At 40.2% G+C, this 143,763-nt stretch overlaps 4 protein-coding genes and 1 long non-coding RNA gene across 23 annotated transcripts; 2 read left to right on the plus strand and 3 right to left on the minus strand.

Annotated features, from left to right (window-relative positions):
* Positions 1-6,190: 6,190 nt before the first annotated feature.
* Positions 6,191-17,478, minus strand: IMPA1 (inositol monophosphatase 1). 2 transcript variants are annotated; one of them, XM_061994903.1, is made up of 9 exons: positions 17,289-17,478; positions 15,499-15,580; positions 14,187-14,320; positions 12,222-12,326; positions 10,945-10,990; positions 10,695-10,803; positions 9,867-9,975; positions 8,284-8,435; positions 6,191-7,902 (listed from the first exon to the last, which is right to left on the minus strand). In XM_061994903.1, the coding sequence occupies exons 2-9, from the start codon at positions 15,559-15,561 to the stop codon at positions 7,784-7,786; spliced, it is 837 nt and encodes a 278-aa protein (XP_061850887.1). In that variant the 5' UTR covers positions 15,562-15,580; positions 17,289-17,478; the 3' UTR covers positions 6,191-7,783. The 2 variants fall into 2 exon arrangements, with proteins under 2 accessions (XP_061850887.1, XP_010198576.1); XM_010200274.2 differs by having other exon boundaries at positions 15,499-15,583.
* A 5,997-nt stretch (positions 17,479-23,475) lies between these two features.
* ZFAND1 (zinc finger AN1-type containing 1) lies at positions 23,476-33,898 on the minus strand. Of its 9 annotated transcripts, XM_061994441.1 has the most exons (9): positions 33,425-33,513; positions 32,829-33,124; positions 32,148-32,190; positions 30,108-30,147; positions 29,621-29,748; positions 29,446-29,537; positions 28,566-28,690; positions 24,120-24,275; positions 23,476-23,981 (listed from the first exon to the last, which is right to left on the minus strand). In XM_061994441.1, exons 2-9 carry the CDS (start codon positions 32,902-32,904, stop codon positions 23,811-23,813), a joined length of 831 nt encoding a protein of 276 aa, XP_061850425.1. In that variant the 5' UTR covers positions 32,905-33,124; positions 33,425-33,513; the 3' UTR covers positions 23,476-23,810. The 9 variants fall into 9 exon arrangements, 6 of the variants coding, with proteins under 6 accessions (XP_061850425.1, XP_061850426.1, XP_061850423.1 ...); XM_061994442.1 differs by lacking the exon at positions 32,829-33,124 and having other exon boundaries at positions 33,425-33,568; XM_061994439.1 differs by lacking the exons at positions 32,148-32,190; positions 32,829-33,124 and having other exon boundaries at positions 33,425-33,898.
* Positions 33,609-55,158, plus strand: CHMP4C (charged multivesicular body protein 4C). Of its 3 annotated transcripts, XM_061994446.1 has the most exons (6): positions 33,609-34,555; positions 42,706-42,883; positions 43,752-43,866; positions 47,073-47,181; positions 49,342-49,429; positions 52,672-55,158. In XM_061994446.1, the coding sequence occupies exons 1-5, from the start codon at positions 34,360-34,362 to the stop codon at positions 49,404-49,406; spliced, it is 663 nt and encodes a 220-aa protein (XP_061850430.1). In that variant the 5' UTR covers positions 33,609-34,359; the 3' UTR covers positions 49,407-49,429; positions 52,672-55,158. The 3 variants fall into 3 exon arrangements, with proteins under 3 accessions (XP_061850430.1, XP_061850429.1, XP_061850433.1); XM_061994445.1 differs by having other exon boundaries at positions 33,610-34,555; positions 49,342-55,158; XM_061994449.1 differs by lacking the exon at positions 33,609-34,555 and adding an exon at positions 36,211-36,435 and having other exon boundaries at positions 49,342-55,158.
* Positions 55,159-65,274: 10,116 nt separating this feature from the next.
* Positions 65,275-93,193, minus strand: SNX16 (sorting nexin 16). 8 transcript variants are annotated; one of them, XM_061995020.1, is made up of 10 exons: positions 93,034-93,148; positions 92,289-92,372; positions 90,141-90,290; positions 87,872-88,244; positions 84,620-84,706; positions 80,440-80,588; positions 74,280-74,349; positions 69,398-69,534; positions 67,077-67,193; positions 65,275-66,789 (listed from the first exon to the last, which is right to left on the minus strand). In XM_061995020.1, exons 3-10 carry the CDS (start codon positions 90,185-90,187, stop codon positions 66,681-66,683), a joined length of 1,089 nt encoding a protein of 362 aa, XP_061851004.1. In that variant the 5' UTR covers positions 90,188-90,290; positions 92,289-92,372; positions 93,034-93,148; the 3' UTR covers positions 65,275-66,680. The 8 variants fall into 8 exon arrangements, with proteins under 8 accessions (XP_061851004.1, XP_061851005.1, XP_061851007.1 ...); XM_061995021.1 differs by having other exon boundaries at positions 92,273-92,372; XM_061995023.1 differs by lacking the exons at positions 92,289-92,372; positions 93,034-93,148 and adding an exon at positions 93,172-93,193.
* A 662-nt stretch (positions 93,194-93,855) lies between these two features.
* Positions 93,856-100,614, plus strand: LOC133625407 (uncharacterized). The gene is made up of 4 exons (XR_009818715.1): positions 93,856-93,946; positions 96,567-96,651; positions 97,499-97,568; positions 100,574-100,614. It is a non-coding gene; the product is annotated as an uncharacterized LOC133625407 (long non-coding RNA).
* Positions 100,615-143,763: the final 43,149 nt, after the last annotated feature.

Here is a 143,763-nt window from a genome sequence, read left to right on the forward strand (position 1 = left end):
GTGCAACTCTGAACCTGGCCTAGTACTGCCAGTGCTGAACATCTTGGACACGCCAATTTGGCAAATATTTTACCTGAGACCAAAAATCAGGCTAAGTCTCTTGACAGACTCTGTCCAGAAATTCTCCCAGCATATTTGCCTGGCAGCACCAAGACCAGACTCTACAGAAAATGCAGTTGTGGCCACCACATTCTTTTGAAGTTTAAAAGACCAGCATGTACATTCATGGTCTTATTTTTCCCCAATTCTTGAAGTTATGTCCCTCTGAAGGGGAAGAGAGGAGGGTATCCTAGCCTAAAGAAATCAGCACTCCAGTGGAGAAGGAGGCTGTGATTTCTCTCTCTGATTCCCATTGTTTGTACTTTTTGTCTGTAATTATTTCATTTAAAATGCATAGCAGTTCTTGGACCAGGAACTGCATCATGTCCAAGTATGTGGCCTACCAATCAAACTACATCCCTGGTCTTTCTGGCTTGTTCTCTAGTACAACGAGCTTCAAATTCTTCTTTGGTAATTACAAGACTCTCCAAGAACAGAGATCTGAGTCTTCTCAAGCAGTGAAGGAACTACATGTGGACTCCTGTGAGCTGTGGGTGTGCTCTGCCTCCTACACAAGGTAAGTACCTTTGACTCTGGCTATGAGAAAAAATGGTTTCTGCTCCAGTACTACAATAAGAAAAGAAGAACCACAAAAAAACCCTCCCACATTGTGGCCTACTGATTAATTTTCAAAACATTCAGCTAGAGATTGCTTTGTTTTGAGGAGTCCCTAATTCCTTGTGTTTATTATATAGGAAAACTAAGCATTGAGCTCTCTATTCTAGATACCCAAGGAAAAATAATCAACATGGCTCCAGTTGAGATATGTTGAAGATTGCAATGAAAACTTCAAGACAAAAAAAACATACTAGTAACAGAGCCTGCTGAACTGGAGGAGGTAACTTCAGTATAGAATTGGGCTGCCATTTCCTAAAATGTCAAGTGCTAGGCTTACTAGTTGGCAGGTACACAAGGGGCAGAAATAAATACCTCTGTTAGAGTCTACTAGTTATTCATTTCCCATGATATTTAAATAAAGGGAAAATTAACTGAACAGAAGTACACACTAGTGGAAAACATATTTTCTCTCTTAATTGATTCCGTTGACTAAATAGCAGTGCTTTTCTGTGTTAGATGCACAAATGACTGTTGATGGGAATCATTATGTCTGCCTTTGCACTTCCTTTCAGTGGAAACTGCTATTAAGATGTAAGTGCCTACAGAAGTAAAGCTTTTAGCCTCCCCCTGCTATGACAGTTTTATCATTATGCATTCCATTTCAACACAGTGAGCTGAACAAGGCTCACAGAGGAAGTGGGATACAAAGTACTTTTATGTAGCTAATACATTGCTAAGTACACCTGAATAAATATTGAAACAGGAATTTCTAATAACGTTAACCATTACTTTCTTTTAAATGTGTTTTGCTGGAGGATTGTTTGGAACTGTAATCACAATTTCAAGTATAATGAAGCAGAAATAAAGGGAGGTTTTATTATTTTTAGCTTTCAGTAGTGAGGTGAAAAGAGGCTGTTTGTTTACAAGTGGCCAATGCAAACATCCTGTAATGTGGAAGTTTCTGCCATTAATAATACATAAAGTTATTCTGAAGAGACCTGAATAAACTTGAAAAAGAAGATCTGGAAAAGCTGTAGAAAATTAAAAATCTCTCCAGAGGTTTTTCTAAACGATGGTATAGAAAAACTATGTAGATGTCATCTTGCCAGTTCACCATGACAGCTGGAAAAGAACAGCCTTTCTAAAACTAGAAAAAAATAACACAAGCTGGTCCCAAATGAGGATCTCTTGTCCCTTTTGTAGCTACCTGCTGCTGTTGGCCTTCTCTGGCGAGGTCTTCTCTGGCCAGACTTCTCCTGCCTTCCCCAAGATCACACACATCACACATTCCCCATGTCTGCACATCTTCTCAGTTGGGATGCTCTGCATCTTTTTGTCCACAGCCAAGGTCCCCACTGCCAGAAAGAACAAGTGAAGCTTTTCTCTTGTCTAAGGAGGAATTTTTTCAACTGAGAGGATAGCTGGAAGAAAGAGTGCAACACCACAGAAAACTCAGAGTAGATATCATGCTGATCCACGCTAGAGTATCTTGCTCATTCTAAGTCACACCAGTCTGTCCTATAGACATTCCAAGGAGACACTTATCCTTCTGCTACTTGCTATTAAGAAGCAGAGAACCTTGGGCACTGCTTGGCAATGTGCAAAGGCTGAGTGTGTCCTGCATGGCATGCTCTAGTAGGGCAACCCCTGACATATAGGGAAGGCAGGAAAGTCTTCTCCTCAGAGTACCACTGAGGCAATTCTTAACCAGCCACAATGACTTAAATAGTGAACCTTTAGTTAGTAATGCATTGGCACTTAATCTCTAGGCCACTACCTTCATGGGCAATGTCACAAATACAGAGAGAGCTTCAATAGGATGCAGTGTACAGACCTGTAAGATAATGAAACACTGAAATAAGGGAATGAGTTACCTACCAGTGCTTGAACATGTTCTGAAAACACATAGTCTCAATACATTATATGGTATAGGGACAATGCAGACAAAGCTGGTAAGTTCCTTGACAACATCACAACATCTTTGAAGGCAAAATAATGGGCTTGTGTTCTCTTTGGAAAATAAAATAGCTTCATCTCAAAGATCATAAAGAGCTGCTCATTTGCGTCTGGGCTTGCAGTCCCAGGGCTGTTACATCTGCGTACAGATTGATGTGTGATTGCCTAGAAAATTATCTAGTAGGTTTAAGCAAAAGTTTCTGAAAGACACGACAGCAAAAATCCAGAGGAATCCAGAGGAATCTTTCGATGTCCCTTCCAATCCTTAAGATTCTGTGATTCTGTGAAAAGGAGAGAAAGATAATGCTGCTGACACACAAGTCCTGTTTCAAATTTCTTGTTATGTCACAGAAACACAGAGCCCAAGTCCTCAAAAACTTGAGGTATGATTCTTCTGAATAATTCTCAGATATGTTCTTAGTTCTATCCAATAATAATTGGAGAGATGAGGAGGATAGGAGGGAGGAGTGGGAAAGGGAATCTTCATCTATAAAAAAAGCAACCCTGTGCCTTTTAATGTTTTCCTGTCTCCGGCTGCCATCTAGTGCTTTGTCAGGAATGGGGTGGTGCACGGCTCATTTTGAGTGTGTGAATCCTAAGACTGATTTCTGCCTGTATACATAGGCAGAACAAAGAATACAGAACCACCTCTCCAAGAGACGTCAGAGGAAAAACATTCAATGCAGCAAGATGAGGAAGAGCTCCTAGGAAATTAGTTCTTAGGTATTTGAGGTAAGCATCGCTTCCACTGAATTAACTGCATTACGTGGTTCTAAGTGTGGTCTCTAGTGAGCAAACACAATGACACATAAACCTTGATCTTTCACTGCATAAAGAGGGGATAGATTTTTGGTTTTCCCTGCTGCTGTGACATAGTAGTTGCTGGTGTATTTTGAGTTTCTTTTCCTTTCACTTAAATAGGTGTAGAGAAGGCCCTATTCCTAATTAAAGCAACACTGGTGTTGGGAGAATCATCTCAGTGTAACAATCACCATTGCAATTATGCAAACCAAGAGTGTGACACATGATGTAAAATCTTAAGCTAACATAAGAGTCATCAACATCTGCTGTAAGCTTCTGCAACAACGTGTACACACGCCATTGTTTTTAGCATCTTACTAGCTTGAAGTGCACTGGGAAATTATTCCTGTTCTACTGTGGGAGATCTAATCCATCCTCCTCAAACAGACAGATTTATTCAAGAGTCCACTCTTTAGTAGAGTGGCATAACGTGCTGTCAGCTGAGCACTGTCCTCCAGTTTGTTTGTTCCATCCTTGTTTGCTCTGGACATTGCACACGGCTTTGAAGTGTCAGATTTTGTTTGCCCTGTTGTTGTAGCAGGCAGACAGTGGACAGTAGACATAGAGGACATTTCAGAAGCTCCTGCTGATTTTTGGGAAGCTGCGGATCTCTGTGTGAAGATTGTATAAACCCAAGAGTGATGGGACAGACTATGTTCACTGTCTCTTTTGATGCAGGACACTCAGTAATCCAGAGATCAAATGGGTGATGTCCAGGAGATCTGGCTGACTCTGGCACTGGCAGACTCTTGAGGTGTCATATCACTGAGAATACCCTACTGATGCCTGGAGCGTGTGCAACAGAGGAAGCCATGTCAACTGCATTTGACAGCACTTTAAACAGCATGAGACTTGTGAAGCAACTACTTCACTTGAAGGTAATGAACAGAGCTGAAACAGACACTGTCTTTGAGAGGATGGGAAGCAGGGCAAGAGAAGAAAGAGATCTCCCTTACTTAAATTGCTTTGTATTGAGGCCAGAGGTTGATGTTCTAAATACAGTCAGGATGTCTGGTTCACACCTAAGCATTAGACTATGCAAAATAAGACCATAGCTCTGGGACACAGATATTATGAGGAACGGTCTGTATCTCATTGGTGGGGGAGCAGGGCAGGAGGGATTTTCTGCAGGGCTGCTTAATGGGGCTGGAGGAGAGCCTGAAGCTTCATGATTTTGTCTTTGGTAATATTTCACGTTGGAAAAAGCTCTGAAGGATTGATTCTACTGGAACACCTTGCTTTGAAGAAGGCGCAAAGCCTTGCAAGTTGTCACAGAAAACAATCACAGACTCTCAGCAGATCAATAAATGGAGAGGGCTGGTGAACAGAGACGATAGCCAGGATAGGAAACTAAAGCTGCCTTCCCTTTTTCATACATATTCATGCTAAAAATCCACATGACCTATTTTGTAGTACTGATTGTTTTAGTTTTGGGCTAAAAATCAGTACTTCCACTCTGTAGACCTTTGTTAAGAGCAACACTAGAATCATAGAATGGTAGGGGTTGGAAGGGACCTTTAGAGATCATCTAGTCCAACCCCCCGCAGAAGCAGGTCAACCTATATCAGGTTGCATAGGAACATGTAGGCACTGCAGCAACTATGGTGATTGACCATTCAGTCAAATTCCCAAAGCCAAAATTTGGTTAAATTTGTCCCTCTGGTCCTTAAATTTCCAGTGGAATTTCTCAGAATTTTTAACTTTCTCAGGCTGATGAATCTGCCTGCCTGACTTCCTCCTTCTTGCACTTCAGAGTGTCCCTCACTCAGAGTTGAGGTTCAAACGATGGTAGAATTTGCCAGCTGAAGCCCTGGGTTGTTCATTGAAAAGCTGTCAGAAAGCTTTGCATATACTAGATTGTTGAGGCTGTCATGAGGAGTATTTACAACCTAAATTTGACAATGTATCTGTTAAATTTCTGGTAATCTATTTTCCTTTCTGATTGTTTCATTGCCCAGCAAAAACTGTCTTGTAAATATAGCACTACTTAAATTATTTAAAAAAAACCCAAAAATTATAATCTTCGATGCTCCATCATTCAAACCAACAAACCCAGGTATTTACTGTTTTGAATGTTCAGGGACTATACCTCTCACTTATAGTATCTCAAAAGCATTTTGATTACCTAACAATCACAACTCCTCTGTTTTATTGCAAAATTTTATTCCAAAGTTACAGGCTAGCACAGAATCAAAAGGAAACTGCCTTTAAATGTAATAATTGCATTTCATTGTCCTTTCACATTATAAAAGTGGTCACGGATATCTGAGAAGATAATGCTTATCAAATAGCGAACAACAGGGAGTTCTGATCATCCTGAGACTAAAATTAAAAGAGAAAGCAGATAACTGATAAAAGCTGCCATCTATAGAGTAAAAAATTATTAAGTATGGTCTCCAATGCAAGAGAGCCAAAATGGGGAATTCATATGAATTTTTCCAAGAAGAGCACTATTAGGAAACCTGTGAGAAAGCTACATGTTTCAATCAGCTGATGGTCCTTCAAAACAAATCATGAGCAAGTTAATCCGTAAAGTTTGAGCTCTGAGGTTGGAGATGCAATCATCATGATCTCATGGGGAGGTGTTGCTATATTCATTCTAAAAACTTACTGCAGGTAGGTAAGTAATCCAACTTACCTGAACTTTATGTACATCAGAGGCCAAGAAGAGAAAGCGCTCAACTTGGAGAAAGTTTGAAGCCTACAAATCCAGCCTGCTGGGCGCCAGCATTGTACTCTTGACAATTGGTAAGAAAGGAGGCACATCTAAAGCTGCTGCTGCTAAAGCACATTTATTTTGAACATGTTCTCCCATCTCAAGTATTTTTTAGACATGTCTCTTTCACATATGTCTCCATTTAAACAAATCAGTTTAAAAAAGTTATGCAGAAGTTGTTATACAAAAGCCACAGAAATAGTACAGTAGACAGTTTTCAAAAATAATGATGATGCCACATCATTTATACAACAAAGTTACAATGAAATGCTCAAAAGGTTTCTACTCTTGTCAATGGGTATTTCCAGAGTAAAATTACTCTAAGTGTGACTTTTTAACAAGACCTTTAAATAGCAGACTGATCTCAGTAACATTAATCATCTGGCATCAGACACAAGCTGAAATTAACTATTTCTGCAAAACCTGCAAAAATCAACTGCTATAAAAGACTTAATAGGAGATCTGTTGAAATTTTCAAGATACAGAACACCATTTTCCAAAATAAAAACAGTGGGACAGCAGTACAAGTCAGGTTTTCCAAAGCTTTGCTGTGTCTTGACTGGATCACCAATGAGACAACATTCTTTAAGAAACTTCTACAGACATGGAAAAATCAGTCTGAAAACTCACCCCAGTTAAATCTTTTTTTTTTACAGTGCATTCACTGAGTAATAATTGAACAGTACACTGCTTTCATAGCTTACAGAAAACGATGAAGAAAACCTGGACTATGGGTGACACGAGTTACTCTGGGATTTTAAATCATTCCTTAGACTTTGAAACACTCATCCATGGAGAAAACCCAGGCAAAATTAAATAGAATCATAATTGCCAAGATAAATTTGCAAATCACACAAATCTTAATTTAGAGGAAGTGAAATGGGTGACAGAAGGTGTGCTAAGAACATATTTCTGGGAGATACACATGTTTTCTGGCACAATAACTATTGTTTTTGCAACTGTAATGAATTTTCAAGCGTACTGGCCACACAAGAGGCTAAAGGAGAGATTGTGTTCATCTATCATAAGAAAGGTAGAATGATGACTACACAACCAATGACAGTTAAGTAATAAAGGCTTTAAATTAGAGCCAAAACTACAAGTAAATAAAAAATGTTTGGAAATGTGTGAACTATCTCTACAAAAACTGTAACAAGGCAAGGAAATGGATGTACTGATGACACTGAAAGAAACAGCAGATGAGAAAGACTGGATAAATAGTAATGCCTTCATCTTTTGGGATTCAGGATCAGATGTGATGATGTGGTGTTAAGATACGGAATTTTATTTTGTCACTTGAGGAACTACAGATTTTTACTTATCTGTACATCAAAGAGTCTCTTGCTATGCCTTTGAGGATAGTATAAAACTTCAAAATATTAGTTGTATGCATTTGCTTCTTTCTACAGATCTGTATGTAATCATGACATTAAATATAATACTTAAAAGTAAAAGCTTACTTAGAATGTTGGTCCAGTCTCAAAACACTACTTAGCAGTCACACCAGTACTGAAAGACTACAATCTATATATCTGCCTTTTTATCAAATTCAAGGTTATTTATCTACTTCTTTATCAGGTTTAAAGTGTAGAACAACCAGCATGTGTGAGTATGAGACATTATATAATTACATTTAAGGTGTAGTTTTGGAATTCAGTTAGTTGCATCATCCCTTCTCAGAGGAATTATTTGAAGTGCTTTGGCTATTCTCTCTCCTATAGCTTGACTACTTGCTGCAATTATTCTTCGAGACATCAAATCAAACGGCCCACCTAGAAGTAAAAGCAAGCAAAGTAACTACCTTATGTTTCGAGAAATTTAAAAGTTGTTAAGAAAATGAGCATTGAAAAAATCAAGTGTAAATTACACACTACTATTTAGGACCAATTTTTGCCTCTGCACAAAAACGCAACTTGAAAAATTCTCTTCAGTGTACATTTATTGTCTTTTTTTCACTCTTCCAGGTGCTCAGCCAAGGGAGTAAAGGTTATCTCATAGCTTAAGAACATGTTGACCGTCTACAAACTGAAGGGGAACTCTGTTCAGTAGTGGTAATTTGGAAAGAGGATTAGAAAATCTCTATGCCTTTTCATTTCAGCTATGTTTTTCTCCCAGTTAGCTACTTGGAGTATCACACATGCCTGTGTATTTACCTGATACATCGAGCAGTACTCCACCTGCTTCAGTAATAATGATTCCAGCCCCTGCCATATCCCAGCAGTGAATCCCCATTTCATAATAGGCATCAGCTCCACCTGTTGCCACAAGGCACATGTTCACAGCTGCTGTACCAACGGCTCTAATCCTAAAGGGGACAGAATTGTTTTTTTTAACTAAGAACAGTTTGTCAGAAAGTCACAATGGTTGTGTACACCGCAGAGAGAACCCATAAGTATCACGTGCAAGGCAAACTGAGCAAGAGTAAATGCGATGGAATGCTGCAGCAAAACAAATACTAAAATTGGAATGAAGTTTTCCTTAAATAGCTTCAGGAGCTCTCCATATGTGACAGATTTCCAGAAATCACATTTATAAATTTTGTTAATTTTGTTTTAGAGTGAAAACACATCTTATACAGCTTCTTAAAACATATTATATGGAAGGTATCTACCTATGAAACTATCAGATATTCTACTACGCTTTTTGAATACCAGAATTCAAGTAGAGTACAGACTGTTCTCAGCATTGAAAAAACAAGTTACTTTAGTTTCTTTGGTGATCCTCAATAAGAATCACTGACTTGCAAAAAACCCTAACAGTATGAATCACGAGTAAATTACACAGCATAAATTTGGTCTGGATAACTTCATCAAAACCCTTGTGTTACAAACTGCAGTTTCTTTTGAAAATGTTTATGCTCTTAGTAAGTACATGTGACCTGTAAAAATAATCACACTTGTTTAATTATCAGTAAAATGTACATTAAACTGTAACTGATAGCAGCTAAGTTATTGCAAGAAACAAATAATCTCCAGTCTCAATTAATTGTTTACAAATAAAACACAAAAGTTGAACTAATAATACACCTAAAATTTATTCCCTACTTACGATTTAGCACATATTCTTTAATGACATCAGAAGACTGAAAGACAAAGATCTACATGCTAAGTGTTCAAAACAAGAATCCTGAGAACCTTAACACAAAACTACATCCCTCCCTTTGAGATCAGAAACACGAGTAGGGTTGAGTAACAAAAAAACTTCATATGGAAACCACCTTTAGCCATAACAGGGTTTGCAGAAATGTAGGCTGTGGCTTATCTAGAGGAGAAGCAAAGAATGTCACCAAAATAAGAGCAGTTTATGGACAATTTAAACTACCTTGGAAAAATGAAAAAAAGTATGGTGTCGAAAAAGGAAAGAAAGATCTACTTTTGTCTTCTGATATACTTAAAAAAATCCCAATGATTTTCACCACTGTAGGGAAAGGAAACTGAGAAAGGTAACAAAGCTTCAGCTTATACTGTTTTACCCATTGTGTTTCTGAAAAAAAGAAAACAAAATATAAAATTGTATTTCATTTTTTAACTAGTAAATACAATGCTTGTTAGTCCTACAGAACCAAACATGTTTCGCTACACATTTAAGAGTTTCTCTGTTGAAGGTACTAGACAAAAAACACTGAAATAACGTTTCACATTTAAAGTGTCATATGTAATGTATTTAATCCTTCCTAAAAATTATCATATCTACATATTTACAATATTATCACTAATTATAAAAGATAGTGTCTTACCCATGAATAGGAATACTGAGAAGTCTTTCCATGTTAGAAAGTACTATTTTTATAGTCTCTGGATCACGACTTGATCCCAATTCTGTCACCAAAAGTGACTTTGTAATGTCTGGAAAAGAAACAAAACCTCAGTTTTCCAACAGTACAACTTAAGTAGTAATGGAAATTAGCAGAGTTTACTGCATCGCTTTCTTACAAGGTTGAATAGAAGTAAGGTATTTTAATACAAATGTTACATTACTGAATGCATAAACTTGTTCTTACATGGAAAATGGGATGGAAAAATAAAATACAGTAAACAAAGCATGATCTGGTTCAATTGTGCATATACATTAATTGATGTCTATTGCTATAAAAACTAGAATAGTCCTCAGACCTTCAATGGTCCCAATTTAAGTGTAGATTTCACTTGACATATATACTTAGGATAGTAAGTATATAAGCACAATTTACTGATTTACACCATTAGTTTACACCAGGAAAAACTGAATTGGTCGGTAGACTCATTACAGATTTTAAAGAACAACCACAGAGGGATGACAGACATATGGCGAATTAAAACCAAACAAATAAAAAACAAGATATAGATACACCAGGAATAAAATCTTCAATTGTTCAGTCCTGATTTTGCAAAGATCACAGATGCATCAAAGAGAACACAAAAGCTGTTTCTCAAAACTGAACAATCCATAGCCAAAAAAAACGGTCTGCCTTTGCAAAACAAAACTATGATGGAAGAAATGGGAGTATAACCAGGTCTAAAACTGTTGATGCCTCATTTTCAAAATGACTGTAAATACTAGAAGAAAGTTACTCAGTTCAGCTTACCTTTTTGGCCTGATACTTGAAGTTTCTGACCATTGCAAAATGCACCTTTTCCTTTTCTGGCAGTATACATCTTGTCTTCTACACAACTATACACAATTCCAAATTCTATCTGCAAGAAAATGTAAAGATATCTTGAGGTTTTTATTCCCTTATTTCTTATTTACTGTGAAAATATTGATCTTAGTTATAACTAGCAACAAGGAATTAATTTGGTTTTGACTGATTAGATATTAAGTAATAAAAAGTATACCTTTTTGTTTACAACAAAGCCAATTGAAACTGCCACAAATGGAAACCTACAAAACAAAACATTTCACTAATTTATAGTAAGATACTATGCTTCTTTCATTACCACACTTACTCTTAATAAAAACAATGCTCAGTAATATTAATCTCAAAAATAACCTTGAACTATATAGAAAGTATTATTCGGGAAATTCCACAGTTTACCACGAAAATAGACACAACATCACCGATTACCATTTAAAATCCAAATGTTTTCACCCACTGAAACTATATCTGCTACAGCTTTGGGACTGTCAATCCTGTTACAACTGTTAGTAGCTTAGGGACTGTCATTTCATAGCCAAAGGATACAAGCAAGCCTCTATGCTTCTAATCTTCTACAGAAGAAACAAGCTGGCCAAAATAGTTTCATTAAAATAAGCAAGTCACCTCTCCCCCCACCTCTACTTTCTCCATCAATGAGAAAGACAGGTATTGCACTGAGAAGGAGGAATGCAGAGCAAAGACTGAAGGCAGTGGCAGTATATAGGACATGGTGAGCAGCAACTCAGTCTAAGTTTATAAAGATCAAACAATTAGGTTTTTTAATTATTATTATTTTTACTCCTCAAAATTTGCAGTTCCAAAACCTGTAATCCATCAGAATTAGTTCTTATAGCTTTTAAAACATATTATGCAGCAGGATTCAACAGCTGTTTAAAGCTGTGGCACATGTAGCAGCAGTCACTTCAAGCTTGGAATGAAGTATGCTCAGAAAAGCTCATAAGGGCCAAAATCTACCATGTTTAAAAGACAGAAGGAACAGGGAGTCAGCATTATGCTGAAAGTTCTCCTCTCATCCTGGTGCAAAATATCCCAGACAATCCTGGTAATAGTCTGCTTTCTTTTATGATAGTGGACTTTATGTCCCAATTAATTTGAAATTTCTTAGAAATCAGCACTTGGAACAGTTACCACATCTCTGAAGAGGCTGCAACTCCTAATTCTGAGTTCTGTTGCTTTACTGTTAAAATCTGGCCACCTATCTTTGGCAGTCAAGGCAACAACTGCCACAGGTTACAGAGCAAGACTATTAGAATACTTACAGAAATACTAAAATGATTACAGGAACTCCTCAATGGCTCTCAATAAATGCAAACAGCAATTTCTAACTATTAATAAATTCATAGTATCTCTTTTAAAGCAATTTAAAAAGTGAAAAAAAATCTTAGTTTCACAAAATCAGAGAAAGAAAGAAGGTATTTAGTGGAAGTTGCTAAAATAAATAAATTAAAGGTGAACCTGTGTACGAAGTTGGTTGTTCCATCAATGGGATCTATAATCCATGTAGGGTTATCTGTCAAAATGCTGCCCTCGCCAGCTGCAACGGATTCTTCTCCAATGAAGCTAGAGTAGTAAATGCATTTAAAAGATAGAAAGAAATTGTTTAAAATGTCTGAATCACAACACTGCCCTTGAAGTTAAAATTCTTAAAGTGAAAGGCAGGTTTTTGTACCACCAGTGATCTTACATAAAAAGCTGAGAAACACATAATTTATTTGGAAAGCACCAACCACATCTGACCAAGCTTCCATCATGCCAGAAGTATGCACAATATGTGAGGAACACAACTTTATGTTTTAATATCCATTAGTGGAATTTAGCACTCACAACACTGAAGTTTTAATCATCTTCCAGTAATAGTATCATCAAATTTTGGTGAGAACATTTGTAGCTATTGACATATTTCAGCTTATTTGTGCTGAAACCACTATTTTTTAGCTTAAATTTTAATTGAAGAAAGCCTTTGTGGTCACGTGAATCTGGTTAGACCACTGCAGAAACTGCTACATTTGTAGTCTATTTTCAATCCAAATATGACAGAAAGTTGTTAGTCTCAAAACTGTTTAGTTTTATAAGAATTACAAAATGGTAACATGGTAAAGGGATGAAATCCAAACCAGAGCTCCTTCTGAAGATGATATAGAGTATACACTCAACCATAATACTGAATCCTAGGGACACACAAGGCACAGTGCAACAGAAACTGAGATTTCACAGCTTTCACTGCTAATGGAATTGTTTTGAATTGCAAAATTATTGGGATGAGTCTAAGCGGCTAGAATTCCCTTCTATGACTTTGGATGTCGTTAAATTTATCACATATTACTCAACCTATGAAAAGCATGCATCAAACACATGCTTCCTCTACAAACATGTAAAATGCACAGCTCAGATTAAACAAATAATGTCCCTTTAATATTGATCAGGAGTTTTATTATTAACTATGGAAGTGAAGACGATTGCTCAGAAAGGAATAGTATGTTTCCAAAAAGCAGCAGATCTTCACAAAGAAATTCAGTATCAGTATGTCTAATTTGGTATAAATTATCTAACATAAAATGAATGTAAAATGTTCTAAAATGTTTACTGGTGTCAGAGAAACTGTTATTTCAAGGTCATTCCCAAAGTCTGTATGCTTAACAGTAATCTGTTTAGGTTACTGACATTTTGCATCCCTTCCATTGCTCCGATCCTATGCATATCTATTACGTTTCACACATACAGCTACAATATGAAAAATGCCAAAAAAAAATGCAAGGAAAAAAGAGCAAATCATCTTTAAGAGAGTTGTATTAAAATTGAGTCATTATGTCAAAATGGGAAAGAAAGTCCCATACAAGTATAACACATAAAATTCACCCTTCAAGAATACATTTATGTCAGGGGGGAAGAGGGGTAGTCGGAGAGGGGAAAAAAAAAAAAAGCAATAAAAAAATCAGGATTTTGTATGAAAGACTGAGTTACTCAGAATCAGTCTTCTTTTAAGTATGTTTTATGTTCTTAAACTGTATGGTTTACCAAAGTTGCCTCAGTACCATGGGACCCCTCCAGCACAGACACCAAAGGCATGTTAGTTTCAACAGCCAACAGGAGACAAGAATTTTGGGTTCCCTGGGGCTACCTTCAATTCTCCAATACAAATAACCAAGCAGTTATTTACAGCTGGCTCAACTCAAGTTTAGCAACGTTAAACTCATGTTAGCAGACCCTGTGGACACCTTGTTTTGTTACTACAGCCCTAGGCAAAACTTCAACACACTACTGCTCTAAAATACTTCCAATATTGAGGATAAGGGAGAATTCTGTAGCTTCCCAGCACACCAATCATAATGAAATCTTATCAAGCAAAACCATAAACTTCCCATTTTCTTCTTCCAGTCACCTCTCCCCTTCTGTCTAAAGTGTACTCATAGGAAGCCATACCTGTGAGAAGGATACTTTTCTTTTATCGAAGAAATAATGAAGTTTTCTACTTTTTGATCAGTTTCTGTCACGAGATCTACTGGTGAGCTTTTAGTCATAACAGATATTTCTCCTTTGAGTGCTCCACGGATCATCTGTTAACAAAAGAAAAACCACCTTTCTCCATTAATATTTTGGAAAATATTTGTTTTCCCAAAAATTTGAGTATCATTTTTACTGCAGTTTTCAACACTGCACATACGAAACACAAACACAAGCAGTAACAAAACCTGGATTTAACTGCAGGACCTGAGAATTATCCTTGTATCCACCTCCCATCCCTACTCAGCACAGACTTTTACATGACCATAAATCTAAGTACTAAAAGAAGATGCACTGCACACGAAACTGAGATCTGTTTTGTTATGACAAGTTTTAGTTTAGATTTAAGCTATATAAACTATACAAGGCTAAATATTTAAATACTAGAGTACAATGAAATACTTAAGATTGAGCCTATTTTTAGCCAGATCCTGCATTTATGATCTTAAAACTATCAGAATCGGTTTAAGCAAGACTCTGTGCCTCATGAAAGCTCCACAGAATTATCTTACTATTAACTTAGAAAGATTTTCTGAGAGAAGACTTTAATGAGCCCATGGCAGGGACAATGTTCTGCAGACTGCATCTCCAGGGGACAGAATCAGTACATGTGTCATCTTGTCTGGCTGCAACAGCATTCACATGTACCAAGCCCAGCTACCAAGAACTGAACATTTGGTAACGACTCTTATGCTGAGTCTCTGCCAAGATGTGCAAACTCTAAGTCATCTTAGATCACAAATGGGCCAAGTACTGCCACTGCAAAGGATGCTGCTTATTTACAAAAGTAAAGCATTCTTGATGAGGAGAACATAATGTGGTATCTTGGGCCAACAACAAGATACTACATGAAGTTGATTGACGTGTTAGCAAGAAAGACTGCCAACCGTTTTTCAGGTGGTAAAATAATAGACAGATGCAGATTAAGTGGAAAAACAGCAGTGCTCTTTGTATACCAATATTCAGAACTCTTTTTTTTTAAAGAAATTTAATTTAAGGAACAAAGGATACTCCTTAGTCTCTATTTGGGCTTTGGTGCAAAGAAAATGTGAAGCTTTTTACTTAAATTAACCAAGCCATAAATAATCCAACATTGAACTTGAACATTACTGAACAATTCTGTTATGTCGTTGACAAAATATCCAACATCAAACTCCTCCCAAAGCTAGACTCAATAAATATACATACTAGACTCAATAAATAATATTATTTATAAATAGTTTGTACTTACCTCTCCAGCTTTCCTTGCTAAAGAAACTGCATAATCCATACATTCTTGCCAAGGATCTGCCATATTTTCCTAGATATACAGCCTGCTAAAAAGAGAGATTAACACAATTATTATGGCTATTTTTTTTTTTTTTTTTACAACTTCTAATTTTCTCCTCCCCTCGTTCTGGACTGCATTTTTTTTTCCTTACTGGAATATCAAAGTTTGTCTTACCCTTTACTCCGAGAAAACCCCAACTTGAAAAGCAGTCTAAGTTACCAGATTTTTCCCCCATACTTTGTGATTATCAAAAAGGTGTAATATAAGAACATTAACAAGTACAGAGCCTCAGTCTTGAAAGACACATGCATATACAAGATTCCACATTTAGACACTGACCTCAATGTACACAAAGGCTCTGAAAAGCAATACTGTGGTTACACACAAGCACATTCTCAAATACAGCATGCAGCTCAGGGCCTTTTTGCTTAAAAATACTAGAATCTTCACTGTAATTTATTACATAAGACTGCTGACATATAGCTTAGTCATTTTTAAGTATAGCTTAAATGACTTGGAATATCCTAAGTTAGAATATTAGAATCTTAAACCCAAAACCTATCCTTTCTGTATTTTCATCCTTCATACTTTATCTAGGGGTTTATTCCAAATCCAACTATGAAATGATGCTGATTCTGCATGAGAAAGTGACAAGACCCATTTAAAAGTGCCTTCTCAAGTATTATGAAGCAATACAAGACATGTTATCTTTCATACACCTCTACCTTCAGGACCAATGTGAAATGCATTCTTTCTGATATGCTTCCAACTGACCACAAATTTATTCAATGTCATATCATTGAATTTAGAATTGTATTCATAATTTCTGAGGTCCAGTTTATTTTTTGAGCCTTAGCCCTTTCAGAAGCCTTCTGGGTATTTGCTACTTAGGTGGTTCATTCTTAAAGTGATGACTGGGGAAACCATTTTGTGACATTTGCAGATATACAAAGGTCAGATAAATGATCATGGCATTGAAATGGTATTAAAAAAAAAAAAAAAGTGTGATTAGCTCGATCCACAAGCCTCCAATCCAATCATCCTGATGTAATGGTCCTCACCTCTTTCAGCCTTGGTCCTAAGAGGTAGAGATGTCTAGAAAAGCTAGGTGAAATCCAAAGGGCATGATGCTTCAATTATGTTGATAACATTCTTTACTATATCAACGCCTTTAAAGTATAAGCACTGTTACATATTCAAAGAAATGGGGATGTGGAACTGGATGCAACAGCAATAGCTAAAGTTACTCTGTTATCTACAAAAGACCGGTACAACTACTGGAACCTTAAGAACACTGACATCCAGCACAACGGCACGGACTCATGTAACAGAGAGAGGAAAAAAAAAAACTAGTCATTTACATTTAAAGCCTCAAACTCGAGAACACGTATTGTAGTTAAACACCAGCGCCTACACGGACTAGGAGAGACGTGTTTCTTTTTCTCGTGTTTATATTTTTTTAGCCCCAAGCTTAGTTTTGTCCTCTCTGGATGTCCCGTGAGGAGTCTGTCCCACAAAGTCAGGGTACGCATTCAGAGCAGGGGTTTGGGATCCTGGGCTGGAAATGCTAAAAGGGCGGCCAGGGTGAAAGCACCTTCCGCCCCGAGGGCTGTGTGTCCCCGCCACCGCTCGGGCCGGGCACTGCCGGTCTGAGCGATGGCAGGGGCACACAGCCCCAAAGGCATATCGCATCTCCCTCACGGCATCCCGAAATGGCGGCTGAGGGAGAAAGAAAAGAAGGAGAGTCTCACCTCTGCCTGCCTCCCTCGCTGTCACCTCCGCCGTGCTCTCCGCTCCGGCCGCCCCAGTGCGCAGGCGCTAAGGGGGCGACACCGTTCACCCCACCCCGTCCGGCCGGTGCGCATGCGCGGGGCGGGTAACTGCCGTGGCGCGTGCCTCCCTCAGAGCCGCCGCCGTCGCGATTGCCGGTGAGGTAAGGTTCAAATCCGCCTTTAATAGGGGCTTCTCTTTATTTTTTTTTTAAGGGGTAAAGATACTGCAAATGCTCTTCTGTGGAGAACGCCATTGGCGTTTACAGGGGCTTTTAGCTGCTGAAGGTGCCCGGTATTGAAAATGAGACTGCGTTCTTCAGCGTTTGTGAAAAAGATGAACGTATGTGTAATGGACACCTCGAAGTAAAACAGCATTTCATCAATGCAAGCTTTGGTGCTTCTCAGGAGGTTTTCCAAGCCCACCTGGGCATGTTCATGTGTGACCTGATTGAGATGAACCTGCTTCAGCAGAGGGATTGGACTGGATAATCTCTAGAGTTCTCTTCCAACCCCTACCATTCTGTGATTAAAAACAGTAGAATGCGAAAGTTTCTGCATATGTGGTTCTTCTCTTTTACGTCTTGTTTCTTCCTCAAAAATTCTCAGCACCCTTGAAATCGCTTGTATTGCCCTCTCAATCACCCTCCTGCTGTCATTTCTGCTAATTAGAATAATACGAACTCAGTAACCAAGGACACCTGGCAAAAAAACATTCAGTAAACATTTCACGTCAGAAACTCACTGGCTTTCAAAGAGATTTTGGAAAGCAATTTGCACTTCAAATGATGCAATTTCAAGATTGCTATAATTGTACAGCAATAAAAAAGTTTTCCAAGACTCACTGCTACTAGTTTCACTGTTTTTCTGTGGTCTTTTAACCCTATTGTCTTTTGTCAAGTAGAGGTAAAACACTGAGGTCTTTTGCTCACAAACTGCAGCTGATGTGATTGTCTTGGGTAAAATGATGATTGTTGTAAACAAGACAAAGGTTGCAGTTTGCTTTATGACTTAAAATGGTCATAAAATGTCTACCTCACTCAAAGCGGGAGCCTTGCCTTGTTTACCCAGTGACAACCCAACTCACACCTAAGCTAAATGGGGGCAGTTTTTTCCACATTAGTGAAAATATGGTTTCCATTCCCAGCAGTGCTGTTGTATAGGACAAGTCACTGGTTCTTTTTGTGTTTCCTCCTTCCCATTGCATAAACAGAATAGTCATATGATCCTATTTTTTAAAGTATTCATAGTCATTGAAGAACTGTAGAGATAAGGTGTGTTTTTATTAATTATTTTGGAAGTCATTCTTTATAAGATTTTACTAAAAGCATACAGCCAATTAAAATAGGCACAGGCACTTTGGCTCTGATTCAGTTTTTGTAGAGGCAAGGTGCCAAACATGCCTCAGTACAAGCTATATTAGACTGCACCAGTGTTATGAAAAATAGCTTCTTTGCCATCATTTGTAGTATACTTAACATTACAACAAGTGTTTTACAGGCTCTAGAAGGGGATTTCAAATTCTACAGTGATCTTAAAATCAGCAGAAGTAAAACAAACAGACATGCCTGAGATTTTCTCCTCCTAAGAGCTTCCCTAATCCAAATCACCATTTGTCTCCTGTGCAGGGCTCCGGCACCTGGAGGAAGCAGTGCGTGACCTTGTAAGCAGGAATAGCAGAGCTGGTGAGCCACTTCATGCACTGTTGTTCTCTGTGTGTCTTTACAGGCCAGTGTTGCCAATAAGTCGGTTTACAATGATGGTGCATTCCATAAAAATTTCCACTGTTGATCACATGCATCAGACTTTTTCTGGATCTGTGGGTAACTGTTGTCTGGGTTGTAATAAACCATTGATGGCTAATTCCCTCAGGTACTGGATATCTCTCTCCATAGTGGTCCACTTGCCTGGGTGATACATAACATCTTCCTTGAATGGATTACCTTCACATCTGCCAGGAGTCACTTCCAGAGGCTGAGGGCATATGTGCCTTTTCCAGTCACCTTGTTAATGCCCCCTTCCCTAGAAAGGGATCCCAGCTGCTTGGCTTCCCCACCCTCTTAATTCTTGGTAACTGGCCATTTCATCCCAGCATCAGAGCAGCCAGGTGATAATGTGCTCACCTGGATGATGGCTGAAATCTTTCTGCACAGATCACATAAGGATAGGGATCCAGTGATTATCTCTTGTTCTGCCTGTTCCTCCTGTTCTTGTGATGGGTCTGTTTTCTCTTGCTCATCTGTATCACCTGTCACCAGGGTTTGAGTAGCCACAGTACCTGTTGCCAGAGTCTGAGTAGCTGCAGTGCCTGTCACCAGGGTCTGAGTAGTCACAGGGCCTGTTGCTGAGATTTGAATAGCCACAGTGCCTGTCACAGAATCATGGAATAATAAGGGTTGGAAGGGATCATCTAGTCCAACCCCCCTGCTAAAGTAGGTTCACCTTGATCAGGTCACACAGGAAGACAAGCAGTGGGTTTTGAAAACCTCCACAGAAGGAGATTCCACACCCTCCCTGGGCAGCCTGTGCCAGGGCTCCCTTACTCACAGGAGAGGAGTTTTTCCTCATGTGCAAGTGGAACTTCCTGTGTTCCAAACTTGTCCCCGTTACCCCTTGTCCTGTCACTGGGCACCACAGAAAAAACACCCCATCCTTTCAACACCTCCCCTTTAGATATTGATAGGCATGGTTAAGGTCCCCCTCAGTCTTCTCCAGGCTAAATAGTCTCAGGTCTTGCAGCCTTTCCTTGGTGCTTGTTACTGGTTTTGAGTAGCTACAGTGCCTGTCATGGGAGCTGGAGTAGCTGCAGGGCCCGTCACTGGGGTTGGAGTTGCTGCAGTACTTGTGGCAGGGGCTGGAGTAGCTACAAGGCCTGTCATAGGGGCTGGAGTAGCCACAGTGCTTGTCATGGGGGTCAATCTCTGGGTGATGTTCTTAAATAGTTGTTTAATGCTAAAGAAGACCTGAACCACATTCAGAAACATGCTAGTTCTGGGCAATAGGAACATGCTGGTTTGAACACCCCAGGGATATCAGAATTTTCAAAATTCTTAAATGCTATTGTTAGGAGCTTGGTGGAGAAGGGGAAGATGAGGGAAAGTGACTCCTAAGTAGGTTGGGTCCCCGAGAAGGTAGAAAGTGTAACTATTAATAGTCTCCAGTAGATGGCACCCAAAGTACAGAGATAACAGCAATGATGATTACAAATACCCAGTTGGTCTCACTATCAGTGTCACAGCTGAACGATACCTTTGATCCAGCCACCAGAACACACAAACAGCACAAGAAGCAAGTAAGGTGTCCCAACCCACAGCAATAATAGCTATTCTGAGAGCAGATCAGTCAACATTGTGACCAGTGACTGTTACACCAATACGATGAATACTTTCACAAACTTTTAACACACTCTAGTCAGATCTGCCCTTATCTCAACCCTTTGGGCCTCACATTGGGCACCAAAAAGAGCTGTTGTGGTTCAACCTCAGCTGGCAACTGAACTCCAGGCAGCCACTTGCTCACTGCCCCCTACACCCGATGGGATGGGGAGGAGAACCAGAAAAAAAAAAGTAAAACTCGTGGTCTGAGATACAACAGTTTAATAGTTGAAATAAAATATACTAGTAATAATAATAGAAATATTAATAGGAATTGAAAGGAAGGTACAGAGTGTTTGCAAAGCCTTGATCTTGTGGATTCTCTAAAATTAGTTCACCGCTATAAAAACCAAATAGCTTGATATTTACCTATATTTATAGTTCAGTTAAAAGTACTGTTTATTATAAAAGCATTTCTTTTGACAAATTCCTCTTCTAAGTAACTTTGCATGCATTTTCATCTACTAGAAGTGAGTTTAGCATTTTTTAATTAAATAAATGAAAGTGAACACAGTTCAGCAACTTATAAACACAAGCCTGTGAAATTAACAATAGTTTTAAATGTCATTTTTTTTGTGGTGGGTTTTTTCCAAATCCAGTTGTTGCTGTGAAAATGTGCTAAGATACTAAACTTTAGAGAGACAAAAAAAAAAAAAGAGTATGCTGAGTCTAAACAGCTAAAATGTGAGCAATTCTAGCCTAGACAGCATATTGAAGCTCTGGGAAAGTTTCTGCTTTTGTTCCTAAAGTTGGTGAACAGGAGAGTTTTCACCTCTCCTCAATTATTTACCCGTCAGACAAGCTTAATTTGGTTTTGCTTCTCAGTTTCTGAAAACCAAGTGGAATGAGCTTCTAAATACAATCCCAGACGTGTTCCTGGAATAAGATGAAAGTAAATGTGATAACTTGTTGTAGTCTTATCAACTGTGACTTGCCATATTTGTACTGTCGTTTACAGGCTGCTAGTCTTTAGCAATAACTGGCAACTGATTAAAGCAACTTTCCTGGTAAAACCTTTGAGGTCTCCCAAAAGATTTACTTCCTGCATCCCCCATCTATCTTCTCTCTATCCACAACAAAAGTATTTTCATTATTTTGCCTGCAACTGCTAGGGCAGAAAATTCAGGGGCAGCAGGAAGGGGGGTGAGTAGAGAAAGCTGAAAAAAAATGACCCCGTTCTGTAGCAGCATTGTCTACTTGCTTCTCTAGTAACAGCAGGGGAAACAAGTTCAGTCTGGGGCTCTTCCCTGGCTTACTTGTCCCACAGTGGTAGCTGGCCTCTTATTGCATATTCATTCCTTGCCACAGCAGCCAAAGTTGCAAAGAAAGATGAATACAGATTTGTGGAGGAAAGGGAGGAAAAGAAACAATGGCAGGACAATGTCCTTGAAATGCATCATGTTGACATTTTTTAACAACGCAGACATTTAGTCTCCCTGGGGCCCACTTACACCTCTGTGCACTTACACACTACAGAGTGTGTTCAGTCACAATGCACGTCCTTGCAAACATGAGAACAGCTTGTGAAGATAGTTGCCTGGAAGAAGATGCCTCGTGTGAAAAAGAAAGGCAGTTCTTATCATTTCAACCCTGTTGAGAGGTGAGTCACACTGATCTAGCAGCGAGTCAGGCTGAGAGACATTTCTCCTTGTCTGAATACTGCGCAGTAATCACAAGCCAACAGGCCATTTCAGTAGCAATGGATCACACCTTGCATGCTGCAGCTGAGAATCTTGCTAGCCTATCTACTATCTGATGATCCCTTTGCCTCGGTAGCTCAATTCACACTGCACAGCACCATGGAGGGGTAGAAATATACTACAGCTTCACAAACAATTAGGCTTGTGATTTCAACCCCCTCATACGTTGTCCTTTTGGTCACTGTAGGATTGCCTTTCCAGCCCCACCCCACTGGAGAACACTGGTTGAATAATTGTAAACAGATGAAAGCAAATTGGAGGGATCAGGTTTGTAGGGTTCTACTCCCCTAGATTAGAGATAGGCTGGAGGCCTCTGCAGAATGAGTTTAAGTTGTAACAGGCCTGTTCAAGAAAGATGAAGCAAGGCTGCTTGGTGCTTAGTGTTAGGAAAGTGCTGGCCCTAATACTTGTGTGCAACATGACATGGTTTTATGTTTCAGTAATTCAAAACAGCTACAACTGTGATAAAAATAATCTTGTGCTTTTTCCTTGCTATATTTGCTTTGAATTTACAATCCAGCTTTGAAATCCACCACAAGAGATCAAAAAAACAGAATACATCAACTGCTTATATTCTGAACAATCTTCTTAATGAGCACTGACAACTGAGAAAGCCATTAATTCTACATGTCATACTGAGGCACCCACAGGTGCAATATCTTTATGGATAATCACTGTAAACAACTGCTTTAAAAGTAAGTCCATCTTTCAAGCTGCAGAAGAGGAAACAATAGAGATTTACCTAAGGTCAGAAATGCCAGGATGAAAGTGCAAGCTGTTGAATACTGTGTTTCTAGTTGAACTGTATTTCTTCCTCTTTGAAAAGGATAATTTCAAGTTTTCTTTTTATCCCCTACTTAATCACATAATGATGCTGAGATTTACAAACAGAACAAAGACATCTGTGTGAATTTACTTTTGCTTCAGAAAGCTTTCCTTCTAAAAGTCATAACACTGTTATGAGGAGGGAAGAAAATGTGGACCTTGGACTTGGACAGTGCTGGATTCCAAACTCAATGAAATCTGTTCTAAGAATGTAGAAAAGATGCTGCAACAGAGTAATGTCTTTCCTTCAGAGAACTGATACACTGCAAGTTTACACTTTCATTATTTATTGGTTTTCATATGTACTTTTCCCATCATTTACAAAAAAATAAATATAAAATTTAGGGAAACATTATTGACATTATAGAGATAAATAAAACAAGCACTTATTCTAGAGAGTCAATATTTGTAATATTAGTGGTTTGGGTTTTTTTCAGGACATAGTTATTCTGTCAGTCAAGCAGTTGCAAAATTGATGGGAAACTGTGTCTTTCCAATTGAGGACAGATTTTGGCAAATAGTGACTTTAAAATAAAACTGGACTTAGTTTGAATACTACATTTCTAAAAAACATTTGAGTTTTTTTGTTTGTTTGTGACAACTCACTAACTAAAATATGACTCAGTATCTTCTATAAATAGAACATCATTATCAAGATACTCCAAAATTATATTTCCACCATTGTACAATGGACAGTCTTTATCAGATAGCCATGTTTCCAACGTGTGCTCAAATGGCAAGACTTCTCCAGAGGCAGCATGGCATAATCTCAATTTCTGTAAGACAAGCAGCACAAATTAAAATTAAGATTTGCCTATCAGAGATGCTAGAGGTGGGGTGGGGGAGGGACAAAAAGGTAAAAATAAATCAAAACCCAGCAACCTGGAAAATGGTTGTTATTATTATTGATTTACCTGGGATGTCGATTTGTTGTTGTCATTTTTAAGGCTTGCTAAGGAAGCTGCAAAATCTACTACTTTGCCAATACTCCACTTACTGCAAAAGAACATGGGCTTGCTTTTTTCCTTGTTCCCCTTTGGTAAAAATACTTGAAAGTGAATTCTTTCTGTCTAGAAAAATATGAAACATAAAATAAAGTTATTCTCAGAAGAAACACAAAATTCCAGTCACACACATCTAATAAATTTTCAGTACAAAACTGAAACTTCAACCCAAAAATTACCAACTGAAACTTGCTCTATTCCATCAGGATCAAAGCCCCATTTTACTGCAGAACATAAATGACTGAGACAATCAAGTCACATCCCCTCCATCTACAAGCACATATATGATGGATGGCAAGTTCAGAAAGGTGGATTCGACAGTCTCACTTTTATATATATATACACGATAGACATGAAAAGGTGTCTGCTCTGGGTTTACTAGGCAATAATGACTGTTCTGAGGAGAAAAAGGTGAGTTAACAAGTAGTTCTTGCTTTTGGCAGCAGTATAATGTCTCAAATTGGAATGCAAAGGTGTTAGAACAATTCCCTGTACTAGGAATGCCTGCGTCACAAACCATCATTCCAGTCATGGCCAGCTAAACCTTTATCCTGTTTTTCCTCTTTTATGTGCGAAACATTCTTTCTATATCTACTAGACTGAAATATTTGTTTAAGAAATTGCAGAGTAACCTGTGAAGGAGAGATTTTGAATGGGATTGGGACAATCCCTTCTTCCATTTCATTTCTTCTTGACATTCAATAGGAAGCTCAGAGCAAGCATGACTGATGTATTCATCAAGAAAGCCTGCTCTTGTGGAGTCCAAGCCAAACACTATCAAACAAGACAGAAGTCTTCTTTTCACAGGGCTTATTTATGCCTTCTGTAGAAAAAAATACGCAATTACCTTTCCCTTAGATATGTTCATACAGCTGAGTCTGAATTTAAACCTGTGCATTTTCCTCAAAACTTGGAGCACTCTGAGCACACTTTAACATCCAGGTATATTACAAAGAGGAAGGGGAAGCAGGACCTGAATCTTGCTAAAATGTAAATAACCACAACTTGTGAAACAGCTTACACAACAGCCATCCTATTATGAACCCATATTATCAGTGCCCAGCACTTTCCTGCAGTTGTTCCACCAGCTCTAAGAGTGAGACAGTCTCCCACAGTTCACTGGAACTTCATTCACAAAGCAGATCATTCTGCTCTTGCATCCCTAATTACGGGATACAACTCCTGGAACTTCTCCCCCTTATCCAACAAAATATTGGTCAGTCAGGGACACACTAACACTAGTTTGCAGCATGGCTCTCCTGTTTTAAGCTGGTCAATCTCAAGAAGGGTAACTCATATCAGGTCTAACACCAAAAGAAGCAATCACAAGCAGAAAGATAATCTCAACAAAGAGGTCAGAGAAAATATATTTCTAAGAGAGACTAATTTTCCTGATGAGAGAATAAGAAAAGTCAAGAAGGACCTCTGGTGTCATGTAATCCAAAACCATGCTCAAAGCAGGGAGAACTTTAAAGTTGGACCAAACTATAAATGTAGATCAGGTTGCTCCAAGGCAGAATCAATCAAGATTTTAACATCCCAAAGTTATAGATCCCACAGATTTTCAGAGCAACTTGTTCCAAAGTCTGACCACCCTCACTGTCATTTTTTCTTCCTGTTATGCAATTGAAGTGTCATCTGTTGCAGCTTGTGCCCATTGCCCCCTATCCCTCTGGTTTGCACTTCCAAGAAAAATGAGTCAATCTCCTCTATATAGTGATGAGAGAACCAATGTGCCTCAGAGGCATTCCAGAAGCTTCATATGCAAAAATTCTATCATCTAACTGGAGCAAACTGGGCAGAAGGTGTCTAGAAGGAGTCCAGGAAGCAATTTTAGTACAGAGAGGTGCTGAACGTTAGTAGGCTTAATTTATCGTGTCAGACTTCTTGCTATTCTAAATGATTAAACAATTAATATCCAAATGAGAAAATTAATAAGATAAATTAGCACACTGTAATCTGTGATATACTTTTTAGAGCTTACTGGCTTTACAATTAGGAACCAACTTTTAAATTTTTCTGATACAGATTGAGGGTGGACTTTTAAAATTGTGTTCCACAATATTTGAAATGAATCATTTTCCCTCCAGCACATATTTATTAAATTGGTACTATCTGTGAAGAAAGCTACAAGCTGGTCTTTGTATTAAGACTTCTGCCTTAGCAGAGTTATCTAATTTCTAAGCATGACAAAGTATAAAAAAAGAAACTCGTGGGAGGATTGGGTAGATGTAGTTGTTTAAAAAACAATAATTAAATGTACTAAGATAAGACTTTACAATAGGACTATCACAGAGAATGTTTTCACTATTGTAAAATCAATATAACAGCCTAGACTTTGTGTGCTCTAATATAATACTGTGGTGAAAAGTAATTGAAATACAGTTCTTTTAAGAGGAAGCTTAAGTACAGATCTGAAGGTGTTTCCAAAAGCAACATAATCCTGACATATGGAAAAGTCTTCAACACGAGGTTTTACTGGCTACGGTAGTGGAAAATAATAAGGAATCTGTGACGTACTTCAAGAATCAAAGAAAATAAAACCTGGAAGAAATGTAAAGCAACTATCAAAACCCTTTTCCAACCCAAAGGCAGGACCAACTGACCTCAGGCCCTTCGTGTTTCATCCAGAAACGTAATAAATGCCTCTTAAATCTGAGTAGCAACAAAGCTCAGTTTTATATGAGACAGATTCATTCTGACTGGTACAGAGTTGTGCAAACTGTGACCTGTCTGTATCATAAGCCTGTCAGTACCCAGAATGAAAAGCATCTCTTTGAGATGTTTTTGCCACTTGTGACAAGTACCTCCTGCTCCTGACCCTTGGTAACGGGGTTAGCAGAACTATTTGATAAGGCAATGTACCCTCGTGGCCAAGAAGGCCAATGGCATCCTGGGATGCATCAAGAAGGCCAAGGGAGGTTGTGTTCCCCCTCTACTCTGCCCTGGTGAGGCCTCAGCTGGAGTCCTGTGTCCAGTTCTGGGTTCCTCAGCTCTAGAGGGACAGGGAACTTCTGGAGAGTCCAGCAGAGGGCTACCAAGATGATCAGGGGACTGCAGCATCTCTCATGAGGAAAGGCTGACAGACCTGAGATTGTTTGGCCTACTGAAGAATGATAGGGGACCTTATCAATGCTTATAAATAGCTAAAGGGCAGGTATCAAGAGGATAGGGTGGAGTATTTTTTCTGTAGTGTCCAGTGACAGGACAAGGGGGAACAGGCACAAGCCGAAACACAGGAAGTACCACTTGAACGTGAAGAAAAACTTCTTTCCTGTGAGGGTGAGGGACCCCTGACACAGGTTGCCCAGGGAGGGTGTGGAATCCCCTTCTGTGGAGGTTTTCAAAACCCACCTGGATGCACTTTTGTGTGACCTGATCTAGGTGGACTTGGTCTAGCAGGGGAGTTGGACTAGATGATCTTTAGAGGTCCCTTCCAACCCTGACCATTCTGTGAAACAGATATTTTCCATGACTGTGCTGGTCACATACGAATTCCCTCTCCCATCTCTAGGCAGACTTCTCCCCATCAACTTTGGCCTCAAGGTCCCTGGGTGCCAGGCTGACTACTCCCTGTCTTACTGGCCTCGAAGCTTCCAGGACCCAGCCAGCCCAGTGGTGATGACCTGATTACAGCACAGAGAATCCCAGGACCACACCAAGCACTGCCCACAGAATCATCACACAGTTACAAGCCCTAAATGGGACTTGGAGCAGAACTGCTTCTGGACTGCAAACCCTAACCCCCCAGTGGACAGTGACAGCTCTGCTGTCATCCACTTCCTCTGACTGTGATCATGTTCATGCAAGCCAAGCTTAAGATCAGACCCAATCTGCAGAGGGCCTGTGTGATGAGAAACCATAAGCTAAGCTGTGCTAAAAAATTCTATGCTATGGTACTTGTAAAATTGTGCTACACTCATTCCAATTATGAAAATCCTGTGCTACTTGTTATCATAGAATTCTATGCTGCTCTGATTATCAAAATCTGTTAAAAGAATAAAGCTTTAATTTTAACTACAATTTAGTGCCATTATCATTTTGCCAAGGATCCCTAAAAGATTCTGTCTGTCCCCGCAGCGCTGGGTGACAGCCACATGACAGGCATTTCACATTTCTGAAATAAAACAAAGGATTTTGACCTGACTTGCTCTAAACTTTACACAGACATCTTGTAACAAACATAAGACTTGAGAGATTGGTTTTGGGTACCAAGCTGAAATACATCTATAAATGATTGTGGGCCTAAAGAATTATATCCAAAACCAAACTGAGGGAACTAGATGGAGAACAAGAAACTTAGAAAACTTACCATTTCCTTTGAGAATTCAATTACTGAAGAGGAGCATGACTAACCTGAGGCAAGGACTTGTCCCCAGACGCATGCATTTTCAGTTTCATTAAGGCCACTTTTGCTGCTGTCTCACTGTTTTTCGCTCCTTTACGTTTTTTGCTTTTTGCTTCCTCATTTTTTTTAGAATCTGAGAACAATATTATTCCTGTTAGTGTGATGACTCGGACTGCCTCCTGAACATACCTATTGGGCCTCACTACATCTCCAAGGTGCCCATGTCCTCCTGAAGCCATGATATCAGGTACTCCTATCCAAGGATATTTGGAATTTTGACAGTTGTAGCAGAACTCCTTTACACTGAAAAGTAGATTAACACTATGATGAGGTAAACACGGGTTGCAAAAGCCACATAGATACAAATCCCTAATTTTCTAAGTTTCTGTGGCTATCACAGCATCCACATGGCAACGGTTTCAGGTCCTCCTTTCTATACACAGCCCTACTCTATCCTCTTCTAGAGCTTGTTTAAAAGCTACAAAACATTACATTGTAGACTCACATTTTTTTGCCATCTTAGTTATGTGGGTTACTCTCAGCAGACTGGAATGTATTCCATGCATTATTTGCACATGATTTAATATACAAGTCTTACTGTCTAGTTTCAATCATTACAGTATAGTACTTGTGTAGAATGAGAAGACTAATTCTGAAAGAAACCTGAGCCCTATTTAATCTTTAAAGATGATCTTTACAGACTTAGGCTGTTGTTGCCTTGTCTCAATCTAGATGAATGCTATTACATTTTGACACATGACTTTAAGGCCATTTAAATAAGGAACCACCATCCTTTCTTATTTGGTCAAACCTGAACCCTCAGAGGAGGTTAGAGGCTCAAACAGCCTTCTGAAGAAAACTGTAGAATATATATCCCACTGTACTTGCCTATAATATGTTGAACTAGCTGCTGGGTAGCAGCCATTCGAGGTTTTGGTGTGTCCAGTTTCTCACATTCATGGTCTGATTGATGCCGGTGTCTGTGAACAACAGCGTAAAACTTTTATTACTTTTTCCATGCACCAATGGATGAGTTTTGATGCTTTAATACTGTTCCACTCACTTTAGACAAAAATGTTTTTCACAGTAGGGACACAAAACTGGCAAAAGTTCCTTTCCGTTGCAGTCCTTGTATGAACATGGGTAAGATCTGTGTTGATCTAGTTTCACAGAATTGTTCCTCATATTCACCTAAGCATTAGTACAAAATATTTTGTGTAAATGAACAGATATTACAGACGCAAGCCACCACCCCAGCTTCCCAAAAAAGCTGTGTTAGTTCTCCATTCTATGGACCAAACTAGTCCATCGATTCTCTCCTACTTTTATCCTGGTTAAGTTTGTCTTGAAGTTGGAGAAAGAACCATCATCCTACTGAAAATCAATTTACTTCTGACGAGTAGAAGAAGAGTAGATTCATGTTTTTACACTTGTCACATTCTCAGTTAAATAATTCATATTTACATACTATGTGTATATATCTAATCTGAAAATAGACAGTTAATTTGCATAGAATTTTAACTTTAAGCTAGTTGTCTATTATTAATTACCTCAGAACATCTGTGAGCATCCCGGCTCCTGTGCTGAAGGCTTTATGGCAAAAGAAAAAAAAATATCAAACCATTATCAACATGTCGGGAGAAGAAAACTGCATGTGAAAACATTTAAGTGTTTGAAGAGTGATCTGAAAAGTTTTATCCAATTACATAATGAATCTTCTCCAAATTTTTTTCTAACCTATGAATTTCTCATCTTGAATAAAACATTTAGCTCTTGGAACTTATGCCCCAAGATAACAAAACATTTAACGGAATAAGGACATTAGCATGCTTAGGAATTCAACTCAAAGCAACTAGAATTTGTATGTTCTAATGGCTTTTGAATCACCTTTCACAACAGCAGAAATCCCTTGAAGGCTTCTGACAAGTTAAAAGTGAAAACTGCTCTCAGTTTATCTGATCTTATCTCAACTGCTAATCTGAAGTGTAAATCAAAGTGCACACCCAGATTTGAACCTTGGAAGAAACTTGATACTTTTTCTACAAGAAAAATTACTGCCCCACTCTCCCCACCAAAAAATCAGTACAAAACAGGGTCTAAGCTAGATGCCTTCCACAATAATCTACCTGTATTGTGCAGATATTCAGTGATTTCAAAGCTTCACAATAGCCACTTGGGAAAAATGTGGCAAGTTCAATGGAGTCACCATCCCTGGAACTGTTTAAGAGATGGCTGGATGTTGTACTTAGGGAAATGATCTAGTGGTTGATAGGGCTAGGATAAAGGCTGGACTCAATGATCTTAGAGGTCTCTTCCAGCTGAAATGATTCTGTGATTCTATGAAACAATTATTTTTTGACTAAGTTTATCCAAATCAAGTCACAGAGTATTTCGTACATTTAGGTCTACACAACTGCCACAGTGAGATATTACAGAAAAACTCACTTAACTTCCTTTTATGACAAGGTCACCTACCTACCTGACCCAAGGAAGCCAACAGGTGTAGTATTTTTTAATTTTAGCAAAGCTTTTGAAAGTGTTTCTCACAGTATCTTTCAGGATAAAATATCCAGTACACAGCTAGACAAGACCATTACATGATGGGTGAGCTGATGAGTTGGGCTCAAATGGGTCTACATCCAGCTGGTGGTCAGTTACCAGGGGTGTTCCCCAGGGCTCAATTTTAGGGCTCCTCAATATTTTTATAAATTATCTGGACACAGGAATCAAGTGTGTATTATGTAAGTTTGCCAACAGTACTGAACTAGAAGGAGCTTGAGGATAGGAGAGGCCTTACAAAGATACCTGGATAGTCGAAAGAGCTGGGCAATCACCAACCATATGAAATTTAACAGAAGCAAGTGCCAGATTCTCCACCAGGGACAGGGTAGTCCTAGTTGAGAGATGAGAGGTTGGAGAGCAGCCCAATGGAAAGAGATCTGGGGGTTCTGGTTGATGATAAGGTAAATATGAATCAACAGTGTGCCCTGGCAGCCAAAAGGACTAACTATGGGTTATTGGGTGCATCAGGCACCGTAGAGCCACCCAGCCGAGGGAGGTGCCTGTCCCACTCTGCACTGGTGTGGCCTCACCTCAAATCCTGTACGGTACCTGAGCGTAAGATGAACGGCCAAGTATTATATTAAAGTGTGTCTCAATGAAGGTGACCAAGAGGGTGAAATGCCTTGAGGGCAAGACTTATGAGGAGTGGTAGAGGTCACTTGGTTTGCTCAGCCTGGAGAAGTTTGAAGAATGACTGCATCACAGTCTAAAACTTCCTCAGAGTGGGCAGCAAAGGAGGAGGTTCTGATCTCCTCTCTCTGGTGATCAGCAATAGGACACGAGGAAACAGATTAAAGTTGTGTCAGGGGAAGTTCATATTCAACATGAAAGGGTGGTCAGTCACTGGAAGAGGCTCCCCAGGGAAGTGGTCACAGCACCAAGCCTTACAAGAGTTCAAGGAGTGTCTGGACAACACACTTAGTCATACAGTTTAGTGTTAGGTAGTCCTGTGAGGAGCAGGGAGTTGCACTCAATGATCCTTGTAGGTCCCTTCTAACTTAAGGTATTCTATGATCCTAGGAACTTACCAAAAGACACCTGAACAGCCATCACATACAAAAGGGAGAAAATCTGAAACAAAGAGATTTGTTTTCAGTTAGACAACACGGTCATTGTTTTGCTAATAGTTTCTAGCTTCATTTTTACGAGATTAACTTCTGCTTTTCTGTATTGTAGGGTAGGTACCTTTACAAAGACATTTAGCTGCATCTACACAATACCTAGAAGTGGCCTACGTAACAATATATACAGTAAATTCCCCTAGTTGGTATTAATGAAAAACATATGAGTAGGCAAATTATAGTTACATTCTGTAAAGTGGAATTATGCTTTAAACTACATTTTTTTCAAAATTGAACTTTGAAACTGAAACATTCATCTAGCCATCAAACTTAGCAGTTACGCTAAAACCTGAATTCATTGTGAGACTACTCGTAGTACTATTTACTGACTTAAGATCATCCAGTTCAGTCATTACCCTAGCACTGCCACATTCACCACTAAACCATGTCCCTAAGTGCCACCTCTACAAATCTTTTCTAGGGGTGGTAACTCAACCACTTCCCTGGGCAGCCTGGTCCAATGCTTCATAACCCTTTCAGTGGTTTTTTTTTTCCCCCAACATTTGATCTAAACCTCCCTTGTCACAACTTGAGGCTGTTTTGTCTTGTCCTGTTGCTTGTTACGTGGGAGAAGATACTAATACCCACCTTCCCACAATCTTCTTTCAGGTAGCTGTATGGTGATCATGTCTCCCCTCAGTCTTCCCTTCTCCAGGCTGAACATCCCCAGCTCCCTCAGCCACTCCTCATCAGACTTGGGCTCCAGACCCTAGAGCAGCTTTGTTGCCCGTCTCTGGACATGCTCCAGTACCTCCATGTCCTTCTCACAATGAGGGGCTCAGAACTGAACACAGTACTGAAGGTGCAGCGTCACCAATGCCAAGTACAAGGGGACAACACTTCCTTCCCTAGTCCAGCTGGCCACACTATAACAGTCATTTCACCTATAATACCGAGTGCTGCCATAAGAAAACTTTCAGTGCAAGCGTTTTGCAGAAATCTCCCTGAAAAGTTGCATTTAACAGCTGTCAAAGCAGGGGATTAACCGCGTCGTGAGACAACTGAAAAGACAGGCCCTGCCTGGCAGCGCCGCCCGGCAGCCCCCTCACCGCCGCTACCGGCCCCGCCGCCGCGCTTCGCCCCGCCCCAGCCCAGCGGCCCCGCCTCCGCCCGCGGCAGCCCGCCCCCGGCCAGGTCCCGTCTTCGTGGCCGTAGCTGGGACCCGCGTGCTCTCCCGGCCTTACCGAGCTGGCGGCACTCTGCCACGCCGCAGTGCTGCCCCACCTCCAGCTCCGCCATGTTCCGCGCGCCGCGAAAGGCGCGGCCGCGCCTGGGGCGCGGAGAAGCGGCAGAGACACGGCGCGCAAGGGCTGTCGGGACACCGGAGGGCGCCGCACGGCGGGGCGGGGCTGCTACGCAGACGTGGTGTGGGACGGGCCGGTGCTGCCGCGGCTGCCGGCGGGACCGGCTGTGTCGGCGCTAAGCGGCGCTCCGGACGCCCCGTCAGCCCGCAGCCGGCGCTCTCAACGCGCTGGGTTGCTGCTGGCCTTGGAAAAAGTGTATGGCGACTGATTCCTGCCGTCGGGGCCCGCTTCGGAAGGCGGAGGGGAGGGGGGCACAGCTTCATGGGATACTTCTTGCACTCCCGTAACCTATTTCCGCTGTGGTTTCCGTAGCGGTGCAGCCGAACTTTTAAAAGCCACATTTCTTAAGAATCTCGTGTCCAAGTTTAAAGACCCTGGCTAACGGCTGGGCCCGCGTCGCCCCCGACCCAGGGCGTTTAGCCCATGTCACCTGTTCGTCTCCTGCCGGGCGCAGGGTGTCCGGCCCTGGCTGCCCCCTCGAAACACGCCTCCCTGCCGCAGGCGACTGGCCGAAAAGGGGGCAGTGGCCACCACAAACGAAGCAGCCAGCTCGGCAACGCCTCGACCGCCCTCCGACCCACTCGGGGCTCTGCCCTCTCCCCTCCCGGACTGTCCCGGCGCGGGCAGGGAACTGCAGCAGTTGAGCCTCCCAGGAGCCACCGGTGGGCGGGCAGCCCGGGCCCGGCCCGCCCCGCCCCGCCGCCAGGTGCGGAGCCGCCGCCCGCGGGCCCAGGAAGTGCCGTCACGGCGTGTGCCAGGTGGGGAGGCTTCTTTGGACCCAGCCGGGTCGGACAAACTCTTTCACCGCCGTCGCCATGAGTAAGATTTCCAAGTTCTTCAAGGGGGGCGGCTCGGCTGCCTCCAAGGGCCGCCGGGGGCCCTCGCCTCAGGAGGCGCTGGCTCGGCTGCGAGAAACAGAGGAGATGCTCAGCAAGAAGCAGGTGTACCTGGAGACGAGGATCGAGCGGGAGCTGGCGGCAGCACGGCAGCACGGCACCAAGAACAAGAGAGGTGAGTCTTCAGAGGCCGGGTCGGGCCCCGCTGCCCTCCGCCCAGCGCCAGGGAAGCCTGGGCGCGCAAGGCCGGGCCAGGTCTGTCTGCCAGCAGCTCGGGTGGCTTGTAGGGCTTCAAGTCCTAGAGCACAAGCGCCTCTGGGTACTAGGCTCAGTTAAGAACAGTGGGGAATCGGGGTCTCTCAGGGGACGTTGCTGGCTTCGTAGGTGTGTGGTGTGTTTCACGGTTCAGCTATGGACACTGTCACCACGGTGTGTATACGCTAGGGCATGGTAGTGGCTATGGGTCTTTGCCATATATCTGTGTTTAACGCATTATGAATTCATCGTGGTGGTGAACAGGATGCTTTATTCCTCGATAATTACTGACTGTGGTTCCCGGTGTGATTCTTCTGTTTGTGCTTTGCACCACTGGAAAATTGGTGTTGCAAAGTATTACTGTTCAATGTGAGAAGGCCATCACAGTGGATGTCGAGCACTAGTTGTGCACATAGCAAAGGAGCTGAAGCATATGAGGACCTCCTGTGTATTCCTAGGAGGATTTGTGTTATCAGCACAATGAGGGTTGGAGAATATACTGCTGGCAGCTTAGGAACAAAGTGGTTCCGTGATTTGCCTCAAAACACATAGGAAGTACGTGATACCACTAAAACATTGATAGTTCGGAGCATTAGTGACTACTGGCCTGGCCTGCTGTTAGTTGCAAAGGAGAGGACTGTGCTTATACTGTTTTTGTAATCTCTGGGAAGCCGACGATAGTAGCCAGGGTCTTGGAGATATACAGGCCTTTGAGAAACAAGTTAAATCACTTCATTGAGTCACCTGGAGCCCTGTTTGTCTACTCTGAGCTTTATTCTTTTTTAAATACCTCAAAACAGAAGTATTCTTTAAATGTTTCAACGTATCTTTAATTCTTCTTAGAATGAAAGATTAGAGATGTAACGAGAAAGTAGTTCTTGCATCTGGTCTTTCTGTTCCTTGATAATTTAAAAAATAATCCCATGGAACTTCAAACTTGTGAGGAACTGCATGTTAAAGGTATTTTGGTTAGCCCTTTAGCATATTTGCAATACTTTAACATTTCATAATTATTAGCAAAAGACAGACAAAGTAAATTAATTTTTAGTTGAGATTTAAAAACACGGATCAAGATGGGACAGATTTGAAGGTGCAGTCAGAGGGAGTAAATCCAGCAGCACAACTGAGCCTGTAGCTCTGCAGCATGGGAGCTGTCAGGGTTGTCCCAGTCCCACGTTTCTACTCCTCTGGTTTCAACTGGAGTGTCTCTCTTGTCCCCTGGTGCTTGTGCCTGTGTGCTGGCACAGTGAGCTACTTCAGGAAGGTGTTCCAGCTGAAAACTAATTTGCTGTGGGACAAAGTGACCAGATAGCTTCTGGGACTGGATTCATTGTGCAAATGCCTGGACTGATGAGAGAAAACAGGCCAGCTCCTGTGACTGTAGCAATCCCTGATTAGATCCAGACACGCTGTGGAACTTCATACCAGGCCTGGACTTTAAGCCTGCACAGTTGCAGGAAAAAGCAATGCTTCCTGCCTCACTCCTGCCCTGTACTGCTCCCTTCCTTTCCTTGGCAGAGCTCCCTGAAGGGTGTATTTCAGAAAGCTGGCTGCAGCTGTAAAATATTGTGGGTTTTTTGGGCTGGGTTAAGTTCTACTTACTGAGTTGACTCCGTTGTTGATGAGCTCTTGGACACCTGTGAAGGAAGGGGTGGTGCCTGGACAGGAATGAGTACTTGTTGGGAGAGGTGGATCTGCTTCTGCTTTAGCTCTACTGGTTCCAGATGTTTGTTGGCCTTGTGCTTCACTTCAGCATGACATATGAAGCTTTTCTCCCAGGTCTTTGTTTCCATTGCTATGGTCAGTATGCAGTTCTCCTAGTTCTTAATCTATGTACGATTGTTTGTGGAGTCATGTTGCAAACAGGACTGTTGAGTGTATCATGATTAAAAATAACTCCTTTTTATCTTGGTTGCTTAGGGACCTACAGTTAAGGGCAGTAAAGAGACAGGAGTAGGGCAAGGAGTTCAGAGTGGGAATTTTTTCATGCCAAAAACAGTTCTGAAGCCAAAATGAGACAGTGCAACTATCAGCAGAGGATAAGAGAAACTAACCTTGCATGCCAAAGTGCTTGAATTTAGCAGACTACTGAGTGAACTTAAATCCTAAATAGTTCTTCTTCATTTGATATGTCAGTTGCTGTTGATTTACATATAACAGCATATTAGCAGGTATACCGTACTACATAGTTCAAACGAAATCTGTGCTATTGCAGCATTATGTAAACATACACACACATGAGAAAATACAAGTGTTAATCTAAATTGCCTTGTTAAAGTCAATGTTTGGAAGAGACCTTGCAGGTAATTTTTAGTGTTGTTTTTTCTCAATAGCATCTGTGGAGAAGCCTATGTAAATTAAGAGTGTCTGAGACTGGAGCAAGATGTAGCTAGATATAGAAAATGCAGTGAACTAGCATGATCTCATTTGATTTTTAGGTGTGTGAGCCTGAGTCAGTTATACTGACATGAGAGAGCAGAGTCAAGCATCAGCAATTTCTTATGAGAGATGGGATGACTCTTGAGTGGGTACACGTGACATCAGTAGGCTGAACTTGATTTAAAAGTCGTAACTTGTTAGCCATGCAAACAGATGTGAAACAGCACTTAAATATTTTTGGCTTCTCCTTTATGAAGTATCTCTGCAGTTCCTGTACCTAATCTGAAATTAGTTACACTTTTGGGATGATACATTTAGGATGAAATATTTCCAGCATTTCCCATTCATATCTTACTGAAGTCTCACTTGAGGGTTTTCAGAATAGTGATGTGTGTTGGAACACCTCTTGCAGAGGTTGTACGGTGATAAGCAACACTTCTTTTCACAGTAAGCATTGCTTTTTAATATCTCTCCATCCCAGTTACAAACTCAAGATTTTAATTTTTTTTGATACCTCAAAAATACAGCAAGAGATATCTCAGTTTCAGACACTGAATAGCTTCCAACTTCCTCTGCAAACTGGCCTTTCCTCTTCAATATTTTGAAGGTCATACAGGAAAATTTAAAGGACAGAAAGTAATACTGAATATTTGAGAACTCTATTTAAAAGGAGATGAGTTTTGTGAAGTGTGCCTGTGAAAATAACATACAAGTGAATGACTGTTGTTTCAGCCTGGATTCTTTCACAGATCCTAAAAAATGGCTAAATGAAAAAAATTAAGTTAAAAGAAGCCATAGCTGCTTTCCCCACCTTTCTTTAACCCAGAATAGGATTAAATTTTAATCATAGAGCTACGTAGTACTACTGAGGGCAAAACCTTTACAGAAAGTTGCAGTAACAGGTAGGCTCTTAATGGTAAATGCTGCAAAGTGTTTTGTGCAGTACATTTGGGCAAGGCTTATGTAGCTGTGTAGCATTCCTTTTTGGTGATTTAATTGTAACCAGAATGCTGTTGAAACCAAACAACAATGTAGTAATTGCATGTTAACATGTACAGAGCTGTCATACCTATGGCAAGGTGTATGACAGGTTGGGACTGAGGTTTTCTGGCCAGGAGATCTCAGGAAGCCTTTTAGTGGGTCTTTGTTCTGTTAGTTACAGCTGTTGTTCTCTGATCCTCATGTTTCAAGTGTCTTGCCATGAACTGTAATGATTATAACAAGTCAAGTACGTTATTGTTCTTGAACTAGCCTCTCGATTGTAATTGTATGTGATTTCCCACGCAAGGTTTTAGGGATTATGAATGCTGATAATGAGCTTATTTAGTGTGGTATGATTTTTATGGCCTCATCAGCATTTCTTTTGGTTGTAAAGGAGATTAGAAGTTGTAATCCATCGGTCCCTTGCAGGATTAAAGTGGAAGTTTGTGAACTGTTTCCCAAAGTGAGATCCAGTATTTTCACAGTGGTGTTATTTCTTCATTCTTTCCCCTCTTCCTCAGTTTCCTCCTGGGAATTTTAAGGATTACTAGACAATGCTTTTATTTCTACTTCAGAAGATGAGATCATCAGTAATTCCTGTAGTGATGGGTGTTGGTGGTAGGCTTGTTAGGTAAAGGTGACGTCGTCACTGTACCTGTCTCTTTTAATTCTTGTTTATCCTGAAACCATGAGGAGGGTGCCACTTTCTATGTCACTACTTTCCTTTGGAAACCTGGGTATTTAGCATGGCCAGGCTTGCTATTGTCCAGTTGGCCATTTCTGCCTCTTTAATTGAGTGTCAGCCTAGTAATGATCTTGGAAAAGTGTTCTTCTGTATGTTAAAAATGGTAGTTCTTTAATATGCATATTTAAACTGTCATAATAGTCTGCTATTGTTCTAGCCATTTCTCTTGAAAATAAAATAAAAACACAGATTAAAAGCAGTGGTTAAAATCTATGAGCTGTATCCTGCTTGCTGGACTCAAAAGTACAGCACAGGAAATGTGCTGAAGCCTAGCCAACTGCTGACCATTTCATTCCAAAACACAGGAGCAGAACTGGCTTCTTTGGAGCATAACAGAAACAGTGTATGAGATTGTTTTGTTTTGTTTTTTTACCTGGAGAAGACCTCCACCTCTTCCTGTTGAATTGATGTTAATTACACTTGCTTCCTCAGACTCAACTCCTGCTTAGATTCTTCCTCCCTATGCTGTTTTCCTTCTTTGAAATCTTTGGAATGGGCCACAACACCCTTTTTCAGTGCCATTCTTAGACCTTCAGTGAAGTAAGTTTATGTTTTCAGCTCAGTTTATATTTTTGTAGATATATTCTTCAGTTTGGTTATTAAAATGCAGCAGCATTTCTGTGAAGCATTTCAGTCTTCATCAAAAACTCACACATTTTAAAATACATGTTTCTGCAGCAGAAAAACACTAAAAATTCATGATCATCGGTAAACTAGAAAAACAGATTTCAAATAACAAGGAAACTCTCATATCTTAGCTATAGGAGCTACTATTACAACATATTGTGTGTTTGAGTTTGATTTAATTAGATGTTAATACAGGAACCTTCAGGACTTTGAAACAACAGCTTTGTGTGTAAGTAGAGAAATGCATTTTCTCTCTGTGCAGCCAGTAATAACACTACTGTTAAAGAATCCCATTTCTGAAAAACACCGACTGACAGCATTGCCCGGTGGTAGCTGCTTACTCCAGTTGAAGCCTTTCTGCATCAGCTAGTCAGTGCTCCTCAGTCTGAAGGGCTTTAGAGTCCTCCCTGGCACAGCTGGCGTTATGCACAGTTTCAGACCACTGAATTGAGCTGGAGTCTTCCTAACCTAAGAATCAAGGATCACATTTTGATTCAACTGAAGCTAAGCAAAGAAGTTGCTGCTGTCCTAACGCTACTGATAATAAACATAAACAAGTAGGGAAATAATCATAGAATGGTAGGGGTTGGAAGGGACCTTTAGAGATCATCTAGTCCAAGCCCCCTGCAGAAGCAGGTTCACCTAGATCAGGTCGCATAGGAACATGTCCAGGCGGACCTTGAAGACCTCCAAGGAAGGAGACTCCACAACCCCTCTGGGCAGCCTGTGCCACTGCTCCATCACCTGAACAGTGAAATAGTTTTTTCTTATATTTATGTGGAACTTCTTGTGTTCCAGCTTCATTCCATTACCCCTTGTCATGTTGCTAGCTGCTATAGAAAAAAGGGATGCCCCAACCTCCTGGCACCCACCCTTTAGATATTTGTAAATGTTAATAAGATCCGCACTCAGTCTCTTCTTCTCCAGAATAAACAGCCCCAGTTCCCGCAGCCTTTCCTTATATGAAAGATGTTCCATACCCCTCATCATCTTGGTGGCCCTGTGCTGGACTCTCTTCCGAAGTTCTCTGTCTCTCTTGAGCTGAGGAACCCAGAACTGGACACAGGACTCCAGATGAGGCCTCACCAGAGCAGAGTAGGGGAAGAGAAGAACCTCCCTTGACCTGCTGGCCACACTCTTCTTGAGGCATCCCAGGATACCATTGGCCTTCTTGGCCACGAGGCCACGTTGCTGGCTCATGGTTAGTTTATTATCAATCAGGACTCCCAGGTCTCTCTCTGCAGAGCTGTCCTCCAGCAGTTCGACCCCCAGCCTGTACTGGTGCATGGGGTTGTTCCTCCCCAGATGCAGGACTCTGCACTTGTCCTTGTTGAACTTCATGAGATTCCTCTCTGCCTAATTCTCAAGCCAGTTGAGATCCCGCTGAATGGCAGCACAGCCTTCTGGGGAATCAGCCAGTCCTCCCAGTTTGGTGCCATCAGCGAACTTGCTGAGGGTACCACTCTGTCCTCTCATCCAGGTCGTTGATGAAGATGTTGAGCAAGACTGGCCCCAGAACCGATCCCTGTGCAACTCCACTGGCCACAGGTCTCCAACTCCATTCTGTGCCATTGATCAGCACCCTCTGGGCTCTGTCATTCAGCCAGCTCTTGATCCACCTCATTGTCCACTCATCCAAGCCACACTGCCTGAGCTTTCTGATGAGGATATTATGGGAGACAGTGTCAAAAGCCTTGCTGAAGTCAAGGTAGATGCCATCCGCTGCTCTCTCCTCATCTAGCCAGCCTGTTATGCACTCATAACATAAGTAGGTTGTTTGGGATTAAGACAAACAGATGCATTTTGGAATTGGCAATGAGAATTTTTGTCATTCTCACATTTGGCGTTTGCATGAGATCATCTGGTATTCAGAATCTTTTTCAGAATAAGCATGATCTTTGGACCATGCCCCAAAACCTGGGAAAATGTTGAGTTTGAATACTGTTATTAATCTGTTGTTGTTTGCTGTCCTGAAAGGTTTTGCTGCAGGTGCCAGAGGTCACTGTAGATCTTAGCCTATGTGAGTGCTTGTCCTTGCCCAGGTAATGATGAGCAATTTTGATAATGCTGATTCACGCATTTGTCAACAAGCCACTGGATTTCTTAGGGTGTTGTAAAACACCATAAATCTGTGCCCCCTCTTTGGAGGAATCCTAACTTCATCTGAAAAGTCCTGTGCCCTGATGTCAGGGTTCGGTGGTCCTAAATGTGAGCAATTAATTGAATAGGGCAGCAACAGTAACTGCTGCTGTCGGTTGAATTTGGGTGCCTGCGCTGCTGCTGTTGCTTGCAGGCTCTGAACTTGATTTAAAAATTAAGAGACAAAGGAAAGGATATGCATATTAATAGCACTGAAAAAGCAATGGGTTAACTTAGTCTCTTGGTTTTATTTGGTGATGTTCTTGCCTGGCTCATGTAGTTTGGAAAGGGCAGTGGTGAGGAAATGATTGTGGCAAGATTGTGTGTGTTCCACACCCAGAGGCCAAGAGAAAGCCCTTTCCTCCTCCTGCTTGTCATTACCATTCTGGTAATGATTTACTCTGGGCAAAGTATGCTACCAATAACTTGGCAAATATAAAAGACTAATCTCAATGATTTACAAAGAGAATAAGGAGTAGCTGGATTTGACCATGGCAGTGTCTACAAAGTTCTCTTTTTTGGGTGTTAGGCTAGATGACCTTTAAAGATCCCTTCCAACCCAAACTATTCTATTATTCTGTGGTTCTGTATGTTTTCAAATTCTAAGGTTTAAAGACCGTGATTTTAAGTGATTTCAAGAAACAGATGCAGCTGAAAGCCAGGAAAAAGCGAGTCGTTCTCTTATTTAACTCACACGTGTCATTAGACCATTTGGGAGTTCCGTTGCACTTGACATTTTCTGCTCCTGAGATAAAGTTTAGAAAGCAGCATTGCTGAAGATGTGGTTATGACAGGTCTTCTTACTCAGACTTCCTTAGTTTTTACCTATATATTGCAATTTCTTCCCTTCTTTCCCATTTCCTCCTTTCTGATTTCTCTCTGTTTTCCTTTTTCTTCCTTTTTGTCCCTGTTTTGCCTGTGTGCACAGGATGGAGTTCAAGATCACCCACAGGGGAGGAAGAAACAGCTCTTTCCTGTGGTACTAAAAGGAGTTAATCTAAAAGAGGTTTTCCAACACGTTCGTGCAACAACATGTTGGTGATAAAAAGGCTGCTGATGTCATGTGGTCAAAGTTTGTCTCCCTACTAGTAAGGTAGGAGAGCGATTATTTTAAGTTCTGCAGGTTGGCTTGGTGCTGAACTACTTGCCCTTGCATTTTGCTATATAAGTACAGTGCTCTTTGCCTCTTTGCTTTCCAGCTGCCTTACAAGCACTGAAGAGAAAAAAGAGATATGAGAAGCAGTTGAGTCAAATTGATGGGACACTTTCGACCATTGAGTTCCAGAGAGAGGCACTGGAAAACTCTCACACCAACACAGAAGTGCTCAAGAATATGGGCTATGCTGCACAAGCCATGAAAAAAGTGCATGAAAATATGTAAGTGCTTTTGAGTAACTTTCAAGTTGAGCTTGCTAACGATTTCAGACTATTGTGTTAGGACAGGCAGCTTTGACTTCATTTTGGGTTCAGACATTTAAAGTCTGGATTGCTATTGGAGCTATAATGTTATGTTTGGCAGAAAAGGATCTTTTTGTAACAAGTCTAGAAGGAAGTCCAGCTAACTGAGACTTGTGTGGTACCTGTTGTTTTAAGTCTGCCTTGGCAGCAGAGATTGGCCTCAGATTTTCCAGCTTTTCGTCTGTAAGATGGACAGTGTGATTCAAAGTACTACTTAGACCTGAATAAAAGAGAGGGTATTTTTTGTGTGCTTGTAATATTTCTACATGTCCTATATTGTTTCAAGAGCTATTTTCCTACCTAAATAAACAAAGTTAAATCAGAAAGGGTGTTCTGGGAGAAGTAAAGAAAAACTGAAACAATAATGTGAGTTAACAATAAGGGGAAGTTTTTCAATGGAGTATAGTCTTGTTAAAGTTCCCCCAGTTCTGGTAAAAGCTTAACATTAAAAAAGATGTATCTATAAAGATGCCTACCTCGGGAAGGAGATGGGGTCTGCCCAGGGAATGTGATTGATGGCTGGCAGAGATAGGAGAAGCATAGGGAGGGAGAGAGAGACAGACTCCTGCAGTTTGACGTTGGTTATAATCTCAAAGTGGAAGAAGTCAGACTGGCTAAACCACTCAGAAGCTTTCCAGAAATTGTAGATGAGGCAACTTATTCCGTGTGAATTCTGTCTATACAGCCATGGGCATGAAAATAGTGTCTATTCCAAGTTTCTCTGAGTCTCTTCTTTAGGATTTGAATAACATTTGTTTTAAAAAATATTTCCATGTTATCATGCCAGGGACTTAAACAAAATTGATGATTTGATGCAAGATATCACTGAACAGCAAGATGTTGCCCAGGAAATTTCAGATGCCATCTCAAACCGAGCTGCCTTTGGTGATGAGTTTGATGAGGTTAGTACTTCAGTAAAGCCTGTGAGTTTTAGCTGTTAAATGACTTTGTAATTATTTTCTTATGCACTGGCTTGTTGCAGTGGTTGATTTGTTTCTCAAAAGGTGTGACTCAAATTCCCTGCTTCTATCTTGCCCTGTCTAGCACTTGTAAATACTTTTTATATATACATACACACATACTTGTATAAAAATAAATTAATTTCATATATATACACACTATCACAAATCTATTTAAAATGTTTATATTTATATATATTTAAATTTTAAAGAGCTGATTTTAACTGCACTGCTGGATGTGCCGTGGAAGGATGAGGTCACCAAAACCTGTAATTTGTGCTGCTCTGATTGCACACTGAAACATAGAAATGTTTAGTGCTCCAAATAGACCTGTGTTTGGCTAAGTGCATGTTCCTATGCCATGAGCAGGCTGCTGTTCACAATTCTGAATATTCAAAGCCATTTTTTAGGATATCTTTTGGTGCTTGAAGGTACAAGTCCTTTCTCTGTTTTCCAGATTTTCTACAGAAGTAGATCCATTAGGTAGAAGTAATTCCTGTTAGCACCAGTAAGATTTCTTCCTTGAGCTCTTTTCCCTTGAAACCCTTACAAGGCGCTTGAGACTTTCTAAAGTTTGCTGCAGTAGCTATAATCCAGTGTCCCTTGAATTAACTTTGTGTATCTAAGCAGGACATTACTTATTTCTGATCCAGCCATTGCTGAGGACTCAAGGGTCAGGTAGACTCAAAATTCCTGCAGTCTGTGGAAGGCAGACCTGGGGATCAGACTCAGTATCACAACCAGGCTGAGTTTGGTCCCTTTAAAGCATAGTTAAAAAACAATCAGTAAGAATCACTTCAAGAATGTCTTAAAGAATCAAACACTTCACTCTCTCCACAATTGATTTGTTCCTGTGTGCCAAAATGGACAACAAAAAATACAGATGTTATGCCACATTTGTTGACTGGGGGGGGAGGGAGGGTTTCATTCGACAGTTACAATTTGTTGAAAATAGCAATGGTTCTTTATATTTTGATTTTCTACCTTGAATGTAGATACGCTTTTCAAGAAGATGTAGCTTATATAAACTGGGCTTCAAACAACTGAAAAACATACTGCCATCCCAAGCAGCTATGCAGTGTCACTCATTTTTTCATCAGTGCTTAAACTTTTGGGAGTCTAGACTTACTAAGGATGTTATAGATTGACCTGGAAGTTCCTAAGAGGTACTAGTCTTAAGCTGATGGTTGTGTTTTCTCTCCTGGGAAAATAAGCCACTGTTGTGTGGGATATCACTGCAGCAACACCTGCTTTTGTATAGGAGCCTAATACTTCTAGCATTTGTCCAGTGATTGGGAAATGTGGTTTGCAGGCCACTTCAGCTTAACAGTGCTAGAAACAATGACTTAATTGCTGGGTTATGGGTGATTTGTACTGGAGTATGATATTCAATTTTATTTTCTCAAAAGATGTTTTGACCACACACTTGGATTTCTTCTTCACGTGTGTGATGTGGGTGTAAAGGTATCTTGGAAGCATGTAATTTCTGCTGCTCCAGATGAGCTAAAAACTTATAAGCATTCTTTTTTCCCTGGGTTGACACAGTGTGTATCATGAAGAACCCCAAAAAACTCCTCTGTCCTCCTCGAGTAGGATGCTCACAGGGAGGGGTGACCCTTGCCTGGAGGCCTGTTTCTGATAATCAAATGCAAAGTACACACATGCCAGTGAACAAAGCCTGGAACCTGAGAGTTCACATGATACCTTCCCTCTGCAATCTTTTTAGCCTAGGTTGGAGAAGAGAAAGGGTGTTTGTTGTTGCTGTTGCAATACTCCACAGCCTAGTCGTAGGTGGGAAACATAAGTTAAATACATGACTGAAGACTGGAAAAACTACAATGAATCCATTACACTAATATGTTAAAAGTGTTGGGGTCATGTTCACTGTTTACTTGTTCAGCAGTGATTGGTAAGGACTAATTTGATGTGGGACAGTGTTAGATGACCATCAGAAATACCTGTTTCCATTGACTTTACAACAACTTGGATACTAACTTCGTAAGAAGCTTGCATTCGCACCATCAGCTGAGGCACTTTCGTGCCTTGTGTCAAGACAGATTTGCACCTCAGCTAAATCACAGAATCAAAAACACAAGTTGTGCAAGTCGGGGCCCCATATCTATCTATTTGAGAGATCATCTGTCAGTAGAGTTAAACATAATCAAGTATAGACGTGATGCTGACATTTTTAGATGATATCCTAGTATCTGCACTGTGGACCAGGTCAGATGGGCAAACAGTAGCCTTTTTTTTGCCATAAAAATATAAAATCATGAGAAAGTAAGTCTAGGAAGGCCTGTGGTGGCCGTGTAATTAACACTTTAATTTCCACATTGGTGATAAGCAAGGTATAAATAAGCAGGCAAAGCCATTTCAATACGTAGTAGCTCCCAAGTTTGATACAGCCAATTTTGCCTATTATTTCTTGTTAAACTATTTTATAAACATGGCAAAGTCCATTTCTCTGCAAATATTTCATTTCCCTTCTTTGGGAAACTCCAGCCAAGGGATAAGCCTTTTATAAAAGTGTGTAGCCTTTTTTATTTTTAGTATTATAAAAGTGGATTAGATCATCTGTCCAAATCAGCTGCTGCAGCTAAAATCCCAAGAGTGTTATATGCTTCAAGAGTGAATAGCAGGATCCAGGAAGACAGCTCTGATTCCAGTGCTGCTGCTTTGAAATCATAGATAATCCCGGACTTGTGTGATAGGGCAGAAACATAATTTTTAATGGCAGTCTACCTTAGAACCAGTGGAAGCTGTTTTTTAAAATGGGAGAAATTGCACACTGAGATTACAAAGATTACAGGCTCTAGATTTTGAACAAACCTGAGGAAGGCAGAGGGACCTTTTTCCGCCCTCCATCTGACTTTTTGACAAGTACTACACTGACATTAGTTTTCTTTCTAATTTTATTCCTTGTCCTGTTTCTAACTTTCATTGTTCTTTTTTCAGCTTTCAATTAAGCCTTATTGCTATTGTCCACACTTACTAAAAAGCATTTATGTGATATGCTGGGTTTTGTTGTTTATTTTCAGGTGTAAACTGTTTTTTTCAGTGGTGCTTTGCTTCGTGGTTGTTAAATGTGCACTTGTCTGAGATCACAGTCAGGACAATGAATTTGTAAATAATATTTTCCTTGAATCCAGGACGAATTGATGGCAGAGTTAGAAGAACTGGAACAAGAAGAATTGAACAAGGGGATGAGAGATATCAGACTGCCAAGCGTTCCATCCACATCGCTGCCTTCTCGCCCTGGTAAACTGCTTGCTTGCCATTTTACTCTTCTCTTGATCAATGGGTGCTGAGTAGGAGAAAAGGAAGAGAGAACTCCCAAAATGTATTTAGCTGTGTTCTGTCTTGCCCAGTGTTATAGGTTTCTTTTCCTATTTTTGTATCTGTTTGTCATAAAAAGCAGAGTGGAATTCTGGTTTGCTGTATGAAAGCATTTAGAATCAAATTCCTTGTAGCTTTAGGGAGGCAAACTCACGGAACTTGACCATGCACATACAATAATGCATCTCGTAGTGAAATGTAGTGAGATCACTGAGGAATGGGAAGACCTTTTTTCTCTTCCAGGAAATGAAATCCTTAGTGTTTTTAAATTAGAGACTGGCCTAGATGCAAAACGTTTGAGTCACAAAAGATCCAGCTTTGTAGGGTAATGGTTTGGTATTTGCCACTGGTATTTTAATTAGAAATGGAGGCAGCAGGAAGTACACACTTGAAGAAATACTGTCATTCCTTTGCTTTCTTTCAACTGTTTACTGCCTGGAACGAGTGTGTTCTGGAGTCTTATTTTTCTCTAGTTCTGCCTTGTTCATTTTGAATTAAGCCAGAGACAGTCAACTTTTAACTATCCCTTTTACCATGTCCCTGTTGTCCTATATCAGCTGAAGGACTTGCTGTGTACTCATGGTAGTAAAGTAGCATAAATATTTGGTGGCAGGGGCAGCACACACATGGCACAGGTTGTTTATGGTGCATTCTGCTGCAGAACAGGTTTTCTAGACAAGCTCAGCTCCAAGACTTTTGTGTTTTGGCAGACAGCACTGAAGTCCCTGAAAAGCATTTTTAAATGTTCAAACTGGGATCAGGGCCTCATCTACTTAAGTCAATTGCAGAACAACTAGTAAAAAAATGGATTTAGGAAAACCCAATGCAAATTGCAGTCTGGGTGTTTATGGTTTGTTCATACGTCCTCTTCCAGATCCAACTGTGCCTGTCGACGTTTTTATTAAACCCAGGACTTCTCCATGTGCTTCTCACTGTCTTAATTTGCTACTTCATCTGGTTGCATGACTACTTCAGGCACGATTAGCTGGTTACAATTATATAGTTTAAGGCCTTTCAAAACCAGCTTATCTTTTCTGAAACTGGATGCTTACTGTTATCCAGCAATGACAAAATCAGAACAGGCAATGGTTCTAGAGTGCTTCTGATTGAAGATGCGTGTTACCCTCCTGATTTAGAGATGAGGAAACTGAAATGGAGCAAGGCATTATAACCTTCTCCAGTTGCACAGTGAGACAGTGACACTTGCCTCTAGAGTAGGAGTTGCACCCGTGATGTCCCGTGTCCTTCTCCCAGCTTTAGTCCCCAAAGGCAGTAGTTGCAGCCCCTCTCAAGCTGGTGGCTGCAGCCATATGGCCACTGTAAATGTACACACAAGGGTTTGCAGCCAGGAGCAGTGTCCTGCTGGTGCCTGGAGACATGCAGATCCTGACAAGTGCAGCCCACAGATGAGACAGCCTGAGGTTCAGCCTCAGGCTCTAGGGCAGTAAATGAAGAGCATTTGGGTGAGGTTTTAGTTCAGGGAATGTGAAAGATATGTGATACGAGATTTGGATTTTTAAAAAAATGTGTGTGGCATGTGATCCAGAGCTGGGAATTGCTGGTGCTGTGACCACAGCAGTTGACTGATGTTATTTGGGCAAAGATGAGGAATTTATTTCTCCCTTTTAATAAATGACCCCCTCATTAAAATGGGATGAGTGTATTTGGAAAGTGGATCTGCACGTGCAGAACCCTTCAGCACTATTTGGAAAGGTGGCAGGGTGCACAGCCGGTCAGGTGTAGGTCACTCGTGCCCATTCAGGTGGTAGTGAGAGAACTGGTGTGAACACTTAATCTCTGTGGCGGCGTTTAGAGATTAAATATGCTTTCTGTGGGAGCCTTTCAGTAGGAGTTACATCAGATCTGTACTGTTAACCGCAGGGTTGTGTGTGAGAGGTGAGGCAAAAGTCATGTCTCTACTCAGCTTGCATGACTGCGTTACCTGTGTTTAGCTTGCTACTCAGTAAATTGATCTGGGATCTGCACACTGAAAGGCACTATGCGAGTCTTCATGCTAAGAAATAAAATGGTTCTGACTGTTACATTAGTTGATGGTTGTTGCTAATGTCTCTTTCTCTGCAGCATCGACCAGGAAGAGGGCAGAGGATGAAGACGAAATGAAGCAGCTGGCTGCGTGGGCTTCATGAGAGCATGGCCTTTTTATAACACTGTACGTTGTGGTGCAGGTGTAAATAGCTGTAATGCTGTTTTGTAACTAACCAATTTTATGTGGTTGCGTTTCATACAGGCAATTTTTTTTATGGCCAGCTTTGCTAAGAATAGTGATACTGCCATATTACAAAACTAGTTTAAAAACAAATAAAAAAAAACCACAGTAGCTGCCAAAATGTTCAAGCATCAAAGTTTTTTCAGTCTTGCTCAGAGGTGACTCACCCTGGGGAAGAGGACACTGAAGGGAGACCCCGTTAATACTTAGAAGTATTTAAAAGGTGTATGTCAAGAGGATGGGGCAACACTTTTTTTCAGTAGTGTCCAGTAGTAGTAGTAGTAACACTTTTTTCTGTATTGTCCAGACACAAAACGTTCCACTTAAGGAAAAAATATTTTACTGTGAGGGTGAGGGAGCTCTGGCACAGGCTGCCCAGGGAGGGTGTGGAGTCTCCTTCTCTGGAGGTTTTCAAGACCCGCCTGGATGTGTTCCCGAGTGACCTGATCTAAGTGGACCAGCTTTGGCAGGGGGTTTGGACTAAATGATCTTCAGAGGTCCATTCCAACCCCTACCATTCTGTGATTCTGTGTTGTTATTAGTATCAGTTTTATTGGGTACTGTCTTACCGTATCTGTCTGGTTTTTTAAAACCTATGTGCACACAGCTGGGTTCATTGTTGAAATTAAAAAGTTAAATAAGTCACTGAGGCCCTTTCTAGAACATTATTTGGTTTAGACGTTTCAAATATTAGTAAAGCCAGCTTTGTATGTGTCCTGACTTGTGTGCTCCTTTGAACCAATAGCCATTTGTTTGGGCATGGAGATGTAAACAGTCTGCCTGGAGCAACTAACAGTGTCCTGGTCAGTAAGAGGAGACTCTTCTGTAGGTTTTTTGAAGCGGGATAGGATTCTTGTTTTGTTTTAACTTTGGCCAGAATATCTCATGAGCTTCTATTTTGAACTATTTCCAACTCAGTTGAAGAACAGTTTTACAGTGTCTGGGGAAAATGTGATGTCCAAGTTGTTACAGTTCTCTGCCAAACAAAACTGATTTCCACTAACTCTGTCAAAAATCCAGAAGTGACTTGACGTTCCTGTGTTCTCCTACAATGTGTCTTTCTAGGGTGAGTCTTTGCTTTACCCATCCTCAAAGGAATTGGTAACACCTTTTTGAAATTATTTTGAAATGGTATAATTAAAATTTTTGAGCATTGGTTCTTTTTTTTTCATTTTTTGAAGGGAAACAATACCAGTCTGTTGTATTTGAAATGTCTTTTTAACCCTGGTTAAGTAAACTTGACATGTTACTGTCCAACTGACAACTTTTTAGTGTCAAGAGCAAATGCCACTCAGAGTGCTAAACCACTATATGTAGAGAGAAATCACTTTTGGAATACAAAACAATAATTAAATAGGCTGCTTTGTAATATCAATTTTATGAAATAGGACAAGCTTTATGCTAGTAGCCTGCTGTCAATCCCAAGGAAATAGTAAAACACTGTGGAGTTCCTAGGGATGTGGGAAGCAGTCACATTGATCTACATTTCTTGTGTTCAAATGAATTTAAGTTTACTGATGATTGAACCAGTTGGGGAATACTGGGAGGCTTGGTTTCTGTAGAGCATCAGAAGACTGAGCCCTTCTGTGGACTTCAGCCTGTGATCTGCTGGGTGTTTGGCTCCCATAGGCTATGACAGGGTTTGCTTTACTGGGCTGTAGGTTAAGCACAAGCTAATGTGTGTGTCTGGACATGGCATACTGGTGTGCCCAGAAACCTTCAAGCTGAGTTCCATGGATGAAACCCAAAATGGACAAACCCTGTGGAGAGATTCAGCTTTTCAGGACTTGTTCATTCTCTGTAGTGGAACTGCTTTTGGTTTGCCTCCAGATGAAAGGAGAATGAAGCCTTGCCACTTTGGATAAATTTCCCACTGGAAAAAAAACTGTGTTAATGCCGTTCCAAAGCTTGAAGGTACCAAGAAAGTTGTTCCTTTCAGTTGACAGCAGAGCAATGCTGGACCTATTAATTTTTTGTTTTAAAAACAAACAAACAGATAACTGCCTTAAATTTAAAAGTGCATTTCAGTAGGAAACCAAACAGTAACAAATTGTTACTCAGTTTTAAAGGTTACTGAAATTTAGGATGAGGTGCCAGTTGAATGCAGTCATATTTAATAAAATATCAGATATTCTGAGTTATTTAGAATCAATTTGCCAGTCATTTTGGCTGGAATCCTGTTCTCAAGGTATGCAGACTATGTAAGTCTCTGGGTACAGAAAGCATTAGTGTACACTGCTTCCATCACCATGCGAGGCTGACTGTGTGCTCCTGGACACATCTGGTGTTTCTGAACACAGAGCCATGCTGATATAGTCCCACACTTAGCTTAGAAAAGCTTGCTTCTAGCAGCTGGTCTTGGATGCTTAGCACTTACTTAGGACATTTAAAGTGCTCTACAACCTAACCAAAATAGATCTCTCAGCTTCCAGTTTGAAACAAAATGATTTTCAGTCCACTCTGGAAAACACAGACCTGCTGTTTTTTTGCAAGAATTTTCCATGTGAACACCCTGCACAGGACAAGAAATCCTAGGGAAGGTCTTCTCCTGTGCAAGCTAGCACTTGAGTGCTGACCTCCAGCATGTTTTGTCCAAGTGTTCATCATGGAAAGCTTCAGAGGTCTTCAGTTCATTGATTTCAGACTGGGTGTTTTAGGAACAAAATTTGTGAAGGATAAAGAAAAGAAATTGGTCATTCATGTGAGGTTCTCTAAAAGCTTGTGTGTAGGGGCTAGTGATTCTGGGGGACAGTCCTAAACCAGGGCCTGTGTGGTTGGTGAAGCTGTACTCAGAGACACTATAGTCATGTACACAAACCCAAATACCCTCTCCAGAACAGGAGTGTTCCCATATTTGTTTGAGAGACAGTAGGTGACTGGTTTCCTTCAAGAACAAAGGGATTCTAGGGGTTTGAGCTGAGGAGGTGGCTCTTTCCAGTGTAAATTCAGATGACCCTGGGACAAATGGTTCTTTCTTTTTTGAATGTATGTCTCTTTTCATGTCAAGATGGTATTTGTTTAGTATGTAAGCAGACAGAAGTGAACAGTGTCAACATGTTATTGTAAATGTACTCTGGATTAACTGGAATGTATTTTACAAGAGGATGGTGGCAGCAGATGGTGTACTAGAGCTGACTTCCTGTCTTATTTATTGATTGTGAAAATGTTTTCTTCTCTCTTAACAGGCTTGGACTTTTTTAATCTGGATAGCTTTGAGAAAGGGGAAAATATATTAATGAAAAAATTTATATATATGCTGTAAATAAATATCTTGGTGTCATGTTTTTGTTATATGATTGTATTAAATGTATTATCCTATCAGGCAAAAGTGTAAGTGCTCTCCTTACACTGCTGTTAGAACACAGTACTCTTTAGAGGAAGTGAGGATATTTTAAAACATTTCATGTTTTAGCAGCAGCCTAGAATTAAAAAAATCTGTCAAAGGTGATTTGGTTTAAAAAAACAACCAACCAAAAAAACCCTGAACAACTCGGTGTATGGTGTGGTGGGTTTTGAATGTCTCCAGAGAAGGAGACTCCACAGCCCATCTGGGCAGCCTGTTCCAGTGCTCTATCACCCTCACAGTGCAGAAGTTTTTTCCTTGTGTTTCTTTGGAACCTCTTTTGTTCCAGCTTGTACCCATTGTCCCTTGCCCTATCATTGCACATCACTGAGAACAGCCTGGCGCCATCCTTCTGACACCTGCCCTTTATGTATTTGTAAACATTAATGAGGTCACCCCTCAGTCTTCTGTTGTTCAAGCTGAAGAGCCCCAGCTCTCCAGTGGTTCCCTGTCCTTGAACTGAGAGGCCCAGAACTGGACACAATATTCCAGATGTGGTCTTATGAGGGCAGAGTAGAGAGGGAGGAGAACCTCTCTCAATCTACTGCCCACAGCCCTCCTAATACACCCTAGGATACCATTGGCCTTCTTGGCCACGAGGGCACATTGCTGGCTCATGGTCATCCTGCCGTCCACCAGGACTCCTGGATCCCTTTCCCCTCTCTAAGAGTTAATTCCCCAACCTGTACTGGCACATGGGGTTATTCTTTTCCAGATGCAAGACTCTACACTTGCCCTTGTTGAATTTTATTAGATTTTTCCCGGCCCAGCTCTCCAGCCTGTCCAGATCCTGTTGAATGGCAGCACAGCCTTCTGGTGTGTCAGCTACTCCTCCCAGTTTAGTATCATCATCAAACTTGCTGACAGTGCCCTCTGTTCCTTCATCAAGGTCATTAATGAATAGATTGAACAGTACTGGTCCCAGCGCTGACCCTTGAGGGACTCCACTAGATACAGACCTCCAACTAGGCCCTGCCCCGTTGATCACAACTCTCTGCATTCTTCCCTTCAACCAGTTAACAGTCCACCTCACTACCTGATCATCCAGCCCACACTCTCTCAGTTTTGCTCCAAGGATGCTGTGGGAGATGGTGTCAAATGCTTTACTGAAATCAAGATTAACCACATCTACTGCATTACCACCATCTATCCATCTGGTTACATCTTCATAAAAGGCTATCGGTCAAACACAACTTCCCCTTGTAAAGCCATGTTGACTGCTCACAATGACCATCTCGAACTTTAAATGCCTGGAGAGAGCAACAAGGATAAGTTGTTCCATCATCTCTCCAGGGATGGAGGTGAGGATGACTGGTTTGTAGTTACCCAGCTCCTCCTTCTTGTCGTTTTTGAAGCCTGGAGTGACATTTGCTCTCCTCCAGTCCTCAGGCACCTCTCTTGCTCTCCATGACTTTCTGAAGATGATGGAGAATGGTTTAGCAATGACTTCTGCCAGCTCCCTCAGCACCCACAGGTGCATCGGGTCCCATGGATTTATGTACAACTGTTCTGGTTTAGCAAGGAGCAGCTTTTGCTTAGTAACAGGGGGAGCGGGTTGCGGTGAAGACCCGGTAAAGAGTTTGCGGACTCTCCCCCGGCTCCTGGGTTCAGACCCACCTCCGGCCCGGCTGGGCCAATCTGGCGCCTCTGCGATCACTATTTAGGGGACGGGAATTTGAAATGCGAGGCAGGAGGTGTAAGAGTGATACAAGATGGAGGCGACTACGCGGACCCTTCAGCCAGAGAAAGAGGAAGGAAGGAGAAGCAATAGACCAGAGACCCCTCTGCAAGCCGTGGCGAGAATACAAGCTGTGCCCCTGCAACCTATGGAGATCCGTGGCAGGACCAAGAGCCACCAGCAGCTCCATGTGAGTGAGCCCGGACGGGCGAGGGACTGTGTGGGGAGACGGCCATGGCCCAGGCCGTGTTGGAGAGCCTGCACGTCGCAGAGCAGCCCCACATGAGAGGCAGAGAGGAGCTGCAGCCCTTGGAATAAGTGCGGATCGGAGCAGCCCGTGCAGGGCTGCCGTGTGTGTGTTACCCCACGGACTCGCAGGGAGGACTGGTGTGGAGTTCACCCGTCCTGAGGAGGGACAGACGGCAGAAGCTATCTGGAACAGACTAACTGAAACCCCCACTGCCTGCCCCCCCGAACCGTTCAGGGGGGGACAGGGTAAAAACCCCGGGATCAGGGCTCTGAGCCTGGGAAGAGGGGAGGTGTGGCAAGAAGGTGTTCTTAAAAAGGCTGGTTGGACTCTTCATTGATGTATTACTCTGTGTTGTTTCATTTTGGTTATGTTTTGGGTTTTTTGGGGTATGTTTTAGTTGATGTTGCATTAAATTGTTTTTCTGTTTTCTTCCCCAAACCGAGTGGCCTGGTCTGTTTTGTCCTGAACCTTAAGCGGCAATTAAGCTCTCCCTGCCCTTGAGCAATTCTCAGCCTCTTCGGTACTCGAGGCTAATTGTGGTCTTTGTTCCCTGATGGGCCTAAACCACAACATCCACACTGCTTAACTGAGCCTTAACCCAGTCCTCATCAAACAAACAAAACTCCTCCTTTAACCTGACTTCCTCTGGAGTCTGGGGCTCCCAGGGACAGTCTCCAGCAGTATAGACAGAGGCAAAGAAGGCATTCAGTAACTCTGCCTGCTCTGTATCCTCTGTCACCAGGGCACCTGCCTCATTCAATAGTGGGCCTACATTGCCTCTAGTGTTAGTTTTGTCCACAATGTATTTGAAGAAGCCCTTCTTCTTGTCCTTGGCCTCCATTGCAAGGTGCAACTCCAGTGAGGCTTTAGCTTTCCTAGTTGCCTCCCTACATCCTCTGACAACAGCCTTATATTCATCCCAAGGGGCCATCTCTTGCTTCCATGATCTATAGACTCTCTTCTTCCACTTGAGTTTGCCCAACGGTTCCCTGTTTAACCATGTGAGTCTCCTGGCTCCCCTGCTTGATTTCTTACCTGCTGGGATGCTGATCCTGAGCCTGGAAAAACTGATCTTTGAACAGAACTATCTTGGGCCCCTTTATCCTCTAATACCCTGTCCCGTGAGATGTCCCCTAGCAATTGCTTGAAAGGGACAAAGCTGGCCTTGCTAAAGTCCAGGGTTGTGATCCTACTTGGTATTCTGTTCCTACTGCACAAGATCCTAAACTCTACCATCTTGTGGTGGCTGCAGCCAAGGCCACCCTCAACCTTTACCCCTTCAACCAGATCCTGCTTGTTTGTGAGTATAAGATCCAGTAGAGCTCCTCTCCTATATGGCACATCCACCATTTACATCAAGAAGTTACCTGGACTGTAAGTGACTAGCAGTGTGGGTCTTCCAGCAGATGTCTGGGTACTTAAAATCCCTCATGAGAACATGGGCCTGTGATTTTGAGGCTGCTCCCAGCTGCCTGTAGAAGGCCTCATTAACCATCCTGGTCAGGTGGCCTGTACTAGACACCCACAGCAGTGTCACACATGCTAGGCTGCCCCTTAATTCTCACCCAAAATCTCTCAACTTGCCCCTCATCCTCACCTGGACAGAATGCAGGGCATTCCAGTTGGTCTCTCACATAAAGAGCAACTGCCCTGTTGGCCTGTCCTTCCTAAAAAGGACATAGCCTTCCATGACCCCATTCCAGTCATGTGAACTGTCCCACCATGTCTCTGCAATAGTTACCAGACCATAGCCCCTTGCCTATACACAGACTTAGAGCTCCTCCTGTTTATTCCCCATTCTGTATGCATTGGTGTACAGACATTTCAAGAAGGAAGCCAATCATGCAGGTTTCACCCCCAACACTCATTTGCCATCCTTAGGCTCAACTCTAGTGGGCCTGGTTTTATCCCCTTCCCCCTTCAAAAGTAGTTTAAAGCTAAAAAAAACCAAAACAAAAAAAGCCCAGCCCTTTCTGTGATCCTTTTCCTCCTTTGAGACAGATGAACTTCTGTCACCAGATTTGGCATCATGAAAATTTCACCATGATCAAAAAATCCAAAGTTGTGTTGATGGCACCAGCCTCTAACCCACCTGTTAGTCAAGGGCCTGTTTGGTGGGTACACATACCTGCTCTGCATACAGCTGTGATGGGGTGAGAGAACAGGATGGATGTCTAAGGGGAGTATTTCTGATGTGGAAATCTCACAGGTTTGAATGAAGTTGAGTCTAAAGTGGTTTAATTAAGTCATTTTTTTTTTTTTAGAAACACAGAGAGGAAACTTTAGTCTTAAAAATTACTTAACAACAGGGACTAGCTTGAACATCTTAAGAAATGGCCAATATCACAAGACTAATCTTATGTAGCTGTCATATTTATCTGTCCTCATGGCAGAAACCATGGCGACACCCACCATAGTAGCACTGCTCAGTCAGGTGTACATCTTAGGGAAAACCTGCCCCCTTCACGTGACTTTGATCATGGTTTAAGTGGTTCATTGTTTTGTTATCAATGTGTTATTAACTGGCCATCACCGAACTCTACACTGGGGATCAATATCTGCAATACAGCAGATAACATTTCATAACAAGAGATTTCTAGGCACTTACCAAAGAAAGATAAACAATATAAAATGCATGTTTAACCAGGAGGGCTGTGCCTGGCAGGGTCACGCTGGCCACGCTGCTGCCCTGCTCCCCTTTCCTGCACACCACATCCTCCTGTTCCGTGTTTTACTATGTCTGCTTAGCTTCCCCCCCACCGCCCCTGCCTTGCTTCCAAATAAAAGTCCTCCAGGTAATTCCGGGTTGCTGTTTAACACAGTTGATTGTTGTCTTCCTCCTACCAAGATGAGCTTTGGGAAAACGCCCTCTGAGACAGTCTGCGTATCCCACTCCCCCCCCTTCTCCATGCTTTCCCACCAGCCAGTGCCACCCAGCCCGTTCTCGAGGCAGGAGGGCTGCGTGGGTACCCACTCCACAGATATAGTCAATATGTAAATATATTCAGATTAATTGTCTGCACTTCTGTGATTGGATTTGCCTTCCCTCCGTGCAGCTCTTGACCTGACTGGAGTCAGATAGGGCTGCCCACGAATAGGGTTACTGTGTGTCCAGAGGGCTGTTGAGGAGCTGGAGCGCTGCTGGTGGTGACAGCAACAGCAGCGGCAGGGCTGGGGCTGAGGCTGAGCTCGGGCAGCGGCAGGGCTGGGGCTGAGCTGGGACTGAGGCTGAGCTCGGGCAGCGGCAGGGCTGGGGCTGAGCTGGGGCTGAGGCTGAGCTCGGGCAGCGGCAGGGCTGGGGCTGATCTCGGGCAGCGGCAGGGCTGGGGCTGAGCTGGGGCTGAGGCTGATCTCGGGCAGCGGCAGGGCTGGGGCTGAGCTGGGGCTGAGCGAGGCTGAGCTCGGGCAGCGGCAGGGCTGGGGCTGAGCTGGGGCTGAGCGAGGCTGAGCTCGGGCAGCGGCAGGGCTGGGGCTGATCTCGGGCAGCGGCAGGGCTGGGGCTGAGCTGGGGCTGAGGCTGAGCTCGGGCAGCGGCAGGGCTGGGGCTGAGCTGGGGCTGAGCGAGGCTGAGCTCGGGCAGCGGCAGGGCTGGGGCTGAGCTGGGGCTGAGGCTGAGCTCGGGCAGCGGCAGGGCTGGGGCTGATCTCGGGCAGCGGCAGGGCTGGGGCTGTGCGGACCTCCAGGAGGAGCTCTGGGTTCAGCAAACTGCCAGAAACGCCAACCCAGGGACCTAATCTCGCTCTTTCTCATGGCTCGTAATGAAGGGAAAAGGGCCTGTGTGGAAGTGCTGCTCAAAAAGCAGGGTGGAAAACGCGTTCCACCCTTCCCCCCTCCCAGATTCCTGTGGGGAGAACCCTCCCACTTTCCCCACAAGTTCCCACTTTTTCAAAGCCAAAGTGCTGTTGTAAATACTAACCACCTTCTTGGCTGCTTTTCTGGCTTTTCTCTTCTTACCTCCCTCTGTGCATGCTCACCTTGGCACTCAGCTTGGTTCCCTGCTCTGGACTAACCTTCAGGATATCAGGGCCTCAGGAGCAGCCCTTGATGCAGAAGTTTACCAGCCCCCTCCTCACATACTCCCACTGCGACAAACTGGAGCTAAGACAAAGGTTTAATCAGTTAAAAGTGCCCCTTTAGAAGGAAAGTTGAGCCCAAAGTGAGGAAGGGATGTAACCTTTTCAGTAATGGCTAAGGGAGCTGTGCTGTGCAGGGCACAGCTGTGATCTGGGTGGCATCGCACCATGGCATGGGGCCAGGGGCACCAGGGGCCTGGGTGTCATTGCACCATGGCATGGGGCCAGGCCTGGGTGGCATTGGGCCTCACAGAGGGAGCCCTTCCTCAGGTCTCTTCTCAGCCCTGGGAAGGGCTCAGCACACATCAGTAGGCCTGTGGTAAGGCCAGTGCTATGATGGCCTGGGTGAGAATTGTGACCTTACACAGCTGGAGCACTACACCATGTTCCTCCTGAAGAGTCTGGAAAGAGCAAATAAAAGAAAATCAAGAACAAAGAACAAGGAGAATAAATCATATAGTTGCTTAGATTCCGTTATTGTGCTTTGCAAATGTACTTTTTTACACTGCACAAGAGAAAAAGCCTTTCAGATCTCCTGCAACAAGAGGGTCTTGTGGCAGAAGAGTGTCTTGGCTAAGCCAGAAGTAGTGACAGTAGCAAAATACTAAATTTGATTGCAAGAGCAAGTAAAAACCCAACCACTGCCTTTGGCTTAGGTGATTTCTGCTAAAACAAAACCAAATACAGTGGAAGCTGTATGGAGGCACAAGTAAAATGGATTTTGTTACCAGTGACCTTCCTGTGGCTGTAATGCAGAGTTTCAGAAGTTAATAGCTGGATGTGGGTAGCAGAGACCACTTCACACTTTTCAAATTAAAACCTTCTAATGTCTTGCAAGTCCTGTCAGCACAGTATGTATGTGTGATCAGTTTAGTTTCCTAAGTTAGGAAAAATATCCTCCTGCATGGACCAAGAAATTCTGGAAAAGGTTTGTGACAACACTAACCTGACAACAAGTCTTATCTGTATGTTGTATCATACTTGTGGTTGAACATAAGGGGTTTTATTTCATAAAGAAGACAACAGGAGAAGAAAAATGATGGGGGAAAATGATAAGTAGTGTAGACATTAATTTATGTAGCCTGAGAATCTGTCTGGAGCACATACTGTGTCTGAATAAACTGAAATCTGAGCCAACAGCCGCTTCACCAGAGCAGAACAGAGCAGCCTCTTTGTTGAGAGATCTTGTGCTCTGACCTTTGGACGATCATGAGTCTTATGTAACTCACATCATTTGAGAAGTGAAAGACGCTGGTTTTTCCATGGTTTTCCAGATTCAGAGCTGAAACAGTCTCACTGAGAATGCCAGTAGCTGACTACAGCATGCCGATAGCAAAGATCAAAGTAGTTATTTGCACATGTTCTGTTTCCCAGGTTAACTCACAGCAAGGTGGAGCTTCATTTTTCATTGTTTAATACTCCTTCATAACACATTGCTTTGCATGCTTGGTTTGCAACACTCTCAACATATTTTTTAATTGCCTATTTAAGTGGGGATGATTGAGTCAGATCTGACTGCTGTGAGATGAAAAAACAGTGATCTCCACAAGGAGCTGACTACTTATCTGGGTTCTTCATGTACCCATAAACAGAAACGTAGATAAGCACATCAACATCTTACTGAATGGCTGGTCTTACAGTTTTTCAAAAGAGTACATAGAATGGAGACAGTTTTCTCATCTGCCTCTTCCCACACAAGTGATTCTCCACTTGTCCCACTCAGTTTTAAGAGGAATCACATAATATTTTTGTTAGGTTTACATTATCCTGCAAACTATATTCTTAAGATTTTTAAATTAACACTGCCCATCAACACACCAAAAAATAAACTTCTCAGGGTATGACTTTCTCTAAATGTGCAAAGCAGCTGCCGTAATAGGGAAGATCTCTTGTCTGGTGCCTCTGTTTATCCCTGTAATAGGCATATTTATACTTGCAGAATAAGGGGGGAAGGGAGAGCCCTTAATGTCACAAGCTATCCACCCCATAACCCAATTATCATAAATGCAGAGAGCATCTAGGAAAGAGACACAGGAAATTTGGGAGGAGAGATCCTATAGGAGGTTTGCCACATGTTGCAGCTGCTTCCTAAACTCACTCACTCCATCCATCCATCCATCCGTCCATCCATCCATCCATCCATTTCTTGAACATTCAAAGCAGTAACAAGATCTTGAAAGGTCAATGTGCAGCCTCTCCCATTAGGCACTTGCCAGATGAGCAGTGGTTGACAAACCCACATTAACTGCCAAACAAACAGATGAGCAGCATTTCATAGTTATCCTCAGCATTCCCATGAAAAAGCTGTGGCAGCTGTGGTTTCTTTTAGATGAAAAGCATTAATCCACAGGGGGTTCAGAGAGCAGAGGCTTGTTTCACCACGACATTAATGCAAACATCATAGCCCTTTCAGTTTGAACTGATAGAAGAAAGGAATATTATAAAATCTAGAAGCAGTTTATAATTTATGAGCAAGAATATTTAGATCTACTTGAAACCCAGTCGAGATATCCCAAGACACGGTTCCTGTACTGTACAGACAGAAGCCTCACGGGATCGGCCAATCATCTAATTTTAACCTGCTGACAAGTCTGTGGGATCAGCTGTAACACGAGGACTATGCCAACTGTGCAATTAGGGTGAATCATGTAATTGTTTTCTTCCTCATTTTCCCAACTTGCAAAGCAGAGGGAAATACAACACCTCACTCTGGGATATAAAGTGTGGATGAATTCATTATTGTGGAGAACACCTTGGTGATCCTTGAGTCACAGAAGTGCTGACCATTTAAGATCTCCATGAAGAGCTTAAAAGGGGTAATAAGGGGAAAGGTCTCCATCAAGATTGTGTTGAAAATTATGAAAACATGAGTTAGAATACCCAATCCTGAAGGCTTAACAAAAGGTTGTGCAGAACCTCCTAACTTCCCTTGAGACTCATCCAGTGCTGGGAGCTGAGTCCAGAACCCCAGTGCTTTAGTCTGATGAGCCATAGCACCCACTGGGCAGGCAAGACCCACTGATGGTTTCTACACTGTGGGAGGTTCTCTCTTCTCTGATGATGCACGTTACTGTCTCCTGAAGCTAAAAAGCCAAAGGATTCAGCTCTCTGACAGCACCTACAAAGACTGGAGTTATTACTCCAGTTTACCACTCCCACTTCAAAGTCTCCAGATCAGTTTACAATCTTTTCAAGCAATACCAGTACTCCATTCTGGGCTGGATGTTGCAATATCCTTCATGAGACAGACAAATGCATTGCAGACGACTTTCCTGCCTGTTGGTTAGAGGTATAAAAAGAGAAAGAGAAGTTTTGCCAGTTCAGCTAGAACATCATTAGATCTCTTGACCTGTAATTTTAGCGCCAGGTTCTGTTCTGTTGCAGAAAGATTTTGTGCTGAACATTTTCATTACTGGTTAAGTAAGAACGGCCCACACCTCAGGCTGCCTGATTTATCCAGCTCCATGGAATCACATTTGAGGACTTGGTGGCTCTGGCTGTTTCCATAGCTCCTTCGGCTTTCCTGTTACCTCCACATGACAGTGACAAACACTGCTCTGTCAGAAACACCCTGCTCGTGCACACCCTGTGCTCTAGGCAGCCTAAAGGCAACTCTGACTAGCCCTTGTTACACAGGATCCTGCAATGGTACTATCGATTTATTTTGATGATGCTGGATAAAACTTCAGTTTGTGGTTTTAAAATGTGCTAGTCAGAAGAAAAAAAATGAACAAACCATATATGGGGTTATGCTTAGACACATCTCAGGACAGCCTTTTCCAGACAACTATCAGAACAGTTCTGAATTCATCAACCCAAGGAGAAACTTTGAAATGTTTCCTATTCCAGTATAAACCCTCAAGCTATTCAATTGCAGAACAACCGATAAAAAGCAGGTCAAAGTATTGCCAACAGTCACTGTTACTCTAAGTGGGGATGACATAAGTTTGGCATTTATACCCATTATAAGACAAGATGACATTAATCTTTTATTGTTTAGAATAAAGGACTGCATTTCCCCCACCTTTCCACTCTTCCAAATCTGTACAGTTGCATCAGAAACAAAAGGTAAGTCAGAGTTTAAGTCAGACTTTGGAAGAAGATTGGAAACATTTAACAAAAGCCCTAGCTCTGTTTGCCTTGCAAGGCACAGCCAGAGGAACACCAAATACAAAAGGTTGCCCTTGAAATGAGACCGGCATAAAGGTTATCACAACAGGAGACAGCAAAGAAACGTCAGTGCTATGGAAGAAACCTGAATGGGTAAAGATAAACACAGAACCTAAACCACTCACAGCTCAGTAACTAACATTTAGTGTAGAAGCAATTCTGGACAGCAAATGATTGAACGACTGTTTACTTTCAAAGGGGAAACTCCCCTGGTCAGTACAGTGACTGCTCACCTGGAACCCAAACAGCTTTAAAGAGACATCTTTTGGAGACAGCAGCATTACCAGTTCCCTGAGTTCAAGCAAACATGGATGTGAGGACATAGCTTGGCTACCCAGGCATCCCTTAGAGCAAGTCCTGTACTCCACCGGAAAAAGCACAGTGTGGGACCTCTCTAGCAACGTACTGATTGATCTCTGGGACAAAGGCTTAAGTGAAATACAGAAAGGAGTGAATAACAGGAAGGATCCCTAGACCTGCTGTTCCATAAAGGGGTGTTACAACCTTGGACTATTTGTTATCTGACTTTTACTTAAAAACAGTGATTGCAGCAGCAACTTCAGAGCATGACTCTTCCAAACTCAGCCCCCAGTGTGTATTAGAGCTTACTGTAGCATAGGGAAAAGCTCACACTAATCCACCCACATAACAAATACAATTTTCTATAGGAAGCACTGTCAATTCCACTACTAGAAAAGCAAGTTTCTGTCAGGATAATTGCTGCTGCTTCATTGCAACGTTTCAACACAGGGATAGAAACTGCAGTGATCCAATGAGATGCACAGAGCAAAACTAATTTGGGGCAGGTATCCCACATAGCAGAGGAGCTTTCTCTCAGCGACGATGCCCCATGCGAGGCCAGGACAGAGTTGGCTACTCCCTTCCACAGCTGCCAGCTGAGTTTCATGAATGAGGGAATGTGGCCTCTTGCTCCAGCTGCTTCTGTGGGAACGCTGTACTCACAGGGGCTAACGGTTGGCGCAGTGGGAAGGGTATGAAGTGGGAGTTTCATAGCGACTCATTCTTGATTCATGACTAGTCAGCATTTTAATTGATTTAGGAGTACACAAATGAAAAGCAGAGAAGTGGGCAGACTACAAGTGCTTTGTAGGATGAAAAAAAGCAAAACCCCAGTAAATCAAAATCTAAAACTAAGGGAAAATATCCATTGTAAAGCAGTAGCTAAATATTAAGACAGTTACCTTTGCAATGTTTTACTCCAACAGAAAAGAACAAAGTGCTGCTGCTCACAATTCTTGTAATTAGTTCACTGTGACAGTTCCAGTTCGAATACTCCTCTGCCCACGGCAAAGAGCACAGAACTCCACAGCAAAGTTCTCATGAATGAGGTGACTGCAAGGTGGCTTCTTCTGAAGTTGCAGCAGTGTGTGAAACGAGAAGGAAATGGGTGGAAAATAGTGACAGAATGGAAGCAAGCACACCAGAAAAACTTCCGTATGGGACAGACTTGCAAACCACCTGAATCAGAGGGATGGAAGCCACCACAGGTTATACGTCTCCAGTTCTGCATGTCCCTTTGAAGGGTAACCATTGATCAACCAGGAACCCATGACAGTTGCTATCAGATGACTGCACAACAAACTCCTATCTTCAGTTCAGTTTAAAAAAAAAAAAAATTCAAAGTCCCCCTAAACAAAACTGTCTGTTCACGTGATACTAAATATTTTGGGTTAACAAAATATCTTATAATTTCCATTCCTCTATATAATTTCCATTCCTCTGCTCTCTCATGCCTAAACTGTAAATCCTATCAATGCTTTATTTAGTGCCTAGATGTGCAGCCTTGCCCGCAGTACTTCTGAAATTCCCACCGTGTACGACCCAGCCCCCTTTTCAAGATTTTTAAAAACATTTACGGTTGTAAACCTGACACTACTATAATATACACAGCTCAATCTTTTCCAATGTGACACCTCACAAATGATTTCATGAATTTTCAATAAGGTGTCAAAATTTTATTGAGTTCACTCAACACCTGTGAGGATTCATGTGGAATATTAAAAAAATCCCATTCTTTTTTATTTCATCTTCAACAGAAGTACAGTAAGTTTTCTGGTGTCTTGTTACAGCATTCTCATTTGTTTTCATGTAGACAATTTTTGGTACAAAGAGAAGTCAAAACAAAAGTTAACTGTAGGAAATCACTGAGGTAACAAATGTATCTTTCTAATAGCATTATCATTGTGGTACTACACAAGGCATTGGACATTTGTGGTTTGCTTTTCCTACAATAAAAAAAAATGATGACAAATGTTTTGTCCATAGTTTTATTTCACGAGGAAGGTTTAAACAGTCCTGCATGAAGGTCATTGTATGCACAGCCTGAAGTACAAAGCTCCCTTTGAAAACTCCAGCACAAAGACACTGCATATTGACAACATTAAACAACAATGTGGGTGGTATAGGGCAAAAAAACAACAAAAAAAGATTAAAACAAAACAGCATTCTTCCTATTGGAAAAGCAGAATAAAACAAGGCACTTTCAGTAAATAAGTGAAGAACAGAAACAAGCTGTATCAAAGATTCCACAGAGCTGACCCAGAGCACTGTAACAAAATTCTGCAGTAATGAACAAGTAAAATACAAAAAGGCACTACACAATCCTCTCCCTGCAACTCCCCTTTCTCAACCAATTAGCCAACCGAGCTTGGCACAATGGAGTCTTAATTATAAAGTGCATCTCCTGTCTTAATATATTTTGAAAAATAGGCTATAGAACATGAGGCAATATCCCCATGTGTACAATACATTGAAACAAAAATACATTGTAACTAGAGTCAATCTAGTTATGAACTGTGCAGGAAAAAATATGGCTTCTTTACAAGTCTTTCAGTCATCTCCACATCATCTGGAATATTTTCAACCAACCATGAATGTATTAGCGAGATGGCAGGAGGTAGTGTTCCAAGTAAAAGGCAAACTCACCAATTTCATTGTTACGTGGCCATATAGTAAAGGTATCTCAGGTTTCCAAAGCAGCATTACCCAACAAAAAGCATTACAGCACGCCATCTTGGGATGAAAATACACAGTGTTTTGGGGGTCTCGTATTAGCTCCTTCAGCAAAAATGACCAGTTTTACAAAGATGTCCAACTATAGCCCCGTTTCATAAGCACTTTTCTCTTGGTACTGTAAGTTTTCCTATTGCATTGCATTAAAATTTCCAGAGAAGTATTCTTCAGCTTTAGCATTAAAACCAACACATTTGACAGTCTTATTAAGAATCCGTTTTTACTTCAACAAGCATTACTTTATGGCTGTAAGACTATGAAAACACAAATACCAAACAGATGAACGCATCAAGCGTGTCACATCAGTGGCAACACACGACATGCTAGTTCTTTGTGTTTGGTGATTTAAGGTGAAGTTTTCATCACTCTGCTAGCAAAGTCAGCCAAACTGGGCATGTGCACTATCTAAACTTTAGCTGATTTTAGCCCTTACTAGACTTTAATATATTAAATATATAAAGGCCAGATAAAAACTGAAATGAAAGCAGCACTGGGTATATTTCTTACATTAACTTGTAAAGATTTATGTAAACATTCAACATGTGCATCCTTGCTCCTTGCTGTAAATTCTTCGCAGGTACTCTATGCCCCTAGCCACAGTGTCCCAAACACGAGACTTTCCCAGGTTAACAGCAGCTGGTACTGATCTATTCTTCCTCTTCAGCAGTATATGCTACTTCAGCGACTTCAATTTCAGGTACAGAAGCTTCAGCCAAAGAGCCACCCCAGCAGGCCTCATGGCTTTCTTTATCTGAGCTGCAACAACAGATCAATAAGCTCTGTCAAATAGGAACTAGTATGATTCAACATAGTCATTTACACTTGCAATCCACAGAACGTTTACAAAGCTTGTTCAACTAATCACTTACTCCAGATCTAAAATTATGTATCCTAAGGGCCTTTATGAAATATGGGATAGCTACAATAAAAACAGGTGCCATAAAGTGCTGAATTCCTCTGCTTGTTCAGAATTTATGCCACATCAAACATTTAAAAGAATACTTTAACGCCCTCTTAAATGTAAGTAAAATAGTAGTATTTACCAGCTGTCCTCACCCAGGGTACCCTGGTCTGCTTCTACTGCAGAAGACTCCACCTCACCACTGCACTCACTTTCTTCTCCTGACATCTGACGAGTCATTTTTCCTAAAGATAAATCCCTACAACAAATAAGAACAGAATACCACCAATCTGTACAACAAACATTCATCAGTGAAGAGCTGTTTGTTTCGTTTTAAACTGCAATTTCTGAGAACCTATCAGTCTCATTCCTATGTGCCGAGTTTCTTTAATGACCACAGAGATGCAGGGCCTGCGCAGGATAGCTATTCAAACAGTTTATTTGCTGCAGCTGCTTATTCCTAAACTAAACTAAATCCTCTGGTTGCATCACCATTTGGTAACTTTAGAAAACTTCAGTCCCAGAGGAGTGATTATGGCTTTAGGTAAGAAATTGCAAGCAGATGAACTAAGCCACACACATAATCCTCCTGCTGTTTAGGCAAGATACCAAATCATAGTCAGAAGGAAGATAGGCAGTATGATAAAAAGATTTCTTCAACAGCTTCCCAAGTCTCTCATTGTAGCTTTAGAGTCACGTATTAAGTTTCAGAGTTATATACTTTCCCATTAATCGTAGGGAGACGGGTAGTATTTTTTTCTTAACAGCAATGTGAGCCGACACTCACTAGCCTGGCTACAAATGGGAATATGGTCATGGAACATTACAAAAAAACTTCTTTCCAGAGTATTGCCCTGTGTGGAAAACATCTACCAGTTTAGCACTGAAAGCTGCCACTTGAGCTGGAAATAAAAGCTTGCAAACAATTTTGAGTTGAAAGCGATACTGTTACATTTCATCCTCTTTTTCAGTTACTTTAACTACTATTGGTTGTTTAGTTTTAATGCATGTGTTTTAAGCAATACCTCAGAGGTATTCTCTAACATGATTATTGGCCTATGTTTTGTTGAAATCAAGCATGATATGTAAAGTCTGATGCCTTTGTCCAATTATTCTTCCCTCACATACAGTTTCAGTATCTGGCCTCCAGAGCATCAAGAAGATGCTTAATTCTTGCTGGGCCATCAGATCAAAATGCCACTTCAACAGGGGGACATACTGAATTTCTTAAGGCCATGGACTTACTTGTTAACTTTTACAACTAAAAATCACAGGAGTTATTTTCCATCTAGACTTCAGATACTACGCTGACTGAAACGTCTGGGAAACTGGCAGCGTGTGCATGTGTTTAACAAAAAACCTGCAGGGGGGTTGGACTGGATGGTCTCTTCCAACCCCTACCATTCTATGATTCTATGAAATCACTAAAAAAGAAAATCGCCTTTTCTAGTCACGCTTTCTTATTTTACTCACACAGAATTCCCTATCACAACGTTTTAGCCAAATGTGAGTTACTTAATTTTTATTGGGTATTTCAGTTAAGCCAGCACCAGGCAGAACTTCCACGTCAAACAGGGGAAGCATCTTTCAAACGTAATTACTTGCCTTCAGGATTAAATGACAAACTGAATATAGTATTCAGATCAGAACTTTCAGTAAGCCACAATAATTTCACATTTAAATCCTTTCCCGAGTGTAGTTCACTTAAACCGTGTATCTAGACATGTGATTTGTTAGTCAACCTGGATATGCCAGACTGAACAACCCAAGCAACATTGAAATAACTTCTAAAGGGACCACAGGTATTTACTGCTTTGCTAAGGAAAACCCACAGTGACTGACTCAGCAGGTCTATCGGGACACTGATTAGTTCAACATCAATTGCCCTGGGCCTGCTACAAAATTTAGCAGACAGGCACCATAATTTTTTTTTTAAATAATAAAACCCCACCATTTTTTTCCTTAGATTGAAATGGACAATAGGTGGCATCACACAAGGCAATTCAGAACCAAATTGAAGACATTAATACAGATGTGTAATCACTTGATCACTATGCTCTGTCAAAGCTTTGAGTACATGTTGAATTTTATAACTCAAAACAATTTTCCCCGTGTCTTGTCTCTAGCAGGGCATTTCACATATCCAATACCTTAAAAGCCAAATAGAATCTTCGCCTTATCTCTACGGGACTTAGAGGATTAGGAAATATAATCCCACTTTAGAGGGAAAAGGATGGGACAACACTTTCACAGAATCATAGAATGGTACTTTCTCAGTCATTTGCACTAAACAACAGCCTGTTAGCCAGCACAGGAGAAAAGAGCTCAGTAAAAGCATTGCTGTGCGTGGCAATGTGCAGAAAATTGTTTTCAAGAATAAATGGTAAAGCTGGTGCTTGTGACTACCTACAGAAAATGCCTCCATGAAAAGACATTCTAAAACCCCATAAAATTTCTACATACCTAATTCTTCTTTCAATAGCATCTATGTGAAGTTGCTTCTCATTTAACAATTTCTTCAGTGACTCAACCTCCCTTTGTTTTTCAAGCAGTTCTTTTTGTAGACGATAATTTGTTTCCTCCAGAGTTTCACAGAAAGCCTAAAAGACAAATTCAAGAACATCTTCTATTTAACTTCAACGGACTGCCTTTATTGATTTTTCTTTTAAAATATCAGCTTGTAACAGAACTGTAGTTACTTTTCTTTGTATTACTATAAAGAGCTATATAAACTTTTACAAGTTTGTCCTTAATAAGACAATGCTGCTTTTCTTTGACCAATGAATTTATTATGCTGAACTGCAATGCAAACACTTTATCGCATCATTTGTCTCACAAGAAGACAAACTTCACAAAGAGGTTTCTCACCTTGAACACACAGTCTCTTAACTTTGAACCTTTTTGCCTATATGAAACATCAGCTGAACTCCCTGCTCCCTTTTCCCTTCACAGGAGCTTTGCTTTTCCTTGACATGGAAGTCAATTTCAAAGTGTCCAGTTATTCCCAAGATGCTAGGGATAGTTGGATAAAGTGAATAACAGTTCTTGCCTTAACTAAGATAAAGGCCAAGTTGTACAGTTTTGTACCACAGAGATGTTACAAAACAGAACAATCATGAGAGGCAGGAGACCCATGCAAACCATTTTGAATAAGTTTAATGAAATGCTAAGAACACTAACTACTCAACCATGGTGAGTAGGTTGTGTTACTCTACTGAGTATGACATAGAATCATAGAATGGTAGGGTTCTATATATAGTACACTCTGATGAATTTGTCAATGAGTAACCTCAAATTTCAATGCAAAGAGCCAACACATAATGCAGCATCCACTGAATGCAGGAAGTGACAAAAGCATTGGCATGGAGCCTGCTGATCTATTACTGGAAAAAGCAAGTCTACCAGCAGTAATATGCAATTCTGATTTAATAATTTACATGTTCTCACTAAATAAGAAACCCACACAGGAGGCTTTTTTGCCTTAACATTATATGCAACTAACCACTAATTCACAAAGTCCACTGAATATAAACATTTCATATTTTGTGTGGAGTTTTAGCTTATTTTATTGACCCAGATAGCAAATTTATCTTGGTTGACAGGCACTGAAGACCAATCATCAGTTGAGCCCCAGCTTTATTCACACCTACTAAGGCTGAGAATGTGGCATACAATTCCTTAGTCGCAGAGCATGTTTAGTCATTGCTCTAGCCATCATTCCAGTTAGGCAGTCGCCCTCTTTTATCCAAGCCAATTAAGTGAAGTCTAGTGTGTTTTATAAAATCAGGGTTGCTGGTGCCCTATCTGAAAATTGTCCGTTATTTCCTTAAGAACATAACTGAGTTATATTATTTCTTCCTTTAGATTTATGCACATGCAAAACTTGCCTATTTACTGAATAACTAAAAATATTCCACAGCTGTTTTGAACTGTTTTGTTGTTTCGGATAACTGAATAAAGCCTTTTGAAAAAACTCCTTTCTGGCTGCAATCTGTGTATCGGCTGCCTAAGGAAAGGAAGTCACTCTTTGCAACTGAGTGAGAAAACATCAGCATACTCTGAAGGACGCTGTAACAGCAGAATGCTGAATCAAAGCTCAGAAAGACCTATCAGAGAATTGTGTGCAACGAGGTATCTTGTGTCTTGAAGAGCAGGACACCTGGAACCTTGTACAATTCTAATAGTCATGTGGGACCAGTTTCATCTCTAAGTTCTGAAAGAGCAACAGAACTAGGCCAGCTGGAAGAGAGCTTCACTTCCCTCTTCAGTGCATCACGAAACACTGACAAGGAAAACACTGTGTAAACAATTATCAAGGATATGACAAAAAAGATTGTTTCAGTGTGCCTACATTTCTGTGATGAAATTTCTACAAGGCCTGGTAAATTGCTAATGGGGGAGGTACCTGTACTCTTCCCTATAAATACATTTTGGCAAGTCCTTCTTGGACTGGAATAACAGAATCGACATAAAACAAATAGAAGATATCCATGTTTTCTATTATCAGAAAAAAAGTAATAGAAGAGTTGGGTTCTTTTGTAATGCTTTTTCTGACAACAATAAAGTGAAAAAGAAAGAGGTTTTGAGATACCTTTAAAAAAGAGTTCCAGGAATAAGTATGTGAACTTGTCCTGTACTTAGGCAGAGTGTAAAAAACAAAAGAAAAAAAAAAAAAGAGGAATGGATATAGATGCTCTCATATGTAGGAAGGAGTTCAGAATCCTAACAGACAAGAGTAGGGCCATGGACCAGGACTATTACCATGGATTTCAGCTGAGAAGACTTTAATATTTTCAGAAATCTGCTTGGAAGAAAGAATCCATAGCACTGCAATGAAAAGCAGTCCAGGAGAGCTAGTTCATAGTCAAGGATTACCACCTTCAAGCTCAATAAAAGTCCAGCTCAAAAAGCAGAAAGTCAAGCAAAGGTTGCAGGAGGTCTGTATGGATAGCCAAGGAACTCCTAACTGAACTCAGACGTAAAAAAATAAGTGTCCTAGTGACGGAAGCATGGAGAGGTGACCCAGGAAGAGTACAGGGCTCCTGTCTGAAGACAAATCTAGAGCTGAATCTGGCAAAGCATGTGAAAGAAAACAAGAAAGGATTCTGCAAGTATATAAACCAGAGTAAGACTAGGAAAACCATGGACCTGTTGCAAACGGAGTTGGGAATTCATGACAGATCACACCAAAAAGGTTAGGGTACTTGATGCCATCTTTGCCTGTCGTGACTGGTAAGATCAGCCTTCAGGAATTCCAGATCTCTGCAACCAGATAGAAAGATAAGGAAGGGCAAGACAAACTTACCCTTGGTGGAGGAGAATCAGGTCAGAGAGCATATATAAGTCCATGGGCCCTGATAGGTATCACCTATGGCTGCTGAGGGAGCTGGCTGATCTCCAGCTTGCTGTCCACCAGGATCCTGGGTCACAGAATCATAGAATCATTTTGGTTGGAAAAGACCTTTAAGACCGAGTCCAACCACTAACTTAACAGGGCCAAGCTCACAACTAAACCATATGCCTCAGCACCTCATTAATGTGTGTTTTGACTCCACCACGATCTTGGGCAGCTTGTGCCAATGTTTAACAACCCTCTCAGTGAAAAAAATCTTCCTAATCTCCAACTCAAAACCTCCCCTGGCGCAACTTGAGGCCATTTCCTCTTGTCCTATCACTTGGTACTTGGCAGAAAAGAAAAACCTCCCACCTTGCTACAATCTCCTTTCAGGTAGATGCGGAGAGTGATCATATCTCCTCTCTGCTTCCACTTCTCCAGGATGAACATCCCCAGCTCCCTCAGCCACTCCTCCTAAAACCAGTTCTCTTGATTCACCTACCTCATGATACATCTCATCCTCAACTACCTTAATCAAAGATAAGTAAAAGACTTCATGTGAGGACAAAAGAGCTGTGACTCTTAAGTCAAAAAGAGAAGGCTCGGTGTGATCTTATGGATATAACACCAATCAATGGGTATAAATACCAGATGGGAGGGAGTGAAGAACAGGGAGCCAGACTTCTCAGTGGTGCTCACTGACAGAACAAGAAACAACGGGCACAAACTCAAAACCTGGAAATTTTAAATGTGATGTGGCACACGTAAACCCACTTTTTTTTACTGTGATAGTTATCAAACGCTGAGAGGTTGTGAAGTCTCCTGTGTAGAATATTCAAAATCTGACTGGACATGGTGCTGAGCAACCTGCAGTAGCTAACCTTGCTTGAGCAGGAGGATGGGACTAGATCTCAAGAGGTCCCTTCCAAACTCAACCCCTTTGTAGTGAGGTGAGGTTTCCCTTAGAGACCAGAATTTTATGACATCTGTCTCTACCAACTTTACAGAAATGGTCAGTAGCCAAAACTTCACCAGCATGGCTATCCAAATAGTTTGCCTAAACTTCTATGGCAGAAGATAAACCCTGAGACTTCACCACAGTGTGCATTATCAAAATCTCAATGAAGAAGGAACTTACATTTCTTAATTATATGAATAAATAATTCCTGTAATTTTTATGAATTGTTGTCAACATCAATAGCCATGGTATGAAGTGATTGTACAGAAATCAAATATGAGCTTGTAACACAAAAAATGTAACAAATCCTTCAGATGTACAGAGTACTGTAACAATAGTTAAGGTACTCCCACTTACATGTAAAACAAACTGGTAAATACAAGTTTAGTCAAAGAAGCATCACCAAACATACACAATTTCTACAGTATTAGTGACCTATGTGCAATTCCAAAACAGTTATTCCATAAAGCAAGAAAATTAAGGCCTCTTGTTCTAGACATACTTGATACAGCTCTTCATGCCAGGGAAACCCACTTCTTATAACAGTGTATACTGCAGTCTATTTCATTTGTTCAATAAGCTCATATGCACGTTGAAAGGCTGTTGTTTTACAACGGTATTTGACACTACTTTCTTATCTGCAAGAACACTGGTTTCAGTGGTCAGAATGAATCCTTCCATTACACTTCACAGCAAGAAACAATTTACTGCAAGACCTGAAGTCTAAGGTGTACGCATTGAAACACATTGAATGTGAACCTACAGAAACTTTCTTAATATTCAGTAGTTGCCTTAAAAAACCCAAATTTCGTCCACTGGTCATAACAGGTAAAGAGGATGAGATTATATAGTGGGACTGGGATGAAGTACAGCAGTCAAAGATTTTCAACATGCATCAATAATCAGAGTTTAAAAAAAAAGATATCCATTTTATTTATTTTCTTTCACAAAAACCGTGAAGTGTTTCATTCCCTACAGTTCAGCAGATTTTATAGTATCCTCGCAAATACTGCCTTTTGGATTCTCTTTTTACCATACTACATAGCACTTACCCTGCTCTCTTCTAGACTGTCAAAAGGACCCGGAGGATCATCCAGACAAAGAAATTCTCTCACTGCAAGACTTTACCAAATAAAAGAGAGTGAGTTACTTGAGTACAAAAAAGCAACAACATTTAAATGTCATCATATAAGGGCAGTATTTCTTTAAGGGACACAAACATCTATCTTCAAATTTACTCTCAAGTGTTTAAAACAATGTTAAAAAACTATTAAGCCTCAGTTGTATGTGTTAACCAGGCACTGTATTTAAAATGCTACTTAAGAAGTTGCATAAATACAGTTAAGAACTTTCAAACAGAGAGTACGTCAATGTAGAACACTGTTTTTCAAATCTTCACAGAATTTATTGCTACAAATGACAAGCAAGTTTATCATTTTAGTATTGAAGAGGCTTGAAAAATTCTCCTGTTGAAAAAGTATTAAAACATGGATGAAAAAGCATGCTGCTAAAATCCATATGTAGATCCCATCAGGAAATACCAGTGGAACTAAGCATTAATAGAGAACTATACTTATGTGCCCCCGTTTTGCTGATGTCATAATCCATTGACATACATACTGTACATAATTTTTATATACATAGTATGCATTTATAAGAATAATAGGTCATAAAAGAAATCTGAAGTGATAGGGTTAATGTGCCATGGACATACTACATAGCCATCTCTAAAGAGACTTCAAACTAATGCATTCAACTTAAAACTGTGTAAAATTGTGTAAGTTATTATCTACCTTTGTGTATTGTTTTGCAAAGACCAGAGAAGGAAGTATGTGTAATCCTTGTGGTTTACTATAGAGTATTTTGAGCACCTTCCTCATTCTAAGTTTAGATTGCTTTTCACAGAGCTCTTCCAACATCTCCAAACATGTCCCTTCAGCCACCTTCCTAAGACTTTTCTGCTGTTGTTTGTTCTTCTATAAGTAACATCCAGTCAGAATGCTGTATGTACAATTAATTAACAAGTAGTAACTTATTCAAAATTCTGTGCTTGTACTCATTACTTCAAAATCTTTAAATCATCTCTTACTGCAGTGAATGCACAAAAATGGAAGACGTGAATCCAAACAAATTCCCCATCTCTTCCTCCCACCTAAGTCCTGTGGGAAAGTGAGGGCAAAAGGAAGGAATTTTCTGCCTTCTGCTCACTCTCTGCATTTGAGGTAGATGCAAAGTGCAAACACATGAAAGATAACATTTACCCAGCTACCAATCTAATCAAACAGCTTCAGGTTTGGAAAGCAAAATGAGAAATTTCTTCATCAAACATTTATTATAGATTATATCATCATTTTAGTTTTAGAAAGGCTCTGAAGAATATTTATCTAAAATACATTGAACCTCTATTTTGTTGTTGGATTTTCGTAACCCTGCATTCAAGTGCTTATTTCACGTGAAAATACAGGTTTGCTTTTTTGGCCAGTCTTCACATCCACTTTTACCTTATCAGCTTTTACACTAGCCTAAAGAAATTTCAGTCAACATCATTCCTTTCCCCACTTTGTGCCAAATGTGATAAAAACTACCTTTTTCAAGCCCTCTCCCCTTCTTTACAATAATCAATCTATGACCTGTGCAAGCCATAGCCTAAACCTGTGCTACTAGAACAGCTTCACCTGTGTACTGAAACAAATAAAAAATCTGCTACTTAGATCAAGATTACTACTCCAATTAGCACAAACATTGACAGATGGTAACAAGTCATTAGTTAAATGATTAGAAAACATAACCTTAAACCAAAAGTTACTCAGGCATATAAAGTTCATTTTCAAGAAAAGCTGGGTTTTTTTTTCACCCCATATAGTTAAATCTCATCCAAGTGACTCTTCTCTAACATGACACTCAAGTCCTTTAATTGGTGAATCGTTATTTTCATAAAGATGCTGAAGTAACTCGCATATGCCTAATGCATAAGTATTCATTATGTGGAAACACTTCTGCTCACTATTTTTATTCAATACCTTCATCCTTATTCACATAGCTCAGTTCAAACGTATTTTGAAAGTATTTAATTTCTACATTTTGCTATTAATTTCATTGTGCTGTTAAAGGGTAACATTAAAATAGCGTAACTTGCAGTAATGCTTGTGAGCAAAACAGGAAATATTCAGAAAAATAAATGTCCAAAAAGATCCAGTCTACATGTATCATCTACTTATATCAGGTCAAGCCCCCGCCTTTTTTTTTTGTTTTCTCTACAGTTGCTAGCAGAAAACTGTCTTTTTATACAGTTTTAAAAACTCCTTGATATCAAAAGCAATAGATTCATTATTTTACATAAGAACATCAAGAAATTTAAAGCCACAGGTCACTGAAAACATTGAACACTGAAAACACCTGATGGCACAAACAGCTAGCTAGCAGCCTAGCTTTACTTTGAGGGCTCATTCTGTTCCTGCTCTCCCTTCCATGTGTTACACTTCTTCCTTTAACACATAACAGAACATTCAACCATTGCAGTATCACAGAAGTGCTCTACATTGTGTAACAGAGATTGCTGTATATGGCTTCTCTCTTTGTTCCTATACTAGCTGACATCCTTCTCAAGAGAGGCAGCGATGTCAGTGTATACCAGCATTAAGAGGGGCTGCAAGGGGCAGCGCACATGGGAATCCTGGCAAGACTTGACAGCTGAACATGTTCCTCCCTTTTAACTTCCTCCTTATACAGTGTGGAGGCAGAGGAGAGCTGCATCATCTGTATAAAGCCAGATGATGCTTTTGTTTAGCAGGTTAAAACTTTTCTTACTTGGTGAGTTATATGAAATTTTCTTGAACACATTAAACTCCGCAGATGCGTATGATCTTTCACTGAAGTCTCAATACAAGACAAAAAACATGAGAAGTAGTCTATAAAATGCAGCCTGTAAATTTAGTAATCTACATTCTGTCTTTACTTCGTAAATCTAGTTTTGTTAAAACTGACCACACAAGGTCTCCTATATCCCAGAAGGGCGAATTTCCCACTGTTAATATGTCTCAGTGATAATACAGTGCATAAAGAGTAAGGAAAGAGACTTCTCTACAAAGAAAAAAAACGCTCATTTGGTTTTGGTGCGACTCAAGCAGTTTGACTGATCTGTGAACCCGTTAAAAGAAATGGTAAGCTTTTAAGGAGGGTCAGAGGCTCACCGCTACTCATGTAAGGTATAAATATTGATTTCCATTAACAACTACTTATATTCTCTAAAATAAACCAGACTGACCAAATCCTCCAAGTTCCTCAGTCCTTGAAGAATCCAGATTTTCCATAGATCCAAACATTAGAACATAAGCTGTACTGATAGGTTATAAAGTTTTTTAATAATCTTATTTTCATGCAGAGCTTGACACAGCCACGATCTGAGGTTTCCTCAAAATCACATTGTAGGCGACTGTCTGTCCTTCAACCAAACACTTGATACAAACATTTAATAAAAACTACAAACATTTAAATCTTCTGTATCCGATGAGCAGTTTGAAAGTTTCTGTTTTGGTTTTTTTTTGCCTTAAACTATGACAAACATGATTTTGTCCAATGTGAACCATCATTAAGACACAAACAAGCCAGATGAAATGTCAAACTAGTTGCAAAATGATGTGTAAAGCCTTTAGATCGAGACTAAAAGTCCATTCAGCTCATTGCTCTCTCTCCGGCATCAGAACATAAGTGACGTTAGAGAATAATTTTTTTTGGCACATCTATTGATTAATTTAATAATCAGGAAGTTCTTGAAGTTCTCAGCTACATATTTCATCCATATAATCATGTTTAATAGCCACTGACAGAGAAACTCACAGGTCAATCTTAATTTCTTTTTGAAGCTGTTTAAGCTTTCAGTCTCTGACATCTCACAACAAAGCTCTGCAACCGAGTATGACATACTGAGGGATGACTATGAATCATCCAAAGTATTAACATTCTTTACTCACCTTCCCTATCCCCTTGATGATTTCATACGTCCTGTTTAGCCAACCCTTTTCCAAAATGGCAGACTAAAGAGAACAGAACCCTTCTAGCAAGGAAGTTTGTCTGTAGCTTCATCTGTTCTTGCTTGCTTTCTCTGAACTTCTAGCAGGCCTTCTTTTGAAACTGAATGCTGTGTTTTGCATGGAACTACATAGAAGTGCAATTCACATTTCCACTGTGGGAACTTTTTTTTTCCTAGTTCCTCATCAACAATTTTTATGCAACTTTTTTCACTTGATGAATATTGAACTCATTCATAAAACTGTATCAATACCAATAGTTATTTTCCAATTGTAAAAACAACTTTGACACTGTATGCATGTACTTATTGTCATTTGGTACTTCATGACACGAAAAATCAATGTTAGTCACTCCATGCCTCAAGATTCTTCTACAATAGAATAGAATGGTAGGGTTGGAAGGGATCTGTAGATACTTCGTGTAATTAAGTTTCCTAGATAATTTTCAGATATTCTGAACATCAGTGTCCCTAACAGTGATCCAGCATTCCATGTGTAATACTTCAAAATTTCCATAAATCTTTTTCCCCTTGCCTTTCCATCATTTTATGTAAGCTCACTCATAACTACTTGTTAGACATATTTCCTTCTGCAAAAGACAGTACTGTTCTTCCAGCTATTATATTTATTTACCTGCTTACCACATCGGGCTTTTTATTACAAGCACTAACAAAAGTTAGACTTGCTTACTAATGTTTAGTTTCCAGACTGAACAGTCAAAAGCTTTATAAAAATGTGTCATTTACTAAAAAGTATAGTAGATACAAGTATTACAAAGTCTCACACCACAGATAAGCGATTTTTCCTTTTAGTTTCTTTAAAAATCTTGAGTGAATGCTGTGAGGACCATTCCTTACTCCTTGCTTTTAATGAAGGTTCAGATGAAGACAGTTCCTCAGACTCATTCATCAAAAAATCTTTGGTACAGCAACCTCAGAACTTTTTTTATTTCTGGTACTGGAAAAGGTTTTTAGAACCAACTGCTCTGCCTCTAGCAACTTGCTTACTAAAAGTCTCTTTCGGCCTACATGAAAATGATTTTACATTTAATTTACATTAATTACATATAAAAAAAGAATATGCTCTACTCATCTTCCAGCTTTAAAGCAATTTCAGTAATTTCTTTTTCATACCAAGTGGAAAAGAGACTTTGTACTTTGTTGCTTAAACATGTTTTTTAGACTCTATAAAGCCTTTTTTGATTAGTGGTTTACATTTACTTATGTAAAGCAATCTCTAAAGGTACTGGTATTACTATCATGTCACATAAATGAAAAACCTTTATCTTAATATACATTTTAAGCATTGCATAATAGTGTAGGCATTTTCCATTCTGGAAGTCTAACATTTAATCTCAATATATCCATTCTGCACACAGAATTAATGTTTTATGAGTAAACAAGGCCTCAGTTCAGCATTTTAAACATTACGTCTCTTAGCTGGTATGTAACCACGTACAATTCATCACACTGCAATTCCTGTTTTTTGCTTAGGTTACAATGGAATTAATTTAATAGAATCATAGAATGGTAGGGGTTGGAAGGGACCTTGAGAGATCATCTAGTCCAACACCCCTGCAGAAGCAGGTTCACCTACATCAGGTTGCACAGGAATGTGTCCAGGCGGATCTTGAAGACCTCCAAGGAAGGAGACTCCACAACCCCTCTGGGCAGCCTGTGCCACTGCTCCCTCACCTGAACAGTGAAATAGTTTTTTCTTATGTTTAAGTGGAACTTTTTGTGTTCCAGCTTCATCCCATTACCCCTTGTCCTGTTGCTAGCTGCTATAGAAAAATGAGATGTCCCAACCTCCTGACACCCACCCTTGAGATATTTATAAATGTTAATAAGATCTTCTCTCAGTCTCCTCTTCTCCAGACTAAACAGCCCCAGTTCCTGCAGCCTTTCCTCTTATGAAAGATGTTCCAGTCCCCTGATCATCTTTGTGGCCCTGGCTGGGCTCTCTCCAGAAGTTCTCTGTCTCTCTTCAGTTGAGGAGCCCAGAACTGGACACTGTACTCCAATACACTAAATAATTCACAAAACAATCAAACGCACCAGAACACTAGTGAAATTCCTTATCATGTTGCTCAGTGATACACAGCTAAAGTCTAGGAGCCTAGATGAGGAGTTTGGACAGAAAAAAAAAAAAGAGGTAAATCCCCAAACAAAGTTTAATGACCTACCAGTTAGCAATATCTTTGTGAGCTACGAGGTTCTGGAGGAATGCTTGCAGTCCCAACTGTCGATCTTCCAAAAAGTCAGGATTATAGTTATCCTTGAACCAGCGTTTTGGTGGAAGAGCCAACCGAAAACCCGGAAACATGTCTTTTAGCTGAAGAAGAAATCAAAGCCAAAGAAAAACAAGAAAAAAAAAAGTCTGGATGCAATACTCAAGTTTGACACAGAAGTACAGTATTTTTCTATTTGCTGTTAAGTTTGAAACACAAGGTAAGTCTCAAACATAAATACCGTCCTAATTATTGCATAAGTTGTGGAAAAGTTCTGTCACTTGCTGCATTGCTTTCTTCAACTGAATCATCTCTCAGATTCATTATATAAAAATAAAACTGAAAAACTCTGCTGTTATTTAGTGTCTCCGAGTCTGCTATTTAATGCCTTTGAGTCAGTAAATAAAATAAAGTTGATGCAAGTAAAAAGTTTCAGATGAGTAAGCATTTCAGTGCTCTTCTAAAGTACTAAGAGATAGTAAGTGCTATATAAATAAAATATATCAAAGCCCGTTACAGTTCTACAACTCTGCAACTCGTCCTTGTAGGGGGCTAGCAGAGCGAATTACACCCCACGCATGAGATACTGGAAGTATCTCCTTGTACACCTGGAATATTAAAATTTCCATACACATGGCTGTGGCTCAAACCCTCGGACTAACATGTAAAACTGTAGTTTTGAGTTACTTAAATAGTCGTATGGTACAGTCAATGTCAGAAATAGAATTTTTCTTTGAATTCAGGAATGAAACATACAAGCATAAAATTGTATAACAATGGACCTGTCCAAGGATGCCAATTAATTATTTCTCTATTATGCATGAAGATCAAAAAAAACATTAACAATTTCACAAAAACCAATTTTTAGATGGCTTTTCTTAGAAGGGACGATTGACAAAGTCTCCATGAGGATTTTCCACCAAGAAGAAAAAGCAAAGAGATTTTACAAAATCTCACATTCTTCTAACTGCCACAGGAACAGTTCAATCTTCTTCTGAAGACAGAATCAAACCAACTTCTGTCAGGGATGTACTGCACACACTTAATATATCTGCATGAATGTTCCAGTGACAGGGATTCCAGAATCTGCCTTGAAAACAGATTGGCACTCAATATTTACACAACTTCCATGGGTGTCTTGATCCTTTTACAGCAAAATTTAAGCCTTTTGACAATAAGCTTTATTTGACTGCTCTTTATTGACTCATGGAAAAAAAAGCTAATGGGCAGCTCTTTCAGCAGGTTAAATTTTAAAAAAGTTTAAACAAATACTGTATTTCAACTATGACTTCTCTACATAGTTTAAAAGAACCACCATGTTAGTGGATCACCCTTGTTCGTATAAGCACCAATGCCCAGCACAAGGAGCATGCTTTTTTAACACCCCAAGTAGCATATATTCATGATAATGACTAGCTTCTTATTTACAGATTGCATTTCATTATTTATGTTTTCTTCTTCTCTTACTGAATATCACCTTGATATTCGACTCTAATTTTTATCTTTGGTCACCCAAAGTTTCTTCATCTCTTACCAAGTTATCACTAGTTCCATATATAAAAGTATCCTCCATACACCACATTCTCTCTTAATTTAATAAAATACTGAATAGAACTAAACAGAGAAAAAAAAAACCAAAATGAGTTCCTGTGTTAGTTGTAGGAAGGATGACAGATAATTACTACTGGGAAGGCTTTTCAACCACAGAGATTTCTGCTTTATGGTAATTTCACTTGTCTGGTTATGTAGATCATGTAATTTATTCCTAAGGAAAGAATATGCCTACTCATAGATTACTCCCTTTGTGAATGAAGAGAGTATGCGAAAGCTAGTTGCTGTCAGCAGACTAATTTTCATCAGCACAGTCCTGGGGCATTCTTTCTTGAACACTCCTCAGACACAGCAGCAAAAAACTGTGGGCCAGACAAGTTACGCTGGCTGTGATTGTTTACTTGGATTTAGCATCTTTTCTAGATGTCTCTCCTCTGCATCATCACATGACAGATTATGCACATCATATAAGGCACAGTCTGAGGGAGAAATTGTTAACTTTTTGATTCTTATGACTGGCAATTTCATTATTCACATCACGCAAACAAAATTTACGAAGTTGCTGCTTCTATCAGTTAGCTGAGCCGCATTCATTCATCTAGTCCGGACTTTATCTACACATCCCCACTGGGACACTGCTCCTATTCTCATATTTTCTCCATTTTTTGCCACTGCTGAAGTGCAACTCTCAGTTTAGTTTGGACTTGCAAGTAAGCATGTGCCTGACACATACAGAACATACTGCTCTTTTGTCTTTACCTGCTCTTCCTGAAAACCCATTCCCTCTCTGTTAATACCTCAAAGTGATTCACATCATAGTCATGGTAATTGATTATTCAATTCTGTTTCATGCCAAGTTTCTAATACCATTTCAGGGAATTAATAATTTGCCACAAACCTGAGGAAAGATAGTGGGGAAAAGGATTTATAAGACAGCGTATTTCTCTTGTTTATATAGGATTTCTAGGAGATGGGAAACAAAAAATCCCAAAAGCATATATGAATGAAACTTCATGTCTGTATTTGTCAATAGAGAAGAAAGAATTCCCCCTGTTGCGCCATGGCTTTTGAACCACTCATGAACGCATATAATCACTTACTCTTTAGTTCATAAGACATTTTTATAATACAAAATATCAGCTTCAGGAACTAAAACATACCATAGTTCTGAAATTTCTATAGAGTAACAGAAGAGTAACATAATGAAAGTTTATGTCTACTGAAAGATGAAAAAGCTTTAGTCAGTGACATAAGGGAAAAATAGAGCTCTTCCTTTTAAACAAAAATCCTAATACCTATAAATTGTGCTAGAAGCCAAACATTTTTGCCAATGATTTGACTGCAAAGACTTAAGGTCTTCACTTGTAAAATTATCTATTCTAAAATGAAAACATGTGCAATTTTAACTTTTGAAACCACTGATAATCACACTAAAAGTCGATGCATGTGAACCAGTTCTTGACGTATATCTGACATAGCTGACCAAAAAGAAAAAAAAAAAAGTATAACTTGACTTCCGAAACTTGAGCTGAAATCCCCAGAACACCATCACTTCAAAAGAGGTCAGTTTTTTGCCAATACACAGGCATTCCTTAATTTAAGATAAACTGAATAAAAGAAACTTCTTCAGAAAGAAGTCTTTAAACTAACTCATATTCAATAATTTGTGGTAGTTTTAGGCTGCAAGAAAAAGCCTAAAAGATAGCCAAGTAAGGCAAACAAAGAAGCCAGAGAAATGTGTAAGTTAAGTCCATATTTGAAATGTCATCAGAAAAAAATTTTTAATTGATTGGGCACATTGATCCAAGGAGAAGTATAAAAATAATCCTTTACTATTGGTCAAAAAAGAACAGTGTTGAAGTTACAAGTTTGAACACAAAGAATATAATCGCAGAAAATGTATTAAACTTGCCATGAAAGAGTGTTCTTAGGAGTGGACAGTAGGACAAATAGAAATGTAATTCTGTTTTTCTACTTTTGTGCTACTACAGAATTAATGCTACGTGGAATATCGAACACTACTTACGAATCAAAAAAACTTGCGCTATTTACATTTTTTTTATTTCAAGTGTTGTAAAAGTTCAAAGTTGCTCACTGAGGACTCCTGTTTACCTGGTGCCTGTTTTCAGCTTTGAAGATTAACTTTGAAGATACTAAAACTGTAGACCGACCAACACACAAGAACTTATGTTCATAAAACTTAAGTGCAATAGACTGTTTTTTTTCATGGTAAAACTGAAAAGGACTCAGTAATTACCAGATTATTCCTGCAAGAGAATACAGGCTTCTACTTCTATTTCCACAAACGGAATATAACTATTAAAGAGTTAATTTCCTTTATCACATAGACTGAGAATAAATATAAACAGCTAACAGCTATAGATTAAAAAATACCTTCTTTACACTGGATGCAGTTATTTAATATCTCTCTGAAAAAACAAGGAATCGTGGTTTTCATTAATATACTGTGTTTAGTAAAAAAGGCAAGAAAGAAAAAAGTGACAAAGATGTGAGACAAAGAAAATGAAATATGAAAGAAAAGTGATGCCACTTAGCTGAAAAGTCACCAATGTATAATTCTCACCTTGTCATTAAGCCTGGAGAAGTCAGTGTACCGTCTGAAAACAACCCAACTTTCCTCTGGACTTCTTTTTACCAGTATTTTATACACCTGTGTGGAGAAAGAGGAATATCAGAAAAGTGTGAAGAATTCCATGCTGCATTGGCTAGAAGGCTGAGATTATCTTTTATTTCTTCATTAAACAGGACTCACGCATAAAATAATCCAATTCAAGATTTTTTTTTTTTTTTTTTACAAAAGCCCACATAATTATCAGTACAAACAGTATAAAATAATTTCAGAATTTAAGGAAGGAGTTTCTGTAACTTGCAAATACTTTTAACTGTTTTCTGTCTGTAAGAAGTGTTTGTGAAAGTGCACTAAGATTTCTTCCTCAGGAAAAAAAAAAAAAGTCTCAGCTATTAAAGAGATGAAATATGTTTTATTGATCTATTTTAACCTTTGCCCAATTACAGTTTTGCTCACTAATCCATGAGGCCAATATCATTGAAAGATGACTGTAACAATCAGGTACTGAATGTTATATTGTTTTAAAATGTCTCATTTGACTGGCTTCACAAAGAAAAGTGTTGCAGGATAAAAATAACATCCTCCTTCAGTTTCATTTGTCCTGAACATTAGGTTTTGTCTTTCCAGGCATATACACCACTTCTCTACATAACTGCATCAGAACAATTAAACACAGAATTTCACTTTCAAGCAGTATCATCTGTAAAAGTCATGGACTGTGAGAGGCAGTATTTCAGCCATTAACAAGAAGCTACAAGCTTTTACAAGTCAAGCTGCAAGACAACAGGCCCACAAAGCCACCTTTAAAAAGCAGTTGTCTTGCATTTCCTGTATAAATGTTTGTTCAAATAGTTTATCTTTCCTGCCATAGTAAAATATAGTTTTATTTTATGAAAGTTTCATAAAGCAGAACTGCCATACAGAATTGTGAAGACTCTTTGCTAGTACACAGTAAAACAGAACAGGAAGCTTGTCATCTGCTTGTGTATTTACTTGATAATTAGTACTCTATTATATTCTTTTATTGTACTAAAAGTTCTGCAAAGGCATTGCTTTCAAATGCACACTTGAAAAAAAAAATCCAGTTAGTCTGACCTCCACTGTGAATAGTTCCCAAGTAAATATTTGGCAACTTAAAAGTTTGCACAAATTTATAGTCAATTTACTTATATTAAGGAACAGGATCAGCTCATGATTACTGGTCAAAAAAACCCAAAACAAACATTTTTGTTTTTTCTTGACAAAGTTGAAATAAAAATGTTGTGGGGGTTTTTGTGGTTTGTTTTGTTTTTATGGGGTTTTATGAAATGAAAACATGCCAATATTAAGTAACAATCTCTGGCTTAGTCATCATCTCATTATCATTTCTAGTTTGTTTAAAAAAAGGTACTAATCAAACAATCCAGGACTGCAGTTGAGACCAACTTTTTACTAACATAAATGTTTTTTAGCTTAGTTTTTTTCTCCCATTATGTTCAGCAGCCATGTAATCAAACATGCACTGACATTTAACTCGAAGTTAGTACATCACCCAGTGTAAGGAAAGCTGATTCATAGTTTTGGAAATTATGAGATACCAACTAACAGTAAAAAAAAAAAAATTAGCTATTCAGGGTCCTCTGTTTTACAGGTGATTTCAGTGTAATTTCCACTGTCTTCTAGCTCATTGAATTTGTACTGCAGAAGCAACTGACATTTCTAGGACTAATTACTTGCTGGTTTTAATGCACAATAGCAAGCATGTTTACAGTTACATGTTGAAAATAAAGGTAATTACGTGCATTCAGAAACAAATACAGCAACAGAAGTGAACTCCGAAAGGGTAAAAATGCATTCAAGAATTCTAACAACAAAGAAAGTTTCACTTGTACTGTTAACCTGATCTCCATAAAATAAGAAGTCCAAGTTGTCATTGTAACTACAGTTAAAGAATATCTTACAGGCACACTGGAATATGCCTTGGGATATATTCAGACTAACCCGTGTCAATATAACAATACTAATAATTGGTTTAGTTTTGATGTACTATTAAAAGGAATCTTTTTAGCTACGTATAAGAAGAAAGTCTCCTCTCATGCTATCATGCATGAAGACGTTAGAAACTGGAAAACTTAGGACATGACACTCCATATCCTTCTCCAAGAAGTAAAAACCAGTATTATTTAATTGGCAGCAAAAAGAACTGAATGGTTTTCTTAGTATGGAACACAAAAAGTTCCACTTAAATATAAGAAAAAACTATTTCACTGTTCAGGTGATGAAGCAGTGGCACAGGCTGCCCAGAGGGGTTGTGGAGTCTCCTTCCTTGGAGGTCTTCAAGACCTGCCTGGACACGTTCCTATGCGACCTGATCTAGGTGAACCTGCTTCTGCAGGGGGGTTGGACTAGATGATCTCTAAAGGTCCCTTCCAATCCCTACCATTCTATGATTCAATTATCATAAAGGCATTAGTTTACACACTTTTCTAATCTAAAAGAAAACAGGAGAAAAAAAATATTTCATTTCCTCCTCCTTACCTACTTGTGATTAATAATTAGTAACAACTAACCTCCATCACTGCTACAAGTACTGAATTCTCTCAAAGAAATGTTTCAACCACACTCACAAAAACAAATGCAGAGGCCTCTTAATATATTTATGGCATGTAAAAAAAATTGAATCCAATATAGTACATTTTGAGAAAAATCAATACAAATCAGTTAAGCTGGCGCTCTGTCAGGAGACACCGCATATGTCACATCTCTGAAAATGTCTGATGGTTTCAAAAGAGGTTTCTCCTTATTAGAAACTAAACCTGCAATGCAAGAAGCTGAAGATGATGTGCTTGCAATGTAATGCAAATATATGTTACTAACAACTGTAAAAAGGTAAATATCAGGATGTTTTATCACTAATTTCAAATAAAAGACTACATTTTAAGATGTTTAACTACTGAGAACTTCTACAAGTTCAATTTGCAGTGAATTCCTGAGTTTTCCAGCAGAAATTGATACCTGAAGTAGAATCAATTTGTCCCATTTTATGTATACATTTACAGGAAAGACAGCTTCTGAATCTCAATTTTCCCCCCCGTATAATGGGAAAGATATTTTCCTGTCAGATGGCAGTATTTCAAAGCTAAATTGGTATTTGTAAAGCATTTCAACATCTCTAAACTGGAGGATTAATTACTGAAATAAAACAGAAGGTATCGTTAATTGTTATCTTGTCATTACAGGATGAAATATACTGTCCTCAAAACTTACAGTGAATTTGGCCCTTTCCTCCATCACCTCATAACCCAGTATAGTAGGCGTGGACGGTCGATCTTCCCAGTTCCTGGAATCTGTATTCTGCTCTATTTCTTCTACAGGCTGAGTACAGTATTCTACGGATGTATCCATACCTGTAAATTTAGTCCTAACAAGTGGGCTACTACACACAGATGAGGTCGAATCAATCTGGTCTGGCACGCTCATCTTTTTAAAACTACTAATTGTAGAGTCCTCCAGGAGTCCTTTTGAGGAGCTGGAACTCGTTGAGATGCTCCCAAAAGAGGAACTTCTTTGGTTTCTGTTTGTAAAGCTGGATGATGAACTTCCAATAGGAATAGGAACAGGAACATATGGTGTTGCCATCCTTCATGAAAAAAAAAAATCTCAGTTTTTGGTTCAAGAGTTTAAGGTTTATTCACTGAGTAAGCCATATTTTCTCTTCTTTTAAGAACAACACCTGCAGTGAAGGACAGAAAATATTGCTGTAATTGTTTAAGTGAAAGTAACACAAAAATATACTGCTTTGGAAGAATCTGTGCCAGCACTGAGATGGCACATAGCAGTACTGATGGTTATGCATCTTCATAAGGAATTTGGCTTAATATAGAATGGTGTTTTAAATTGTATCTCTACAATATGATGGACAGCTTTATAGGAGTTCTCTATCTTTCACAGCTATTAAAATGAAAGTTACAGAAAGTTAACATGATTACAAAACACAAATTTTTGTCCTTTATGATTTAAGTGCTGTTTTAATTAAGTTAGCAATTTTTAGGCATCTAGGGAGCTGATATAGTTTTACTGACTGTTTAGTATAAAGAGTACAAAGCTTTTCTCAGAATTGCTTCTGTGAGATATCTGGAGCAGACTACCTGAGCCAGACATGCATGCAACAATATACATGACATAACTCAAAAGACAACACAGTAAACAGGTGAAAAGCATTTGTATATATTAATCACTGAAGTAAAATGAATCTGTTTTCAAGAAGAAATATATTTGCAAAACACCTCTTGCATATAATGCTGCAGACATTTGTAACAATGTTAACTGGGCACATTTTCTTTAGCTTGAATTGGAGCAATTAAGTTTTACAAGCATGCACATCTAAAGTAGTGTTGTAATAGCTGCTAGTTTTCCATTCCAGCAACTTAAAATAGAAAAAATGAAACAAGTTCAGGGAAAAAAGATGAATAAATTTGATTTTTTTTCCTTTAAGAAAATCACTTAAAGCCAAAATTCATCTTTTGTGCACAAGTGTTTACAATCCTAAAAAAGGCAAAAGCAAATTAAGACAATATCTAACTGACAAAAAAGCACAATCTCCTCATTTTAACAAAGTATCTAAAGAAGAGCTCTTACGAGATGCAAATTACATGCCACCTCATTGGATTAACAGGATCTGAATCACCACCCATTTCACCCTAGAATGTGCCAATCAACTATGAGGCTGCAAAGTGGCTATGAAATGGGAAATTATCAACCCGATTCACATCACATATAAAATCAATCAAACCTACTGCAGCAGAAACCAAATGAATTTGCCAGGGTGAAGCGATACTTTCATTCTCTTGCTCTAAATAAATCTCAGAGAGCATGAATAAGGAAATAAATACAAAATGAACCACCATCAACAAGAATGACTGAAAAATGCTCTTGAAAGAATTCCTCAAGAGAAGGAAAAAAAAACCAAACAAATCTCCCTCATCCTTTCAGCTATACAGGGAAACCTTCACATACTCTAACTCATATGTCAAAGCTCAGGGAACTTGACTAAGAACAATTTCAAACTGGCAGTGACTCCTTGGGACCACCAATGCTTCACTCTGGGATGAGACTGAACACTCCACAGCACCCAAAGGAGTAGAAATGTCAGTATCGTAAACTCCTGATGATTGACTTTGGTGGTCAAGCACTACCCAGCAGCTTCTGTTCCAGCACAGTCTGTGCTTGTTTGTGTGACTTAGCTCCACCTGTCAGACAGCTGAGCTGCTTCAGCCTCACATAGTTTGAATGAAGCAAGTCGCACCCATCCTGGAGACAAGTCATTCTCCTGGAGCGAGACCAACATCTAAATTCCTTTTTCCACCCATATCTCCGTAAATGAATCTGCTTCTGCCTCAAACAATTAACTTGGCAATCTTTTTTTAAATAGACCTAGAAATACCAAGACATACCAAGTACTCTCTGGTAGGTTTTTTTCCCAGCAATATTTTAATCTGTATAAAACACTAAACAAGGTAACTGTGTTCTCACTTGCCATTTCAGTGACTCTTTCGTGGTACCAGCATAAGGAATTGAGAGCATCCTCTCAAAGAATTCCACAGCCAGCTACATTCCTGGGAGGTGTGGGAATAAATCCCTCTAAAGAGAACCCAGTCAAGTCCAGGTTTGCAACAAATGGAAGGATCTGTAAATAAAAAAACCAAAAAAATTTCTGCAGCGTGACTTTTATGAATCTCAACTAGGAAAGGAAAATAAGCCCATGTCTCAGGGAATCTGGTGAAGTTCACAGAATTCTGAAATGAAAAGAAGTCTGTGCTTTTCACCACTTTTTGGACAATAAAACCAAAAGAACCACAAACCATGACAATTTTTTCACCAGTCACAATACTTTTCAACAGTGTCTTTTCTAGAACTTCTTTAAGTGAAATGCCAGTCAAGAACCTACTATCTTGAACTTACATACTTACTACTACTCTTAAACGCACAAGCATTACTGAAAGGCTGCACTCACACTGGCAAGTCACACAGCTCAACACAGACCTGCAGAGTAAAGCACTTGCTGTTAAGAAACCAACATCTACGCCGTACATGCTTCAGCGGCTTTTATGTCAGACTAGCTGTCATTTGGTACCACTGACTGAATGCTTATTAGCAGTTAGCTGGACTGCGTTAGGTCTGTTCCCACATTACATTTTCTGTTTCAGTTTCTTTGTACTCTGCAAGATCATCTCAAATTGTGAGCCAATGCTCATTATATGGTCATGATCAGAGTATTTGCTTCTAAAGGACATTTCTTGACTCAACCTGACACAGTAAACATACCCATAGATAAATAAAAAGGGTGACACTAGTGTGTCAGATTACTTTGAAGAGTAACAGCAGAGTATTCTTCGAGTAACAGAAATGTCAGGTGAAGTGAGCAAAGGATATAACCTCATTTAACTTGATTTTTTTTCCAAGAAAACAAAAAGCTCCCAAAAATATTACATTAGAAGTGGCCAGACTCATAGATGTACATATACATGTATGTAAATCCATCTTAAACTGTACAAGTATCACAGTGTCCAAATATCTGAAATATTGACATGCCATGAAACATAACAGGGTTTAAAACTGTATTAATTTGCACTTTAGGAAGTCTAAACATCAGAAAAAGAATGCAATGCTCAAGTGAGGGTCACAACCTTTGGATTCAAGCCTCCTCTATGAATATATTCATGCAATAAAAAAACCTGAAAATAATTTATAATAAAGACAAATCATGTCGCTCCTTGCTTACATTGATGCAGTGAGAAAAGAAGATTTAGGTGCAGTCTGCAACTACGCACGCTTCACCATGGATTGGTCTCACGTGTCACTGTACCACACCAACTTTCAGAACAAACAGATTACTCCCAACACCCAAGAAATAATCCACTGACCGCACTCTCTTGTCGAGGTATTTATTTACTTTATGTTTTTTAAGAAATCCATTTCCTGTTCAGAAGGTGTACTTGGTTTAGTTTGTTTTCCAACTATAAGTTAAGAATGAAACAAAAAGAAGAGAACATATACTGGAGGCATTGAACTGCTAATTCTGAAACAGGATAGGATGGAGTCCCAGGAACCCTACCATCACATGATACAAACCAGCATGACACCAACTTACCCTACTGGGTGTTTACAAGAGCTACCTCCCTTTTCATGGGTGAAGCAAATAGGCTGTAATAAAACCACTTAAAAAGGGTTTGCCTCCAGCTTGCAGCTATCACAATTCCAAACCCTTTTAAGTTAATGGTTTGTATGTTCAATGAGAAACACATAGTAAACCACGAAATTCAAGGATAATAGATTAGAAACAAAACAATCCTTACTTAATAGTTTTAATTGCATTTATAAGACTTTTAGCTATGCAACACTATTTGTGAACTGATTACATTATGTCTTTGCTTGGACAACATTGGCTGACTTATGTTGTTTAGAATTTATGGGCTTACATGGGATGACAGCTGAAGAGTTTTTAAAGAGACAACTTGATGAACTAGGTCTTTATCAAGTTTTCAAAACCAAACAGTTTTGTGCCGACTTCAAGTTACTTAACAACATCTGTTTATGATCTTAAAATTGGGGCTTATTTATCACATCTGGCATATTCACACAAGCACGCAGAGACAGGTAATTCCTAACCCAAAGCGCTGGTTACCGAAACAACCGAAGATAACTTCCTCCCCAAATTCCACCCTGGCATGTGCTTACGTTGCCTAACTCCGGCTGTGATTTAATGTCTCTGAAACGGGAGAAAACCAAACAAAATCCGTCGTTATCGTTCAGCCCGCTACCATCGACGGGCACAGCCCCGAGCTGGAGGACAGCCGCTGCAAGCGTGCGACGGGCACGGCGGCTCCGGCCGGTCACGCTCCCCGAACGCCGCGCCCGCCGTTTTACGTAACTTCAGGAGCGGCCGCCGAACTGGCGCTACCGGAGGGGCCGGGCTCGCGCAGCTACACGGCCCGACAAACCCTGCAAGGCTTCGGAACCGGGTGGCTTTTGCACCGGCGCCGTCTGAGGAGCCACCTCTGCGGCGAGGCGCCGTTTCCCACCCCCGCCCTGCCCTAGGGAAGAGGGTTTCCGTCCCCCGCGTCCCGCCCGAGCGAAACCAGCCCCGGCCGCGCCGTGGCCCGCTCGGCCGCCCAAACGCCCGCGGCGCCCCCCCTCGGCGGGGACCGGTGCAGCCGCTCGCAGCTGCCTCAGCAGAGGTGTGTGGGAGCTGCGGCCGGCGCTGCCTGGAGAGAGACGGCGGGGGGCCGGCCGTGCCCGGCGTGGGACAGGGCGGGCGGTGGCAAGACACCGAGCCCTCGGCCTCCCCAGCCCGAGCTAGCTGCCTGCCTGCCTGCCTGCCTCTTCCACAACGTTGGCTGCGCCACTCACCGCTTCCCACCCGCACTCACCTGCGCCCGCGGCGGCGCTCGCCTCCCTCTGCCGCGCCGCCGCCACAGCCACCCCTTCCCCCTCAGCCGGGCCCGCCCCGCCCCTTTCCCTCCGCGCGCCAAAAGGGAGGCACGCGGCGCTCGGGGGCGGGGCGGTACCTGAGGCGTGTGGCGGGAGCGCAGGAAGCGGGCGGGGCTGCGGCCACACCGGGACCACAACTACCGGCGTGCACCGCCCCAGGAAAGCCTTTGCCTCCCGGCAGGCAGCGCGACGCCACTTGCAGTGGGCGCCGGCCGCATTGCACTCTGGGTGCTGTAGTTCCTTGGCGTCGCGGTGCCCGCTGGGACAGGTAGTCCTGCGGGACGGAGGTGGCTGAGGGTCGCGGGGAGCCCCGTGGGGGAGGCTGGGCCTCCGCAGCGGCTGTTGCCGCCCTCGGGCCTTCGGTCTCCAGGCAGCCGTGCAAGGGCGAGCGGGGAGGGCGTTCTGAGGCTCCCGGCAAAAGTCTGCCGATTCCTCGGCCGGACGGGCCCTCAACCCTCCCGCCTTCTTGAGCGGAGTGGGGCGAGGAGCGGCTTGGGGAAGGGCAGCGGGCGTTAACCCTTGCGGCTCCAGGGCGCGGAAGCTCCAGGAGCACCGTCGAGTAGGGGCTGTTAACGTGATTTCACGTAATACCGCCCTAAAGCCCTGCTGTACCACAAGGTGTTTTCTTAAGGCAGCGTCACAGCTGTAGTAGGGAAGCTCCGTGTGAAGTTTAAGTGGATAAAAGTCAGTGATTTTGCTGGGGGGGGGGGATGTGACTGCTGCGTTGGGGAGAAATCACTGCTGTTAGGTAGTGGTGGGAATAAAAGAGTATGAATCTAGTAGTGACCTGGGTATGTAAACAGGAATACGATATTCTGGAGAAAATGAACACAGCATAATTTGGGGTAAAAGGTGCATTTTCTTTATACATTGTGTGTTCTTTTTACATGACATAAAAATGTGGTATCTAGAATTTCTGAGAAGAAAGTATTTTGAATTTTTACCTGGATGTTATGCCACACCTGGTTTTCTGGTTTTGCCTTTCCCTCCCACCTTTGCTTTTATCTGGAAAGTGCTTGGGCTCTGTGAGATTTTAAGGTGTCGGCATCCTGCTAGAACAGTGTGTCTGCTACCTGACATCTGTCTTATGTTCATGGATCTGGAAGCCATTAGATGCTTCCGGAAAATATAATTCTTCTTGTTCAAATGCTGTGCAACTGATCTGCTTGTTTGTAATAAACTTGATACTTTCTGCAGGGCATGGGCACGGAAATAGTTTCACAAAAATACACTGGTAAGGTGATCTGATATGTGATTGCAAACAGAAATATTGGCCCATTGCATTGCCTATGTCAATATGTATTGCTCTGGGGGCTGCTGTTAGCATTGAAGTGTAATTCTTCTTCTGGAATTACATTCCTAGAGTCTTAGGGAATTTTGTTCTTTGCAGGGTATTTTGTTTGGTTTTGTTTTCTGTGTCATATTGTTTAAGCAGTACATCAGAGTGTTTGGAATTAATTTTGAACTTGATGATTTTTATGGATGTTGGTCTTTGAAGCAATTTCCTCAGTTTTGGCAGGGTAGCTAACATTCATAATGAGTGATGTTAATAGATTTGAAAAGCATTTGTAAATGGCTATCTCACAGGAATTTTTTTTTTATCCAGTTCTCTTTAACTTCCTAATTCTGTTTTAAATATGTAGTACTTGAAAGAGATAATGCACTGCATTTTTGAAATGTGTTATAATAATGCAAGTATTAAATCTGGAGAAATGTAATCAATGAGATTTTGAAAGATGCACTGCCTAACATGACATACTGAGCATATAACTGTTATGAACTTCAAACTGTCTTACTCAAGATGAAAATGCCCTCTAACATCTAGTGGCAGAGGAGAAAAAAAATGTTGCAAACAAGCAAGTTCTAATTTCCCGTTGTTCAGAACACTTTTTTTTCTATAGCAGTTGATCATGTCTGAGCATTAAAATAATTTAGTTCTATAGTCTATATTTGAGTGGTTTTTTTTAATAATTACTTACAGTAAAGTTTTCTGTCTACACCGAGCTACTTTTTAAAAACAAATTAAATGTTTTCACCTCTTGAAATATTTGATAGTTAAAAACACATGCTTTTCAATCTGCTAGTCAGCTAACGGCTTGTGACATGACATTTATTCTAGAGATTAACATCAATTTTTTAGCAGGTCTCCTTGCCTGTTCCCCATAGTGAGCTCAATTGTTATTGTGCCACTCACTGTCAGTCAGGCAAGAGTGCTGTCCCAAATCCTTGGAAGAGAACAGGGCATTTTTTTTTTTTATATGAAGGAGGCATGAGGCTGCATTTCTCTGGTCATTTGGAAATTCCAAGGAAGTCAGTGGGATTTTTGGCTGCTGAAGAATGTGGAGGGTTTAGTGCCTTTATGTCATGAGGCATAATCACTCACGGAATCATCAGGAATGACCGTTGCTTCACTGCGGTGGGAGAAACTCTGCAGGATTAAGATGAATTAAAACTAGGTGTGTGCTTATCCTAGTTTTTCTCTTTTATAGTAGTTCTTCCCAGTGTACTCTGGCTGTAGCAATCAGTGAAGCTTTGAGACTGCTTAGCTTCTGCTGCTTGTGTAAGCGGAAAATCTGTGGCTTTCACTGCAGGCTAGCTGAGCCACCCTGTGGCAATGATGTGCATTTCACCTGGACGGAATCGAATGGACAACAAAGCTAGTTACTCTAAATGTCTGTGAGAGTAGAAAGTAATTGCTGGATTTCCCTGGAAAGTATTTTCTATTTTTTTTTTTTCCTGCACATGTTGGTACCAGATGGCACACTCAGATTCTACCTTCATCCAGGAGTTATTTGGTTTTCCAGAGTCTACATATAGTATAGGCATGATCAAATCTGTCAGGCCATTGTAAAGGCATGATCTAATTTAACCTTGTTTAGGGCATAGGGCTTGCAGAATCAGAAAAGCCTGTTAATATAAAGGAACTTTATGCAACCTCTGTCAACTTCCTAGCACCTTCTCAGGTAGGAAGAATAATGCAGGGACTGCTAATTGTGTAACACTAGTGGTCCAGCAGTTCTACCTTCTGTTGTATTAAAAAAAACCCAAAACAACCAAACCAAATAATCCTGTAGGTGAGAACTCTGGGATAATGTATTATTGAATTAAATATAGCTTCTGCTGTTCTAGTTGTGGCATAATGCAATATGTTTTCAAAGACCCCCCCTGTCTTTATGATCACGTGAAATGCTGAGGGTAAATTTTAAATCAGGTTATGGGATTTAGGCATCCAAATCTCATTACATTTCAATTGGATGTAGGTACTCAAATTCCGCTGTGTTTTTGAAGAATTCAGGCATTCAATCCCATTATGTTTCAATGAGATTTGGGCCTTTCTCTAGGACACTGTGAAATCTTGGAGGATATTTGTTTTATGAGAAAACAGCCAGTTTTCTTTCTCAGCTGTAGAGCCTTCAGCATTAAAAATAATGGAGTTTCTCCTAAAGGCAATTCTTTCTGTAATTCCTTCCAGGTGCAAAAGCCCCACAACTTTAAAGCAGTACAGCTGGATATTTTGAAAGTAGATATAGGCATTGAAACTGGGATTTTCATCAAATGTGAGTATCAAATGCTGAGTTTTGGTCCTGTAATAAAGCAGTTGCCGTAGTGTTTCCATAGATACTGTATTGGGGGTGGTGGTGTATGTTGTGTTTAGTACTTCTTATGTCTCTGTGGTGCTACTTCAGCACATGTTCAGAAGAACCTTGTCTCTTAAAAGGCTGAAAAAATTGACCTCTCAATGTACCTGTTGAGAGCTCCTGTCCTTGGGAGGTTGTACTACACAATTCCAGATAACCATTGGTCAAAAAGGACTGAGGGGAATGTAAGAGATGGGATTTGAACTCTATTGCTAGTTCTCTCTTTGCAGGTTTGACTTTCTGTGATTCACTGCTCTGTGGCTGTGTTCAAGCTTCCTTTGAAGTCATAATAAGGCATCTTGCTTGTGCAGTATAGGCTGCTGGAAGCCTGCACTCTTCCTTCAGAATATGATGCTAAGGACTAGACTCTCTCCAAACCAAAGTTTTTGTTAGGTCTAGATCTTTATGGTTACTAGGACTTTATTCTAGCTCAGGTATTGAGTTTCAGATTTGACCCTTGTCCAAAACACTCACATGTAGATACTGATTTCCTCTTTGTATCCTGATTACTCTTGGACTAGTAACATCTTTGTTATATTCTAATGTCTGCCATAAACTTTACTTGTAATGTAGTTTTACATATAAATGGTTTTAGGGCAGTATCCTGAAAATAGGCTTCTTACAACATAGACTTAATAGACTTTTTGTGGAATGGTAGGTTCACAGGTATAGTTCAGCTGCTGGGTATTATTCTGGCAATTCACTAAGCTACAAATGGGACTTAACAGCTTTCTACTAAGTTACGCCTGTTGTGCTTCTCTCTTAGGTGGGAGTCCTCAAGCAAGAAAGCAGATGCAGCAGCCTCTAAGGAGTTCAGAAATTCCTGCCTGCCAGAGGTTAGATCTACTTAGAGTTATAAGGGCTTTTTTTTTCTCTCGGGGATTGCTTCTGGGTAGAGAAGCTTTCAGGTGTTATGGCCAGAATTTTCAGATGAATGAGCTATAAGTGTGGATTTTAAAATAATAAGAGTTACAACATTTGCTTCTGTCCTGTGGCTGGTATTGAGATCCCTGCCAAATCACGTCCTTCCTTCTTCCTTCTCTTTTATCCTCACCATCGGCATTTTCATCCCCTGCCTTAGCTGAGTATGTCTTGCTTTGGCTTGGTGCAAAGCAGTTGACACTTTCCCACATGACATCCTTGTCTCTAAGTTACAGACACGTGGATCTGATGGATAGACCGGTCAGTGGATAAGGAGATGGGTGGATGGTCGCATTCAAAGAGTTGTGGTCAGTGACTCAACGTCTAGGTGGAGACCAGTGGCGAGTGGTGTTCCTCAGGGATTGGCACTAGGACTGGTGCTGTTTAACATCTTTGGTGGTTACACAGACAGTAGGATTGAATGCACCTTCAGCAACTCCCCAACTCCGGGAGAGGGCCATGAAGATGATTAGAGAGCTGGAGCACCTCCCCTATGAAGATAGTGTGAACAAGTTGGCATTTCAACCTGTAGATGAGAAGACTCTGGGGAGAGCAGTCTTCCAGTGCCTAAAAGGAGCCAACAAGTAAGCTGGACAAGGGCTTTTCACAACAGCATATAGTCATAGGACAAGAGATAATGGATCCAAACTGAGAAAGGATAGATTTATATTAGGTGTAAGGAAGAAGTTCTTCACTGTGATAATGGTGAGGCACTGGCACAGCTTGTCTAGAGAGGTTGTGAATGCACCATCCCTGGAAGTGTTCAAGGCTGGGTTAGATGGGGCTTTGAGCAACCTGGTTTAGGGGAAGATGGGGTTTGAAAGTAGATGATCTTGAAAGTCCCTTTCAACCCAAACCATTCTATGTTCTTTAAAACACACAAGTAATTATCACCAACTGCTAATAATGTTGTTTAATTATATGGAAGTATTCTGATAATTGATTGTATTGATGCTTGGGCAAAATTGTCCTAGAAGTGGACAACTAAGACTTGCTGATGTCTGTTTATCCTTCTGGAAAAACAAAAACCCTAAATACATAATTTTGATAATAAGTAGACTGTGATATTCCACTGGGATCCTACTTTCCATGCCTTCATTGCCTGGTCTTTACTAGTAAAGTCAACTTTCAGAGATTCTCAGTCCCCTGTGGTGAGTGGCAAAATTTAGAGCACAACGGATTTACCTTGGAGGAAGAGGATTATGTTGGGGAATTTAAACCAACTAAACGTATCGAAGTCCAATGACCTGGTGGGATGTGCCAATTACTGTTGAGGGACAGTGTCACTGCAAAGCCATTTTCGATCATCTTTGAAAGTAGGCACTGAGATTCCTGAGGACTGGCAGAAAGAAAATATCACATCCTGTTTCAATGTGGATGAGAAAGTAAGTCTGGGGAGCTATAGGCCAGCGTTTAATCCATGAGAAGGTGATAGAGATAATTTGAGAAACCATTTCTGAAAATGAAGAAGGTGATCAGGAGTAGTCAGCATGGTTTTAGGAAGGTGAAATTGTGTCTCACCAAACCCATAGCTTCCTGTTGTGAGATGACTAGCTTGGTGGCTGAGGGAAGAGCAGTGGAAATTGTTTATCTTGACTTAGTTAAGGCTTTTGACATGGTCTGTCGTGGCATCCTCATAGATAAACTGTTGAAGTGTGAGCTATATAAATGGACAATAATGTGGTCTGAAACCTGTATGATGAACTGTGCTCAGAGGGTTATGATTAGTGGTGCAAAGTCAAGTTGGAGGTCAGTCACTAGTATCCCAGGGCTGATACTGGGTCCAATCCTGTTTAACATCTTCATTAATAATCTTGATGATGATACAATAAAAAGCTGCAAGGAGTGGTTAATATATTGGGTAATTGTGCTGCCATTCAAAAAGACCTCAAAAGGCTGGAGAAATGGGCTATTATGAGTCTCATGAAGTTCAGCAAGGGGAAATGCAAACTCCTGTCCCGGGGAAAACATAACCATCTGGGCTAGATGAACTTCAGAGATCCCTTGCAACCTCAACCCTGCTGTGATTCAGTGAGCTTAGAGGCCTGCCATCCTGCTGTTTCTGAAGAACAAAAAGATACCAGACATCATTTATATTTCTGTTTACTTAAAAGCATCTAACAGCATCCACTCTTCAAAAAGTATGGGACCAAAATTTGTTCTTATTTGCTGTTGTGCAATGGAATAAAATTGAGCTTGTTGCAAGTTGACAGGTAATCTGTGAATGTACTTTCCGATACTTTGTTTTTTTCCTGAAAAGAAGTTGGGTTTTTTTCTTCCTTTTTCTTCCCTGTAATCAATGTCAAAAGAAAAGAACATTGTAAGGAAAACCCAGGGAGTCGAGAACAAAGAATTATTGTTAATTGAAGAGTAGACTACATGGTTTCTGTTCAATCTAAGCAAAATTATTATGGCAGAGATTTCAAGCATTTTGATTTTGATTGAGGAGTCATATTCATGTACAATAATGACTTCATTACATGCATTTGAAGCTTCAAGTCTAAAAATGGTTAGTTTGCTCATAGCTAGAATAAATGATTTTAAGTGGTCTTTGTTTTATGTCATTGAAACATTTAATCACTTTCCTTGTGGAGAACAGATGTCTCTTTCCCAGTAATAACCTTTTGGGCATGATGGTACCCTATGTGGTGGCAAAGCTTCTGGACCTTTGATACGACCTTTGTTGAAAGTTTTCGTTTTCCTTCCCAATGCTCTACAGCTTACCATTTTGTATGGTACAATGTATTTTGATATTAATCTGTGAGATGTCTCAAAAGTGTTTCTTTCTCTGTGGGTTAAAGAGGAAACTTGATTTTGTTGATACACAGACACATAAATGGGGCAGACTGTTAACTGTTGGATGGGGTTCTGTGTGACCTTGGACAAATAACTTAAATTTCACTTTACTGTTGATTCCCAGGTTTTACTGTAAGCTCCTTAAGCAAACCAACGAAGTTAGAGTGAATAGAATCTTCTTCTAAATCTGGTAGGCATCGCGTTTACTTGCACAACCCTGTGTTCTGAATTTAAAGCGATTTTGGTCTTCCCTACACAACATAGCTTTGTTACAATATGCTCCTTCTGCTCACAGTCACTAATACAGCCCTATAAAGGGCAGCGTCATTAACTGTATTCTGTGCACAAAGAATGTGAGTTTCATTGTTTTTAACAATAATAGAGAAACCTTTCCATTTGTTTCTGAAGTTCAAACAGCAGCAGTGATTCGAAACAGCTTTGTCTTGGAGAAACATGTGGTGCATTGATATGGAAATGAGCACACCCTGTGCTTCAGTAAGTGCCAGGGTGACAACGTTCAGCACTGCTTCACTTAAGTGAGCTTCTGCATTGTGCTCAGCTTGTGTTCAACTAGCCAAAATTCTAACAGTGTTTCCTTTTCTGTTAGGCTTAGAGTTGTATTTCTAACTCTATACTTGACAGCCTTACATGTGATGTTGGATAGAATCATATTTTTACCCTTTTCTTGTGAAGTAGCAACATGTCGTTAGTTATTTTTAGATTAATATTATACAATGATGTATTTCATTTATGGTAAAATACAGCAGATCCTTTGGACTTTTGGCTTTGAAGAAGAAAAAAACCTCTGTCCTTCAGAAGGACTCATCTATTGCTTTCTGTTTATTTAGCCTTTAGTCTTTTTTCTATCTCAACTCCGTCTTGTGAATCGCAATTCAAGAGGATGTTGCACACTGGCATGTTAATTTAACATTAACATTTGCAGGCTACTCTAGGGCCGGAGGCTATGTTTTAGCAATGATTATTATTGCTGTCTTGCAGAGCCCAGAAGAGTGCTAAACTTTTGCAGAAACATAGAAAAACATAGTTTTCTGGATATATTTGTAACTTTATATTGATCAGGATGAAACAAGTGATGATAACCAGTATTTCAGGCAGAAGTTGATAAGAGAGAACAAAGGTTATCACATCAAGATCAATCCCTCATTTTAGGTTTTGACATAGAATTTTTTATTATCAAGCAGTATTTATTGTGATGGATGATTACATGAAGCAAGGACTAAAGAGTCCTTTTAGGAGGGATGACCTCTAGTGGGAATGCCTTAGCTTATTTTAGCTGCAGCAAGTGTCACTGGGGGAGCATGCTAGGAAACTCAAATCACAGAAAGGTGAGTCCACTGCACAGTGTATTCTGCACTAGTTTTGCTAGTGGGGACATTGTCCCAGTGTGGGGAATGCCCATCCCTTCCTCCTTAACTGCCCACATGTTTTATTTCTCAGTGAATATAAGAGTGTGGGAGGGAAGCAGAGGGTGGGATATTCCCAGCATACCAGTAAGACAAGTCCACATTTCACACCGTCACCCAAGACTGGGAAAGAGTTCTTAGGTACCACAGCTTAGAGATAGTAATAAGTACATGAAATGTTATTTCACCTAGAAACTTGGACACAAATGATCACTAATATGGTGCAGTATTTCCCAAAAGTCAATAATTGTAAATGAAGGGGAAAATTGCATAGTTGCCCGAGTAAACAATGTCTTTTATGTGCTAAGGAGGAAGGCAATCTTTAGGATACCTTTTGAATGAAAACATTGCTGTGGCTGGATGTAGTAGAAACAGCAGCCATTGCAAGAGTAGGGTGATATAGCAAAAAACCGTAAGGGTAATTACGTGAAAGTTAAGCAATGTTAGATGGAGACTTGTCAGAACTGTCTCAGATATTTCTAAGGTGGTGTAGTATGTGATGGAACAAAGTAAATGTTAAAATGGTTGTTTTAATGAGAAATCGATATTGCCTTTCTTCACTACAGGCATGAATATTCACATCCCCACATGCAAAACTACCTGCATAATTTAAAAACAAACATAGTTTTGATCATGTTCCTTTCAATGGAATAGATGTTCCTAAATGCTCTCATATATTAGTCTGACTCTCTTGCTGTTCAATACTAAGGATATGAAATTTCAACGTGTTGGCCTTGGCGTACTAAGTGCCACTGAAAATTGTTTCCATTTTTAAATAAAGATACAGAAGAAAATAAGAGAGGCGGTTAGAGAATTTGGAGTGTAATTTATTAAGTGAAGTTTTAAAATTCACATTTTGAAAAAAAAACCCTCAGCAAGTATAAAAATACATAATACTATAATAAGTTAAAGTTTTTATTTTGCTGACATCCCCTAGTGGGATATCCTTTGTATATAAAATATTTTGAAAGGAAATTCTTCCTCCTGTGAAACTATGTTATAGCTAGTATTAAAGACTTTATCAAATGTCTTCTTTGGAAAAAGAAAAATGTATTTGAGATGGATTCAAGCTATTGCCTTTCTTAAGTTTATGTTCTGGTATGGCTTTTCTGGAAACAAAGCAAGAAAAATAGACACAAAAAGAGGAGAGAGCAATAAAAGCCGACTTTCACTTTTTATTGTTGATGGTGATTTTTAGCTTGCAACTTCAAATGTTGTAATGACAGGCCTTCTCAAGATCCAGCCCAGGATCCAGAAAACATGCATCAGCTGCCTTTCAGGTCATGGATTGACAATGAAATTAAAAGAATTTCTGCCTTAGTTGGCTAATTCAGATTTCTTTTGTACCAAACAGGAAAAAGGAAGTAAGGAAAGAATGATAATAAACCTGAACAAGAAGAGAAATGGAAGAAATATTATATGTAGGACCCAAGTCTTATGTTTTGGACGATGTTGCAGATTAAAGAGCAGTGAACAATCATGTGACAAAGGGAACTGGACTTCTCTTAATTCTGTACCATGTAGAAGACAGGATTTTACACCACAAAGCTCAGTGTGTGAATTCTTCTTGCCTGCTATTAAATGGATATTCTTTGGTATTAAATGAATTGTATGCTACAATTTTAATGGTAGCAATCTGACTTTTGTGCAAGAGGGGTGGTTAAGAGGAAGCGTAAATAATAGCTTTACCATTTCTTAGTGACATATAGATCATGCTTCACATTAGATTATGAAGATATTTCTGTCCTTTGATATCCTGTGTTCTCACAACAGATTATTATACATCAAAGAAATGAGCTCTGAGTCAAAATGACAGTAAAAGTGATGAGCTAGAAAATAATGTAAAGAGCTGGTACCTATGAAATTACTGCAAATGTCTGAAGAAATGGGGTAAAGGAAATTGCTCACAAAGTTGTTCAAATGACTTAAGATTCTGTCTGAAAAATAAATAATCTGAGATATGACTATTAAAAATGAAATGTGGTTAAAAACTGAAGTGTTCTAAGCACTGTATTCAATGCTGCATTGCAAGCCATCTTTTCTTAACCTCCTTCCTTGGTTGAAGTTTTAGAAAGATTGAAGTGGGAACAAACTGAGGGCAAAAGGATTGCCAGTGTCATAAAGAATCTTTCTTATCCAAGTCATTAGTCCTTTTCCAGCTATGTCAGTGGTGGGTTGAAGTTACTATTGCCAGAAGATTATTCAGTGGTCTATGTGAAATGAATTGATTATTTAGTTCTTGTTACTGGTAGATACTGATATCAGAAGAAAAAATTGCTGTGATTGATATCACCCAACTAATACCAGAGAACAAGCAGTGGTTGAAGATTCATTGTGGAGAGAAAGCTGTAGTTAATGTGACAGACAATACTTTTAGGAAAGGGTTAAGTGAATGATGTACAGTGGTAGGGAACGATCTGGTGTAGTCTCACTTCAGTGGAGTGTCTTTCTGTACCCACTTGGTGAAAAGGCTTTTTTAGTTACCTATTTAGGCATCTAGATTTATGTTTAAGTTGGTTGTCTAGAATCTCTCCTAGCCCACATGAAGACAGAAACATTTACAGAGGACTTTAGTTTCTCTGAGGTAACCTTTTGGGTATCTTTGTTTGGATCACTTTCCGCAGGTTTTCCGTGTACAGAAATGGAATTTCCAGAGAGGAATTTCACATAAAAACTATAAGTAAAATGACATTTGGATTAAACTTTTCCTCGGTGGCTATGTGATTAAAGAGCCAAGATGAACAGAAGACAAAATGTTAGGAATTCTGATACACTCTTCCTGTAAAAGAAACAAGAGGGGAGAATGTAACATTTTAGTGGTTGTTAAATATTCAAACTGACAACAGTAGTGGTGAAGCTTACTCTGAAGGCAGAAAGCAGTGTTTCCTGCTGCTGAAAGCACAGACTTTCCATGTATTCCTGCAGTGTAAACTTGTCTTTGATAGATCTTATTTCTGAGGCCTCAAATTAGTTACTTTGCTCTCTGTTTCAGTTTCTAAGCCATTAAAATGGGGATGACAGTACTTCGTGTCTCTCTCAAAAAATGGTACTTAAGAATTCAGTATTGAATTATATGTGAACAGCAGTAAGTGTGTACTGTATGTGCTAAAAAGCCCGGGCTAGCACCGAGATCTTTTGAAATGGATGGTACAGACTTAGATATCTAACTATCACATTTCTATCACCAAACAGTTATAAGCTGTATATACATTTTTCAGTGGCAGATTTCAAGCCATCCCTTGTGCGTCCTTTTTGGCTGTAGCCTTATGTCATGGTTTAGGCCCATCAGGGAACAAAAGACCACGATTAGCCTCAAGTACCAAAGACCTGGGGATTGACAAAGGGCAGGGAGAGCTTAGTTGCCGCTTAAGGTCCAGGATAAAACAGACCAGGCTACTCGGCTTGGGGAAGAAAACAGAAAATAATTTAATGCAGCACCAACTAAAGCATAACCATAAAACCCCAAAACATAACCAAAATAAAACAACACAGAGTGGTACAACAATGAAGAGTCCAACCAGCCCTTTAAGCCCACCTTCTCCTCACTCCTCCCCTCTTCCCGGGCTCAGAGCCCTGATCCCGGTGGTTTTACCTCCTCCTGTCTTGAGCGGCCCAGAGGGGCAGGGAATGAGGGTTTAAGTCAGTCTGTTGCTGATAGCTTCTGCCCTTTGTCTCTCCTCAGGGCAGGTGGGCTCAGCACTAGTCCTCCCTGCAAGTCTGTGGGGTACCTCACACACCTGGCAGCCCTGCACGGGCTGCTCCGACCTGCATTTATCCCAAAGGCTGCAGCTCCTCTCTGCCTTTCATGTGGGTCTGCTCTGCGGTGCACAGGCTCTCCAGCACGGCCTTCACCATGGTGGCCTCATCACACAGTCTCTTGCCCTGCCGGGTGCACTCACACAGAGCTGCTGGTGGCTCTCAGTCCTGCCATGGCCCTGCATGGGTTGCAGGGGCACAGCTTGCATTCTTGCCACAGCTTGCAGAGGGGTCTCTGATCTATTGCTTCTCCTTCCTTCCTCCTTCTCTGACTGTAGGGTCCATGTGGTCGCCTTATATCTTATATCACTCATATACCTGCTACCAGCACTTCAAATTCCCGTCCCTAAATAGTGATGGCAGAGGCGCCAGATTGGCCCAGCCGGGCTGGAGTTGGGTGTGAACCCAGGAGCCGGGGGAGAGTCCAAAAACTCTTTACCGGGTCTTCACTGCAAGCCCCTCCCCCTGTTACCAAGCAAAAGCTGCTCCTTGCTAAACCATGACACCTTATTTATTTTTTTTCTCTACCCCAGAGGTAAAATACAGAGCAAAAGGATTACTCTAAGCTGTGCTCTTGTTGATATATTTGGATGCTGTAGAAAATTGGAAAACAAATTATTGCCATGCGTTCTTAAAGATCCATGTGTCTGGACCAGATGTTTGCTTTACAGGCAGTTCTGCTAATGGGGAAAGGGGTAACTAACCATAACATGATTGATTTCTGGGTGAAGGTCCATCTTTGCCTCTAACCCTAGCAGGTGGGTGTATTTGCTGTATGGCAGAGAATTTTATATAGCCTGTCCACTACTAGGACTTCTGAAAGAAAATGTGCTGGCAAAGACCAACAGATCAACACTCTTTCTTAAGGCCCTTCGCTTCCTCCAATTTATGAAAAGTATCTAGACAAAGGGTGAGTGATTTTCTTTCATTATACTTATTTTACTGCTTCTTTTACCTTGAATTGTGAATTGTGATTGCTTAGATAAATGCACTGAAAGACTATCTGTTTTCACTTTAGCTTTCAGAAATACTTCTTTATGTTTTTCATTGAGGTACTGTTTTGTAATTTACAACATCAGTCTCATTTTGTGACTCTCTACAGCTATCTCAGCAACCTCTTCAGAAGTAATACAGTGTGGGTATCATTTCTCTCTGCTTTCCAACAGTGAAAGTATAATACTTTCACAAAACTGTGCTAAATTACAAGACCAGCTTTTTTTTGTGCTAACTCCCTATTGTTATGTATGATTTTAGTCATTATTGTGAAAGTAAAGGATGAAGCATCCCAGCTTTCTGCATGGTCTAAAAAATCTGCTATCTCTTCTCAGATTTTCCACAAGTAAATTAAAAATTTTCTTTAAATTTCATGTCTGAATTTGAGAATCCCCATAAAGGAAAGAAAGATTCAAGCAATCTCTGAATATAACTTTTAAAAGTTGGAAATAGGGCTGACTAATGAAATCTCAATGTGGGTCCTTAAAAGATAATCTTGTGGTAGGTACTGAACAGAGCCTGCTGTGTGATTTGCTGATGAATCTTGTGAATCTTAGACAAAGGATCAACCACACTGAGAGCAGAGCAATAATTCAAGCACTTCTACTGGTTGACAAAATTGCTGTCTTCCTGTAGCTGAGTTAATACTGAAAGCTGCAACAAGCTAGCCCATATGTTTTCAATAGGAATTTTTAAAGAAAAGGCAATACATCTAAAGCACCCAGCTGTTCTATAAAGGCATCATGAAAAAGGGACAATGTGTAATAAATTACCTCTCATTTATTTTAAAAAATGTGTTTCTAATGAAAGCTTAGCACTAATTGGATCTAATCACAGTGGGAAAATTTGGCTATTTTCCAAGACATTCAGATCCTGTTGATAGCTCTTCAACACTTTCTAGATTTCTGTCTCATATGCAGTGTATCCACTCTTCTTCAAAATTACCTTTTCCCTGAAGACCAGAAACTACATCTCCCATTATGAACTATAAGTTCTTATATACGCAAAAATTTGAATCTGACTAACCAGTCTCCACTGACAGAGCAAACTTTTCTTTTTATCAACAAAAACTGTGTGGCTATAATAACTGTTAGCAAAGCACATTGCTCTCCTTAATCCCTTTCTACATATTCTCTTAGCTTTTATATTCAACAGAAGTTGTGAGGTTTTGGAGCGTTCTTTCTCTGCTGGTCTTGTTCAAAATTTATCCCCATTTAACTGCATATGCTGTCTGCTTGCTTGGGGACTTAGTTTAAAACTCATCTGTGCTTGACTGCATTCTCTATCATCTTAATTGGCTGTGCTTCCAATTAAGTATCATCTGAAAAACTGTCCATTTATCTTTTTGCCTACATTCTTTTCTGTTTCTTTACTAATCTCTAAAAATTAAAGCAAACAAAAATTAACCTGATCTTTAGATAGGGTAACACTCCAGAAAGGGAAGAGACATTGTTAAATAAATGAGACCATGTTAGTTCTGACAAAATTCTTTTTTGTTCCTATTTAACTTACTTCAATATGTTTGAGTCCATTACATTATTTCTATTGGAAAATATTAAAAAATATATAGTTTAATTCAGAGTAAAGACATTGATACATGTACTTTTGCATTTAATCCAATTAAATACTCTCTACTTCTTTTCCTCCATGCAAATAGAGGATGCTTTCTAGTGCGGTGACAGTAAAAATTTGTCTCCAGTCGAATACATGAAAATTGTCTGATTTCCCTTTTAATACTCTTTTAGAGATTTCTTTAGATAGTTCATGTTGTCTGCAGACTGAAAAGACTTCTACTTTCAGATATTCCCTGCAATGAATTGAGACATCAGTGCTTCTTAGTACTGACAAAATAACACCCTGTCAAATATTTGATAGTGGAGGGATGGTGAATTGATCACTCAGATGACTGACCAAGTCAAAGTCTCAAGATTTCAAAGTTAAGGCAAAAATACTGCTTTTATTAATGCATTCTTTTACCTTAGGGTGCAGAGAAATCAGGTGAGGTGAAGTTGGTCTTTTTAGGAGATAAAGTTGCCCAAAGTCACTTTTACATTTCTAGTGTAAACTTGGTTCATAGAATCATAGAGTCATGGAAGGGTTGGAAGGGACCTTTAGAGATCATCAAGTCCAAGCCCCCTGCAGAAGCAGGTCCACCTAGATCAGGTCGCACAGGAACATGTCAAGCGGGTCTTGAAGACCTCCATGGAAGGAAACTCTACACCTTCCCTCAGCAGCCTGTTCCAGTGCTCCCTCACCCTCACACATTTAACTTTTTTTGCCTCGATCTGAATAAACATGTTATATCATTGATAGACAAAGGATTCATTTCCTTCAGAGCTAGTCTTCCCAGGTAATGCTTCTTTTTTTTTACTGATGCTTTTCTCTTTCTAAGTTTTGAGTCAGGGTTCTTTGGGGCCCAGTCGTGTCTCAAGTTTAATGATAGATCGATACTACTTTATAAAAAGTTTGTAATACAAAGCATTAGGAAAGCTCATGTGGTCTCATGGACTCCCACTGGTGGTCTAAGGGCTGAAGTTGCTGCTCTTGTAGGACATTTTACTTTCCCCCTTTCCTATGTGAGGGACTGTGGCTGGCCATTCAAACCACTTACAAAGGAGTGGAGCGCTGGCTGTTGTATTCCGTTTACTTCTAATGTAATTTCATTATGCACATGGAGTCACTCATTCATTGTCTGTCTCCTGTGCAAGGGAACACCAGCTGTATTTCCGTCTTTCACTCCGTGCACCTTGCTAGTCGCTTGGCAGTATGCATACACAGAAATTCTTGTGGGATGAGCCTGATTTTGCTCTAACATTCATTTTTGCACCCATTTCAAGGTCCTTTTATGCTGCCAGAGCAGTGTAAACAGGTAGTAGTGGTATGTACCTGAGAATTACACCCTATTTAAACAGCAAAGGCTCAGTTCTGTCACTCTGACTCAAAGTCCTACTAGATTCAGTGGATCTGTTTGTATAACTGAGTTCCATATATGCGAGAAAGGGTGGCAGAATCAGACTGCTTGTACTTAAGCAGTGATTATGTCATTCTTCTTCTGTGATCTAGAGCTGCATTATCAAAATTAGCTGCAGAACTTGGGAGTAACTCTAGTGGGATATTGACATACCTGAACGGTTTATGTAACGTGAGCTGAGTGTTATCTGCTTTTATTGGCAGTAGGCAAACAGAAGGCAATTTGGTCAAAATTCTTTTATATTTTCAAGAATGTTCTCTAGAGAAGAAAACAGATTTTTGAAATGTATTTGTTTTGAAGCACTTACCTCCACAGAGCTCATATTAACTCTGAGAACTCAAGAGTGTAGAGCTAAGAGGAACCTGTGTATGTAAGACTCTATACTTAAGCATGCTGGGAAGATGTAGTTCATAATTCTAAATATTGAATGATGGCAATTACTAGGGGCATTTGAAGAGTGAGACACTGAGGAGTGTTGTCATATTATATTAGTTATAGGTAATAGCTGCTGACTTTGGAACAGTGATGTGAAAATCGTACCACTTCAGAAGCTCAATTTGGAAGCGGAGAGATTCATGCAAGGTGACATATCAGTACTGATGTAGGAAATATCTTAGAGGCAGATAACTGCTGTTTCATGCATAAGTAGCCAGGGTCCCAACATTTCTCCTATGCAAATCAATGTCAAAATTCAGGTTAACCTGATTAGGATCATCTCCTTGCAGAGAAGGATTGTCTGTTGCCATATCACTGAGAAGAGTTATAATTACATTTTAGATGGAGAAAAGTTATGAATTACATCATTTACATAATATGTTGAGTCTGGCTGCCCTAGGAAAGTTCTTAATATCCATTATTGTCTGTACAGAAGAATTCTCATTCAGAGAAACAAATGAGGAAGGTGCTTTTGCATGAATTTAAGAAGATATTTCAGGTTGGTATGCATGACACCATGCATTTGTGCTGATCCTGCAATGTGCATTTCTCATAGACATTATTTTTCTAATTCCCACGTACATTTGGTGAAAGTATATTGAACATTCCAGCAAACTGCTCACTCATCTTTGGTAGTTTGCCTAAAACAGTGTGATCTCCATAGCTAATGATGCTTAAGGTTTTTTGTTGCATCTCATCCTTCATCTACATGGGGTCACCTTTGCCATTTTTGAAGAAAGACTCCTGCAAAAGAAGGGTGTTCAGGAGACATTGGCAGACAATGTCTCAGAGAGGAAGGAAGATTCCTTCTAATCTGTACCACAAGTAATAAAATGTGGCCAGACACATCATTCTTCTCTGGAAAAATTCAAATAAACTGTAAGGGAGATATTATGAACTCATCCAGCATGTAAAAATCCTCATGTTCTCATTCATTCATGAGGAGACAGTAAAGAATTTATTTTGTGTCGTGCATATTTATCATTTTTGTCAGAAGCATTGCTTTCTGTCATCCCTTAAAAAGATTTTTGGGTGAAGTCCTCACATCTTCCAAAGAAGATGTTTATTATACTGGAAAAAGAGTTTTTTTGCTCTCATAATATAAGGTGTATTTTAGAATGGAATTGACTGTTTTTGCAAAGGACTGTTTTTAACATCTGGGTATCTAGATTAGGAGTGTTGCCATTGTAAACAGAATTTTCATATGGCTAAATGTTATAAACATGGAATTACTTTGGACTATGTAATGGCTTACTGAATATAATAAAGCATATCAGTCTCAAGATTTGCATAAGCTTGGTTAGGAAGAAATATACATTACAGTGAGAATGGTTTAGGAAGACGTTTTGCTCAAATATAGGAACATTTAATGTGTAATGTGTAATTTCAAAGTTAGTTTCCCCAATTTGTGTCTGTGTGTTACCTCCTTTCCGCTTGCCAAACAGTGAGGCTCTGGTTTCTGGAATACATGTGGTGTTATCACCAACTTTAGTCCTTAGCTGATAAATCCAAACATTAATGCAAATTTTTGGCAATTGAAAATGATAGAAGTGCTTTTCTATATGTGCTCTTTCAAAATAATTTCTTGTCTCTTCTGTTCCAGTGCTACTTTTTACTTTTGTACAAACTGTTTTTCTTTAAAAGGTCTCACAGAAAAATACATGTGCTGCTATTTAGATTGCTGCTTACATTATTTTAGGATTAAAAATCGTTTTGTTGTGCTGTGGCGTATTACTGAATATTTACAGTGATATGCATCCTTGATTCATGGGGTGAGAAGCAATTTAAAGAGATTTTTTTTTAAATATAAAAGGAAGAAACAGCAGAAAAGTACACAAATTTTGAATATTGTTATATCTTGGATATAGCCCCATTCTGTCATCCGTAAGGCTCATACGGTTTATAAGTACAGAAAAGCTGTGTAATTTTTAGTGTAATTTTAGGTTTGGTTTTTTGTCTTTTGACAGTTGTGACCCCTATTTCTTCTTAGGTATTGCTTTATATTTCGAGCAAAGCATAATGTAAGTGTATATAAAATTCAGAAATAAAAATATAACATAATATACAGTGAGTCTGAATCCATTATATGATGGTAGGTGTTGCTTATGACAAGAGTGATTGTATTACTACCTGGACTGCTTTTTGTATAATTTCTGTATTAAATTTCATAAGCTTCCCCTAAGTACTTAGAGAAAAAATAAGGAGGGGAATGTTTTCCTTTCAAAGCAAACACTCCTAGGAAGTGCTACTGGTATCTCAGTCTTCTTCTCTTGCTAACTCTGGGGAAAATATGTTAAATTGGAGTAAATCTCAGTGCATACTACAAATTATATATTTTTATGTATTTAATCGTATCTGTTCTCTGACAGGTAAGAACTAACATTCGCAGGTCTGCAATCTAAAGTTATTCTTTGTTCCAGAGTAAATGCAATGGAATTACAATGAATCTTCCTTTCTGGAAGCAGGATGGTGATTTTTTTTTCTGCTATTCGAGAAACTTCAAGGAGAAACTCTTGAATTTGATGCATTTGCATGTACTTGGAAAAAATGCTACTTTTAAATAGGACAGCACTGTATCATTTTAAAGCACTGAAGGGTAAGTAATATAAAATCAACCAAGAGGATAATCTCTGACATTTACAAACATTTATAATGGCATTAGTTCCAAGTAAGTTAGCTGAAGCAATTTGAACCTGTAGACCTGAACAAATAAATAAGCATGGCTTGCCATCAGCTATTTCAGAAATGTACCAGTATTACTGTGGAGCTTTGTGCATCCAAATAAGCAGGGAGAGTACCAGATTTCTCTGGGGCTTCCTTCAGTGAAGGCATTGTCTGCTTTACTAGGAAGTGTTTAACAAAGAGGTAAAAATGTGATGCAGAAATTTCTAGTCTTTCCAGAATTTCTGCTGCAGTGTTTTAGCACTGTTCTGAATGTAATGGGCTTACAGAACACTCAGTGACGAGGCTTAAAGGTGAAATTAGTTTTGATCAAATGTCCCTGATTGGCAGGTCTGGCCATAGTTTCCCTTGCTTATCTGTGAAACAAATCCATTTTTTATGCAGCCGTTAGACGGTGTTGCCAGCATGGACCTTGGCTTATATTTGATCCTGAATTGACTTGTTCAAATTCTCTGAACCCAAGCCAATGCCAAAGCACTGCTTCTGTGAGCCCTGAGGAGTGCAGGAGAATAATAACTGAGCCTTTGCAAATTTTTAGCATGAGCAAAGTGTGTGCTTAGTACTGGGAAAGAAAGCTAAGCATTGGTGTGCCTGCTTTTGCTTAGCCTCCATTTCCTGCTTTAAGTGTCACAATAACTTGCAGTCATCTCATATGGCCATATGTGGATCAGAAAGACTGATGTTATGGTCAGCTTGCCCTGCTGGGAATAGGTCAGTATGGCACAAGTGAGCTAGGCAGTATGAGTGTGAAGAGCATGGCTCAGGAAGTGCGTGGTGCTTAAGCCTGCTCTTTGGTTCCGTGGGCACATAGCAGGGTGGCAATGGCTGCGGGGCTTTGCTACACTGCCTGCCCACCAGTATGTATTGCCATGTGAGGGACAGAAGCACTGATACTCACCTCTGGAACAAAAAGATAGTTCAGCTTCCTGCTTACTCAACTACAACCTGTCTTCAGGGGAAATCTTATTTATTAAAGATACCATCCACATTATTCCTTAGCTTAAAGTGTGAAGAAGAGGTGACATTGTAGCAATTCCTGCTCAGATACTCAAGCAAGAATGCAGAGTGGGGCTGATGAGTGACAGGGACCCTTGGTAGGACAACATTCATTAGAGTCCCAGGTCCCTGCATCAGCAGTGGTCAGGTCTCTCTAATCCCAGCTCCAACAACTTAAAATATTTGCCGTGAGAACCATTTAAGACAATTAACCTGATGTGGTGCTCAAAATGAAAAGCTTGATTTAAAGGTAGGGAATTTACAGAAGCACAAGTGAGAATTAAATCTGGCTTGTGAAGTCTTTATTTCTGGTACTAATGTTTGAAATGGAAACAACCCAGCTTGACTTCCAATTCCCCAGTGAATTTCTAGGCCTGAGTTTTAGAAAAAAAAGCCCTTTTACTGGCACATTGAGATATTTAACTGGCAAATCCATAAGACAAGACAAAAATGCAGTTCTCACAATGCTTTGATTGCATTTTTTAGAGGAAAACAACATTTAAAAACAAAACAGTGCTAAATGCCGATTGTGAGGTGCATGCTTTAATGCTGATTTCCTGCTACCATCTGTTCTGTAACAAAAAGGCAGTCTCCTAGTTTTCTGGGTCAGAAACAAGGCTCTGGTAGTAACTTTGTACTTCTTGGAGGATGTCATGTGCTTTAAACCAATTCACTCCTGCAGTGCTGTGCAGTGGGAGGTCATCTGAAAAGTTTAAGATAACCTAGACAATTTAAATCACAGAGTTTTAGCGAGGGTCTGTTAGTTTTAAGCGCTAGCACAGTTGGGCCAAGGACTATGTGTGGATTGATTCTTCAAAGTTGAGTGCACATCTAAGTAAGAGCTGGAGGCTTGCTGCAAATGGTTTTATGTTTATTCTTTTTAAAGGCTTCCTTTATAAAAGTTTCTAACTGGGTGACACTTTCTACCTTATAACAAACTTTTGTAATGGTGAACTTTAGAGTACAGGATGATCAAACTGTCTGTAACTGCAGCTGCAGCCTCATTTCCCCATTCTCTACATTGTTCTAATGAATGCTTTTTTTCCCAACAGATGTCACACACATCATCTATAGAGTTAACATCATATTATATTTTCAAAATTTTAAAAATTGAGTTTTTGGAAGTACCTGAAATAGTTATTGACCACCAGTAAAAAATGAGAGGACAAGTTATTGTATTGCCATGGTATGTGATTTAATGCTTTTGTGTATGTGGGATTTTGTGGGAGCACAAAGACTTGCTTTTTGTTACCAACTTTCAGAAATTATTCTCCTGCCCTACTCTTTTATCTTGTTTTCATTCCTTTTCCAAATGAAGTTCATAGATTGTTCATGGAAAAAAGTAATCAACTGGTAAATGTTTTCATCTATTAGGATATATTTTAGCAGGGTTAGTTAGGGTTGTTTAGAAGAAACCCAGGAGAACAATATTTCCAAGTATTTTGGAAATAAACATTGAATATTCCAAAAGAATCTTGTAATGTCTTGAATTTGACAAAACAAAACCCACCAGCATTGAATGAGAATCTAATATTCCTAATGTGAATATCTTCCTCTCTCCACTAGCAGCGTAGGAAATGTAACACATGGAGCATGTGCTGGAGTTCAGTTACACTGGGAACCTTTCAGCTGGGGATATAGGAGAACCATAGGACACATGAGGTGGTCCTAATCCCCCATCTGGTGTTACCATTGCTATCCAAGTTCTACACAAGTGTCAAAGAGCACCCTGGGAGAATGACATTACAGTCTCTGTTCCAAGGGAGTGAAACAGGGTTTTTGTATGGCTGGATCACCAGATAAGCACAGATGTGATTCCCAGTGAATGGACTTCACTGACCCTTGCTCTCTTCTTCTATGGGATGAGTAAGCATTTAGGAAATCCTGCTGCCTGGCACCAGGGCTCACCTTTCCTGGGATAGTGCCCTATGGACTGAAATGGGGCAGCAGGCCTGTATTCTCTCCTATGCCAATGGTAGTAAATAACTTGTAACTTCTCAGTGATTGAAGTGAAGTCCTCATGATAGTCTTCCTTGTCTTGCCTTGCTGTGAGTCTTCACTTTAAAGTTCAGTGGTGGATTCCCAGTGTATTTAGCAACTTACAGTGTTGGTAGATGTACTTAGTCATTTTACCATAGATTATGCCAGTAAGCAAATGCTTGGTTGCTGTCTTGGAGATTCGGTGGGTTTTCTGGAATTTTCTGAATATTTTCCTGTCGTCTTTCTTCTGGGATTGCTCACAGTTCAAGTCCCCTCTTTATTCAGAGAAATATGGGCAGTGGCCCAGTAAGGCCACAAATACTTGTAATTTTACCTTGCCTGTAACAGAAGCTGAGGACAGAATCCAAATGGAGAGATTAGAGTTAATCCTTGTAAGTAAGATGAAGTTCACAAATTGTTTATTTGACAACTTAGTTTATTTGCCTAGCTGCTGCTCTCCGTGTAGTCTACCTATGCCTTCCTGATAAAGAGATCATTTATCGTTCAGAAACATGGTTCATTTTTTTTCTGTGCTGGTGCACACAACTAATGCATGTCATTAATGCCATCCAGAGGGAGCAGTTCGGAAGATGAGAGGATAATTTACTCACCATGTGCATTCAGTCCTCAGCCTCCTTGCTGAGATTCCCCTGCTGGTTTGAATTCTGTTTTCTGATATATGTCTGCCCTACCTGTAATAACCAGAAATGTGGTGAGCCTACTAGTTTAATTCAAAGAGAGGATGGTACAAATTCTGTTTGCAGTCTTCAGGATTCAGAAAGCTTAGTTCTGTTTTAATCTGCAGACTCACGCCTAGTCCTGGCATTGCTGCCTCTGTATGAGTTGAGAGCTATGTTAGGAAAGACTGTGAGATAATGATAATCACTAAAATATGAATAAATTGTTCTTACTGATTACACTGGAAATAGGTATAGTTTGACTCCAGAGACAAAGAAAATATGGAGAATTTCAAAATGTGCTGTGCTGCAGGGATGTACACATGCTGTGGGTACCAAAATGCCTTGGCCTTAGCAAGAGCCTGCACCTTGCAGCTCTTTAACCTCCTCTGAAGCTGTAGAGCTATTAGCTGGAGCCTCTGTGCCAGGACTTTTGCATTATTGTGTTCATGCTGTTATTTTTGTGTCATTTGCATGGACTAGCACCTGCAAATGCTGATGGCTTTGTTACCACAGGCTTTCATGCAAGAAGCTACCACTGGCTTGAGAGTCACCCCTCTTTCAGTTTCTTTCACTCCTTATCAATCAATCAATGTACACCATTGCAGGAGCAATCCATAGGGGATTTGAGTGGGTGTCAGTGAAACATTTAGGAAACATTTAGGATGAGGGGGAGAAGTCCTCCTCCTCATCATCGCTTGCCTCTATCTCCACTGGAGGCACTGTCCAAAGGATGATACTTACCTGGTGCGCCATGGCTGCTCCTACTGACTGGTTTCTGGTGGGAGTTCTCTTCCTCTCCCTATTTTCCCCTCTTCTATCCTTTTTTTCTGTCCTCTGCGTTTGTGTTTGTTTTGTTTCCCCCCACATTACGTTATCTGTTAGAGTCAATGCATGTCATCAGCAGTGGTTCCTGCTAATAAACCTTTGTGCATGTTACCTTGCTTCAACATCCTTTGTGCCGCAGAATTGATGGTCAAGACTGGCGTAGAAAGCTGTAAGAGAAAGTGAAAGGTTGGGATCCAGATAGGTGAAAGAGAGGTCAAGCAGCAGGACCTTAGGCCAGGTGTAGCACTGGTATGGATATACTGGTAAGGTTGTGCTGACTTCTGCTATCAAAGTGCTCTTGCTGAGAGTACAAAAAATTATGTGTGCTTTCAGCTCTCTGCAAAAGTGCAGTTTTTCTGGAATAAGTGCAGCTTTGCAAGGACTTAGCTGGCACTGATATGTCAGTCACAAGGACTCTTGGTGCCAGTGAATGTTAGTAGGTTTGTGTATGTTGAAGACAGCAGGATGTGCACAGAGGCATGGGCTCACGTCCCCAGCTGGGCACAGCATGTTTCCTCTGACAAAATGGGACACAGAACGTGGCAAAGTTCTGCTGCAGCCCATGAATGACTCTGGCTTTCCTGCAGATTGCTTGTTAAATGTCTGTTAAATTGTTTCTCCTCCTTCCTGATATACAGGGTACAGGACCCTAAGTAATTCCCCATATAGAGAGACAAGCCTCCCAGGTAGTGAGCAGCCTCGATGGTGTGTTAGCCTAAAGGTTGGGTCTTGGGCAGGTGCAACAGGGTTGAGGTCCCCAGCATGGGGTGGGCTGGGCACTACATCACACCAGTAGTCTCTGCTTCTGCCGGCCACCACCAGCAGAGCTTCCAGCAGCAGTCAGAAGCCTGTCTGCAGATCTCTAAGGCCAGGAGACTCTGTAAAGTGACCTGTTTTAACATTTGCTACTCCTTCTGCTTGCAAAATCAGATTTTACTTGGTCTTTATTTTGTTTTGATTCTATTTTGTATGTACTAATTGTGTATTCTATGGCAAAATATAACTAGCTGACTTAATCAGAACTACAATATCAAATATAGTGTTATTTCTTTCTATTCATAAGTGATTGATAGAAAACAGCAGGTGTTATATTTTGTCTTGGAGCAGATAACATTCAAGGAAGAAGAAAAGGAAACCTCTCCTTTTCCCGCAGGTAGGGGACTGATACATTATTCCATGATAGATAAGAAAAGAACTCACACAGGTAACAAAGCTTTGGAAAAAAGCTCATGATTGTAATAGTGGTGGTAATAATAGTAATAATAAAAGATGAGTGTGTGCTTACACTGCTAAAAGTTTGTTTGGATGCAAAGCTCCAAAGCTTTTCATGTTATTGAAACTGGAAGAACAGCTTTTTATTGCCCTTAAATTAGAAAAAAAAAAGACAAACAAAAACCCAAACCCAAGCCACTGTACAAATGTAATGGATTTGAGGGTTTCACAATAGATTACCTAAAACTCTTTTATTTTTATTTGATTTGGTCCTAGTTTGTGTGGTACAAAGTTGAAATTCCAATGTGAGAATTTGTAACTTCAACTGCCTCTGCATCTATCAAAGAGAGAGAAGAAATATGTTGAACACTTCTAAAACCCAATAAAATTCTCCTAGCAGAAAGCTGAAATAAGAGAAAAGGTATATCATGGTACCTTACTGATTCCTATCCCTAGCTCCCTGTTTGTCTCCCTTTGTTTCCATTGACTCCTTCTGCATCAGGAGGAATGCAGAAGGAGGTCTGATCTCCTCCTTCCTTCCTCCTTCTCTGACTCTGGGGTCCACATGATTGCCTTCATCTTGTACAACTCCTCCATCTCCTCTTACAGCTCAGATTTCCTTTCTTAAATAATGGTGGCAGAGGCACCAGATTTGCCTGGTCTGGCTGGAGGTGAGTCCACCTCAGAGCCGGGGAATGTTTTGAGAAGTGCTGACTGGGAGCAGCACTGCAGCTCTCTCCCTCTGTTACCAGGCAAAAAGCGGCTCCACACAAACCCATAACAGCTGCTATTAGTATCTAATAAGTTGATTATATACTCAATGGGTTGTAAAGATTCAGTCAAGATTCCTGGGCTGTTATACAGCATCCCTAACTGCACTCTCATAGAGCTTAGCTTTGAAACAAAATCAGTTTCCACCCTATTTGTTTGGTCACACTGAACTCTCCTTATTCCAGTACTCCTCAGTCCATTCTTGGTGACCTGCTCGGTGATTTGGCTGAGGTCTGCTCTGCAGAAAACTCTACTCCAAGTCTGGATCTGCCGTGCCAGCTGAGCAATCTGCTGACCTGTGCCTGGGACCTGCAGTGCTGCTGTGACTGCTTTGATGGATGAGGGGGATGGTAAGAGAAATCCATACAGAGAAGTTCATCAGTTCATCACATCTGGCCAAGGCAAAATTTTAGAGAGATCTGATCAGGGGGCTGGAACATCTTTCATACGAGGAAAGGCTGCAGGAGCTGGGGCTAATGTTTAGTCTAGAAAAGAGAAGACTGAGGGAGGGTCTTATTAATATTTACAAATATCTAAATATCAATATTTACAAATATCTAAATGGTGGATATCAGGAGGTTGGGACATCCCTTTTTTCTGTTGTCTCTTGCAACAGGATAAGGGGTAATGGGATGAAGCAGAAACACAAAAAGTTCCATTTAAATATAGGAAAGAACTATTTCACTGTGAGGGTGAGGGAGCAGTGGCACAGGCTGCCCAGGGAGGATGTGGAGTGTCCTTCCTTGGAGGTCTTCAAGACCTGTCTGGATGTGTTCCTGTGTGACCTGATCTAGGTGGGCCTGCTTCTGCAGGGGGGTTGGACTAGATGATCTCTAAAGGTCTCTTCCAACCTGTACCATTCTATGATTCTATGATTTTAGCTAGAGTCTGTCAGAATAATTCTGCCAAGAACAATGCAAAAAGATTCAATGATTACTACAGGCTAGATCATGGGCTCTGTGTACAGACTTACCCTACTTAAAAAGTCTTGTCTTGTTCACTCCATCAATATGAAAAAAGTGAAGATTAAAAGTTGGTTTTAGTGAAATACAGGAGAATTAACTCACAAAATGTGTCCACATTCTTATATTTCATGCAGTCTATTGCTGATTACATATTTTACTGATATCCATGTGAGTTGGTGATGAATCTCCTCTATATATTCTTCACTCCTCTAGTGTAATTGAGCCTTACCTATCTGAGGTATATTTAGATAACTGGTTGACTGTGGTGCTGTGCAATTGATTTTAAATTGATACTGAATAGTGGAATAGTTGCTTGTAGTGCAGAGTAATAAATGGAAGCAACTCTGAGGTCTATCCAAGAGCAGTTTAGAGATCAGGAATAAATCAGACCTTTTAAAACTGGACACAAATCTCTGCAAGTTGAAGGAGTCACTTATGCTGGGGCTGAATGTGGCATAGTGAGCTACAAGCTGGGTTTTTGAAGCTTTCTGAGTGCACAAAATACCATTTGAGATGAGCTTTTCTTGTTGAACTTGGTCCGATATAGGGAAAACAATATGTTTTGAAATTTACTAAAAAATAATGAGAGCAAAAATGGAAACCTGCTATCTTGGAACAGAAACTGTGCTGATATTTAGGACATAAACCATAGTAATTAAAGGACTTAAACATAGTTGTCCCTCTTTTCAGAGGCTGACACAACATAATTTGATTCTTCTGTTAGGTCACTCTTTACCCATCCTCTGAAATTGCAAACAGCACTAAATTACAAAGGTCGAATTCTGAAAATGTTTACATGAAATGACCTGTTTTCAGAAATCAAGTTAAGCGTAACATTTTCACCTAGATCCTCAGTGCATCCTTTTACCTGAGAATATGGCTGGGTCTGATCTTCAGCCAGCTCTCTGTCTTCAAATCAACTGAATTTTGTATTAGACATCAAATGACTCTTTGGATGTGAAAAAGAGTTATAATGTGATTTAAAAAGTTGGAAGTTTTAGTACACATGTCAACATAGATGCAAAGACGTGCTGTTATGGTAGATGGGAGCTCGTTGCAGCTTCCGCAGCTATGTTAAAAAAACCCCTTCCATTGCATTTACCCTGGGAAAATGGTGCCTCTCTGCTAACATCTGTATGTTAAAGACAAGGATGGGCTTATTTTCAGTTTAACTTATTAGCAAAAACCTCAGAACTTACTCTCTTTCTTGGGCTGATGGTTTGTAAATAGGCTGAGAGATGAATCAGGGATTTTGTATCCTGTTGTCATTCATTAAGTAGACTGAAGTGAAAGAAAGGGCTCAAGGTCTGACTTGTTTGGCAGGCAGCAAGGAGGAACTCGTGAGCTTGCATTTCTGCCATTCAGTTTAAAAACATTGAATGCATCTGACAAAATAGAACATTATTCCTACCCAGTTTAGTTTTCTCTTAAACATTTGCAGACTGACTGTACACAACAAAATGTGAAGTTTTCTCTGCTTTTCTGTACGTGTCCTGGAAGATGTCTGTTGCTCCCAGCTGCCTTTGAACTAATTGATCTGTAGCTCAGATAACAGGCCTCTCAGTTTTGCCAGTTGTATTAATTTGAACTTGTTGAGTAGGTGAGAATAAAAATGAAAATAACTGAGCGAGGGTTATGTTTTTTGTGGCAAAACTTGACATAAGGAAAATATTCTTTTACTACTTCTAGTTGAAAGGGAAGGTATATTTTACAGATGCAAAGAAATTTTTCTGAAACCCTTCTTGTCCATTTTTTTCCGAAGCGAAAGGATGGAGTCAAGTTCTAAAGCAATTTATTTTAAAATAAAAAACTTACTGACAGGCTGCAAGGAATAAAAAAGCATGTCTGTGGACTAAAGTGTATACTTGGAAGGTTTTTTCAGTTATTTCCTTTAATGTAGTTCTCTGTTTTCCTGAGGTACTATATAGGTAAGAATCTCTCAGATTCAGTAGTACAGCAGTAGCACAAATATGTATGCTTAATATCATGCTTCAGAAATTTGAAAATAACAATATTTTTAGTAATATTTTACAGATCCCAAGGATGATTGTACTTGTTCTGTTGAATGATTTCATTTTTTTCCCATGTAATCAGTGGGGTGAACATTATAGAATGGAGGTGCCATTGTGAAACAGTTACATTGACTTTCACGTTTTTTCAGTGATGGAGGCATGCTTTCTTGTTTTTAGACCATTGCCTAGTGTTCACCTGACCTCTCTTCTGTGCAGTTACGTACTAAATAATTTTTGATTACTTTTCTAATAGAAAAAAATGTTTGTAATGAAAGTACTAAACCGATTAAGGGCAAGTCTAGTCTAAGTGCCTGGCTCTGCCACAGACTTTTTGACAATCTTTGGCAAGTTGCTTTATCTCCCTGAGCCCTTTTATTTGTCTGTTAAAAGATGGTGGAGAGTTGATGGTTTATTCTTTCTCCCATTCTTCTTCAGGAAGAAACTAGTTCTGGAGAGCTTTCAAGCATAACTTAGATGCCACTGTATCAGTAATTCAAGTATATGTTTCTTAAAAAAAGCACAGCTATATGCCATTAGATTCTTTCCTGAGCCAAGATCATGGGCTTGTTCAAGGTAAGAAGCACCCTTGAGAGTGTTCCTATGTTTGTATATTACATAGGGGCACCCACCAGAGAGGAGAGCTCAGAAGGCTTGAGTGGTAAAAATGGTTGTCCATGTTGTTTTGTACAAGATCACTTGGATAATCACTATACAGCAAGAACATCATGTTTTGGCTTGGGCTGTCTGCAGAGAAAGGACTTTTTGTCATGTCTCTACAAAGATATTCATATATTGGTGTCACTCTTCAGGCTGTTCCCTTGCACACTGGGCCTGCATCAGTTTTGCTACCACAGTGTGTCTGAAGGATGGGCAGAGTTTGCTATTTTTTGCACTAAAGAATCACTTTATAGTATGTTTCTTTGATTTCAGCGTGATTGTACCAGTGCTGCATGTGAAACTGCTCTGAGATCCTATTAAAATGGGAATGACTTTGGCTGTTCTGCAATGGAGGAGTCAGCAGCTACTGTCAGACTGTCTGAGAAACTGGGACAGTGAGTTCTTGGCTGTTTTGTCTTGCTAAGCTAATGGTAGGCTGAACAGCGCAGTGAAGTCAAGTCTCTTTGCCAGTCAGTGCTCACCATGAATGCTGTGAGGAGTGCTGTCATTTAACTGAAATTTTCACTGTGGTAGAAAAGCTGTGCTGATAAGAGATTTTTTGCTATGTTTAGCCCTGAAATGCAAAATAAGTATATTTTGATTCCATGTTTGATTATGAGAAAGATTACTTTCTTATTGCAAAATATGAGATAAATAACAACCCTAGATGCAGTCCTTGACAAGCATTGGTGGCATTCTTGGCAGTTGGTGTGAAAGATGGATACTTGGTCTTTTGCAGAATTGGGCTGTTTATTATTGGAGTTAGTGGACAGGAGGCTAGACTGTAATTTTACTGAATTAATCCCATGCTTGGATATTAATTTTAAACGGTTTATTTGGTTATTTTTGTGGGTATTTTGTTTTTTTTTTTTTTTCCAGGGAGAAGATTGTTTGGCTTAGCATTCAGTGGCATTTGCACTAGGTCCGAATGGCTCACATAATTTCATTTTTAAGTCTGAAACTTGTTTTGCATTTTGAATCTCCTTTCTCCTCCCAGTACTGAGAAGAGAGCTGAAGACTGTTTAGCTGTCTCATCACCTATGAGCAGCTGCATTATGTTTAGTTTTTATCAAGTTTTGCATATACAAAATGCTTGCTCTTGGGCATTTCTCCTCAATGTTCAGAAATACACTGATAAAATGAATGAATAGATAAACATAATTTTTTTCTTAACACATGATTGGTAGGAGCCCAATGAGAACAGCGAGGATTAGAATTATTCAAATAGCAAAAGAATTAAAAGCAAAAATCTGCTAATACATTACTTATACAGGGAAGAAACTGTAACAAACTGTTCCTTCTGAAAAAATCTTATTAGTATTTATATTTTTGAAAATCTGACTTATAGTTGATGCAGCTGCGTGTTTTCTTCAGGGACTGTGTATGTTGAATCTGATTTGAATCAACACTGTATGTGCAGCTAGGCATCATTCTGGAAGACAATGCACAAATCTACTTTATTGAGAATTAGCCCCCCACCCCAACCCAAACTGATTAGCAAGGCACAGAGGCTTCCCTTTATTTCTCTCTAGTTGTGTATTTCTTTACCTGTATACAGTGTAAATTCTGTGTGATCAGTCCTCCCATGTTACTAAAAATTAAAGCATGGTTTAACTAACTTTTATTGCACTTCCATTTGTAGACCAAGCTGTTCTCTACTTATGTCCCAGGAGATCAAGATGTGGCATCAACTGTGAAGCCAGATTCCATCAGGCATTTAAAACAAGGCAGAGAGATTAGACTCTGCATATCCATAAATTTAAAAAGATAAAAAAAAGAGCTCCTCTCAGAGCTGGAATTAATTTCTTCATGATTTTTTCCCCAGTCTCATGTACCATGCAGAATGTGTTTTATTCTAAGTGAACAGGTATGAAAAAGGGTACGTTGTCCCTTTAGACGACTTGACTCAGATTTGAATGCAGATGAAAGCATGCCTGACATTTATTTACAAGACTGCATGGGGAGACAGGGCGACTCTATTCAGCGGCTGTGTTTTGTTATTATGCTGAGAAGCAGCAACATGCTAATGCAGCCCAGAATCTGTTCTTACAGGTCTTAAATAAGCTACACTGGGATTTCATAGACCTAGTGTGCCAGATTTCAGCAAAGTAAATTTTACTAGGGACTTGTGCATGTTTAGAAATGAATGTCAGCGAGTAAAGTAATAGATTTATTGTGACAGTGAAAATGGAAGATTTTAGCATGTGTTGTGAAGCTATTGTGCTCAGAAGTCCACAGAACAATACTGTCCGTAGAAAGCACCAAATGATCTTTAGCATACAAAATTCAAAGTTAGTTTTATTGCTGCCATGGTTTGACATGATAGCCTTTTCTGGTAAGGCGGAAGGGGCTGTGAAGATGGCTCCTGTAAGTAGTTGCTTGAAACTCTCCCCAGCTCTGAGCCAGGCCCACTGCTCGTGCTGAGCCAATTAGACGCCTCCATGATCACTTTTTAAGAAGAAGCTGAAAAAGGAGACTTCTTCCTCCTTCTTCTTCCCATTTCTTCCTTCTTCTGCCCTTCTTCTTCTGGCTGGTGGTGGTGCAAGGAATAGGAACAGTGAGAGAAACAACCATGTGGACTCCAAGGTCAGTGATGAAAGAGAGGAGGAGGTGTGCTGGAGCAGAGACTCCCTTGCATTCTGTGGAGAGAACTGCTAAAGCTGAGATTTATTTTCATTATTTTAAAGGCTCCACATCAGCAGTAGAGACTCATTTTGATAATAACCCCATATCAGGGGCAGAGAGTCATTTTGCTAAAGCTGGCCCCAAACCAGGGGCAGCAGTGACTCATTCTGCTAAGAACCCTGGTCCAGAGGCAGCGATTCACCTCATTAAAGGCCCCGAGCCAGGGACAGTGACTATGGCTGGAGGAGGCTGTGTGCCGTGGGAGGGACCCAACCACTTCACTGCAGACCCCGAGCCAGGGGCAGTGATTTTCTTAATTAAAACCATGTCCGGAGGAGGCTGTGCCCCGAGGGAGGAACCCTTTATCACTATGGCCGGAGCAGGCCATGTCCCGAGGAAGGAACCCAATATCCACAGCTGTAATTGTGGGAAGGAACCCACGACAAAGCGGCTCAATAAACTTATGCCCAGAAGAGACCTTATCCCGAGAGAGGGACTCTATAATTGCAGAAACTGCAACCATGGTGAAGAATCCATGCCAGAGATACTCACCAAGGACTGTCTGTCCCCTGTGTGAGGGAACCTGTATCAGCAGAAGCTGCAGCTGTTGGGAGCAACCCACACCAGAGAAGTTTCTTAAGGACTGTGTCCCGGGGTAGGAACCCCGTGTTGGAGTAGGGGAAGAGTGCAAGGAGTTGTCTTCATCTGAGAAGAGAGAAGCGGCAGAGCCCATCTGTGAGAGACTGACCACATCCCCCATTCCCTGCCCCCCTGAGCCATTGAGAGGGGAGGAGGTAGAGATATCGGGAGCAGTGAACTGGGCCCGGGAAGAAAGGAGGGATGGGGGAGGGAGATCTTAAACTACTGGTTGTAATTTTCTCATCATCCTACTCCCTTTTTGCTTTTAATCCCTTCTGTTTCTTGCAGAATAAACTTTCCTACTTTCCTCTCTAAGTCGAGTACTGGAGTTTGTTTTGCCTGGAACCGTAAGGCCCTCTCTGCCCTTGTCTTAATCCACAACAACCTTGCTTATCTTTTTACGCCCATTTCACTGGGGCCTCTACCATACTAATGAGGATGGGGGTGAATGGGGGCACTGAGCTAGAGACTGTTGTGGTGGTGCTGTGCTAGCTGGGCCAAACCACGACAATTGCACAGATATAACTTCAGTGAAACATCAGAAGCCCACATCTACATCTAGCAAATTTTGTTATTTTTCCTGGTGGATGAAGGGTCTAATCATTGCGGTGTGGATTCTTTTCTGCTGTGGGGAAAGGGAAAAGAGGAGGATTGTTCAGTTGCCATTATTGGTGGTGGCACAAGACGAAGGTTAAAACAAGGATGAGAGTTTTACTAGTTTGTAATAACTTCCATGCTAGCTGAAGACTGCCAGAAAGCATTGTGCTCCTGACAGTTCCCGTCACTGTGTCTAGAGCTTTTTGGAAAAGTGATGATGAGGGTCTGTTTCTGCTGAGAGCTCCTGTGCCTGGGGAAATACCAGAAGGGAAATACAGAGCTCATTTCTGGTCTTTCTGCACATCATGAACAGCACTTAGGCAGCAAAGCATTTGGCTTTATGTGCTGTAGTTCCATTAAACTGCTCCTTGACCTCAGATACTGCCAAAATGTCAAAGTTACGTTCCATACCATTCTGCTGTCTGCCCGAGAATACCCTGAAAAAAAATCATTGCACTGTTGACTTTCAGTATAAAGTATGAGTCAGAAGTTTCTTTCTGCCTTTTCTGCTAATCATTTTATGGTAATAATCTCACTTGGAAATGATAGATGTGCAGTAAGACTGAGCCTCTCTCTCAAAGAACATACAGGCTAAATCCATCAAAAGAGAGATGAAGATGAGCAGGAAGGGCATACAGTATATATACTATATATACCAAGCAAGTAGGTCAATGATAGACATATGGTGATGTTAGGTCCCACTTTTCATTGGTATTGATTGGAATAAATATGAATTATTTCAAACTTCTCAGTCGTCAGAAACCAAATGGCAGCTAATTTCAATCATTTTTTCAGTGAGTGCACGTGCTGTGGAAAAACATCCCTCCATTCCCACTTTGCGGTTAGAGACCCTTTGCCTGATGTCCCACTGAGGCTTTTGGCTGCTTGCAGCTTATTCTGCATACAGCTGCTGTTACTCATAAATGTTGCTGCAGCAGAGCTGTGAGCTCAACGTTTGTGTTCTCTGTCAAGACTGAAGGATGTGGTGTAGGTTTGTGGCTGGGAGGAAAGGACTTTGCAGTAGCAGCTCCTCCCTCTGACCTTGGTCCTGCAGGGAGGTCAAAGCCATTGTTCTCTAGCACATGTGTGAACAGGCTGTGGACCCAAGAAAAGCAGGTAAAATGCAGCAAATAGAATATATTATTTTCAGCTCCTTGCTTACCTACTGCTTTAATCTCAAGAGCCTGGGGTAAGTAAAGTTGCTGAGGTAGTTGCTGACAAATGGTGTTTTTACAAAGTTAGAGTGTGTTCCTCCAGGTAAGAGCAGGCAAGCTTTCACTGATGGTGGATCAGGCTTTAATGAAGGATTCAGCTTGCTCACCACTGAGCACCATAATAGCGGACTGTTGGATGAGCCCCTAGTTAATTTTGCTATTTATACCACTTTCTGGAAGAAATCAAGCAGTGCAGAATGGGACAGTCTCATTCTAGTCACTCTGTGCCCTTGCCTCAGCTATCCCAAGCATAGACAGCTCTGTCATTTTTAGAGGTCACAAAGGGACTGCCCAGTCAGAACCCCTTTATTGAAACATAGATCAGAAAGTACAAGTGTTTGCATAATACCTGGTTATAACGTGATTGAAAACTGTAGCATTGAAAATTTTGAAGACTTAGAAAGGGACACTTGTTTTCCACCTCTGCTTTATGAGCTTATCTGAGCATATAAGCACTGGGAACAGGTTGACCTGGAATCATGTAGATTCCTCAATATGGAAATATTTTTCATTTGTTGTGGTTTAGTAGATTGTCTCTGGTAGTTCAGGGCTTGTCCTTGTACACTTCTACTTCCTTATCTCCCTTGAGCCTGAACTGTGCTCCAGAAAATAAGTTTTCATGGGCAGAAATTGTGTTACAAACCTTTAGTTGCAGTGGCAACCTTTAAAGCACAAACTAGTAAAGTCTATGTGAATTTCCAGATGTTCTAGCTATATCTAAAATGGAGATATAACCAAGCTGGTTTTGAACCATGTAGCTTGCATACAGCAAGGGCAGTGTGCTGAATTAAAGTAGCTAATTAGATGTGATGAAAAGCAGGGACACCGGGCTTGGTCAGGGTAGCTACCTTGCTTCTGGAGTAGCTTGTCTGAGAGAGACTCCAGGATCATTCTGCAGCACTGCACTATGCTGAGCAGGCACGTCTCCAGTGATGAAAGGTTGTACAGCTGTAAGCTGTCATTGCTAATCTTATTGAGATGCTGTCTGAGACTGCATCCTGGCTCCTTTTCAGGCTACGACCCTGTAGTGCACAAGGCTGCTTCCTCTCATACATCCCGTTGCTCTGATTGCTGCAGAAAGAAAAGCCAAGCAAGCTCTAGCGGGATCCCAGCTGGGCAATCAAAATCCTGGAGCACACTTTGGTTTTTTTTTTTCTTGGTAATTAGGTACAGCCTTAGGCAGTAGGGTGGGATTAATCTCATTTAACTGGAAGTATTGGAAAGTAAGCTATCAGTCCTGGACTGGTTGTGTAGGTTAATTCCAAAGGGACAGAGGCAGGTACTTTCAGTGAAAGTACTTTATCTTATCCTGGAACAGATGAGCAGAATCACACTCTGTAGGTGTCTGTTTTTCTCCATTGCTTGCATAAAAGAAGCCTTTGTGATTGTCATAGAATCCTCTATGATGAACTTGATGCTAGTCTTTTAGACAACTGAAGGTTGGTGCGGTACTTTTTTGGTATTTGAAGCTGCATCTAAGCCATATGCTAGAACATTTGTTGTTCAGGGTATAGTAAAGAAGACTCGTTGCTAGTCAGAGGATTTAGTATAAAACCCAGCTTGTTTAAGGTGACGATGTGATATGTGGGAATAAACCATCTGAGACCATTTAAGAAAAAGACAAGCTCAAAAATCTCACAAAGCCCAATAGTTTTGCCAAATCAGTATATGAATCTAGCTGGAGCAATTGCATGAGTAGGTAAAACTAGTACCTTATAAATCAAGCTAGCAGGACACATTTTATGGATATTAGTTTGAGGAGTATGCTTCCTTATTTTCCTTGGTTTGACTCCTAATCTAGACATGTATTTAAAATAAATGCCTTTCTCTTTAATTTCCAATAGATAGCAGCAATTCTTTATTTCTTTTTTTCCCCGGGACCTTAAAATGTCTTCTCTTTGCTCAGAAATTTCAGTATAAGTCTAATGCATGCAATACACGCTCATTTTGTCACCATAGCTAATTTGTGAGGTGCATTGTTGAAGGGTTGAATTTACCTTGAGGCTGAGCCAATTAAAAACACTTTTATTCACAACACCAAAGAATAAAAGGAAAAGAGAAGGAAAGCAGGACTTTTCTTGGTCAATTTTTGTAGATTAAAGTTACGTTAAATGCATTAGTTCAAAGAGAACATTATAAAGTGCGTTTTCCTCAGAAGCTTGATTAAAGTAAACTGAAAAGGTTGTTTGAGGAGCTAGAAGCACCAGTGACTTGAAATGCCCCCACATACTATATCTGGGCTGTTGAACTGAGTTTTTCAGAGTTGCCCGAGTTCGGTGCACACCCTGGCTGTAACAGAGAAATAGGCTGCCGATTTGGAGGTCATGTGCCTGCCACATATCTCCTGGACTGGAAGGGAGCCGCAATGTGCTCTCACAAGAGCTAGACCTGTTTGACTTCAGCTACCAAACAGACCCTTTTCTCACTTCTTTTTGAGTAGGTTGAGAGCTGACTTTTGAGAAACGCTGAGAAAAATATCATTGTTACAGGAGGACAGGCAGATCCCTAGAGGCAGGAAAAACAGATTATGAAACAGGAAAGGGAGTATTATTCTTATGTCATGCAGTAGATTTATTCTACCTAAGCTTCTAATTATACTTAGCACATTTTGATATGAATAATTTCTTTAGGCTTGCCTTTTGTATAGGCCATTTTATCTGCTGTAAGTCTTTCAATATGCTCAGAACTAAACTTGCTGCTCACTTATAATTGTCTGAAATGTGAACTACCCATTTCTTGTACAGTAATCAAACACTGCATTCAGTTGCTACACTGTGGTGCCAATGGCAGCAAAAAGCTCCTTGTACATCGCCAAGCATAGGGCAATGTGAATAATGATGCTCCAATCTGATTTTGGAGCTTCTTGTATTTGTATTGAATACTTTGTTTTATAAATCAGTATACAAAAATATCAGCATGTATTAGTTTTCCGACCAAAGATAAATACTTTTTTCCTAATCAATTATCAAAACAATTTCATGTGGGTAGTATAATTTCAGTATTTCTGGGTTTGTAATACTTACACACTTTCAATAGATATATTGAATTTGTTAGATATGTGTTTTTTTCTTTGTCAGGAGGAAAAAGGAAAACCTTAAGAGCTAAACTGTTATGATCTTATCTAGGCTTTTAGATGATTTCTTTTCCCAGGTACTCTGAGGTCAGGTTAAATGAGTTGGCTCTGATTTCTTCAATGTTTGAAACTTGGTTGGCTAGCTACTGTTGAGCTATGGAAAGCTTGCCCCAACCACTGCCTGTGTATCCTGGCATGCTTTGGACTGCTATGTAGAGCTCTGGTTTTAAGCAGAGCAGAATAAAAGCCAATTAGAAGTTTAAAATAGTTGGCAAAAAATGTGAAGGACAATTGAAAAAAACTTTGAATTGCTGAGTGTCTTTCTTGGCTGTGTTTATCAAAACCTAAACACATGTGAATACTAGAAATTTTGGTTCAAAAATAGAACAAAAGATAATTGGAAATCCTAAATAGGACAAATTTCATGACAGTAACTGGTTCTTATTCCATTATTTTTAATGGAGTGACTGAAGTTGCCTTGTTACCCCTGTTTCTGCAAATACTTAAGCAGTTAACTCTACATACACAGTGAATAAAATAAAGAAAAACCTTTTATATTGTAGCTTTGAGGATTGTTCTTTATAGTTCTATAACACCAATGAAATGTAGATTGTTTTTTTTCTTAGGTTCCACATATACACATATAAGCAGATCTCTGTGTGGCACAGTGGAGTATACAGTTTGCTGGCAGCAGGACTACATTTTAAGTCAGTAATTATTGTTTTTAGTACATTTCATTATAAGTACATAGTAATACACAGGTAGCATGAAGCTAGCTACATCCAGTGACACAGACTGGTAAAAATCCAGCCTACCGGTTGCTTTCCACTACTGTTGAATAAATTTACTAAGGAAGAAAGTTAATAAGAATAAAGCTAGAGGAAAAGTGAACTTAAATTTTGAATGAAAACATTAAATTTCATGTTTAGAACAGCATCTTGCTATCAATTCAAAATCCAATCCATGTGGAACATTGGGCCTTGAGTGTTTAGGACATTGTAAGTCTTCATTTCTTTTGACATTTTCATTGATCCTACCCCTGACAACTGCTAAATGCTTCTCTTCTGTGAAAGGAATAGTGTTAAACTGTAAGCACTCACTGGGCATGTGGTATCCACTGATGGTTTTTAGAATTTTTGTAGACTCTTCTCAGAATGAAATAGCATTATTCTGATTAGCAGAGGCAACTTCCATGTATTCTAATGCATACAATCCCTCACAGATAAACTTTTAATGGTTATTTTGGTACACAGCAGCAGCCGCCACTTTTAGCGAGATGGCCCAGTGATATGGGTAATTCAGTGCTTATTCACCAAAAAGGGAAAAATAAAAGTCCTCAGCATAATGGGTAATGAATGTGTCTGACTTCAGTGACTATAAGAGATGGATGGTGAATCATCTTCTTGCGAGACTGAACATAGCTTTTTTCCCCAATTCTCTTTGACATTTTTCATACTGAAGAATACATAAATCTATCTCTTTTTCATGCAGCTTGGCTTTAACAGCATCAAGCAAGTTATGCTGAACAAATCAGTCTTACTTCACGTCTTTTGTTAAAGAGTTTATTATTCTTTCAGATTATAATGGAATCTATTAATTGTTACAATTCCAGGTGCACAGTTTTACCTAAATGCACTTGTGTAGTTATTTTGCATTATTTTAAGAAACTGATTGCTTGTAAAAGACATGCAAAATATTAGGCCTTCCATATTACCTTGGAAACTACAGAGTTTCACCTTCTTATTTCAAATCTAGGAACAGCAGCATGTTACTTATCCCCTGGGAACTTACGAATTCTTTCAAGGTAAATGATACTAATTTCCTACTTCTGTTGCTGACTGCTGCTTCTGCTTTCCATGTCCAGAAGAGGCTGTTATGATGAGATAATTGATCCCTCAGCAAAGTATAAGCTGTTCACTTACAGTAGACAATTTTGTGTTAAATTCATAACTCGATGTTTGGGTTATGACAAATTTTTTAGAATATGTCATGCAGTAAACACCGTCTTGCTCTCTCCCAAACTTATCCTCTCTGTATCTTGAGGAGATCCCTTTTCAATCTCTTTCTCTGTACTTCCAGCACTCCCCAGCATAATTCACAGTGGTTGGCTGTGGCTGGCCCCGCTGTTGGGCAGTATGACTGGGCAACGTGACCGCCAGATTGAACACTATGCTACTTGGCTCTGGACGGGAATGCAATGTGGACAGTGTCACAAACCAAGTGATGGCATTTATAAAGCATTTTCTTGTATAATAATGTAAAACAGTGTCAATCTCAAATTTCTAAGCTGGAATCTGACCTGCTCATAAACTGATGTGGAAGTCACTTTAGTTAAGAAGAGAACAGACACTGTCTTGATGGATTGCCTCAGTAAAGGGCCAGGGCAGGAATTGATTTGAGCCATCCATGCTGCAGGAACTAACTGGGGTCCTTTGCTACCAACTTAAATGCCTTCAATGCCAGTCCTAGATGCAACTTATAGGTGAGAGACCATTTGACCTTTAAAGCATTCCTGGAGGACATAACTCTTACCAAAATGCAGCCGAATAGCTCTGATTTGTGACTTTAAAAAAAAAGGCTGTCAACTTTGTGAAAAATTGCTTATAGACAGAGATTTTTTTCTAAAGCAAATTGATATTTATTGATCATTCCTTTTGTAGGAGGAAAAAGACTTTGTGTAGAGAATCCACAAACATCCCCTTCAACATGGGACCAGGTGAAGTAGCTGTGTTCCTGTCTGGAAAATAAGCTAACTTTGTTTTTCTTCTTCTTTACCTAAAACTATTTTTTCTCCATGTGGTTTAATTTTCAGAGTTAGAGCTTAATAGAAATTTATGGTGAAGATTTACTCTGCTTCCAGCTTCCACTTTAGGAATGAATTATGTTATTGTCATTATGTAATGAACTGATCTGTTAATGAGCTCTTTAACAGTTACTAAAAATATGAATTAAGACCTTATAGAACTTAATAAAGGGCATTAAAAGACCAGACTTAAAGGAGAGATTATTTTTTTTATTTTCAACATTTCAAACCTGAGTCTGATATTTGACGGTACATCTGAACGTCTACATAATGACGAAAAATTGTTTATCCCAGTAGTGGTTTTGGTTTTTTGTCTTTTAACTAAGGAAAAACTTAATGTAATGAAGAGTAATATAAATTAATGCCAGCCCTGAAACTGGGCATCAAGATTTTATTAATTAGTCATTGAGCCAAATAGGAACAGAGTATGCAGCCCTTGCTTTCCAACCTCCTTCACTTGGAGAAGTCTGTATTCAGAGTCCAGCTTCTCAAAGGTTCTTACAACCAGGTATATATACTAACAACTTTGAACAAATGGAATTTTAGATCTATATGGCTGGAGGTATATTAAGGCTTGATCTGATATTAGGAAGATCTTGACTGATAAACTTCTAGCCATTTCAAAGTCCTAGCTGTCATTGTATGAGGCAGCAATGTGTTGTAGTGGTGCTGAGTCAGCTGCACTCTGTGGAGATGACAGACCTTTTATCACTTGCAAAAAGTTAATCTATCAGTGCTCAAGGCCATAGGAGTCTTGCTTTTGTCTTGTCACCCTAGAAAACAGATCTGGGAAAGACATCTATCCATTTTTGCTACCCACTTGAAAACACAGACCAAGGCATTCCTTCTAACATTAGCTGTGATGAGGTTATTGGATATATTACTGTTGGTTTCATAATTTTTGCATAATCTCTTCTGCTGATTGATATTATAAATGAAGGATTGGTTGTGGGGCTGGAATTTAGAGTATGATGCTTTTCTTTTCTCTGTCCTTCTGCTGCTACCCAGGACATGATTGGTTTATTTCTGGTTTCTTCTTGGCACCCACACTTAGATTATTCATCTTCCCTTCATGTTGATATATGCTTTTTGTTTCTTCTTGACCTTCAGGAAAATTCTTTTAAGATGATTGAGCTTAAGACAAAGGGAGCATGAGAATGTGTCCTCAATGAGTGGGAGGTGCTATAGAGAATAGGGTAGAAGGCAGAGAGGGAAGGGAGCCTAGCAGGAAAATTCAGTGTGTTTCTAATTTCCTTTCACAAATAGTTTTAAAAATTGTCCAGAAGGAGACCAAATACTTTGGACAGGGAGCACTGCTTTATCAATTTAAATTAAAAATTATTTTTCTTGAGTGACCTCCATAGGCTATTTTCTTCAGTTGTGTTTTTGCAACTTTTTCTCTTTGAAGTCTTAAAGATAATTTCTTTATATAAAGAATATAATTAATTCATATTGTATGATTATTTTCAGCCACATTTGATCATATAACCAGACGTGCCTGCAGCAAAATAGCTTTGGTGCTGACAGAAAACAGGTACTTAAACTGGTAGGCTGTAAATATCTACGGTCATTGCTTGAAAGCCATCAGTTATTTGTGTTTCCAAGTTTAACTGTTAAACTGAATATTTGCCTTGCAAACTAAGAAATAGCAGCCAATCTAAGCAAGTAATTTGCTTTTCAGTGTTAATTTTGCTTCTGATGCCAGGGTCTGGAAATGTGTCCTCGTATATCATTGTCATGGTGCCATACATTTGAAATGTCGAATTATGCAGTGTTTGGTGTCATAAGAGTATTATTAGAAACAGGGAAAGACAAAAGAAAAATAACATGCGGAGGATAAATACTTGTTTTCAGTACTTCCTTACCTGGTGTTATAGTTCTATGGATAGTTATCTAAGGGTCATTTGCATGTATAAAAGATAAATCCTTTCAGTGATTTAGCCACTCCTTGAGGAACCTTTTCCCTCTATTGAAAACAAATGGTTTGTGCGGTTCAGCTGCAGTCTTTCTTTCTTTCTTTCTCTTTCTTTCTTTCTTTCTTTCTTTCTTTCTTTCTTTCTTTCTTTCTTTCTTTCTTTCTCTCTTTCTTTCTCTCTTTCTTTCTTTCTCTCTTTCTTTCTTTCTTTCTTTCTTTCTTTCTTTCTTTCTTTCTTTCTTTCTCTCTTTCTCTCTTTCTCTCTTTCTTTCTTTCTCTCCTTCTCTCTTTCTCTCTCTCTCTCTTTCTCTCTTTCTCTCTCTTTCTCTCTTTCTCTCTTTCTCTCTCTCTCTCTTTCTTCTCTCTCTCTTCTTTCTCTCTCTCTTTCTTTCTCTCTTTCTTTCTCTCTTTCTCTCTTTCTTTCTCTCTCTTTCTCTCTGTCTTTCTCTCTGTCTTTCCCCAGGCTCTTGCATCCAAAGTGATCATGCCAGAAAGGCCTGAAAAATGCCATTCTTTTTAGTAGTTATTTTCCAATTATTGTTATTTTACAATCCTTTTATGAGAAATCATTGTGCTAAAGCAAAGCATAAGGCAAACTTTCAGATGACTATGTATTTTAAGTAAGAGACAAGGGCTCTATTCTGCTCTCCTGCCCCCCATTTACCATTAGATTTATACTATACTAACACAGAAACTGAAGATTAAACAGGGATTAACCTTTCTGGTTATCAACAATTCTCACACTATTTGTAGAAACGATATAATTTACCACCGAGTTATTATTTTTCTAATGGAGTAATACTGCTGTAGAGGTTAGAGAAGTCAGGGCTGTGTAATAACCTATTTATAGTAATAATAAGTGAAAGAAGATCACATTATTATCCTCAGGAGACTTCACAGAGGAGATCCATGTTGTGTTTTGTCATTCAGACTGCTCATTTCTACCCAAAGCAACAGATTCTATGCTGCCTGTCCCCAGAGCCAAGGGCTGATAACTTGCCTCTACCATCCCTGACCCTGTTTCATGCCTCTTCCTGCTCCGCCAGAGGATTTAACGAGGAGGTACAGAGCTATTTATCTCAGCATCTCTTATGGTTTGAACACTTCAGACTGGTGGATAAGTCACGAGGGTTGAAGTCCAAATTTAGTGTTCAGTGTCCTTGGGCTTGATTCGTTTGCTCATGCATGAACATCTAGTGCTGTGTGAACTATGAACGGGGATCTCTTCAGCTGCGTCCAAAAGGGAATGAGTTTCACAGAAGTCTTGTGAAATATATACCAACTCTGCAGGGATCTGTCAGATACTCCAGTGTGTCTCAGGCAGCACTGAGGTATTTAAATATGTGACACCATGTAAGGCCCTAAATATTGTTTGCAGATCAGAATACATCTTCCATTTTCTTAATATCCAGTTCTATAGGAAAACAATAAAGATGCTGTGATGTTCCTGAAGGGCAAACGATTCCCTCTCAGGATGTCTAAGTGCCCCATGCCATTGCTTGAGTCTAAGAAAGAAACACACATACATTTTTGACGTTTCAGCCAGCTGCCTTTGGAGGAGCAGGAATGAGCTGGAACTGGAACCTCCATTGCTGTAAGCAGAGCAGTAGGCCTCTCCAAGCATAGAATCATAGAATTTATGTTGGAAAAGACCTTTAAGACAAAGTTCAACTGTTAACCAAGCATTACCAAGTCCGCCAGTAAACCGTGTACCTCAGCACCACATCTACATGTCAATATGTCAATTCTTAATATAAAAATTAACCATAATATAATCATTTAAGGTAAGATGAACTGATGCCCATAAAAGCCTGTATTCATTGTTGTATAATCGTAGAATTGCAAAATCGTTTCAGTTGGAAAAAAACTTTAAAGTCGTTGAGTCTGACCACTAACCTAACATGGCTGAGCCCACTACTAAACCATGACCCTAAATGCCACATCGACATGCCTTTTAGATATCTTCATGGATGGTGACTCCATCATCTTCCTGGGCAGAATGTTCCAGTGTTTAACAACTCTTTTGATGAAAAAGTTCTTCCTAATATCCAATCTAAATTCTCCTTGGTGTCCATTTTCTCTTGTTCTATCATTCATTACTTGGAAGAAGTGACTGATCCCCACCTCACTGCATCCTCCTTTCAGATAATTGTAGAGAATGATCATGTCTCCTTTCAGCCTCCTCCAGGCTAAACATCCCCAGCTCCCTCAACTGCTCCTCGTAAGATTTGTTCTCCAGACCCTTCACCAGCATTGTTGCCCATCTCTGGACACACTCCAGCACCTCAATGTCCCTCTTACAGTGAGGAGCCCAAAACTGAACACAGCATTCAGGATGCAGCCTCACCAGTGCCAAGTACAGGTGGACAGCCCCTTCCCTGGTCCTGCTGGCCACACTATTTCTGATACAAGCCAGGATGCCACTGGCCTTCTTGGCCACCTGGGCACACTATTGGCTCATGTTCAGATGGCTGTTGACTGACACCTCCAGGTCCTTTACCACCAGACAGCTTTCCAGCCACTTTTTCTCAAGCTTGTAGCATTGTCTCAACTGGCAACTTAAATGACTTGCTTAAACTATACTCAAGTCAAGTAAAAATGAATTCTTTCAAAGAAAAAGGGCTAGTTTGATTCGGAGCCTTGAACCAGGCAGAAATAGCAGTACCCAGTATTTGAGTGAAAGGTAAAATGTCCAATGTACATGTTCTTGGTACAGACTTCATACATAAATCACTTAAAAACTTTTGCTAGGGTTACCTGTTTCTGGAATCAGCACCTTTAGAATTCCTTCCCCATTTCTGGACATTAGTTGTGATAACTCTTATACAACACAGTAGTTCGTGTTCAGATAATTCCTAGTACCATTCAAATTACCTGAAACCCACTGTCTGAGATTTCCAAATCACACAAAATGCTGGATTTCAGGATTGAAACATTAACACGTGTGGAAATAGCTTTGGCTTCCTGAGATGTGGAAGAAGAAATTATGCATGTGTATTCTCCTTTTGTATTCCATTTACAGTTGCCTTAGGGTCATGGAGTTTTTAATGTGCCCATAACTAAAGAGATACTGATAAGAAATAAGAAAAATCTGTGATATCATTGAATCTCTTGAGCTGAGACTGTAAGAACAAGACCAAATGGCAATAGTCCAAATAATGCTTCATCCATTCTTAAAAACCTCTGAACACAAAGATTTCTTAACTCCTCCAGCTGCTTCAGGACATAACTCTCCTTATAAACAGGCAGATTTCCGCTATACCTTGCATAAATCTTTTTTTTCACCAGTGATGCCAATTCCTTGTATACAGAAGGTACACAAAAAACAATCACTGCCATGTGTATAACAGTATTTCACATGCTGTCATTATATGTCTTTTCTCTTTGAAACTAAGCCAGTCTCATTGCTCTATACTCTCCTCATATATCATGTTTATTAGTCTTGTTGATTACTACTGAATTTCCTAAATTGTGACCTCCATATCTGATGAACTGCCCTCACACCAGTATTTCCCAGATTTGTATTTGCTTTTTTTTTTTCAACAACATTGTACAGGTAGCTCCAGTACAGCTTATAGCTTCCTAATCCTCTTTTGCTAGTTTGTTTTTTGGGTTTTTTTAATCAACTGGTGTTGATGATGGTGATGGATGTGAGACATCTCTGGTCTTTTGTAAAGAGTGGACTCGACTGTGCAGAGTGCTGTATGAGCAGAGCACACCAGACGGCTCTAACTCCAGGGAGACCCTGCTGCCTTCTCAAACCCCAGCAGTGCTGTGCTCCCTAGGAAAGCGGCCTTCATTGACACTTAGTTCCTTGCTGTACAATGCTCATGACTTATTCAGCTCAGCTGAGACTCTGTCTCATGTCCACTACTTTAATGTTAACTTTCTCATTGTTTGAGTGGATCCTATTTGAGTGGAACCTCTTTCTGTTTCCAGTAGCTAACAATAGTTAGATGAAAGGAGCAGTTCTCTGGAGAGTGTGTGCAGAGAGTTCCTACTTGTAACAAGGAAACTGCTGCCGTTTTCATCCAGCACATCCTCAGAAAGTAGTGTTTTCACCCTATGTACTGTTGGAGTTGCTTTCTGCAACATTTTTTTTTGCTCTTGACATTTACAGAGCCTCAATTAGGAAAGAATCCCACGTAGTCATTATATCCAGACTGTGGACGTAACAGGATAGTCTTATGGATCAGTGAAAGCTTTGCCTTAATGATCAATAGGGCCAGGATGCCACATGATATATCACAAAGCACGTTTTTGTATTCACTGCTTTTCCTTCCCCCTTTCTCAAGCAAGCACTGAAAAGGTATCTGGTGTCTCCAGATGATATGGAGCTGGTTGGCAGGGTTAGTTAAGTCATCCTGGGGAATTAGACTTTTGAAAGCCTGTTAATACAGTATTTCCTTTAAATCCTGTATTTTCTGTATCTGTCTTTAAATACAAATATCTCATCTCTCTCTCCCCCCTTTCACATTCATTAAATGAAAGTGAGAATTTTAATTTGTGAAATTTGTATTTCCCTGGCTTTGCCAGAGACTTGTCACAGACAGGGAATTTGTGTATTGACTGTAAACATTTGTGGGTTTTTAGGCTGAGGTAGCAGTGCCGATTCTTCTCAGCAGTATGCATATGTGTTTATGCTCACAGAAGCATACGTGCACTTGGCTTCTTGATTTGAATTGCTTCATGAAAATAAATGGTTGTTAAAAGCTTTGAGGAGAACAGCATTTTGAGGCTGTTTTTGCGTTGTTGCCCATGGCTGGTTGTCCTGCAGGTGGCAATGCACAGCAAGGAGACGGCTCGGCCGAGGGACGCTGAGGGAGCACAAAGTTGCAATTAGCTTGCTTCACAAACTGGTGTCAAAATGCCTCTTCTGCCTCTGACTCCTGCACCCAGCTGCTTTTGATAGCTCCAAGAGTAAATCCAAGTCTATCTGGAAATAAGTGCTGAACTCATTGTTGGGATTGCTGTACGTTTGCAGTTCTCCCTCTGGGCTTGGTTGGAAATGGGCATTTATGACCCTACTCCCTCCTTTTTTCCATTTGTCATCTTTACTCCCTTTGCGCTACATTGCGCTACACACAGAAGTCATTGCTATAAGGGGAAGGCTGTAAAATACCAGCAAGCCAATCTATACTATCCATTTCTGTAGGTGCACCAGAGGATTGCTTTCCAAGTGGAAAAGGTTGTGGTGGGCACATTGCTGTTGAATTGTTCCAGCTGTTTCACTACAAACTCAAATACCAACTGCATTTTTCAGTCTTGTTACCACAGTGTTTAATACTTGGTTGTTCTCTTCAACATTGTCTTGAGGCTTACACTTACGTTTTCATTACAGTAGAAATATTCTGCAATGTACTTTCTTTGTAAAATGTGAGTATCTTCAGCTTTAAACACTGTCAATTTTTTTCTCACAGGCTTTTTTTTTGTTCCCCCTAATTGAGCTGCTATTGCAGCTAATAGTGACATTCACAAAAGAGAAACTAGAGAAGCTGTAGCAGACCACTCACTGAAATCTTGCAGTCTTGATCATAGACTTCATTACTCTTTATGTAATTTTATTCTATTCATGTTTGGTTTGATTAATAATATTTCCAGTGAAGCAGATTGCAGTATTTGAAGTGCTTGATCTTCTTTAAGCCTTCTTCAGTACTTAAGGAAATACTGAAAACCCTTGGAATTGTTTAACCTGTACTGTTTTCTGCTGTGGATCTCAGAAACCTTAGTAAGGTAAGGGACAGTAGTGAGTATCACAGAATCTTAAGGGCTGGAAGGGACTTCAAAAGATCATCTAGTCCGACCTCCCTGCTACAGCAGGCGACCTAGAGTAGGTCACACAGGAACTCATACAGATCGGTTTTGAATATCTCCAGAGGAGACTCCACAACCCATCTGGGCAGCCTGTTCCAGTGCTCTGTCACCCTCAGAGTGAAAAAATTCTTGCTCGTGTTTCTTTGGAACCTCTTATGTTCCAGCTTGTACCTGTTGCCCCTTGTTCTATTATTGCACATTACTGGAAACAGCTGGCTCCATCCTCCTGACACCCACCATTTACATATTTGTAAACATTAATGAAGTGACCCCTCAGTCACCTCTTCTCCAAGCTGAAAAGCCCCAGCTCCCTCTGCCTTTCATCATAAAGGAGATACTCCATTTCCTTCATCATCTTGGTGGCTCTGTGCTGAACTCTCTCTAGCAGCTCCCTGTCCTTTTTGAACTAAGTGGCCCAAAACTGGTCACAAGATTCCAGATGTGGTCTCACAAGGGCAGAGTAGAGGGGGAGGAGAACTTCTCTTGACCTACTGCCCACACCCCATCTAATACACCCAGGATGCCATTGGCCTTCTTGGACACAAGGGCATATTGCTGGCTCATGTTCATCCTGCTGTCCACCGAGACCCCCAGGTCCCTTTCCCCCATACTACTCTCTAAGGGTTCATTTCCCAACCTGTACTGGTACATGAGGTTCTTTCCCAAATGCAGGACTCTACACTTGCCTTTGTTGAATTTCATTAGATTTTTCATTAGAGTATGCACTGTGGTAATGGATATGCATAGTTCTTATAGGGCAAAGTCTCTACAGTGATGCCCTGTGCAATGCCACTTGTGTGCACAAATGAAAATTCTATGTGGCAAAGTTATTATTTCCAAAGAGGAAACAAATGCAAATAAAGCAAGTTTGCTACTGTAAATGCTGTAATTTGAGTGTCTAGGTGGAAAGCTGTGAGTGCAACTTAAATTTTGCAGCTGTAAGTAGAAGGTTCAAGTGTTTTCTGATGTAGTTGGCAACATTTCTGACTTAATGTTTTTGTTTTTTCTCCGTATGTTTGTACATCCATTATTCCCATTATTGCCTTTAAAGTATCTAAAGCAGACTGCAAATTAAATTGTACTGAGTTATTTAAACAGAGTTTTATGTAATATTATACTTAGGATAGTAAACCCCAGAATTGGAGGCAACCTTTAATATACATGGGTTTTGTACCATTTTATGTTTTGCCCTTTATTTCTTTGTACTTGTTTGTTGACTTTTGCAAAATGTCACACATTTGCGCCACTGTCAGCTTCCTTTGCCACGTTTCTATCTGATTTGTGCTTTTTTTTCAAGATCATAGACAGCGATTAATGAATTGACTGAACTATGTATCTCTTTTTCGTATTTGCTTTGAGAGTAGCAGAAAACAGTTCAAATTAATAATCAGTACTATATACAGAATTTAACCAAATTGCTCTTCATCATGCACTGTGTTTTTATCACCTGTATCAAAATGTATTTATGGTATCCTTCTCAGACGTGAGTTCTTCAGCTCTGTTGCCGCAGTTTATTAATCTGACAAATATGATGAACGTTCCTGGCAGCGTTTGAGGAAGAGTGTTCAGCAAGGTTCACTCAGTTTCACATCCCTGATTTTACAACAGCAAAGTTCCACCTGAGAACTGCAGCTTTGGTGATTTATTGTTTTATAGCATGGATTCTGTGACCCATTTCTGCTGTTGTCATCTGTCTAGGATTCTCAGCTATTGCAGGGCACACTGTCTTGCAGTTTTACCACTGGAAAAAGAGAAGTGTAAAGATGAGCAACTCAGTTCAACCCTGAGTTTCATGGGTCTTTGCCCTGAGGCAAGGCACTGGAGGAGGAGGTTACTGCATTAAGAGGAGCTGAGTTTTTCTCTTCCAGAGATGCACTCAAGCATCCAATAATGATGTACAAAGACAGGAAAGAGATGGGAAACTGAGGAGATCCTTTTGATTCAATGCCCTGGCCAAAGCCAGAAATACTATAATTCGGCACCAGACTGATGGTATCTTGTTATAGTGGTACTCTCAGAAATGGCGGTGAAGCAGACCAGACTGCTCTTAGCTGGTGGCATCTATTAGAGCACAATAGCCCAAAATGGCTATTTGGCATCCTTTTATCCCATTCCTTTTCCAATCATTTTTTGTTATTGATATTATCATTATTATTAAATATTTAGTGATGATGATGAAGTCAGATTTCCTTTGAACTTTTTCGCTACTTTTCTCACTCCCCTTGTTGAATTAAGCTATATTTGGAACTCTTCTAATGGATTATTTCTACCATCT

Source organism: Colius striatus, chromosome 4 (genome assembly GCF_028858725.1).
Source record: "Colius striatus isolate bColStr4 chromosome 4, bColStr4.1.hap1, whole genome shotgun sequence".
Classification (NCBI taxonomy): Eukaryota; Metazoa; Chordata; class Aves; order Coliiformes; family Coliidae; genus Colius; species Colius striatus.

Excerpts from the sequence above, each read along its gene's own strand:
- SNX16 (XM_061995023.1), bottom strand. The coding sequence starts at position 90,187 with ATGCTCTCAATTCCTTATGCTGGTACCACGAAAGAGTCACTGAAATG. Across the intron at positions 74,350-80,439 it reads CACAAAGATATTGCTAACTG|TCTTGCAGTGAGAGAATTTC; the intron begins GTAGGTCATTAA and ends TATTTGGTAAAG. Across the intron at positions 67,194-69,397 it reads GCTATTGAAAGAAGAATTAG|GGATTTATCTTTAGGAAAAA; the intron begins GTATGTAGAAAT and ends TATTTGTTGTAG.
- ZFAND1 (XM_061994439.1), bottom strand. The coding sequence starts at position 33,885 with ATGTGGCTTTTAAAAGTTCGGCTGCACCGCTACGGAAACCACAGCGGA. Across the intron at positions 29,749-30,107 it reads ATGCTCACAGATGTTCTGAG|GTGAATATGAGGAACAATTC; the intron begins GTAATTAATAAT and ends ACTAATGCTTAG. Across the intron at positions 24,276-28,565 it reads GGGACAAGTCCTTGCCTCAG|ACAGAAAGAATTCACTTTCA; the intron begins GTTAGTCATGCT and ends ATATTTTTCTAG.
- IMPA1 (XM_061994903.1), bottom strand. The coding sequence starts at position 15,561 with ATGGCAGATCCTTGGCAAGAATGTATGGATTATGCAGTTTCTTTAGCA. Across the intron at positions 14,321-15,498 it reads TAGCAAGGAAAGCTGGAGAG|ATGATCCGTGGAGCACTCAA; the intron begins GTAAGTACAAAC and ends TTTTGTTAACAG. Across the intron at positions 8,436-9,866 it reads CTCAGTATTCCTATTCATGG|GATTAGAGCCGTTGGTACAG; the intron begins GTAAGACACTAT and ends TGTCCCCTTTAG.
- CHMP4C (XM_061994446.1), top strand. The coding sequence starts at position 34,360 with ATGAGTAAGATTTCCAAGTTCTTCAAGGGGGGCGGCTCGGCTGCCTCC. Across the intron at positions 34,556-42,705 it reads CGGCACCAAGAACAAGAGAG|CTGCCTTACAAGCACTGAAG; the intron begins GTGAGTCTTCAG and ends TTTGCTTTCCAG. Across the intron at positions 42,884-43,751 it reads AAAAAAGTGCATGAAAATAT|GGACTTAAACAAAATTGATG; the intron begins GTAAGTGCTTTT and ends TTATCATGCCAG.